Source organism: Amblyomma americanum, chromosome 6 (genome assembly GCF_052857255.1).
Source record: "Amblyomma americanum isolate KBUSLIRL-KWMA chromosome 6, ASM5285725v1, whole genome shotgun sequence".
NCBI classification, from domain to species: Eukaryota; Metazoa; Arthropoda; class Arachnida; order Ixodida; family Ixodidae; genus Amblyomma; species Amblyomma americanum.
The window spans coordinates 1981576-2107115 of NC_135502.1; the positions used below are offsets into that span (position 1 = coordinate 1981576).

Genomic DNA, 125540 nt, shown 5'->3' on the forward strand with positions numbered 1-125540 from the left:
GAGCCGACACAGCAGCGGCCCGTGGGTCCAGGCCCCCCGAAGCAGGCCGGAGGCGGCGAAGGGCAGGTTGAGCGAGCAGAAGCACAGGTCGGCCGCCGACAGGCTCAGTATGAACACGGACGACGCGTTGCCGCTGTGCTCCCGGCGCATGCGCAGCGCCAGCGCGGCGATTGTGAGCGCGTTGCCCGCAGTGCCGGCGACGGCGACGGCGATGACGAAAGCACCGCCCGCGCAGGACGCTTCCATGCCGGGGCCGTGCCGCCTCTACAGAGATGAGAATAGAGAAAATACATGGCGTGAGATAAGCGGACAATTCATGGGGGTTCACAACAAATGCAGTGCTCACTTCGCTGATGTGAATTTTTCATCTTCACCAACAAATTTATTGCGCAGCTTTTAAAGAAGAATTTAAGATTTAAGCTTCCTGAACAAGTCCCTGAGGCTTGACTGAAGGCTGTAGTCGAATCATAACCTAGTGTGATCGGCTCTAAAGATAGATGAAACGAACAAAACCCTTCGTGTAATCAAATGTTAAACAATCCAAACTTCCTTATTTTGTGGCGCATTGCGATCATTTTCTGGTGTCAAAGTTTAAACGCCTTCGTGTGCGACACAACGAAGAACAGAAAAAAAGATAGGAACAGCATTCTTCCACAACGGTAACTGGGAAAGGGTCAAGGATAACGTTTCCTAATCGTTCCTATATTTTGGCAATGTCCGTTTTCATGCTGCAAGCTTTTTTCTTTTAGCCATGAAGGAAATATCTAGCATAAGACCTCTCTTGTTGCAATGATAGCTGAAAATGATTCAAGAATTTTGTGTATACTTGCGCCTCTAAGCAGCGTCTGCACAAGAAACGATGGCGACTGACAGCGTACAAATACGATTAACGCTCAATTAAGAATTTTGTGCTAATTACTTCTAGCCACAGTAGTGCAACTAATCCAAACACGTTAGTTTAAGTGATATTTACTCACTGCTGCCTACAGTTCCGGGTCAAGTCCAAAGCTGCATGGTGCCTCTTGGAGTCCACACAGCCGGCTTGGGGCACGTGTCACAGAGGAACTCTTCCGTCGTCGACTTCACTGCAGGCGATCGTTGTCCGCTTCGTGGCAAGCATCGGCAGATTACAAGAGAAACTGGAGGCCAGACGTTGCCCTTAGTGAAAAGCGTTGGCTTGAGCACAACTCAGCGCAACACCTGCCCGAGGGTGGCTGTCGAAACGGAATGAAGAAAATGCACTCGCTATGAAACACTTTTTTCACACTCACCTTTCTTCGACGACCAATGACGGACCCTTTCAGCGAACTTGACAACATTCGTGCCACCTCTTCATACGCCGTCTGTTCGCATCGTGAAGTCTAGGTTGCTGCGCGGACACAGTGCTGTAGAATGTAGGCCTGTATATCCTGAGCGGTCTCCCGGGTGCGACGAATGTTTCTTGAAAGTTCGCCAGGCTGAACGTGGCAAAACAGACTTGGTCATTTCTTATACAGCCGGAAGCAGCAGCTAGGTCCCGTCCTAATCGCCTCGTTTTCTCGCACGAATGTCATAAAAACCTCGCGGTGGTCGGCAGCGAACGGCTCATGCCCAGCCGAACTTGCCTCTGACTGTTCCGCCCATTGAGCCCACATCCGCCGCCACGATGGAGAGGAGGAGGAGCTGCCTGGGAAAAGTCCACGCAGGAAGTTCGCTCGTTGGTGCCCCGATCGTGGAGCTACGGCGCCCAAGTGGCTGGCGGCCCGCGACGCAAAACTGCCGAAACCTCCAAGTGCACGCCTGTACCCATTTTCTGCACAGAACACATGCCAAGTACGACCGCATTGTTAGCGTCAAAATGTTGCATCAAAGGAATGGCGGATGGGTGCATGTTGGGAAGCCATTTTCGTCTTTGAAACTGAAGGTTCCAACTTGAAGGATGTCGTACAGCCACGATTAGTTTTTACATAGTGCACCTACTTATAGGTCTTTTTCGAAATTCCGTAAATTTGACGAGGCTGTGATATATATCTCAGTATTCCGGGCCGAGAATAACATTTTATTCTCATTGAGCTGCTTGAGTTTACTTTTTCATCCAACTTAATGCACGTGTAGCACTGAAAGCTGCAGACGTAAACAACACGAGCTCAAGCCGGCCCAGAGATTCCATTATGGGCTTCTCCATCTGGTGAGAAAGCAGTCCAACGGGATTCTCTCTGGACTGTAGAAAGCCGGTTCCGCCGCGTCAGCGTGAGGTGCACACAACAACAGTCCAGCGAGGACTTGGTGGAAACCAAGGGGACGAGAAGGGCGTCCTTCGACATGCTCTGGGCGTCTCATAATTACTACGAACCACAGGGACCTCAATGCCCTTTATTATTCTCGTTTAAACCTTCTTAAATATCACAAAAATGTTTTTGTAATCGTACATACTGCCCTGACACGGATCAGTGCTGTTTTTAGCTTTATGGCTCCCTCGCGTGAAACTCGCCGAAACAAATCTGCTGCCCTGCTCAGCATGCGTGAGTAAATTACTCGAGAGGAGGGCATCTTCTAAAGCGTTTGTGTCGCGCACAGAATATCACCAGCGACCAGTTTGCGCGCGCGCGCGTGCGTGTGTGTGTGTGTGTGTGTGTGTGTGTGTGTGTGTGTGTGTGTGTGTGTGTGTGTGTGTGTGTGTGTGTGTGTGTGTGTGTGCGTGTGTGCGTGCGTGCGTGCGTGCGTGCGTGCGTGCGTGCGTGCGTGCGTGCGTGCGTGCGTGCGTGCGTGCGTGCGTGCGTGTGTGTGTGTGTGTGTGTGTGTGTGTGTGTGTGTGTGTGTGTGTGTGTGTGTGTGTGTGTGTGTGTGTGTGTGTGTGTGTGTGTGTGTGTGTGTGTGTGTGTGTGTGTGTGTGTGTGTGTGTGTGTGTGTGTGTGTGTGTGTCCCTTGTCCACTACCGTTAACAAATTAGTAACTATACCGTGGTAATTTTATTTTTCCTGGTCAGTTTCGGCATCTTTCCTTGTCATGACTGTGTTGCATAGTCGATAACTTCCTGAAATATTGCGAAAATCTCTTCTTGTCGTACGTGCAGCTTTCTCTCGGATGAAGAAGGAGACGAAGAAGAACGTGATGCTGGGTCAGCATTCGATGCTACGTCTGCGAATTGCACTTTTCGCATTTTTCTACATTGTGGACAGCATGTGCTCAGGTAAGCGCCTTGCAGCGATGTTTAATTTCTCGACACACTTGTCGGCGGTTTAATGAATCCGATGATGTCAAGAAAATCTGGCACGGCGGTAGGTGCATTAGAGGGAGCCCTCCATGAGCATGCCTACAAGAGCCGGAATTTCATCGTGCTGTGTGTTCCGGGGCAAGGCTCGGTACCGACTGATATTAATCTCTTCTTAGGCCTTCTTTCGATTGTCCTCTGAAGAATTTGTATTTTTTTTTATCTGTCTTTCGTAGATTAGTGGCAAAGTGGGTGCGTCTTTTGCAGTCAACAAGGTCGCTGCTGTCTTCATGAGAAAGGTCCAATTTTTTTCGCTCGCTGAGCCGTTAAGCACAGTGCTCTCTACGATTGTGCTCTAGCGATACATACGCGGTGGTGTAATTCATTGCCTGGTTCCAACTGAAAGGAAACGTCAGGAGTTCAATCTTCTTCGAGAAAACAGTGGCTGGAACATTTGCCGCTACAGTATGTAGGGCGCAATGCACATTATGGCATCGGGTAGAATAGAGCCTTGTCGTAATGGAATGTTTATCTTATGTTTTCGTCCTTTTTTTGCGTTCACCTCACCTCGGCCGTGTTACCCAATCCGATGCAGCACGAGCCCTTAACCGCTACATCCGACACTACGAGCCGCTGTCATACGAGCCTGTAACACTTCATCGCGGTCGATCAGTAGGAGGGCGCTGGAAGCGTTCAGTTGATACTCAAGGGGACATCGTCCAGGTGACCTTCAAGGCGCTGAACAGGTACGTGATGGGAAAAGCATCCGTGTACCAGTGTACCTATGTGTACGTACACTGTGATGTTGTGGCTGATGTGAACCATGCCGTCTTAGCGTGTCCGCGTTTTTGTGCCGAGCGTGAGACACTCTTGGAAAGCGTGAAGGGGGATACTGAACGTTCTCATGGACGACGTCTCACGCATCGTGTGCCCTGAGGGCTCCAGAACGGAGCGACGATTAGTGTCACGATCACTTTTGAATTTTTTAGAGGACGCTTGTCTTATGGGTCAGTGGTAGGGAAGCGAGCTCTCAAATCAGTGACTTAGGCGGAGCAGTGGACGGCAGGCCTCTGTAAGGCTAATCGCGCCTTTATATTCACGCCACCGTACCTGCTAATCCTGTGCAGCTTAACCCTCACTTGCTTTTACCGTTCCGAACAGTCCCGATCAACTGCGTTGGAGCTTGGAGGTGCATGACAGGGCTGCGATTGGACAGTCTAAGCCATGTTAGTAATCACTGTCACAATTGCAATACTAACTCAATATTCAGTTCCGTCACATTTCATTGACCACTTTTGCAGTGACCGACCAAGGAGGGAGTCGAAATAAAATGGTCAAGGTTCCTGTTGCAAATATTAGTTAATGAATGATTTATTCCACGCTGTCTCAACCACCGAGGCAAGAGTGAATAATACACATATATTCGAGAAGCAAATCGTGAGCGCCCCACTATCGCAGTTCACCATCGTGAAGCGAATGTGTCCAACTGCCCGGTGTAGTTACACGAGTTGTTTTGTGTGGCTTGGCATTCATTTTTGTCAGACTGTTCCGCCTGCTCTTGGTGCGCGATCGCTCCTGGTTCTCCGACGACTTTGTTCTGGTGACAAGCCGTGGTGCGGTCAACGCCAGCCTCGACCACGTGTATTCGGGGCATGTCGCAGGTAAGTCCCATGCACGTTACCGAAGCATTTGAACGGTCAAGCGAACGAAAGTCCGTGCGTGTCCAGCAAAGGGTGCAGCAATAAAAATAAGTTACCGTACATATGCCTTCGAACGGGATGCGAACACCCCGCGGCGCGAACAAATATCACCCAGGCCACCGCCGCTGTTGGCGCCATCAACTTCCAGCCTCTCGCGCTGTGGTTTAAAAAATTAATGTGGATTAGCTCAGCTAATCCAGGATATACAAAGCGAAAGATATCGGCGTTTACTGTGTTCATTGGCGTTGACAATGTTCTAGACGGCGATGGCTTTAAGCAAAAAAAAAAGGGCGCATAACTGGCTCCCTGGATATGTGGACGCCTCATTCGTGCTTTGATTCGTCGCGAGGGAGAGATGTGGAATGAATGAATTAGCGCTGACAGCGTTGTGGCTGACACGCGGCACTGCAGCAATACCTAGGCCGCAGCGTTCATTTGGTGATCAATCTCTCGCGATCAACCAGTAACTGCATGCGACTTCCCAGGGTGGCAGGGAGGGCGCACTGCCTATCCAGTGTGCGGGTATATGAAAGCGAGATTGAGGTCTCCACTGACCCACGGAGCGGGTTGTGCGCCTTCCCTTTCGTGAAAATGAACCGCCTTTGGAAAGTTGTCAACGCAAATGAATTCTATGACCGCCGTCAGCTCACTTGTTTTGTTTGGTTTTTGAGGAAAAGAAATGGCACAGTAACCGTCTCACTTATCTCGGTGGACACCTGAACCGTGCCGTAAAGGAAGGGATAAAGGAGGGAGGGAAAGGAGAAAGAGAAAACTGAAAACTGAAAGTTGCATTTTAAGAAAAATCGCGGCGCTGCGCAGTGGCGGAACACCTCTGACTTGGTGTGACTAGGGAGCGAGAGAGAGAGAAAAGGCGACGGAGTCGGCGGCGGCCACCTGCGCCGTGCTTGACGTCACTCGTGCTCCGACATACGCCGGCTCGCGCGAAGCGCGGTGTTGACTAGCGTAGTGAAGCTTTTGTCTTCAAAAGCCTCGTGTTCATAATGCAGGAGCACGCGGGGACTTGCACGTCTCTGGTTTGAAGCCTACGCTTGGTGGCAATTGATCAGATGTTTGATGTTACACTCCATTTCAACAAATTGCACAACACCAAATATGATTTAGAAAAATTGGAAAACGTGACAAACAGCCTTCCTCCCAACGTGTGAAGCTGACAGCCCTTAGCGCTATAGCACCAGCTGAGGCACACTCTATTTTGCGTGCTTGCACAAAGAGGGCGCCACGAGCCATAATGCGCTCATGCAGTCTGAGCCCATTTGCCAGCGCATTCCCCGGCGCATCAATTGCACAGGTCGCCCGAGCCGCCATATAGCCGTTGTCTGTGGATTAGTCCCTCTGCCGACAAGGTTGTCGGCAGCCTGCCCTAGGTGGCCTCTCTAGGTATGCCGTCACATGTTCACGCGACCTAGGTGGTAGATGGGCCACCTAGGACACCTGACCTTGCGACGTCATCGCACCTTCCCCATCGGATTGGGAACAAACTGGCCACAGTGGCGTGTTCTATTAATGATTGGTCGCGAGGAGTTGCTCGGGAAGAGCAACCTTGGCCTCACGGGCCCCACTGATGGGAACTTTTCAGATGTCGCAAATATCTAATATATTTTCTTAAAGCTACACAAATGCTCTCTCAGATCATTGCTAAATCTAAAAATTGATTTTACGTAACAAAAGAAAGGTATAAGAAAAATGCAAATAAAGCCTCTGAAAACTCCCGCCATTGCACTCATCGTCTCCGCCGTGACCGTGAGCGAAAAAACCATGGGCGTGAGCGAGAAATCTCCGAAAAATCCCCAGACAAGCAACCTAGGAGGCAGGTGAACCTGCTAGGTCATGTGACCTTGTACGTCATCACAACCTACCCCCCGGATTGTGAGCAAGCTGCGCACCGTGGCAGGTGCCAGTTAATGATCGGTCGCGCGAGGTTGCTGGGAAGAGCAACCTGGATCGCACAAGTCCCACCTGTGGCAGCACCTGCCATCGAATGGCAGTGGCGCATCGCTTACCCGCTGCAACACCACTGCGCAAGGCATGGTATGAGGACTTCCAGCCATCTAGGAATCCTAAGTCGAGAACTACCAATTCCGCACATATGTGCATTAACCCGTTTAAAGGTGCACTAAAGAGGATTCTGAGCTCGTGTGTTTACCACTGGAACTGGTCTACACGCTCGTATTATTCTTAGAAACTTGGAATTATTGTCCTGTACGGCCGATTCTCCTATTAAATCGGATTAAATGTAGCGGCTCCCGCCTTTATTTTCAGATGACCTCCGAGAGTAGGATGAGTCAACTAACTCGTGAAGTGCTTTTCAGCCACTCGCGTGACGGCTTCGCTTTCGCTTTTATATTGTTTTTTTAAGTTTCTGTGTACAAATAGTTTCTGTCACAGGCAACATAGCCGCAAATTAGGCCCACCGAAAAAAATTAATACGCGTGGACATTTTTCTTTGCGCATCACTCCGCCGATGGCACAGCGGCAAGCCGACCTGCATTGCAAAGCGATTTTCTCGTACGAGATGGTGACGATCCTTCCGCTACGCAAACAGGAACACCCATTACACATACTCGACGTTGACAGCTCTCCCTAACTTCCAAACGTCACATTTGCAGACTTATTAAGTCGCGCGTTATAAGTGGAGAACAGGGACACCCTCATACTGTTGGAGACTTTAATGCCCCCAGCCTCTAAGGAAGGCGGGGGGGGGGGGGGTACATACGTGAAGAGAGACGAGGACGTAAGCTTGCGGAACTTGCGTTAACGTTGGGCCTTACTCTTCACACGGACAATGCGCAACCCACTCGCATTGGGAACTCCGTGGCACGCGACACGTGCCCAGATCTCACCTTTACCAAAAATATTCGATATGCAGATGGGCACAACACCGAGGAAACCCTCTGCAGCGACCACTGCATTCTTGCGACCACAATCCGCGCCAACCCCCTTACAATACCCCACACTAAAGCAACCTTTCTTGACTAGACAATATTCAGGTCTGACTACACTAACCCTACCCCTATAGCAGATCAGGGTTACACTACCTGGTCACAACACCTCATCTCCCAACTCAAAAATACCGAACAGCACGTTCCACACTCAGGGGTGAGCCCGGTGTTTGACAACCACCTCCTTCACCTCTGGGAGGCCTGGCACAGCCTCGTTCGCCAATGGCGCCGGCAGAAGTATGATCGGCAACTCAAAATCCGCATCGCGGAACTCATCCAGCCAGCGGCAAAGTATACGGCTCAACTCGCCGGCTCGAACTGGGTAGACCGATGCAACACCGCTGCTTGACAAATGTTGAACCGGAGCACATGGCGCCTTTTCCGCGCCGTCATTTATCCGACCCAAACCTGCACTGAAACCCGAAAATATATTTAACGAGCAATACACAGCTTCAACGGAGACACAGCCAAACTGGCTGACGTGTTCCGATATGAATATCTGTACACAGACGAGGATTCCCGCGGGCCGGCGTAATCGTATCCAGGTTCTGAGAACGCAGATCTGAATCGAGCGTTCCAGCTTCACGACCTAAAACGGCCCCGGCCAAAATGAAACGGGGGGTGCCTCGGGCAGGGACAAAGGGACGGTGAAACTTCTCGCCAACCTCCCCGAACCGGCCTACGAGCGGCTTCTCGGAGATTTCAACACCATCTGAACGGGAGGTATGCCTCTCCCGGTGGATTGGAAGACGGCCCTCGTCACATTAATACCCAAACCAGGCAAAGCTCTTAACACCGACCACCTCCGGCCACCACTCTCACTTCTTGTGTGTGTATGGGGGAGGGGGGGGGGGGGAGTTGATGGAGACCATGGTCAATGATGGACTGTCCAACTACCTAGAAACGCACAACACCTTTGTAGACACCATGTACGTGTTCAGCCCACACCGGTGCGCACAAGCATAACGAGATACTTGATCCGGTCGGGCACCATTGTGACGCATGAGATCATCCTCTCCCACCTGTCCCAAGTGGACTGTGGGTACAACATATTCCAATGCATTAAGCGATTTCTCACAAATCGGCAGTCATACAACATTTGTCCGCAAAGTTTCGAGACTGATTAATTTTCTTCTCTAGAAATGATTCCCCAAAACAAATGTCTGTGCGTATGTGTAGTGCCATCTTTTCGGGCTAGCCTGAGCTATTTATGTTAATTGCTGTGACAGCTGCTAGATGGCACTGCATGAAGAAAAATATGTTGTCACTAGTCGTCTGCGCATTCTACTGTAAGCGAGCGCCCGTGGTGTCGTCGTCTTTCTTGTTTGTGTTGTTTTGGCGCAAAAATCTTTTTAGCATGTACTGTGAGTGAATGTGGAGAGATGGACGTCCACCTCGAACAGCGTGTAAACATAAAATTCTGTGTGAATCTTGGCAAGAGAGCCAAACAGACGTATGAGCTCATTCGTGACGCTTACGGCGAGACACTATCGCGAGCGCGAGATTTCGAATGGCACGAAAGGTTCGTTTCGGGGAGAAAGTCGGTGGACGACGGCACAAGTGGCACGGGCGCCCTTCAACCTCACGGAATGAAAACAACGTGGCTCGGATCAGGGAAATCGTACAGCAAGACCGCACCATTACAGTCTGCATGCTATCAGATGCTCTCGACATTAGTAAGACAACATGCCAACAAATTTTGCGTGAGAACTTGGGGAAACGAAAGCTGAATGCCAGACTTGTGCCGCGCTCCCTCACACAGGACCAGAAGGACACGCGGGCATCAGTGAGCGCTGATTTGCTCTCCGAGGCAGAGAAGGGTGCTGCATTCGTCGACAGCATCATTGCTAAAGACGAAACTTGGCGTTTTCAATACGATCCTCAAACCAAGGGGCAGAACGCCGAATGGCGGTCCACAAATTCTCCGGCGTCGAGAAAGGTGCGGCGACAGAAGTCCAAAACAAAGACGATGCTGATAGTTTATTTCGATCCCAGAGGTGTAATACGTCACGACTTCGTCCCACAAGGGCAGACGGTGAATCAGTTTTATATCCGCGTGCTCCAACACATGCGTGATGTACTGCGACGGTGTCGCCCTGACTTATGGGCATCTGCATGGACAATGGAGCCTTCTCCACGATAACGCAAGGCCGTACACTGCTCTCGGCATGACAAAATTTCTGGCCAAGCACAGCATTACTGTACTTCCCCATCCGCCATACTCGCCTGACCTCTCTTTATGCGATTTTTTTCCCGTTTCCTCGCGTAAAGAGAGCCCTAAAAGGTCACTGGATGGGGAGCGTGGAGGTCATTCAAGACGCCACGACAAAGGAGCTGACAGCCCTTCCAAAAGAAGAGATTTTCAACAATTTCCAAGACCTCAAGAAGCGTTGGAAGCTGTGTATATACTGCAAGGGAGACTATTTCGAAGGGGTGCTGCACAAATGACTTCAATAATCGCATTTTTTAATGGACTCTGTCTCGGAACTTTACGGACAAAGATTGTATATCTGACTCCAAGTCACTGAACATGGCTGGTACCAACTTGGCACGTGAGAGACTCCACAGGGAGCAGTCGTCCCGCCGTTTCCCTTCAATCTGGCCATGATGAAGCTCCTTACTCTGCTGGGTGAGGTCACCGGTGTGCAGCATGCCCTGTACGAGGACGACGTCACCCTCTGGAGAACACACGGATCGGGCGGAAAAATCGAGGCCACCTGCAGCAAGCGGTGGCTTTGGTGGACGAATACGCACACTGCTGCGTTCTTGAGTGCTGCCCGAGCAAATCGGAATTCGTGCATATATGACTCAATCGGAAGTGCACAACCAAAACTGCCCTTCCCCTGCTTAGTGGCCCTATACCTGAACACGAGGAAATCAGAATATTGGGATTCTGCATACACAGGAACCGCGAGATTGACACCACGCTGAAATAAGCTCCGCAGGGTGGGTGATAAGGTGGGCCGTGCTGTCCGCCAGGCACCAAACAAACGAGAAGGGGAGGGGGGCCAATGAACTCGTAACCAGCCGAATTCTGTATTCGGCCTCGTACCTCCACTGGAGCAAATGCGATGAGAACTCTTTCGAAAAGATTCTCCTCAAAGTCTATAAGAGAGCTCTCGACCTCCCCATTGCTATGCCCAATCAACGTCTCCTCGGTCTGGGAACGACGAACACATTTGAAAAGCTGTGCGAGGCTCATCTCAACAACCATTACTTGCGGTTAAGCAAAACAAATGCGGGTCGCCGCCTTCTGACCCACCTCCACATCACTTGGACAACCCAACAGTAGAAGCGGGTATCCCTGCCCGAGGTCTGGCGCTTCGTCCTGCAGGTTCACCCTCTCCCGAATAACATGACAAAGGATACCCATGATGGCCGCCGCCTCACGCGAGCGGAGGCCTTTAAAACAGTATGGGGCCCGACGAGGGGTATTTTACACGGACGCCGCCGGCCCACACCATGGTGGTTGGTACACGGCGGCCGTCGTCCACCAAAACACCCCAGTTCAGGGCCTCACCTTCCGTGCCCCCGACATTACATTCGAGGAGGAAGTTGTTATTCCACTTGCAGCCGCGGATCCAGCGTCCCGAGCCATTATCACCGACTCAAGGGGAGCTTGCCGCAATTTTTAACAGGGAAAAAATTCCAGATCATGCCTTCCAAATTTTACATATATGCGAGTATCAGGGTTTCCCAACCCGGTGCACCACCATCTGGACCCAGCACATGCGGGGATGAGGGGAACAAGGTAACGGACACTACCGCCCGCGCGCTTAAACACCGGATATCGCCTCTCCCACTGCCTGATCCGGCTCTTGATTTCAATCCGTCTATTACTTTTCGGGAGATCTCTCTCCTGTATCAAAACTGTCATGGCAGATACCCACCCCCCTGTAAAGACATCAAGAAGGCGGAGGAGCGCTGGCTTCTTCGCCTCTGCACCAACACGGTACTGTGCCCGGCAGTGCTTAAACACTTCAATTCGGCCTTTTCGGACGAGTGCCCACACTGTGGGGAAGTGTTTGCGGGCACTTACCACATGGTGTGGGCGCGCCCTGCCAATCCTGCTTTCAAACCGCACCCCACCCGAGAGGACTGGGAGTCTTTCCCGCTCTGCTGCTCAACTCTCCTGGACCAACGAGCCCTGGTGACAAAAGCCCAGGCGGTCCAAGGAATTTCATTTATATAAATAGCGCAAATAAATGTTTTACACCACCACCACGCAACTGGCTGAAAGGCACTCCACGCGTTGGTTGACTCCTCCTACTCTCGGAGGGGAGTTTTTAAAGAAACAAGGCGGTAGCCGGGACATTTCATTCGATTTAATATGAAAATCAGCCACACAGGACCATAATTCCAAGTTTCTAATAATGCTTGGATCGTGTAGATTGTGTTCTCGAAGTAAAAAGACGACCTCGGAATCCTCTTTTGTGCACCTTCAACGCTTTCACGTCGTAACCTTAAGGCGGAGCTTAAGTCCGATTTTTCCAACCTTTGTTTGAAGCCTGCTTGATCTTGAAAACCGAGCCTCGAACCGAAACAGAAGTGTTTTTTCCCCTAACTTGCATTTGGCCCAACCACGGCACATCGTCCGCCATTTTAACCCACGGAGGGGTAGGAGGACTCCTAGGGATCTGTGAATGCAAAGTAGAGAATGACCTTCTGCATATATGGCAATTACCTCACTAACGCTATCGCATTGTACCCCTATGTGGGAAGTTAAGTGTCACCTCCAATATATTTTATTCATGTGTCTATTTACTTATTCACACTTCTTTTTGTTTTTAGCGGCTTGACCAAGGTATTGATTCATCGCGACAATGATGATTTTGTTCCCTTCATGAAAGAAGTTTTTTCAATAGTTTATGCGTGAGTATCCGCGGCATTTCGAGGAAATCGATCAGAAAAGGAGCTTGCAGCAAATTGGATTAGTTAAGCGTTCATTCTATGTTAGGCAGTCCTGCTTAAAGCATTGATTTTATTCGCCTTTACGCAATAATCGAGATCGAAATGTTCAATGAAAGAGTGCCTGATAGTCCAGGAGAGCTCGCCAGCCGATTATTTTATGCGGTTTGGGCTGTGAGGTAGGTCCAGGTAGGTCCAGAAAGCAGAATAGGATGAGAATCTCTTTGCTACAAGTTACCCTTGTGTTCCTCTGAATGCCCTCCATAGCGCTCAGCAACACATCGATGTGGTCCAGCTAGTGCTGGTTCGTCTTTTATGCCTTCAAGCAGCGCCGCTTTTCTCCGCTGCTGCGAGGCTTCTCCAGCAGCCGTGTGATGGGCGCCCTGCTCGACGGCGTATTCGTGGGCCACATTTCGCTCGGCGCCGACAGCGAGGAGTTCCACGTGGAGCGCGCCAGCCGCTACCTGCGGCCTCCGCACCGCGGAGTCCACTCGGTCATCTACTCTGCGAAGGACACCGAGGCAGGCGGCCGCTGCGGCCTTCACGGGGCCGCCCGGCGGTTCTTGGACCGCGTGCGGGGAGAGCACCGCACGCTGGCTCAGGTGCGGCGCTGCCGAGCGAAGAGACACTCCTTGCCGATTAGGCTGCACATCTGCTGCAACTCAGCTGCGCTCGATTTAATGGCGCGCAAGCCAGTTGCCCCTCTTTTTCAGTGAGATTTATTAATAACTTTACTCGCATCACGCATACATGATGCCGTAGGCCTGTAGCCTGTAAAAAAGCTGTCATAATGGCAGCTTGACAAGGCCACAGGCCCCCAGCACTGGCGACATCACGCAGTGTTCAGCAAAATATAAAACTTAAAGAAAACAAATTCGCACCCATTAATTTCAGCACAGAGGAAAAATAACAGGATGACATTCAACGTTTAACAAAGTGCGTTACAGTCCATAAGTACAAATTACATGCATTGAAATTCCGCACTATACAAAAAAAAAGTTTGTTTTCACAATCAACAAACAAAAGTTATTACATTACAGGGATACTGCATTAAATTTTAGGCGGTCTAATTTCCTACTGGTATGAAAGCTGTAGTTCCGAACACGACTTAAACCGCAACGTCTTTTGCACGAAGCAAGCGTAAAGCCATTTTTCCCCTCATTTTCTCCTTGAACTGGTGCACCTGGTGGCGGCGCCCCGAACTACTGCTCCTTGGAAGCTGTGACGTCACACGTCTCTCTGTCTCCGTGCCCGGCCGCTTCGGCGTCACGGCGTGCGCCTGCAGCAGCTGCGTCGACGGACGCTACGCGCCACGTAGGGGACGCGCTGCGAGTGCCGCCGCTTGTGTAGGAGCCCTTTGGCCTCGAATTCAATCCACGCAGCTGCTAGGCGACCAGAGGGTGCCAAAGTATTATTCCGCTAAATGTTGCAACAGTAGTGCGCCGGGAGAAGGGACACGCCATGTTAGGCCTCCCCAAAGGATGCTAAGCTCTGAAGAATGGATCTGTGTGGCGGAACTAGCCTTCGCGACAAACCTTCAGGGCACAAATTTTACTCACGGCAATTTAATCGACAGCAATTAAGATTTAAATCTTTCTCTGTTCCGAATCCGCATTACTGAAACGACAGTGCCTCAAACCTGGCTCACTTCTGTACATAATGCCATGTATATTTGTGAAGGAGATGTTATTGAAGACCTAGAGCCAGGCAGGAGGAAGCAGTCGTTGTCGTTATAGCGGTAATGGCGGTCGATAAGCGATAGCGCAAGCGCTACATCGTTGTCTTCCAGGTCAGCTGTGCGCCACCTCGCAATACAATGTGGCAATATTCCCTAGAAAGCGCAAGACTGAAAGCATGACAGCCGCGCTTTAGCGAAAAGGGAACCTAAACCGCATGAAAATTACACGTCACTTATAGAAAGCGCAAAGATTACTGCAAAAAATGTGCACACTGTAGCACATGCTAGTGCACGTAATTACAGAGGATAACCAAAAACGCAGCAGCATTTGGTAATGTGTGTTTTCCTTGCCAAGAGGCAGTTCGGAAGTATTTTCGCTTGTTTCATGGAAGTATTGTCACTTGTATTTTCACTTGTTCCCAGTTTTTTCGCTGATTCAAACAACCTCCGACGGAAAATCATCTCGGATGCAACGCGCAACAGAAATGCACATTATAAACACACTCGTCTCTTTAATTTCGAATTTGCAGTACATTCACCTTATGGAGGAAAAACGCTAAGGCGCCCGTGTGCTGTGCGATGTCAGTGCACGTTAAAGATCCCCAGGTGGTCGAAATTATTCCGGAGCCCTCCACTACGGCACCTCTTCTTCCTTTCTTCTTTCACTCCCTCCTTTATCCCTTCCCTTACGGCGCGGTTCAGGTGTCCAACGATATATGAGACAGATACTGCGCCATTTCCTTTCCCCCCAAAAACCAATTATTATTATTACATTCACCGAACAAACCGCCCGCAGCTAGGGAATATATGTGTATGCTTGAACAAGTAGTAAATAGATATATCGTGCATGAGTGTTTTCATGCGAGCATTAGCATATATAAGAAAAATTGAGGGAGAACTTCGTCGCTCATGTCCGAGGCCATCTGAAGGTAACAACGTTCATAATCTACTACTACCAGGCCAATGTCTCGAGAATCACGCGCCACATCCCGTTCGTGAGTTAGGCACGCAAGTCTTAGTTTATTAACAGTGCTCCGGTCACAAAAACTGCGTGTTGCACACTTTCAACGCGATAGCGTTAAGGGCGCCGTGTCACAGAAAAGCCGGTGTCGTCGTCGGCGGTGTTGGCCGTGAGCGAAAAGTCCCAGAATCGAACCAGGGCCTTCGGAGCGCGAGACAAGCACGCTAACCACTCCGCCAGGCCAGCTCCTTTTGTCTTTATTGCCTGTTTTGACAGTTTACAAGAGATCACAAACATGTTAAGCGCTGCACTCTCAAACATCAAGAGCGGTCATGCGTTTCACTCACGTGAGAAAATCAAAACTGTTTCAAGGAACACAACTCTCCCGTCAACTCGATAACTTCATCTCCAAAACATAGCCCCCTGTACACTTCACGCAGCTTAAATATGTTTACTTTGAAGTCATCTTGGACAGACCGCGGAAGTTAATTGAGAAGTATTCACTCAGGTCACTTCCGCCACGCCAGTTCGATGGTTTGGAATGAACAAAGGCGCGTCTAGTGAATACGGTTTTCTCTTAGAAGGGTGCTTTAGAAGGGTGCTAGGAGGCAGCATATACAGGAGGCAGCATATACAGGAACACTAGGAGGCGCTAGTGTTCCTGTATATGCTCTCGCAGGGAGCGGAGTTGCGCGAAGGTCCGCCATTTTGTTCCAAGCTCTGCGGCTGCTTCTCGTGTGGCAGGAGCCTCATGAGACGGCCCTTTAGAAGCACCCCTCCTTATCTCTGTGGGGCTTCACAATACCCCCTCAGTCGTATAACAAAGCAGACTTCGCTCAAGATGGGGAACCTCGGACCCCATCCTTCTCCCAGTGGAGGCTTCACAATACCCCCTCAGCTGGATAACAAAGGAGACTGTGCTCAAGATGGGAGCGGCTGTCCCCCTCCCGCTCATGTGTTGGGCATGAGCAGACGCGGTTTGGAACAAAATGCGTCAACGTGAACACGTGATCGCCGCTCCGCGAATAGTGTTACGAGCGGCGCGGGGAAAAACAGTCGCGCAACTCTGCTCCCAGTGGGAGCATATATAGGAACACTAGCGCCTCCCGCTCGTCTTGTTCGGGCGCAGTGGGGCCGTGCGGGGACGCAGGAATCACGCGTTGAGGGGCGAACAATGTAACGCCCATCCAAGGCGCGATTACTACGAAGCTTGCGGCTTGCTGCCCGTTCGTTCGGCGCGGAAGCAGTTTTGGCGTTCGTGGCATCATTTTCGTCGAGAATGATGTGCCGACGAACTAGGACTGCAACTTGGGTCCCGCGCGTTTCGGCAAGGTGTCTGGCAGCGCTTATATGTGGTAAACCCCCCCCCCCCCCCCTCACGAGGCGACACCTCCTCTCCCTCTACCCCAGCGGAGCACATCTGGTGGAGCGAGCGGCGACGGCAGCGGCGTCGACGGCGGCGCCATCTGTTGGAGCGCGGGTGTGGCGTTGCTAGGCAACGGTGGCTCAAGGTCGTTGGTCGGCAAGACTGATTTGAGCAAGTTGGTTGTAGCATGACATGGTTTAAGCAAAAAGCTTGGTCGTTTTGGCACGTGTGTTTTTGTTATGTCACAACTTGTATATATCAACGCTTGTATTTGTGCTGCTTTTATCTTTGCCTGCTCGTGTGGTTATTAAAGGTTTTTTTTTTTTCATGAATAAACTTAGTTGGAAGTTGGCGCCAGTCCTGTCTTGTGTGTGTGCTGTCTCCGTCTTTTAGCGCCTGTACGCTTTTTGCGTGAACCATGTCGTTCGTCGGCCACGGCATACGGCTGAACTGCGCGACGAGCCGAAATGGCTCGCTGGCTGACGTAGTGTTGCTTTCGCAACAAAAGAGTAGCAAGTTGGTCTAGGCAGGGAATAGAATGTAGGGATCTGTGAATGTAGAGAATGACCTTCTGCATATATGGTAATTAACCCATTACGCTATCGCGTCATACCCTCAAGGCAGATCTTGAGTGTCCCCTCCAATTTTATTTCGCTACGCCAATACCATTAAGTTGGCTGCTTTTATATGTCGAGCACTCCGATGTTCGCGCAGCCTACGTGATTTATAAGTCCTATTTCGAATCCCCCCCCCCCCGCCCCCCCGCCTATCAAGGCGCCGCGGCTGTTCTTTTTGTGTGGCTGGAGCAATAAATGATGGCGATGCCTTGATTTGCCTTCGGCAAAGGAAATGGTTTAACGCTTAATTCAGGAAAAGTTATCTGAGTCAGACCAAATCGGATTATAATATGCCCAGCTACAACTACGGGGAGCGCGCCTGTGCAAAGTGTCATCCTCCAGGCTCGTTTTACTCGTCTCTTGATGAGGCTGCGGGGTTGTTGCCGTATCTCTAGTCCATGGTCATTTCTATATCTGAATGATATGGTCGTTACCACCACTGCCACTTTCCAGGCTGTAAATGTCGATCTGTTTCATGTTTCCATGCCGCCAACTCTGAACTTCCAGGCACGACAGCTGAACCAATGTCAGCTCAGGCCGCAGCGAGACGTGTGACGTCACGCACGCCTCCTGCCTGCGCACATACCAGCATGGCGGTCGTTTTCAGACTAGACACTAGAGGGCGCCAGCTTTCTAAGATGGCGGCGCCCATGATAAAACGGTGTATACGAGGTTAACACACAATATTTCAATTTATCCGAGGTTAACACACTAAACTCAATTATGAAATCAAGAGTTGGATGAAAACTCGTCTGGTCAGGTTGAATCATAAAACGTGCCATTGAAGACGCCGACCAGAACAAAGAAACTGAAGTTTCGTCCCTCCGACCCACAAACCACTTTACCTCAAACTTGTGCACCTACGGTTCGGCCCCCACCCTCTATGGCCTTCTTAATGTGCACAAGGCTGGCATGCCGATGCCTCCGATCGTGGACTACAGTTGTTCCCCACTCCACAGCTTCTCTGGTTACCTTCATCGCATCATACCGCCTCTTGTGGGTTGTGGCTCGACACGCGTATGAAATTCGACTCACTTCATCGAGAAGGTAAGCGACATATCACCGGACGACAACGAGCTGCTAGTCTCGTTTGACGTCAAGTCGCTTTTCGCGTGCGTCCCTGTTGACCTTGCCGTACAAGCCTGCTCTTCTGCCCTCGAGTCTGACAGATCCTTTCCTGAAAGGACCCCTATTGACGTTCCTGACCTCTGCAGACTCCTACAGTTCTGCCTCAGCAACACGTATTTTGTATTCCAAGTGCTGTTTTACCGACAACTTCAAGGTACTCCTATGGGTGCCTCTATCTCCGTTACCGTCGCGAACCTCACCATGGAGTCCGTCGAACGCCGTGCCCTTGCAACATTTGCTCACCGGCCAAAAGTTTTCCTCAGATATGTTGACGACTGTTTCTGCATGATTCAAAAAGACGTTTTGCCTGATTTTTCATCACATTTGAACTCCATAGAGGACGCCATTGAGTTCACCACCGAGGCCGAGGCGAACGGTGCATTGCCCTTTCTAGACGTCCTGGTAAAATGCGATAGTGGCAAACTATCATTCAGCGTTTTTAGGAAACCCACCCACACGGGACGTTATCTCATCTTTAGATCCGTCCACCCAGCCTCACATAAGAGATCGGTTGCTGCCACCTTATTAAAAAGGAGCCAACGCATTTGCAGTTCTCCCGAAGACAGGGCAAACGACTTTGATATGGTGCGGAAAGAACTTTCACGCAATGACTACCCAACATCTTTTGTGGCATTGGTCGAAAAACAGGTGTGTCGACCAGAACGTGAAACTGCTGTCTTCCCTGCTGAAACGTGCTGCTGTTCCCTACACCCCTAGAATCAGCGAGGCGTTGGCACGCATTCTGCGCACCTTCAATGTTGACATTGCTGCGACATGCTTTGGCCAACGTTCTTCCAAAAGAAAAATATCCCGGCGTGGTTTACAGCATTCCCTGCTCCGACTGCGACTGCGTTCTATATTGGCGAAACCAGCAAATTCGAAAGGCACCTAAAAGATCGCAAAAACGACGTTAAAAACAAGAAAGTGGATTCCAGTGCGATCGCCGAACACTGCATATTGAAACAGCACATTATCGACTGGGGCAAGGCACAAGTTCTTACGGCAGAAAAGAGGAAATTCTCTCGCCTTCACCTGGAATCTTTGATTATACAAACGACCTGTCACACCTTGAACCGAAACTGCGGAAATCTGACAACTGCTTACGCACGCTCCCTGCGCCCCCTTTTCAAGCATACATAAGCTCGCGCACCCGGTTCTCGTTGTTTACTGTGAACAAGGCTCCCGTAGGGGAGCCGAAACGTCTTTTGTGTGTACTTTGCTGTGGTCGGCGTCTTCAATATCACGTTTTATAAACTCATTTATATATCCGAGGTGGCATAGTAAGGTTCTTTATATCCGGTTTAACACACAGATGTTCCCTATACTCTAGGTTAACACACGGTAGTTCTCTATGTCCGAGGTTAACACGCTAAAGTTCGATATATCAAAGGTGGCATACTAAAGTTCGATATATCCGAGGTAGTCATGCGTCTACTCGTGACGGCGGTCGCCGTTTCCGCTTGCAAAGGCTCTTCTAATGCTCACGCATTAATAAATATCTCGTTCTGTCGGCGGCACAGTGGCTGCCTGTATTCATTTTTTTCTAAAGCCCCTATTTACGTACTCGAAGCAAAAGTGCAAGTCTCGGAGGCAATCGATATGAGGGTTTAGCGAGATTTGCCGTTGAATTGGTTCTCTATGTCAAAAACATTTACAGAAGGAAACACGCTAAACGCCACTGTCTTTCTTGCTCGTCGTCCATGCTAGCATCACTCAGTCACCCTTTGCGCGGAATGTGTTCTAAAAATTTAGTTTTTGTAGCTGATTGATGTAGCCCTTTCTTATCCAGAAACTTAAGAGGCAGCACCGACAGCTCCGGCCGAAGCGCTCTGTTTTGGATTCGGCTGACGGGAACCGGCGTCACTCGCTCACTGAAGCGACCAAGTCGATTTCGACGCCTGGCACAGCAGTTCCCACTGAACCTAGTGCAAGACACCTCACAGTAAGAGCGCGAAGGTTTTCCTTTAAGCTGAAAGTTAATTCTCGCTTCATACTTAAGCAAGACAGTCGGGTTCAGTAAGCCGAGATTTTTTTTTTTTTTCGATAGTGTGTCCTATAAGAGGAGGCCTGAAGACTAACGCGAACAAGACGCTGGGCAATGTCGTACAGGCGACCATATACAGGGTGTTTTATTTTTCTTACCCTTCACGGGTTTATTTTTTTCTTTTTTAAGAAAAGTGGCAGGGATTTAACACAATTTAACCGATGAGATTTGCGAAAGAATGTGTTTAGCCTGCCTAGCTCATGGTTCTGCCTTGCTGGGTCGTCGGCATAACAACGATGTGCAATGCACCGTGCGAAAGTATATTTCAGCTTAACACGAGCCATGATTGGCTGCGGCTATAGCATAGTGCTCTCGTGCAGTGGTCAGCGATGCTGATCAATTCGCGCCGCCGGGGGTCCTAGTTGCGGCAATGTTTATTTAGTTATTATTTATTAATGGTCGAGTCAAGCTTCACACACCCGGTGAACCGGTTAGACCTCGTGATGTTCGCCCTAAACCTTTGAGAGATACATCGGTGCGGTTTGTCGAGCTGGGTTTTGCAGAAAGGTGGACATTATGTACGTCATATGGATAAATAATTAGATGATGCATTCACTTTTTATTTTTGGTGTTTCGAGGCAAGATTGTATTGAGCAACTGATGGCCGTAAACGTCGAAAATGAGCCCTTTTTAGTATTCTTTAAGGACATTGTGGTTCGAAGTATCTAAAGTCAAAAATACACATTTGAAATCTTGTTGAGTTGGCTTCCCCACATTATCTAATTTTGGAATGATGTCGCTGCGCGTGGTATCGTCGCCAATGGAATTAAACTTTTTCTACATCAATACAGAAACTGCGCCTGTGTTTAATGCATAATAAGTGCGAGAGAGGCCACTTTAACAACGGTTTTCATTCGCAATTTGTTAACAGAAAGGGTCCACATAAATGCGCAGAAAGAGGTGGAAACTCTGCCGCAGGAGCGGCGAGTGGGTCTGAAACGCGTCTGCAACCTGGAGGTGTTGGTTGACCACACGCTGTTCGAGGCCGTGCTCACGGACATGAGCGGCGAGCGCGAGAAGGCGCTCGACGCCATCACGGCCATGGTGGCCACGCACACGGCTGCCGCCACGGACGTCTTCAGCAGGACAGACTTCGGCGGCATCACCGGCATCTCCTTCGAAGTGCAGCGTGTGCAGGTGAATGGCCGTGCATGGCACAGTCTGTGTACGTTGGGGCCAGTAGATTGCTTTCATCCAAATCCACGCTATCGACTGAGCCAAAGGCGTTGTGGCCACTTGACGGGGCTGAAGAAACCCGACTCTTGTGGTCCCTTACCAACCGACTTCCTCTATTTTTTTTCTTCTCTTCTTTGTGTGCGGGTCAAGCCCCCGTATTCGACTGGAACGGCGTCACTTGAACCAAAGAAGATAGAAAAAAAAATTGAAAACAAGAGGGGGAAAAATTAGGAGCGATCAGTGGGATTGCTTCGGAGCAAATGCGACGCCGTTTTTGTTTCACTCGCCAATCTGTTCCATTTGTGATTTCATTTCCTTTCGTTAAAAGGACAGTTCCACTAGTTGGGGCATTTTGAAGGCAGAAACAACGCTGCGACAAGCTAGAAGGCAGAACGGGTGCTGACCTGGTCGCAGCGCTCTTTTTTTTCTTTGCCTCCATTGTCTTGTTTCTAAATTTTGCAGCTAGCATTGTAGCAGCCAACTAGCCCAATTAAGAGCCTTGGCAGTCTTTCACTCGCCTTCCAATGAAAGAGGGTCCTCACCCTGCGCGCAGATCAACGACTCGAGCGCGTGCGAGGGCCCCACGCGGCACACGAACCCATTCTGCCGCGAGAACATGGACGCGACGCACGTACTGTTCGAGCTGTCCAAGAGCAACCACGACAACTTCTGCGCCTCGTACGTGTGGACGCACCGCGACTTCCCCGGGGGGACGCTGGGGCTCGCCTACCTCGCCGAGCCACGAGGTGGGTCTCGCACGGCAAGAGCCCTTCGCTTCGCAGCCAGTTAAGCGAAATATATTTCGTACTGAGGCACTGAGAGCCCGACATCGAGGCGGCACTCTGAATGGAGAAGGTGCTTTTCCCAGAGCTCACTGCACGCGACTTTTGAACCAGTCGTCATCATCACTGCACGTGCCGTGACCATATATTTTAGGATGTGCCACGCCCACGGGTACCGCTTGAGCAGGAGCGCATACATTGGCACTAACTCGGAGGTAAAGTCTACACGCAGCGAGAAGCGGACCTAAGATCTTCTCCAGAGCGTGTGTTTGTGGCGAGCACATGGAAAGAAGCCAGCTCTGTTTGACATTGGTCCCGTATAGCAAATGCATCGTGGCGCTACTATATGCATGGTCTCGCGATACTGTAAGAAAAGCGAGCGACCGCTTCTTCTCTCCAACTTCGCTGCTTTATCTGCACTCGTGCAATTCGGTGTGCAGAGAGCCGGCCTATCGACCACATCACTTCAGAAACAGTGCACGCAGGCACAAAACGACTTGTCCTCCTCTGTCCTTGAGAACTGCGCGCGGCAGCCCTCCGAACCATTCAATCTTCCCTTTAAGTTTACCCATATAGTCTTATTGGGGATACAAGGTAGGCCTAAGCCGTGTAATTTTTTGCACTGCAGTAGCCGTGGCCACGATTCACCTTCGTGACCGAGCATCTCACATCCCATTTGGGCTTCTGTTCAGTGCGGGATTAGTTCTCGTGTGAAACCTTCTCGAACGGCGGACACAAGGGATTGATTCCGTCAATGCAGCCGATTCGGGAGGCGTATGCGACAAGTTCCACTTCGGCGCCAACGTGGACATGTCGCTGGCGTACAAGGGCAGCCTCAGCCTCAACACGGGCCTCGTCACTTTCATCAACAACAACGTGCGCCAGTCGCAGCGGGACACCGAGGTCACCTTCGCCCACGAGCTCGGACACAATTTCGGCTCACCGGTACGAGGGCGACTTGAACGCCCAAACCGTTCCATGAGTCCAGCTCCCTGCGGTGTAAATGTCTTTATTAAGTGATGAAACTTGTTTCACCGGCAAAAAAACGTGGGCATAGCCAGTTACGGCACACGACGACGCCGTGTAACCCGGAAAAACATCGCCGTCGCAGGCTTTGTGTGGGCTGGGTGTTGAAGGCGCGCAAAGGCAACCTGAAATTGCCAACAGTATTTGTCATACGCGTACAGCGTAGCGTGTTCCTTTTACGCAGATTCAGGCATGCGAAATAGAATCTGATTCTGTTCACTCAAGGGCGTAGTGCAGCCCATTCGACGCTTTCGTGTTCTGCTGCATTAAATAAGCCGCCGGCGAATGGCGCAGTGTTGAAGCTAAGCACTCAGGAACTGTTGGGAGTCTGTACACGAATAGCTGCACAAAATTGCAAGTCTCATAGTTGCAAGCGAGAAGCATCCGCGCGTACTCTTAAACGAAGCATAATAATGGTATACTGACAAGCATGGTTTCACTGCCTTCGACAAAAATAAGTGCTTCAATGCGGAACTCCACCTCTCGGCCGGCGCACACAGAAAGTTGAATCTGTCAACTTGATCATCGAGCCCTTCTCGGATTTATGGAGGAAACAACGCACGTCTTATTTCCCTCGTCTATTTCCTAGGATACGCTGCAATGTGGAACACAGCTTTGAGGACCTATTCACTATACCCACGACGTTTCGTATGAGTTACTTCCGTCGAGCTTATAGCTATCTCCATGATGTGCATGGCAGGTGAGGCTTCAGTTTAGCTCTAGTTTGCATGTGCTGCCTGAGCTTCCTCGCGCATGCTGTACACCCCCAGCACGACGTCCCAGCAGAGTGCACCCCTGGCGGCACCGAGGGCAACTACCTCATGTACCCGAACGCCCGCCGCGGAGGAGAGCCCAACAGCCGAAAGTTCTCACCGTGTAGCATCCGGAACATCACGCTCGTCTTGCAGGAGCTCGTTGCGGACGAGGCTTTCAATCCCAACTGCTTGCAGGGTGAGCTGTCCACTCGCGGCATTTCCTCTCTGGCCAAATGACGAGCACTTATGAGGTTTGCCCAAAGTGTACGTGACTGCACACCGCCTCTTCGACCCTATTGGCCTGCTTGCTTTTCGTCAGCCACGTGACAGAATTTAGTGGGCTTCTCTGCGAGTTACCACCCTTCGTCATGCCTAAAGGAACACGTGGGGCAAATACAAGTTATCCTGTACCGATAGGGCAACGAGAACGGAGCTTTTTTAAGCTAGCAACAAAAAAATGAAATGACGGCCGATTTCGCAAGTGAAGTGCGTGCATCTACAGCAATTTTTCGACGCTAACCCCGAACGCTGTGCTACAGTGTTATTCACTTCAAAGCGATACCAACCCTCTTTTTTTCTGTCGATAATGACGCCACGACTTCGAAACGACTCGAGGAAAGATTTTTAAATTCAATTTTCCCAGCTATAAATGCGTCGTTTATGCCGGACAAACGCCAGCATAGCCAGAAAGAGCCAAATATTTCTTTTCTGAAAACAATAATTGCATAGAGTTGTGTTGAGTGAGAGAAAGAAAACAACTTTAATGCCAGTATACCACAGGTCTTCCTCATGGAACATGCTTCGACCCGGTACGGTGCCCGAATGAACCGAAGTACTCCAGCAGCAAGGGGGCTTACGGCAAATGTTGGTGGGGATGTAATGCCAGCGTTACGTTTGTATATAATGGGTCCTCTGTCTGTGCTTATCTCCGGACAATTAGGACAGATAATACTGGACAATTACGACAGAGAAAATAATGCGGTATTGTGGATATGAATTCGTCGCAAGAACCACGCGATACATAAGTAGCAGGCAAATTACAATGAGACATGTTCAACAGTAACGCAAATACAAACACGACTATGAATAAGACGCCAACATTTTGTCAATAGAATCAATGGACATAATCACATCAGAAGACAGCTTGTTGCATTCCTAAATAGAACGCGGGTAAATAGAACACTTAAAAACATTAGATTAGAAAGGAGTTAAAGATTGTGCATGATGTCTTCTTGGACGAGTTGTAAGGGGCGCAAGGTTAGATTCGGAACTCATAGCAACATCCCAGCTATAATATCTATTGTTAACTTATTTAAAGGCTTTGAATTATTACTTGTAAACGAGTATCTTTTAAGCCTTGTCAGAGCCGAACGTTTGTTGAGCCCTTTATCAGAAAAAAAATGAAATCAACAAAACTGAGCAAGATTAATGACAAAGTGGTGGGGATTTCAGGGAAGAAAAATAAGGAACTAAAGCCTGTGTGTCTTTCACTGGCAATGAGTTTTATGCAAATTATCCTTTTTTAGAACATTCGCGTTTGGCAGCAGCAAAATTATAAGACAGACGATATTACTATCTTAGATTTTGTCTCTGTATGGGAAAAGTCAATGTCCAGAAATGTAACACGAGAACAATCATGCCTGCACATTGTAATATGGCCGGATTATTTTTTTCTTGGCAGCTGTTTTAGAAAGCATTTGCGAATTGTCAATAAGAAATTTTCGTTTTTGAAAGACTCCTTCATAGAGCGGCGTTTAAAAGGTTAACTTGCACAGCTTCGTTGAGGAGAGGCTTAGTACGAAGCGTGCTTGTTCAGGGAGAGGTGCTGTTAGCTAGGAAAGTGCGAACAACTGATGACTTCGTTAGAGCGGCCTTGCCCTGGTGAGACTATGGCCTGTTCGTCTCCGCATAGCAGCCCCTTGGCGTCAATGCGCAGAGCCCCGCGGTCCCTTCTGCGGCAACAAGGTACGCGAAGAAGGCGAGGAGTGCGACTGCGGTTACGACAGCCGCGATTGCGTCGACCGCTGCTGCTACCCGCGCGACAGCGGGCCCGACAGCGCGTGCAAGTTGCGGCCCGGAGCAAAGTGCAGGTACGCGCGGGATTGATTGATTGATTGATTGATTGATTGATTGATTGATTGATTGATTGATTGATTGATTGATTGATTGATTGATTGATTGATTGATTGATTGATTGATTGATTGATTGATTGATTGATTGACGACGACTTTTTGCATCTCTGATTTGCACCTCACACTAACGAGTTCACGGGCTCTGCAGTAGCTTGCGTAGCGCACTGAGCGCTTGTAAATTGTAGTGCTACAATCCCAAAAGCCCACCTTTGACGGAAAATCTTTCAGTATGTTTATTTCTTAACAAACATACTGAAGGAACATAAGATTTTCCGCAGCAAACTTTTCAATGTGTTTAGATTTTCCGCCAAAGGTGGGCTTTTGGGATCAGTTAGTTTCTTCACTTTGGGCTCTTATCTGTGCGTGCAGTCGCCAGGGGATCTAATATGAGCGCGAAAGATAAGCTTCTAACTGCCTTACGCAGCAGATTGCCAACCTGCCCCCCCAAACTTTAGCAGCATTGGTCCGTGTGTTGGCGCATTTCTTCTCTTGTGTTTGTGCTCCTTTGCTGTTGCTTTGAATCACGCAGCCTTTCTGTTGCAGCGATATGAAACGGCGCGCTTGCATGCTCACGCTAAGAGTGGCTTACTGGCATCAGTGTGAAGGAAACCAGCAAATACACAGGCGACGCTCGGACCGAAAGACGGTGAATTCGGTTCGGCGGCTCCGCTCCTGCCGGACGTGTATTTCTTGTCACCAACACCGTGACGATATGTACTGCATGCTTTCTTCACATGCATGTCATAGCAGGCCCCTCACCTTTGTCTGCTTGCTGGCCTCGGGTGACTGCGCAACAGCATGTGTGATACCGGAGAAGCGTTTTATAAAAAGCGGACCGCAAGTCCCGTCAGCAGTGTATGCGGTACCATCCTTTTGGCAAGATAGCGTTATAGGTGTTATGACATTCCGTGAAGTGAAATCAGGATGGCTGAGAAGTCCTTTAGGCCCGCGCTTTCTTATCTATTCTGGCTGAGCCCACGTTTCGTGCAGCCCCAGCAATTCGCCGTGCTGCACCAAGAACTGCGCCATCAAGGACGAGTCAATGTCATGCCGGCCAGAGGACGACTGCCGATTCGAGGCCTTCTGCGAGTATCCTTTTCCGCCTCATCGCCGCATTGCCAGTTCCTATGCATGTACATGCGTGTCTATTTTCAAGCCAACTCCTGCGAATCAGACTCTTACACTTCAGTTTAATAGGCGGAAATAACCCGTTCAGGCGCAGCGACCTGAATACCTCCACATCCTCGTGCACAAGGGTTTGGTTTGGTTTGGTTTATAGGAGTTTAACGTCCCAAAGCAACTCAGGCTATGAGAGACGCCGTAGTGAAGGGCTCCGGAAATTTCGACCACCTGGGGTTCTTTAACGTGCACTGACATCGCACAGTACACGGGCCTCTAGAATTTCGCCTCCATCGAAATTCGACCGTCGCGGCCGGGATCGAGCCCGCGTCTTTCGGGCCAGCAGCCGAGCGCCGTAACCACTCAGCCACCGCGGCGGCTTTCGTGCACAAGGAGCACAAATGTGTGGCGCAAGGCCTGAATACTGGGAAATCATCCATATAGGACCACATAAAGTCCGGCGTGCGAAATTAACGAAAAATGTCATTTTCAATATGAACGCCTGCGCTTTCTGCGGTAGTGCTGCGGTCAGTAAGCATTTTCTTTCGCTGCTTGTTTAGCCTGGATGAGTGCTTTGAATTTCTTTACATAATGAGTTCTTCTTACATGAATGGCGGAAAAGCAGTGTAACTGAGACCCTGAAACCTGTGCCGAGTCGCTGTGTGGAGACAGAAAGTGCGCAATTAAGCCTTCGGGAGGATGAAAATTTTTGCTGTACAATCATGGCAGGCTGGACCATAGATAGCATCCTTTAAGATGAAAGCTAATGCTTTTTCACATTATTCTCTCTCTGCGTAGCAATTCGCTCCTGAAGGGGGTGACACCAAAAGAGAAAAACGGTCAATCGGGGTGCAACTGCATGCCTCTCTTCATTCTGCCTTTTTCTTTTTCTTTGTCTTGCCTTACTCTATATGCCATTTGCTTTTAGTGCGCTTCCACCAGAGATTCCACTCGGCCGTTGGCTACACGGTCCCTCTGCTACCTTGAAAAGCTGGGTGGCTGGGTGCCACCCACTTGTGTGACAGGTGGGCTGCCTAGGTCACATGACCATGTGAGGTCAACGCATCTTGCCCATGTATTGTGAGCTCACTGTCCGCCGGGGCAGGTGGCAGTTCATGTAATGATTAGTCGTGATAGGGTGCTCGGGAAGAACAACCTGGGTCTCACAAGCCCCGCCGATGGCAGCAGGCGCGTCGCTTAACTGCTGCACCACTGCGCCAGGAGTGGTATGGGGAATCGCCGTGTAAAGAAAAAAATGACCAATTCCGCATATAAAGACATTAACGCATTAAGGTTATCGTGTTTTACTTTTAAGGCGGAGCTTAAGTATCCGCTCCAGTTTTAGTGCGCTAGCACGAAGGCCCTCACTCAAAGATTTCGCCGACCTTTGTCTGGCGCAGCTTCGCCTTGAAAACCGAGCCTCGACTCGAAACCACCGAAGTGTAATGGAGCGCAGCTCATTCGCATTCGGCACAATGCTGGCAAAAGTGTTTACTATTTGCGTCGTTTTAGTTCCTCCAAAACATGTTCAATCTGCTTTCACCGTGGTAGCAACTCCAAGAAAACCTACGCGTGCATTTTTGGTTAAGCTAATAAAAACACTCATATCCGAAACGCACCGAGCCCGTAAGAACTCGGTAACCGTTTGAAGCCGTCTCTTCGGCACTTTTCGTTCTCTTTCTTGAGACAAGCCCCACGCTTGTTTGCTGTTGAAAACGTCCGGACCAAGTTGCTGCCTCCCTGCGCTCGCGAAAGCGCTCTGCTTGTAGCGGCAGCGCGGCTAAGAGCGCTAACGTCAGTCGACGGCACTCCCGCTGAAAGTGAGCGCTGTACACGGACAGAGCATGTGTTGTGCCAGACAGTAAGCGTGGCCGGGCGCAGTAGAAGCCTTGACGCCACCAGCGGTGTGAGCGCCCACTGCCCGGCCTCTCGGCGGCGCGCCAACGGCACGCTGTGCAACCGCGGCACGCAACTGTGCGAGGCCGGCGAGTGCGTGCGCTCCGTGTGCGCCAAGTACGGCCTCGTCCCGTGCTTCCTCAGCGGGCCGGACCTGTCCCCGGGGCAGCGGTGCCTCATCGCCTGCAGAGGACACGGTACGACTTCGTTGCCGCAGTTACTCCTTGGTGGCTACCTGCAGCACAACCGTCCCTTAATTGTGTCGATCTAGTAGCCCCGTCAGATCTGTATTCAAGCGATAGCAGGGTCCCCGGAAAGGCTCTTTGAGGTTGGCTATAAAATGCACGCATTATGTAGAGTACAGGCGGCCGAGCGTTCGTGCCGCGTACAAGACGTCAAAAGCGTGCCAATAATTTACAAGGAATTTTTTAATACTCCCGCTTCCATGCCTCGCAGCGATCAGCGGTGGCCGACGGAGAGGCCGAGAGAGTGGAGCCGGTGCAGGAGCGCCAACTTTTCAGCGCGCAAAAAGTGACGAGAAAAGAGGGAAAGTCGCGGAAATTCAAATTTTGACTGCAGATAACTGAGCTTCCACAAAACGCATTAAAAAAATTCTTGCTGGAGGAGCTTTGTCAAGCGGCGCCCTTAAACATCCTAGGCATTCTTTAATGAGAGCCTCTTTAAGGCCTCCCGTTCAGCGGGAAAAGCGGCGTTAGGTCGCGAAACACTTTATTCGGCGAAAAGGTTAGACGCCACAAGTGCAGCGGCGGAATTGAAAAGTAATCAAAGCATCACATGAATTGTTATTGCAATGTCTTCACAAGAGTAAAACGTCACTATGATACGTCAGCGTATAAATTAAACCAATTGGCCTGAAAACAAAATTTCGGTAATTAGTGGGGAATCGAAACTTAGACTCTACGCTTGCGACTCAGACACTGTACCCCTAGGCCCAGCAGGCACGTTCGTGCGGCTTGGTTAAAGCGCGGTTTGATATGTATGTCGTATAGTCTTCATCGCATAACGTGGTAACACGTCTTTATGCTAATGCCTGTGTGTGTCATTAGAGGGGCCCTAATTAAGGGAGTAGTGATTAAGCGAGTAGCAAGTGGATCGTCGTTCCTCTGTTCATGTGCCGGTATTCTTCGCTGAAGGTACTCAGCAGTACTTCGGCCTGGCCATTGCGGAAATGTGCGATGCTGATTCCTCGGTATAGAAGCAACTGCATGTCCCCTCGATGATGGCTTCTGCGTTAATGGCTTTCGTGGCGCCTACGGTCAAGATAATGCTTGAACGTGGTGGGACGCTGACTTCTTCCTCCAGGACACTCAGGGCAACGTGATTTTCCCGAGTTCCCATCGAAGGGATGGCCTCGTCCATTGAAAGCGTGATCGCCTTGGATCGCAGGTCGATGATCGCCTGATGCTCATAAAGGAAGTCCATGCCCAAGATTACTTCGCGGGAACATTGCCATAACACGAACAAGGTCGCAGGATAGGTATTTCTCTTGACAGTCAGTCGCGCTGTGCGTCGCCCTAATGACGTAATAAGGTGGCCCTCTGCGGTGCGAATTTGTGGGCCATTCCAAGAGGTCGTGACTTTCCTCAGCTGCGCAGCGAATGTTAGATTCATCACCGAGTAATCGGCTCCTGTGTCGTCTAGAGCGGTAATTTTCCGCCCTCGATAACCAGTTCGATGCCCTGGTTCTTGCTTTGCACGTCGTCCTCGGCGTCGCTTCACCGCTTCGTCGGGTATGTGAATAATGAGTAGGGCGTGTCGTCGAAGATTTCCTTGGTGGCGTCGCGTTGAAGGCGGTTCACGTCGTGGTTGAGGTTGTCATTGCATGCGGCGTCGGCGTGTCGGTGTCGGCGTCTTCATGCGGCATGGTCGTTGGAGTATCTTCGGCGTTTCGCTTGTGAGCAACCCCACCTCCAGAGGTTGCTGTCTTTGGTTTCCCCTGCGAGGGCTGGGAGACCTTCCTCGTACCTCGGCTGCGTAGCTGCGGCGTGTCGACGCAAAGCGCGAGGTTGACGGTGATGGTGAGCGCGAAAGGTGGTTCAGCGCGTACTCCTCTCGACGCAGGTACTCGTCGATTTCTTGCGGACGTTGGCCGAGGCGTCGTCGTGGTGCGTCAACGGCAAATCTACGAAGACCGATACGTTCGTGCGGGCAGTGATGAAGAATATGGCTGGCCTCACCGCAATGGAAGCACAACGGCTGGTTGTCGGAAGTCCTCCAGGCGTCGCATTTCCTGGGGCTTGAGCTCGCTGGGCGGGCGGGAGCAGAGAGGCGGCATTCTGGAACAAGTGGTTCATAATGGAAATGTACAGCGCAAATACAGACAAGGACACAAGAAGGAATGACATGGAACACCGAGCACTTCTGGCAACTTTACTTCGGCAGCTTCGGCGAGCCCTCCCTGAGAAGCGCTCAGTGTCACCTGGTACTGTCCATGACCTTGAACAGATCAGCTTGCCTCAGGATGTACAGAAGGAGCTCGCACTGGGACCAAAGTTCGCGGTCCAAGAGAAGAGGTCAGCCCCGGAGCTTGTGTCCTTGGTCAGACGGGTGGCCCGGTGTGCCTCCGCATGGACGCATGGACGCGTTGCACCACTGCAAGCAGCCTGTCCCGAAGGTACCTGTCAAGCGCGTTTTGTCCTTTCTGAAAGAACGCGCCCTTTGTGTTCTACCCGCTGACAAGGAGGGGGGCTTTGCTGAAAACAGCGCTCGTGTGGTCCATGTCATTCTTTCTAGTGTCCTTGTCTGTATTTGCGCTGTACATTTCCATTATGAATCACCAACATGCCCAGTCTGCCACCTTAGTGAAGTGGTTCATGTCGGAGAGGACGTCGGGGTGTCGTTAGGGCTTCTCGTGGACGATTTCACGGATAACTTCCCGCAAGCTGTCGCTGGTGGTGCATGGTCATCGTGTCCAAAGGAATTGCAGAGACATAAGCAGGGCGGTTGTACTGCCGTGTCCAGATGTCGAGGATCTTCTCGATGGTGCAGGCTCCTTGCAGGAATTCCTCGATGGTTGTTGGTGGCTGGCGGACGAGGCTGCCAAAGATTTGTTCTTTGACGTCGCGAAGTAAAAACTGAACTTTCTTTTCCTCAGTCATATCGGGATCAGCGCGGCGAAAGAGGCGCTTCATTTCTTCAACGTAACCGCGTACAGGCTCATTCGGAAGCTGGATCCTGGACTCGGGGAGTCATTCGGCTCTTTCTTTCCCCACAACTTTGGTGAATGTCTTCAAAAGTTCTCTTCTGAATAGCCCCCCTGTAGTTAGGGAAGACTTGTGGTTTTCATATCCCGTGCGTGCTGAGCCCTCTAGTCAGAAAAAGACTTGTCCTATTTTAGTCGCAACATCCCAACTGTTGAACCATGCAACGCGCTCAAATTGGTCCAGCCGTTCTTCGGGGTCTTCGCCTGGGGATCCATTGAATGTTGGCGGCATCCGCGGCTGCTGCAGGACGATCGGGGTCGACGTGTGTGATGAGGGCATGGTTGACGTTGCGGCGTCTTTTCGCTGTCTGATGCGGTCCGGCAGGGTCCCGAACTCAGGCTTCTCTTCCTGCAGACGTCGGCTGGCTCGGTGAACCGCTGGCTCGCCCTCCGATGCGAAGTGCAGAGTGCTGGCGTCTCGACTTGAAGGGGGTTTCCGGTACATGGAAGGCTACCCAGCACCTCCATCAGATGTCACGAAGTCGTGACTGCAGTCCGGAGAGCAGAGACAGAGCGAGAATGGCGTCTAAACAAAACTCTTTATTTGGGCTGACTTGCGCCCACAATGGACTGAATCACTCGGCGGCGGCGTAGCACCAAGCGTTCTCGGCTGTCGTCGAGCAGAATGCCAGCAGCTCTCGGCCGTGCTCAATTTAAAGCTGACAGCGAACTTTCGGGATAAAGCGTGCAAAGTTACTAGAACATTCTGGAACGAGGTAGAATCGGTTCCCCCTGGACGCGATCAATCAAGATAAATCTGGTCACGTCTTGCATCGTAAACAAAGCGATAAAGCGGCATTGGCAGCTTTGAAGAATGAACCAACAAACACCTCAAAGACTCGCGGAAGTATGACTAGCATCCTAAGCCGCACCATACCAATGACATCTCTAGCTGCTGTGCCCGACAATAGGAAAGATTTTACCACCATCTCGGACTTCTTAAAGCATAGCCGGATTTTGTGTCTTTTTTGTAGCGCCTTAAGGCTTTCTTGTCTATAAATAGCTAACCGGGAAGCCCAATTTCTGTGTTTAATTGTTGCTCTTTACGGTCGTCTGATATAATGCCAGCAAGAAATTAACCTCCTAATTCCGAAAATGAAGTCACGCGTATGGTAAGTTAGGCTTTTATTGATGAAACTGTCACCACAGCACAGATAAAACATGTCTTGCTTATTCCCAACGCACAGCTGCTGCAGCTAGCAAAAGCCGTCTTTTTTTACTCTTTAAGGCAAATAAAGAGGTTTAACAACGACGGCATCGACGTAGAGGAAGTAAAGTTAGATTTTGGCATGAAAAAATGTAAAGCACTTTCTTGCCCTGGCTTAGCACTAGTGGACGTCACATTTTTTTGCAGAGTGCAAGGGTCCATGAACGACGTTCCCGAAGTTTGCGCCCTTTTAAGAAAGCAATGAGAGGCCCTTTATCGTTGTTGTTTAGAAAATCAGCAACACAAGTTTATTTTCTAGACTCTGGCAAACGTGCGGACTGGGCTGGAACGCGCAGAGTCTTGTTGTGCGTCCTTTGAAAACAGGGGAGGAGAGCGAGTGCCACGAGGCGTGCCACTTCGAGCGCATGCGCGGCCTGTGCCACAAGAGGCTCGAGCCGGGCGCTGCGTGCGACAACCTGCGCGGCTACTGCGACGTGTTCCAGCAGTGTCGCCACATCGACACCGAGGGCCCGCTCACAAGGTTGCATTGGCTCGTGTTCGGAAACCAGGGCATCACCAACGCGCTCACGGTGAGTACGCCTTCCAGTTCCCAACACACAGCTCTGTCCTTCGCCGAAGCACGTGTCAGAAGGACACTATCCCCCCCCCCTCCCCCAATCCGCTCCGGTCTCATTTTATACAATAATTCCATCTCTTTCTACCTGCACCATGCACGCGTCATCGTCGCTGGCATGTTTCGTAAATTGAGCGCTGTGTTCTTCATTTCCTGCTTGTCTCACCTGTTGCGCACTAGTTGGAAATAATTAGGCCAGTCTGTTGCAGTCCTCTATCACGTGTCCATCTGTGGTGCAGAGGTACTGGTACCTGACAGCGCTGGGTGTCCTGCTGAGTGCCGTGCTGACGCTGCTCTTCATACGAGTCTCCACTGTCTACACGCCCACCAGCAACCCACACCTGACGCCGCACAGGAAGCTCACCATCAGCGTCACCCACCCGCTCGATTTCATCACCGAGCACATACGCCGTCACCGGTGACAGGGGAATACAGCAGCATGGGCGCCTCATCAGCAGCGCTACCAGCCGTCTCCAATTTTTGTGCACGAAATTCGACGCTGAACAACTAGAACGGATACATTAGTGAAAGCGTTTCGCACGATACGGTGACATAATTTTTGCGAGATCTGCAGGCTTAGGCACCCACACAATTAAAGCCATGCAGGAGCAACACTCGTGCACCGCTTTCATAGCGGCCTAATTAACAGACGTACAGTGCGTGACAACAACTGTAGTGCACACATTGAAGCATGAAGCCTCATTACGCCTACCGCGATCAGTACATCCTGCGCTTCAAGCAATTAGTTGTATCACTATCATTTACTTTGCGATGAAGTGCCTTGAAAGTTGGAATAAGAACGTAATAAAAATTCTCCAGACACCTTGGCTTCGCGCATGCGTGCTGCGTGCACTCGACCCTGCTGGCACCAGAGTTCGTTTCCGCTCAACTAAACAGAGGAAACCACCGCACTTCTCAAGTTTTTCGCAAGGCGGAAGAACCACGCTGCTGAACAACCGTCGTCGCATAAGAGCACTTCAACGTTATAGTTGCAACTTTATTACAACGTTATTCAGCTCATTCATTTTTGAGCGCGCTCTCTTGAAATCATCATCATCATCATCAGCCGTACTACGACCACTGCAGGGCAGATGCCTCTCCCGTGTCTCTCTGATTAGCCCTGTCCTTTGCCGGCTGCATCCACCATATCCCCGCAACCATATTTTAATCTCATCCGCCCACCTAACTTCCTGCCGCCCCCTGCTACACTTGCCTTCTCTTGCAATCCACTCCATTACCCTTACGGACCAGCGGTTATCGAGCCTTCGCATTACATGCCCTGCCCAAGCCCATTTCTTCCGTGCAGCTTGGCCAAAGATATCAGAATGTCGTGGTTGTGCGCAACGTCTATTGTAATATTTTACAGTGATACTGAATGCACAGACTATTCAGTGGCATCGCGAGTTAGACATATATGAGTAAATACGACGAGAGAAAGGTATAGTGCCCATTGCTCAGTGGCTATCAGGTTTCATCGGCCCGGCGGCGATCAAACAAACATTCAATTCGGTGGCCTATGTTGGACAAGTGCTTTTATGTGCTATGAAAACCAGTGTGGTCAGAAAAAAAGCACATTTATGAAAGAAGGTGGCGAAGTTCTGTGCTCAACGCGTTTCATTAAGCGAAAACGGGAATGAACGCATAGGGCATCCATAAGTTCCTCTGTGTTTCTCGTGGCCTATGTTTAACAAGTGGTTACATTGGCTATGCAAACCAGTACGTGTGTTCAGAAAAAAAAACATATTTATGAAATAAGTGTGAAGTTCTGGGCTCAAGGCGTTTCATTAAAGAAAAACGGGAAAAAAGCGTATAAGGTATCCATAAGTTCTGTTTTTCTCGCGGCCTGCGTTGAGCAACGGGTTACATGTGCTATACAAACCAATGTGGTCCGAAAAAAAAGCACATTTATGAAAGAAGTGGGAAGCTCTGTGCTCAAGGCGCTTAATTCATTAAAGGAAAACGGGAAAAAAGCGTATAGGGTATCCATAAGTTCCTCTGTTTTTCTCGCGGCCTGTGTTGAACAACGGGTTACATGTGCTATACAAGCCAGTGTGGTCAGAAAAAAGCATATTTATAAAAGACGAAAAAAACGAGAAATAACGTACAGGGTATACACAAGTTCTTCTGGGTTTCTCGTGGCTTGTGTTGAACAAGGGGTTACATGGGCTATGCAAACCGGTGTGTTCAGAAAAAATCATTATTATGAAAAGTGGCAAGTTCTGTGCTCAAGGCGTTTCACTAAAGGAAACCGGGAAAGAGCGTATAGGGTATCTATAAGTTCCTCTATTTTTCTCGCGGCCTGTGTTGAACAACGGGTTACATGGGCTATGCAAATCAGTGTGGCCAGGAAAAAGCGTAATTATGAAAGAAGCTGGCGCAGTTCTGGTCTATGAGGATGAACGTCCCAAAGCGACTAAAGCTATGAAGGAAGCTATGCCGTAGTGAAGGGCTCCGGAAATTTCAACCACCTGGGGTTCTTCAACGTGCACTGACATCGCGCCGTATACGGGCATCTAGAATTTCACCTCCATCGAAATTCGACCGCGGCGGCCGAGATCGAACCCGCGTCTTTCGGGTCAGCAGCCGAGCACCACAACCGCTGAGCTGCCGCAGCGGCTCGCTGGCGAAGTTCTGTGTTCAAAGCATTTCATTAAAGGAAAAGAGGAAATAGCGTATATCAATATGTTCCTCCGGGTTTCTCGCCGGGATTGCGCGTCCCCACGACAGTACGCAACTTACTTCAAAAAGTTCAGTCATCCAGAGGAAATATGCTTATTTGGTATTTTCCTGCCTCTTTTTGAACACAGCAAGTGTTCCAGGTTGAAGCATCACCAAGAATTCCAGCAGAGCACGATTTATAGTGTAGGTGGCAGGACGTGTTAAGTCGCTAGAATCCTCCGAAAACAATATGCTGAGTTTTCTTTTTTTCACACCATCGTGTGGGAAGTAGTACTACATTTTCTCAGCATATTTGAAATGGCAATCGCGGAAGAGTCAGTTAATTCAAGAAATCGAGAGCGAAGAAGTAGTTGGGAAGAGTGATCTTGGTGTTATGTCGTTGGATATAACTGAGGCCAGCCGTGCAATTTAATCACGTCTGGAAGTGCAGGAATCTATGAGAGAAAAGAAAAAGGCGGGAGAACGTAGAAGAAGAAGACGCACGCCATTCCTTCAGAGACGACAACAACGTGCCATTCAGTAAGAGGCCATCATCATTATCATCAGCGACCACTACTCATCGGCCACACGGGGCACCTAAATGTCTTCGCACGGAAGGTAAGCGAGAGCGCTTGCTGACCACGAGACCAGAACATGTGCAGATTTCCGCCGACGTGCAAGCCTTATGGTTGCCGCCCAGTAACACTGCCCCTGCGTGCAAGCATTTGTGCAAGTCTTACTCTGTTGCCATGAAAAGAGTTTAGGCATGTGGGATCGAGCGCCCTGCGCATGTGATGACATGGCATGCCGCGCTCGGGAGATGTCGTGAGAGTATCAGCGGAGGTTTTTGTCAGCCGCTATTGCGCTTCGCTGAATTCACAGAGAAACCGACAACCAGACCCTCGAGACGTTAGCTTACTCGCTAGCGCACTTGATAAGGTGCTCGTTGTTTTTTTCTAGCCCATGCTGCGACTATTGCGGGACGCGAGAAAGCGTGCCAAAACTTAACGGCCGTTCTTTCCCCCTCGCAGGCGTCTCTCTGCCCTCGCTCCGACGTTACGCGCGGAGTGCGTAGATCCGCCAGGTATTATCACTTCGATATCCGGCTAGTGTGGCACAGCCACTGTGATGGGGAAAGAAGATCACGTGTCGCCTTTCGTTGCGTGGCCACTTCTGACACCATGCATCGTCGCTCCGTTGGAGGCGTAATGAGAGGCGAATGCCGTGGCTTTTATTCCGTGCTCGCTTATATAAGCCATGCCAGCCCGAATGGCGAGGGAAAAGATGAGGGGGGCGCGCCTTGCACGTGTGGCATGAGGGACGCAGCTCAGGCCGGCTCAGCCTTATCACAATGCGATACATAGAGGAAAAGGCATGCAGCCATGTAGCTTTCTGTTTTGCTCAGCTATCATGTGTAACCTTGAGGCGAAAAAGCCGCTCTGCTGGCGTGCGTGTCCCATCCACGTAACTCAACCCCAGAGAAAACACGCACCCGGCTCAATCCTCCACATGTCAGCACCCACCAAAAGCACACGCAGCATTGGAACGAAAATGAAAGAAAAACGTAACGGGCGATTTAGCGCGGTTAGGCCAAACGCGACTGAGCTCAGTGCGCTGGCACTTCGGCTCCCGTTTCGGGCCTAGGCTCTCTTTTCAAGGTTAAACTGGCTTCAGACAAACATCGGTGGAAAGCGAATTGCGCAGTAACTCTCACTTCTCGGTAGACACCTCAAATGCACCCTAATGGACGGGGGAAGGTAGGAGTGGAGGAGAGAGAGAGAAAGAGGTGCCGTAGTGAAGGGCTCCGAAATAATTTCGACCATCTGGGTATCTTTAGCGTGCACTGACACCGCTCAGCACGCGGGCGCATTTGCGTTTCGCCCCCATCGAAACGCTGACGCCTCAATAGCTTAGTGCAGGCTTAGGTGCAGTAAAAAGTTGACTGCAAAACTGACGCGGATTTGTAGTATAACATCGTATGACTGCCTATCAATGTTTATTTTACTCGTATCGCCGTAGTAGCGGCGTGGTGTGTGAAACCCCAGCGAGGGGATCCTCCGCCCTGCAGAAGCGTCCCTATACTCCCAGCTTCTTCCACTGCTCCGCACATCCAGAAGCAAAGCCCCATATCCACCAGCCTCTTCCGCCCATCTCATCTGGCCAGAAAAATCCCACTGTGTCATGTGTGGGGCGGTGTGGCGGGTGTAGGTGGGTGGATGGATGGGCTATCTCCTATCTATACACGGCTGCAGTGGGAAGAGGCTGGCGGGTAGTGCTTCTAGATCCTCCGATGGTTTGAGGCCTTGTGGAGGCTAGAGTTGGGCGAGTGGGCGCTGGGGAGCGCTTCTTGAGGGCAAATATCGACAAAGGGTGACAGTGGGTGGATGGCAGCCAGCTATCGGGGAGGTGGCTGCTTTGGGTGCTTCTGAAGGCTGGATACTTCACGCAAACAACGCCGGCATTTTCGCCAGCTGCCACTGTCGCAGTAAATAATATGATTGCGCGCACCCCTCCCCATAAAGAGTCGCGGGGCCACGAAAGGAGGCACGCGATCGGCTTCACCCAATGCAGCGGCTATGGCGCACAGCTGGATATCGAAGCGGCACCGGGTGAAGGTTCCAGTCTACGCACAGTGCGCGCAAGATGGAAATGAAGGTGCAGACATTCCTGTGAGCAATAGAAAAAAAACGGGCGGGCGCCGTTAGGTCGCGCCGAACTTCACGCTCTCCCGCGTGATGCAATATTGTGATCGCGATATGCACGCAGCGTAGTTAGTGGTGCATACCGAAGGCAATTCCACATGAACTGTGTAGTCCATCTAGTGCATCGTTTTCCATCGCATTTCAGACAATGGTCGACAGAGCACATGGAGTCGCAGCTCGAACGCTGGTCTGCGATCAGTTCCGACAAGCCGTGGCAGGACGAAGACAACTACCGCCCGCGTGCGCCTTCGGCGATTGATCCTGGCGCCTGCTGCCTCAGGGCGACGGTGGGCCTCGTCGGCCTGGTCGTGGCGGCCATCTTTATAACGAAAATCGTGGACAGAACGGTGGGCATCACTGCACTGTAGTGCTGAGCCTCTAACTTAATTATTAGAACAACTTCACGAAGCCCATATTTTTATTCAGTGCTGCTCCATTTGAAAAAATTTCGATACGTTGTAGCGCACTCTTATATGTGGAAGTTGGAGGTTTGTTTCCACTGAGATCACATTAGTAACTACATGTCGAAGGTGGTAAATGATGCCGACAGTAGCTATTCTCTTTTCTTTTAAGTATTGAGATTTTATTGCCATTTTTATTGGCCGCATCGGCGGTCAAACATTTCAGAATCAAACAGGCATATTTCGGCACTTGAGTGTTAGTAGACACTCGAAACTGTTTCTTTTGGCGCAGTCACTGTGAGAAATTGCGTCTAAAAAAGATATTTTTTTCTGATAATATTTAGAGAGTCCGTATAAACAATGGAAAATTATTTCGGTGATTTTAGCGCGATAACGTTAAAGACCCCATTCACCAGAAAAACGATGTCGGCTTTGTCGCCGTTGTGAGCAAAAAATCACGAGCATGCCTCTGGCAGGTGGTCCCCAGAGAGCAGCCTATAGGAGGCTGGTGGGCCGCCCAGGTCACGTGACCTTGCGGTGTCATCACAACCTGCCCACCGTGGCAGGTGGCAGTTAAATTAATTATTGGTCGCTCGGGAAGAGCAACGTGTATCGCACACACTAAACAAATTCTCACCCTTAACGGTGCAAATCAGCTGTCCCCAGACGAACACCCTTTTCGGTGTTAAAAAGGTTGCGGAAATCCGAACCCTAAAGAAAGGGTGCACAGCATGAAAGTTTAGAGGGCGCGCATCAGTCGAAGGATTTTGCTTCATGGGTGGATCAATGTGGAGCACCCTTCCAACATGCATTCGTAGAGGTGTTATGGAAAAATAGTACCCTGTCATGAGGGTGCAACCATGACATCCTCTAAAGTATCATGAAGTGCACCCTTCTTTAAGGGTGATCATCTCTGTATCCTTTTTTTAGCACCGGAACAATTGGAAAAAGGTGCTCGTGTGGGGACAGCTGATTTACACCCTTAAGGGTGAGAAATTGTTTAGTGTGCACAGGGCCCACTGCTGGGAGCACCTGCCATCGCAAGGCAGTGGCGCATCGCTTAACTGCAGCACCTCTGCACCAGGAGGGTATGAGGACTCCCAGGGATCTTTGAATGTAAAGTAGACAATGACCTTCTGCGTATATATGAATTAGCCCATTACGCTATCGCGTCATACTGTCAAGGCGGAGCTTAAGTGCCCTTTCAATTTTAGGAGTACTGCACCTCTTAAAAACTGGCAATGCAGCAGTGTCTCAAGAAGTGCAACTGTGCTGATACAGAAATAAATGTTGCCGTGGGCAAGCAAATATGCGCACAGAAAGAGCCACCACTTATTCCCAGGGCTTTTGGATTATGCAGAAGAGGTAACACGCGTCTATCTAGGATCAGTCACATTTCCACTTAGTCAAGCACCCAGGGTCCGTTTTTTATTTTTACACAAAATTCTGCTAATACTTCTACGGGCGCAGTTATAACCGTCTCAGGTCACAGCTTTGCGTCCTGGCGTCTGCTTATGTTATTCAACCTCAAGTGAAGCGAAAGCTTACGATACCACCCGAGTTGAGAGAAACTCAAAATCCAGTTTAGTCCGTTCTTGTTAGTCCGTTCTTGTGACAAGATTGCAACACACCTTACGTATTTCAGGTCGTTTCTAGTGGATCGACAAAAACCTGCTTGGGGATAACCTCTGTTTCTTGTTTCTGGGCGTGCAGTTAGATGCGGGTTTCTCAGAGGGTGCGCCTAACCACAAGGCGGAGAAACATGTCTTGACGACCGAGCGACAGTCCATGCTAGACTCTTCGACGCCGTCCAGCACGATCAGGCATCGCACCCCCCACCGACCGCCGATAGCGCTGACGCCCGAGACGACCCTGAGTGGCGCGCAGCCTCCCACCAACTCATCGCCTACGGTTCTCCGAACGGAAAGCGAAGCGAGAACGGCTACGCAGCATGCGACAAGTACTACTTCGAGCACCATCGAGCCAGCCGCTCATACTAGCCCCGTTCAAGTTGAGACGAGCACGAGCAAACCGAAAGCGTCGACGTCAAGGATAACTACGACGTCGGGGGCAACTGCAACGTCAAGTGCAACTTCCACGACAAGTGCAACTGCGACGTCAAGGGGAACTACAACGACCGCGGAACCATCGCAGACTGCGTGCAAGACGGACGACTGCCTGTCGCTGGCCGACTATCTCCGTCAGCAGATGAACTTCGACAGGGACCCGTGCGTCGACTTCTACGAATACGCCTGTGGTAACTACAAGGGAGGCCATGTCTTGTCCGAGGTATGTGCCATATATATTTGCCTTCTTGCTTCGACGCTCCTAACGGCGTACCACACTGAGCCAAAAATTCCTAGAATCGGTCTAATTACGTCTCTCATGGGCATGTGCATGTCTTCATGTAACCGGAGCTCATGATAACCAGTAGTCTATACAGTAACGGAACGGATTCCAAGAGAAAGCAAGCGTCATAAGGGGCGGCAAAAAATCAGCTGTGGTTTAAGCTTCGGTTAACCCCGGTGAGAAGCGAAAGCTTCCTTTGCATGGCTACGTTCACAAAGGCGTCGATGAAATGCCCGATGCCTGATGGGGAAGTTGGCACCTGCCGCGGTGGGCAGATTGTGATGGAATCAGTAGGTCACATGACTTACCACGTGACACAACGTGACAATTGTCACGTGACCGCACCTACAGTAATGACGCTTTCGCTTCAAACGCCAAGGTGGGCGAATGAGATTAGGAAGTTTTCAGCACAAGGAGGCCGTCGCTGGCACTGGCGAGGGTTAATTTGATGGAAATGGGAGGAGCCACTGTGGCGGCAAAGAAATGTACTTGTATGGTAACCAAATGAAATAATTCGTGCTGCTAATCGCACTTGACAAATGTGAAGCAACGTCACGAAAGCAGCAAGTATTCCTCACCACACTGCAGGAAGATTACACAAAACAGTGAGGTAGAGAAAAAGACGTTAAAACTTTATTTTTGATGTCTTTTCCGCTTGTCTTCGCAATTGTGCGTGCTATTTCTGTACTGCGAACAAGCCCGTATTGCTATCTCAACTTACCACATGCCCCAGCAGTTTACAGTTTTGCAGTCATAAGCAGCAAAAGAACGCAACAAGCATCGCAAGTATTGCTACATTCGCTTCTATCCACTCTGCCGTCTTACCTTTCGCTGATAAGAGCACTATTCGTCTCCTTAAAATAGGGCGAAATACGTCTCAAACTCTTGTCCTGTGGTTGCAACGTTTCTAGCTCAGGCCGGCTATAAAGCATTTCGCACTGTCTCGAACCTTGAAGAGAGACCTAGCTAGCTCCACCAGCTTTTACAATGCGGTAACACGATGATTCTGGAATGGCAATGTCTTTCTTTGACTAGCAGTAGGATGCTACACATAGTAGGGCGATTGCCTATGCGGAAACGTCTGTCACGCAAGACGATTTTAAGCAACAGCTTGAGGTGCTCGTCGGCTCGCCAAGCTGTTGTGCGCCGTGACGCTTGGTCTAGCGACACGTACAACTGCGCCAGAGTTCCACCCCTAAATTGTTGATGATGACGATGTCCACGTTGGGAACCATTTGGAGCGGTTGGTCACGTTGTGGTGTCTAGCCAAAAAAATTAGGGGTGATCAGTTTTATTGATGCGGAGAAGTGCGACAGCATGCTTCCCTCGTGACGAAAATACTCCGTCGGCGCTGAAACTTGCGAACTGAGCATAGTAGAGTGCGATAAACACTCTGAACTAATTTTTTGCGCGTTGACCAAAAGAAAGGATGGGATGACGTTTCGGCTCCCCCACGGGAGCCTTGTTCACAATGAGGCGTAACGTAGCCGCGTCGTTTATTTATACACGGCGCATGAGCGAACCCAGACACCTGACGTCGGTCAGCAATTTCTGTAGTTCTCTCTGCACCTTGGCCGTCGGGTCTCGAGCGAGACGAGCGTCTGGGGCTGTCTGGGCCAATAAAGTAGTTTCTTTCCGCTTTCGGGTGAGTTCCAAAAGGACAAGAAAGTCGCAAAAAATAGTTCAAAGTGTTTATCGCACTCTACTATGCTCAGTTCGCAAGTTTCAGCGCCGACGGAGTTTTTGCAGCACTTGCGAAGTAGCCATTCCAAGCTCATATCGATGAAAATTTATTTCGAGCATGTAATGCAGCCAAACTTAAGCATAGGATATTATCAATAGCCGACAATCATTTGCTGCTGCTTATCTACACTCTAAAAATCACACGAAAGGTGCCACAACGTCAAGAAGCCGCAATGCTTCTATAGAGACGCACGCTATAGAATCGGCGCCATCACCGCCTCGTCCGCCATGTCGTACAGCCGCCGCGCCACCTATAGGAGCTGGAATGACCGAATAGCTGTGATGGATACACAAACGAAAAAGAAAGGCTATGCAGCACGCGGACTTTTTGCAAGTATCACCAATCACGAATGCGTTGTCACGGTGTACGCCCACAAGTCCCCAGAAGTCATGTCATCTGTAGCGCCGGCCGGCTGCACAACCATGCATTGTTTCCCGAGTGTTGAAACGAGATTCGCTTTCTTGATATCCGTTTTAAATTCCTGGACAACCACCTGTGTTGGAGCTATGCACCTCGGGCAAACAAACCTCTACTCCCCTATATATCTGCCCATTCTAAACTCGTTAAAAGGGGCATTATTAATTTATGCTTGAAGAATGCTCTGGAAAAGTCATGCCCCCACCTAATCAGCGAGAGCTTTCACGCTCAACTCGCAAGGTTCCATCAAGCAGGCTACCCAGCTGATATTTGTGTTTCTGTCGCCGAAGGCATACTAAAGAAGAAGCGCCAGGAAGGTCAACTGCCGTCCGTGCCTTCAGAAAGAAAAAAAGACAAAATTGCCGTTATTCCTTACATTCATTGCCTGTCCCACAATCTCAAGAAAATTGGGACAAAAGCTAATGTTCGTGTTGTTTTTTCTGCCCCTGAAAAACTAAGTGCGCTTTCCAAAAAAACTTTGCCCGCTGATAAACGTCCCCAAAAGCTGCAGTGCACCATTAACCACAGAAAGAAATTCGTGAAATGTACTGAAGGCATTGTTTATGACATCCCTCTCTCTTGCGGTAAGCGGTATGTTGGTCAGTCAGGTCGGTGCTTGAATGAGAGACTTCGCGAACACAAAAATAACTTGAGAACTTTTACTGGCAGTAATCTGGCTTTACACTGCAAGGAGTGTGGTTGTGTGCCATTTCTGGACAAGTGCTCGATCGTTGCCAGACACCGGGATCAGTTAACGCGAGAGATTATTGAAGCAGCTCGTATCGCTGCCTTGGACGATAAATGTGTAAGCAAGCCGTCTATCTCCCTGTCCAAAAGAGAGCTGGCCTTCTTAAAGAAACGCTGAATCGTGCACATCCGTAGATCCTCATTCACCTGTTTTTCATTATCTTTCTGGGCGCATGCGCCTGTTTCCCCTCACGGATTACGTTCGTCTTGGCCGCCCTGGTTTCTTTCTTTCAGTCGGAAGTTAGCGCCTGTGTTGTGTCTGTCTTTCTCTGTCCCTTTGTCCCGTTTTGCGCTACTCTCACTTTCCATGGATCACCGTTACCGACTCGCCCAAGTTTCTACCCTTGTTGAAACGAAGCACCAGAGCGGTGACCTCCGTGTAGCAGACATCCAATAAGCCATGTAGCTGTCGTCCGCAAAGGCCAAAGCTGGGAGTCGGCGCTTTTCGTCGAGCCCGCTCGTGGAGTACGTATTTAAAGCCGAAACCAAGGTGTGTCAGTTGCTGTTCTAGGTCTGCCGCGTAAAGGAGGTGCGGAAGTGGTGAGAGAGGGTGGCCCTGTTTAAGGCCGCTGTGCACACGAGTCTGCATCACCGGAATGTGCGATCACCGTGCCTTAGAGTAGAAAGTAAGGTAGGCGACACCCCCATAATGGACAGGCGATAAAACAGGAGAGGCCGTGTGGCACGTTGTCATATGCCCTTTCTTCGTCCAAGAGGCAGCAGAGTAGCTTGCGACCTTCCTTTCGCGCGATTTCAGAGCTCTACGCGAGGAAGAAAAAGTTGCGCTCAATGCGCCGGTCGCGGCAGAACCGATTCTGGATTTCTGACGGGCACTGTTCAGCCTCGGCTTAACTGCTTAGCCAATCCTTAATCACTTGCGTTAATAGGCGGTACGGGACACTAGTGACCGTGAGCGGACGGTAGTGCCGCCACGATTGGGGGTGAGCGTCACCCTATCCCATTGCCAACATTGCCCCAGAGCTGTCAGCTGCTCCACTGAGGATGTTCGTGAATATGCCGGCAAGTTGGACTCGGGGCCGAGGTTCTTCACCAAGGAAGCCGCCGGAATGCCGTCCGGTCTGGTAGCCATGTGCTTGCGGAGGCGACCAGTGGCCCGGTCAAGCGCGACGGGGACCAGCTCCCACTTCGCTTACGCTACCTTCACGGAAGCTGTTGTATCTCGGGGGGGGGGGGGGGCGGGGGGGGATGTGCCAAAGAGGCAACCGTTGCTTGGTAGGCTCATTTCCGTTCCTGATGTCTCGTACGAGTCCTTGACTTGAGCTGTGGCGTAGTCTTCTGGTCTCACGCGGGCAGTCCAGCTGTTCTGTCGGATGTTTGTGTCACAGTCTGGTCCTAGCTGTCTATCGAGGGATCTCATGTAGCGTCAGAACTTCACTGCCGCAGATTCTTCATCTTCCTTTAGGCTGAGCATAAACTGCTTGTCGGCCTCTGCAGTTTTCACCTCTACAATCAGCTGCATTCTCCGCTTAAACAACTGGAAGCATCGTCGGCCTTATTTTCCTGTTCCTCTGCACTTCATGACTGTCCTCATCTGGCGGTTTGCTACTCGACGTGCTCGCCGCGAGTCAGCCACCTACTCGTCCCGCCATATAGCAGGTATCTCGTTGTTCTTTGCCATGTGCTGGCGCATGACAGAGCATAACACTTTCGCATAATCCTCGTAATTGAGCGCTGCTTGCCTCGAACTGTACACTGACGGCCTACGTTGCTTGTTTAGGAAGGTACAGCCCGCTTATCTTCCAGTGTTGCTTCTTCAATTGGCGATGCTTATGACATGAGAAATCTAGTCGAAGAACTGTACATACCCTCTGATATAGAAAGGCGGGTAGTTATCAGCGCATAATCTATACACGTTGCGTTACCCCTGGCACATTTTATGAATTTTGCGTTACAAGTGGGTCTTAGTTTACAATGATTACGTGGAGTAGGTACGTCAGCAATAGGACAATTTCGCTGTCTGTGTCCGTATAGCCGTCAAGCTCCGATAGGTGGCCGTTAAATTCTCTAGCAGCAACCACCTCCTTTTCTCTTGCCAATCGTTGGTCATCTTGACGTACGCAGTCCATCAGACTCCATTTGTCTTCAGACTAGGTGTTTCAGACGGAAAAACATATCACGCATATTGCTGTGCGCACACCACACACGTCCCCGGTAACCGGCAAGTGAGCTCTGCATACTCCATCCGCTTTTCGCCAATGGAGACCTTGGCGCCACAGCAGCCCAACGCCCCCACCTTTGCGGTTTTGTCCTGACCTGTTGTGGCCGGCGCAGCACCACTCAGGGTGGATAGGAGGCTCTTCTGTGTCTATAAAGTGAGCCTCCACCACTGAGTATATGGAGATTCTTTCCGCATTCAGCGTCCGGTATAGTTCCTCCCATTTTAGTGCGCGGCGTGCACCGTTCATATTTAGCAGCTTCATGCTCAAGCTGCAGCGCCGGCCTCTACTCTGACGCGTGGCGGCCATTCGCGTGCGCTCTGCTTTAGGCGCAATTGTCACTTCTTCGTCATCGGCCACTTCTCTGGTATATACGATGTGAAACACAACGGTCGACCAGCTTAAACCCTACTCAAATACCGCATTTACCACTTTCTCTACACACACAACCTCTTCCCCCCGAACCAATACGGCTTCACGCACAATGTCTCCACAACAATGGCACTACATTCATGAGCCCGCACAATGTAGCCAGAACACATCAAAGCAATTAACCATCCTCCTAATCTCCTTAGACATCAAAAACGCCTTCAACCTAAGCTAAGAACGCCGCATCGCCAACTTCCTACATCAGCACAAATGCCCACCCATCCTCATGTCACTGGCCGCCCAGACTCTCCAAAACCGCCCTATCTCGTACAAGACAACACAGGACAAGTAATCCAAGCACTTCCACAGGGCTCACCGCAAGGATCCGCTTTAAGCCTCTTACCCTTGGATATTACAGTCACTGATGCCAACACCACATTACCTGAACACACTACCACCCAAGGTTTTGCGACAATATGACACTAACTGTACACGGCACCAAAATATATCACTCGAACAGCGCGCTACCACCACTTCAAACATCACGCAACAGTGGGCAACAATACAAATCTCATTCAGCACACACAAATGTAAAATACTAACCATACGAAACAAATACGAAGCCAGACTATCACACGTTAAATTCACTCACTAGACACTCAGACCACCTCCATGAAAATCCTTGGTATCACATTCTACTCCAAACTGACATTCATGCCCTATCTCAAACAAGTACAACAGAAGATAGCAACTTTCAACACAAACTTCATCCACTTCACAGGACACACATGGGGAATGACAGCAGAACAACTCAGAGCCACCTACAGTCGCGCCAATGAGCGCATTCTCCTATACGCTTTACCGATATGGTGCAAAACACACCCACATACTCAGGACACTCACAGAAATACAACGCATCCCACTCCTCAAGATAACCAAAGCATTCAGAACCACACCCAGTTCGGCTCTTCCCACCCTAGCCAACATTCCGTCAATACATCTTATCACAGAAAGAGAAAGCTCACTATTTTACATCCTCCCCAACAACAGCACATTCCGATTAGACAACCTCATCATATAATCAAAAAACATCAGCACTGAAACCGAAGTACAACTTCTCCACCCCAGAAAGCCCATCGACCTCAACCACACCACCCGCTTCTCCACGACCTCCAACCTTTACATCCACACAGATGTATCACAGTCAGAAACAGGCACCGGCGCCGCTTTTGCCCATACTTACCCGCAGGCATCAAATAATCGTCACAAAAAAATCAAACTTCCCTTTTACAGCTCCAACTTTGAGGCGAAGGCAATAGCCATATACAAAGCACTTGACTGCACCAAAAATACACCACCGCAAGCCACGGCAACGGTACTCATCGATAGCCTCTCCACACTGAAAGGGCTAAAAAACCCAACCAACTCAAACCCACTCGTCAACAACATTAAATCAATTTGAAACAAGCCTGAGAACACCACACATTGCACTACATTATGTAAAAGCCCACATCGGCATCCAGGGTAACGAGGCGAAGCTGCCAAAGCAGCAACATTCCGGCATCCCAATTGAAATCCCAGCCAATAAAAACTCCAAAAAAAAACGCAGGATGGTTACGACTAAGTAGCGCGAGATTGAGCGACAGCTGTGTAGGCATTTAGTTTTGGCACGCGGCTATTCCAAACACAGCCACCCGTTGGCTTATGCGGCCCAGGTTGGACGAGACATGAGGTGGCATGAGACGACGAGACACAAACAGGCGCACAACCTTATTAAAGCCTTAACACATCCTACGTGGTGTCATGCGGGATGATAACCATACCCGGGTTGCAATGGTAACTATGGATGGTAACCATGGTAGCCCACCCACCGGTTACGCCGACGGCGACAACACCGGCGGCGATGGTGACGCGCAAGCCAGGGACGGGCGCCTGACAGCTATCGCTGTAAAACGCAATTAAGAAAACGAATTTATAAAGTGGGCAAGCCATTGGCACTTAGGAGCATTGGCACCGGCTCCCAAATCATACCCGAGCTACAAGAACTTCAATAACAAGCCACCAGGCCAGAGAACACAGGCACTCTTCCTAATGTAAAAAAACAACAATTTCATCCTTTTAATGACTAAGCACCTACAACAATCTTATCTCCACCCCACTCAGGTTCCTCTGCTCACGCAGCCAGCAACATAACTCTCAAGCAGCCTAAACTATACAACAGACCCGATCCAAACCCTCCCCATTGAACGCTCTCAAATCCCCCCCAGCTTGGCTACCCTGAGGGACAAAAATAACCAGGCACCGAAACCAATAAATTTCAGCCGATTTGGGTAACTTTTTTTAATACCAGATGTTTGCCATTAGGCATAATCAAAAAGATAGAGAGGATATGGAAGAGTTTTAAGGAGGGTAGACAAGCCTCGCTTAAAAAGTGGCAAAAGTTCTCGATAAAGCGGTTATCAACTGTCCCCTTGCGATAGTCGCCTTCAAAGTCCCATCACAGGCCTACCTTCTTTCGGAAGCGTCGTCTCACGGAGGCTGTAGCCGGGCTGTGAGGCTGTGACGCAAGCGTTTTGCGTCACACAGTTCAGGCGCAGCACCACAATGGGGATATGCGGATATGTGCGCTAGTATGACGTCAGTTGTCAGGGGCGGTGGCTTAGAAGCGGTGCCGCCTAATTAGCGCCCCAGGTTCTCGCCTGGTTGCCACCGGCTACACTTTGGCATGTAAGCTACCCGGTGGGCAGGTGAGCATTGCCGCAGCGCCTCCGGTTCTCGCCTGGTTAGCACCGGCTACACCTTGGCAAGTAAGCCACCCGGTGGGCAGGTGAGCAGTGGCACAGTGGCAGGTCTTATGGCAGGTCCTTCTATCAGTGGGACTTCGGTTGCGACCCAGGTTGCCCTTCCCGAGCAGCCTCTCACGATTAAATGCCGCCGGACACGGTGGGCAGCTTGCCGACCACCTGGCGGGCAGGTGAGCAACCTGCTACAAAACCGGCTTCAGACAGACAGACAGACAGACAGACAGACAGACAGACAGACAGACAGACAGACAGACAGACAGACGGACAGACGGACAGACGGACGGACGGACGGACGGACGGACGGACGGACGGACGGACGGACAGACAGACAGACAGACAGACAGACAGACAGACAGACAGACAGACAGACAGACAGACAGACAGACAGACAGACAGACAGACAGACAGACAGACAGACAGACAGACGGACGGACGGACGGACGGACGGACGGACGGACAACGCCCAAATGCGGACAATTACCACTATTAGTTCTAGCGCACTAAAAACAACCATAAGGACCCCGCAAAGAAACATGAACACACATAAAACGACAGCGCAAAAACAAAAGAGGGAGAAAAGCATGAACTGAAGCGGCTGATTTGGGGTTCAGCGAAAAAAAAACGAAAGAAAAGGTGGAGATAACTGAATTCACGCAGACACCGCACAGCTCGGACAGCCAGAACCTCAATTCGGGGTAGGGTGGGCCACTTACCTCCGTAAAATACACGCAGGGTGCAGATTGTACCCCCCCCCCCCGCCTATTCCTGTCACCTCCTCCAAACATCCCCAGGGAGCTAATGGATCATCCAAAAGACTCCTGACCCCCACCGCGTAAAGTAAAAGCAGAACCACTCACTTCCAGAGCTCGGCAAGAACCCCCTCGCAAATCCTCAAGAAATTGTCTATATTGTCTAAATTTCACTGTACCATGCTTCCACGTGTAACCATACTCTACCCAAGTACCCCCGTTATTCCTATGTGGTATCCGCACTGTCATTATCAATTATGTGCTCCTGCTATCTATCTTTGCTATAAAATAAATCCGTTGAGATCGTGCTCCGTACCCGTGACGGTGGCTTGGCTAGATAGTAGATATTTTTTATTTCTTTTCAGTGATTTTTTGTTTAGCTCTGTCTTTCTGCGTTGCAAAATTCTTAATTGGAGCAATCCCTCATCATTTTTATTACATTACATTAGGCCCGTTATACATATCAGCACGGGCAGTGACACTTCATTTTTCAGTAATTTTAAGGTCCCATCATACTTTTTTTTTTTCTCGACCAGCTTGGTGAGGGCTTCGATAGAGTTGTGACTGTCAGACTGCGCACCTCTTTGATTTCATGTGGAGCCTTTGACTTGTCTTGTTCCAATAGATAGCGTCTCCCTTCATGCTGATTTTGGGTGAGCCGCTTCGTTCGACCGCAGCCTTAGGCCGTAGTGCTCTATACAGCCATTGGCATCAGCAGCGTCGGCTCTACCTCTGGCTCCTCGTAGTTGGTCTTCTGATGATGTGTGCGCCGGGGAGCTCTGCAGTGGTGGGCTGGTTCCCTGACATGCACTTTGGTTGGGCTGTGCGAGAGGCTTCGTAAAAAAAGCGCATGCCCTCCTTCCGAACTTTGTGGCTACCTGTGCAGTCAATTTCCATGAATAAAGCATGCCGTCTAAGCTTGTTTGTTGGATCTGGCTTTCTGTTTTCATGAAATCGATCCTGACACCCCATTTCTGATATACCTCCTGGTCAAGAGAGTTCCGGATCATGCACCTCTCGTTAGAGTTTTTTTCTTTTTAGTGCGTATCACTAAAACCCCAAATCTCAGATTTCGCCGATGTTTGCCTGCCCACAACCTCTACCCGTGACCTTAAGGTTGCTCGGGAAGGGCAGTCTTGATCTCACAAGCCGCACCAGCGGCAGCACCTTCCACCACTGCGCCAGGAGTGGTATGAGGACTCCCAGGAATCTAATAGAATGACCAATTCCGCATATATGACACTATTGGTATTAACGCTGTCGCGTAACACATTTCAGGCGGAGCTTAAGTGTCCTTTGCATATTTTTCTGTACCATTTCAAAGGCATCATTTAGTATCGCCCTGGCTATGGTATACATGGTAAGGCGATTGTCTGCGCGGGAAATGGTCGGGGATTCAGCTTGTATTCGTTCCCGTTGCCAGCCAACGGCAGTGAGCGCTGAAAGGTTTTCGGCCTGCAAGATAACTTGCATCTGAACTAGTTGTTTCATATTGCTCTTAAAACAGCAATCGGCTCGCAATGCACTTGTGTTCACCGGTTGGCTTGGTAGGGGGCGTACTATTATATCCTTGGTGTTGTTGCTTCTGTTCCTTTCTTTTTCGGAGTTATCCATTGCTCCCTGTATTGCTCCAGCATTGCTCCCTCCCGAGTGGCTAGCGTGATATTTCTCTGCAGTTGGGGACTGTTGGCCATCCCGTTGAGACTTACACACCTGGCTTGTGCCTATGGTGAGTTTAACAAGCAAGCTTGAGTGCTGTCACCCCCGAGTCAGCAAGCTTTGGTTTACGCCCGGCCTCGGAGGACTCGTGGGCACTCCACGAACTAGCGGCGTGCGCCAAATGCAGAGGACGAAACGTGTAACATCACTACTAATAAATTTCGGCTTGTGTGTGGAGCACGTGTTGTGTGGTCGAGCTGCGGTCGTTTGGCGGCGAGATCTTCGTGCTAACGCTAATTTAGGTTGGGGTGGCGCTCGCTAAGTTTTGTAACCGTGGCTACATCGGCGCCAAAAATAACTGACCCCCCCCCCCCCCCCTCCAAGTTCCGAATCGTGCCACACTGCATGCGGGTGCCGCCTTACAATGCACTCCTGGTGTCGAGACCTGCGCCCTCATGTAGTGTGGCATGGTTCCGAACTTGGAGTGGGGGGGTCAGTTACTTTTGGCGCCGGTAGCACATACCACGTACTGAAAAAGGGAATACCGCCGAGTCGCTAAGCCACTGATGTTGCTAATCCACCACTAGAAGTGTGTGTCCGTTGTTTGAGATTGGGTTTGTGACGATGTCGACACCTACTCCGAGCCATTGACCAAAGGCTTCCCTTCCATAGTTTGTTGCGTTTGCCGCATCTGACGTGTGTCGCTCAACAGCACAACCAGCATAGCGAACGTTCGCGTCTTCTTCGCAGATGTCTAACCAGGTCAAGGATAAGCTTCGCATGCTCTTGCCGACACTGCACGTACCGCAGAGGGGCCAGACAGCAGTGCAGAAAGCAGTCGGCATGCTCGGGGCGTGCTTGGACGCTCCAAAGGACCAACACGGGCTCGAAATAGGCGCCCTGAGGAAGTTCATGGCCACGTTGGACCTCGACCTCATGGAACACGCAAAAACGGACTCCAGCATTACAGTCATCATTCGTAACGTGCTTCGACTATCTCTAGAGTACGGTCTGCCCGCCTTCGTGATGTTCCGCGTCCACATCTTCGACGTCCGCGACAGCAAGCCGCTCCTGCAGGTCGGTGAGCTGAATCAGCCTCCAGCGGCTATGAATTCTGTCTTTTGATGTTGGCACCGTTCTGCTGTCCATGTAAACGTTGGTGTCGAAATGGAATATTTCTGTGGTATCGCTGCGGCTAGTGCGCTTCTATCGCACAATTAAGATGGTTTGTTGGGTTTTATGGCACATAGGCGACTAAGGCCATCATGCGCCAAGCTCGAGGTTATCGCACAAGTAAGATGAAAACAAAAGCTGAATATGGAAAATTCAGTCAAGCCAACATACCAGTGTAGGGATCATCACAAACGGTGCGAGTCTGAATATATTTGGGGAGGCGAGAAAATATTCCAACTTAGATCTAAGTTTCGTAGCGGTATAGTCGTCCTATTTATTCATTAATGCGTTAGCATTAGGAAAATTGTGCCCGCATTAGAAAAAGTTTCAAATAAGGAAGAGTGTCATGCCGGGAGACACGATCACGCCGATGCTATTCACCGCCTGATTACAGGAGGTATTCTGAGGCCTGGACTGGAAGCAGTTGAGGATAAGAGTTAATGGAAAATGCCTAAGTAATCTGTTATTCGCTGATGACATTGCCTTGCTAAGTCACTCAGAAGATGAAGTGCAAAGCATGATCACTGAGTTAGGCGGGCAGAGTGGAACGGAGGCTCTAAGAATCAAATTAATACTCAGGAATCCGAAGTACTGTCCAACAGTCTCGCATGGGAAGAGCGGTTCACAATTGGCAGCGAGGTGCTGGAAGTGGTAAGGGAACACGCCAACTTAGGGTAGGTAGTGAGCGCTGATCCGGATGATGAGCGGGAAATGACTAGAAGAATAAGAATGGGGTAGAGCGCATATTGCAGGTTTTCTCAGATCATGAATCGTACTTTACCAATATCCATTAAGAGAAAAGAATACAACAGCTTGTATCTTGCCGGTACTCATCTATGGACCAGAAATGTGGAGACTAACGGAAAGGGTTCAGCTTAAGTAAAGGGCAACGCAGCGAGCTATGGAAGGAAAACTGATAGGTGTAACGTTTAGAGACCGGAAGCGGACAGAGTGGATGAGGAAACAAACGCGGTTTACTGACACCCTATTCGAAATAACGAGAAATAAATGGACTTGGGCACGACATGTAATGCGAAGGCAGAATAACCGCTGGTCATTAAGGGTAACGGAGTGAATTCCAAGAGAAGGCAAGCGTAGCAGGGGGCGGCAAAAAGTTAGGTGGGCGGATGAGAATAAGAAGTTTTGTGGGAATACAGTGGCTGGCAAAGGGCAGGTTTAATTGGAGAGACATGGGAGAGGCATTTGGCCTGCGCTGGGCTTATTCAGGCTGGTTATGATGATGACAGCTTTAGAAGGGTCTACGGAAGCGGAAATGGCGACCGCCATCATGCGTGTCTCAGTGGGCATTGCAACAGCACAACCGAAAACATTCTAAAAGATCTATTCTGCTTTGTACTACACGTTGCAGCTGCGTTGTTTTGCTGCCAGCTGATGCAATGCGCCGGCTTTCCGGCGGCCGGAGCAGACCGTAGTTACGCGTGATGCTGACCTAGAAACATTGGCACGTGGGATATACCTTGTCTTTGTTCTCCAGTTCATCCGCCTCGTCAGGGCAAAAAGCATCATAATGACACCGACAAAAGAGAGAGAGAGAGAGAGAGAGAGAGTGAACATTTATTTGTGAAAAGGAGACCGGGGTGGCTTGTCGTTGGGTCCTCAGTTCAAGACTCCAGTGGCTTCCGCCGACGCTTTTGCGATGGCGACTAGCGCCTCCTGGTCTTCCAGGGTACCGCTGGCCAGCGTCACCTCCCACTGCTCCAGCACCGCGTTGTGCGTCTTTAAGTGGTTCGGTTTAGCTGAGCATCTCCATGTTATGTGCATGAATGTGGGAATATCGCCACACCAAGGACATACATCTGCGTATAATGTTGAGTGAATGCGGTATAGGTGGTGGAGAATGGGGAAAATGAGTGTTTGTATGCGTCTTAAGTGGTAGGAGCCCACCGGGGAAAGTTTGTTACGTGATGGGGGGTAGAGAAACATATTTAGGTGGAGGGTATCTAGCCGGTTCGAAAAATGGGGTGAGAGGGGGCAGAAAGTAGAATCGGCGTTCCCCGTTCGGTTGGTATAATCTCGAGCTAGGGCATCTGCCCCAATATTGCAATCGGGACCTGCATGTCCTGGAACCCAGGTGATATCATCGTACTGGAGATGGTCGCCCAGAACGCGCAGAGCCGTGCGCGGGACACGTCCACTCGTATAGGCTCTGCGGGCAGCTAGGGAGTCTGTAAAAATGTGGGTGCCATGGGGTTAGGTGTCGCTCATTTTGATCGTGATGGCTATTGCAATGGCTTCTGTGGCCGCCGGATCCGGTGCCGTGAAGGACGCTCCAAGATAAGGGATGTTGCCGTGATTGACAGCCGCGCAAGCATATCTGTGGAGCTGTGCATAGGAAACCACATCCACATTCATAGCTGAGGTTTCTTCGCCGTATTGCCTGCGGAGGCAGCGAAGACGGGCCTGACGGCGCAGGGCCTGTGACTCGTGGTTCATGTGGCGAGGGACAGGGTCCATGTAAAGGCTGGAGCGGACAGCATTGAGAACTCCGGTCAGGGCCGTGGTCCTGGTGGCTTGCGGGTCACCCATCCTTGAAAGGATGGCCATACCCACCGAGGTGGTGAGGAGACTTGTGTGCTGGGAGTTTGGAACGGCCACCTGGATTTCTGCAAACGTGCTGTGAACCACAATTGCAAGCAGTCGAGTGGTGGATGTACACATGGGGAGGCCCAGAGCTGTTTTATAGATGGTACTGATAAGAATATTGATCCTACTCTCGGCGGTGCGATCAATATTGTGGTATGGGAGACCATACTGGATTCGACTCATGGCCAGGGCCGTAACGAGGTGGATACTGTCGTCCTCGTGCGTGCCCTTGCGATTTCCAGCGATACGTCGTACTTTACGTGCGATGTTGAGCATGGACGTGCGTAGAGTGGCAATGGTGTGGGTGGGCATGCCGTCTTGCTGGACTCAGAGATCTCTTCTATAGGGCTGTTGTGAATTTCGAGCATTATGGGGCCGGGGGAACGATAGCGGGAACCATGAATACGGATGATTTCCGATCTGTCCTGTGCACATTGCATACCGCCGGGCTGAACAAAATGCTCGACCACAGTGATGGCCGTTTGTAGGGTTTTCTCTTTGGCGGCGAGAGATCCTCGGGTTGACCAGATGGTGATGTCATCCCCATAGATGGTATATCCAATGTCGGAGTGTGTACAGAGTTTGTGGGCGAGAGGGGCCATAGTTATGTTGAACAGAAGTGGTGATAGGACCGCACCTAGCGCAGTGCCCTTGTCAGGTGTTTGGAAGGGAGAAGATCTAGTAGATCCCATACCTATCGGGGCTGTGCGGGCAGTGAGGAAGCTGGAGATATATTGGTTTTTCAGCAGCGCAGGGGACAAAGGACGTGACTAGTGCACAGACACGGTGCTATTGTAACATGCGAGGTCCACAGCGTATCTGATTTAGACCTTCTAGGATTGCTGAGTTGGAAGTATTCTCAAAGGCGCTTATAATGTCGTGTTAGAAGAAAGTGCTATCTGCCGTGAGGTATCCCCGTGAGGACGAAGTGTTTGAGAAGAAAGGCGTCTTGCGTAGAAATACCTGATCGAAAGCCGAGCATAAAGGGGGGAAAGAGATATCTTCAATATAGTTTTGCACGCGTGTTTGGATGATCGGCTCGTATAGCTTGCCTAAGCAGGAGGTAAGCGATATGGGCCTGAGGCAAGATAGGGAGGGTGGCATGTTGGGTTCAGGGATGAGTACCACTTCTTCATGTTTCCATTTAGGGGGTATTTTGCCTTGTGTCCACAGTTCATTACTGATGTATTGGGTAAGTGCTTGAAGGGAATCAAGGGAGAGGTTGCGTAACATTGGGTTAGTGATTTTGTCGGCACCTGGGGCGTTAGAGCGGCCACAAACGCGGGCAGCTAGGAAGACCGCTTCATAAGTTATTGGCGCGTCGAGTTCCGGGTTGGTGTGGCCGGTGTAAGTGGTAGATGAGGTAAGTGGCTGTCGAGCGCCGAGATATTTGGAGCAGAGGGTGTCTTGAAGTCCATGGTCAGTGCCGGTGAATTGATGGGCTACTGCTTGCAAGGTTTTATTGGCAGACGCCTTTGTTGCTTCATTTTTTGGCGGCAGCAGGGGACGTGGGAACACTGCTTGATCACGTCTACAGTATCGTTACAGCCACGTGTACTATCGAGGGAATCTACTGTCAGCGATAGCCCAGCGTCAAGGGATCACAAGAACGCCTTCACGCCGAGAGGCTGCCGACGCATGCTTCATTTTGGATGCACGTCGCCGATCGCCACCGCAAGAGGACCCAGCGCTGCTTCTGACGACTGCTGTTCTTCCTTCGCTGGATATAACCCTCCGCGCAAGGCCGAAGACGACATTTTGGCGGCAGCAGGGGCCGTGGGAACACTGCTTGATCACGTCTACTGTATCGTCACAGTCACGTGTACTATCGAGGGAATCTACTCTCAGCGATAGCCCAGCGTCAAGGGATAACCAGAACGCCTTCACACCGAGAGGCTGCCGACGCATGCTCCGTTTTGATGCAAGTCGCCGATCGCCACCGCAAGAGGACCCAGCGCTGCTTCTGACGACTGCTGCTCTTCCTTCGCTGGATATAAACCCCCGCGCAAGGCCGAAGACGACATTTTGGCGGCAGCAGGGCGGTGGGCACACTGATTGATCGCGTCTACTGTATCGTTACAGGTTGGTGACACATTTTCTCTCGTTGACCCGCTGTAAATTCCACGCTGCTACTGTTGCCTCTGCTGCTGCCAAGTGCCTTACCATGTCTCCCCATTGATGAGTGTAGCGAATGTGAACAGCTCATAGCCGATCCCAGTGAAAAGTGTCTCTTGTGCCATCTGAGTGCCATAAAGGTAAATGTGCTGGCGTATCCGAATCAACTCTGAAATCGAAAGGCGAATCATATAGAAAAAAATTGGAAGTGTTCAGAATGCAAGCGGGTGAAATCTCATTCCCAAAAACTTGATAAGCCTGAAAATGAGCATATTCTTTAAAGTGTTTAAGCGGTGCTTCTAACAATGAATGAGAAGCTCGATGTTCTGATGACACTCAAAGAAAAAGTTGATGGAATTGAGCTTTCTGTTCAGTACATGTCGGATCAAATGACATAGTTGCTGAACCGAACCGACGAAAATGAACTGGACATTAAGGAAATCAGGGCCAAAGTAGAAAAACTTGAATCCGCTGAGAGCAAAGCTGAGTCAATCGCGCTTGAACTTGACAACCTTCAGTGGCGCAGCCGCCGAACAAATCTGGAGATTCATGGAGTACCACAGGAAGATAACGAAAATCTTTTGAATAAGCTGAACGCTATCGCTGACAAAAGTAGCCTACCACTGCTTACTGATGCTGACGTGACAGCAATCCATCGCTTGGCAGCAAGCCAGGTAGAATTCCTGGCATTATCTGGCGCTTCACGATGCACACCGTCAGAGATCAGTGGTGGTCAAACAGACGGAATATTTCTGATACCAACAGTGAAGTACACGCGCTCGAAAATCTGACTAAGCGTAGCCGCTCGCTACTTGCAGTAGTGAATGAATGGGCAACAAGTATGTCTGGCACTCTAATGGCAAAATCCTTACTCGGAAAATCGATGGCGCGCCGGCGATTATTGTGGTTGAGGTCAGCAAGCTTGACGAGCGGTCTTAGGTTTGCAAACGGTAGCTTTGCTTCTCTTGTTTTTCGTGCTTCCTAATGGCTAACGTTACCAATGCATCGTTCATAAATCCAAGCCAGTTTGTAAGCTATCTAGGTGCAGAGTTCCTAAAAGCGTTTAAGTGTATACATCTTAATGCCCATTCCGTTATAAATAAAGATGCAAATTTAAATGCCTTCTTCGATTACGTTGGTACGTCATTTGACATCATCATGATCACAGAAACATGGTGTACGGGCGAATTTGATGTTTTCCACCTTCCAGAGTATCAGACGTTCTATCTAAACCGTGATCCCGCACGTGGTGGTGGTGTTTGCATGTTGGTCCGGAAAGAATGGCAGCCTGACCTACTACCGCTGTTTATTACAGAGTGTGCTCTTGACCACGATGTGTTGTCCGTGTTATTGGACTCTACTCTTTTCGTGGTCTGCTACTGGCCTCCACAGTCAAAAGTTGAAACGTTTTTTAATTTGTTGGAATCTTGGTTTTCCTTTGCTTATGATGAACGTCTGACACTTGTACTTGGAGGAGATGTAAATATTAATACGTTAGGTATTGACGCGGCTAAGACAAATCTAGAATTGTTAATGATTTCAAATGGTTTTTCTAATGTAATCCAGCTACCAACGCGTATTACGCCTAGATCAACGTCACTGCTTGACCTGTTTGTCACAAACATTGACCGTAATATGGCTAAATACGGTGTCATTGTACATGGCATAAGTGACCACATGCCTGTATTCTTTTGCTTTAGAAAACAATATGTGAAGCGCAATTACCAAACATACCTTTTACAAGCAATAACTGACAATAACTTATCTGTTTAGGCATAAAATTGAAAACACCAGTTTTGAACCCATTTTTTCCCCGAGTGACCCAAAGAAAGCTTATGACGAGTTCCTGCACATTTTAAAGCCATTATACAAAGCAAGTTTCCCTATGAAAACTGCGAAGCGGAATCGGCTCTTTCGCAAGCCGTGGCTAACCCCCAGACTTAATACGAAGATACGCTTCAAAAATAGGTTCTATCATAATTTTATTAAAACGAGAAGCCAGTGACTTCAATGCATTTAAGACATACCGAAACCGCCTTAACAAAGAACTCAAAAAGGCGAAAAATGAATATTATGCTACTGAATTTGGTTCAACTAATGGCCGCTCAAATCTCATGTGGAAAAAATGAATAATTTATTAGCGCGGTACATTAATCAAAATGCCATTTCTTCAATTAAAATAAATTATATTGAAATTTCTGGGCAGGATTTAGCAGAGACATTTAATAAACACTTTGTTAGTGTCTCTAGCGCTGTTGTTGTTGAAAACTACCTAAGGGATGTGAATAGAATTCCAAATTCTATACTTCTTAAACTTGTTAATGAAGCTGAAGTATTTCCTCTTTTTCATGCAATAAACTGCTCTACGGCTGTGACGGAATGCAAATGAAGCCGATCCGGTTCATTTTGGACCTTATTTTGCCTTGAGTTACGCATATTATGAATGTGTGTATTTCAAATGCTGTCTTTCCTAGTGGTATGCAGTGTGCACGTTTTTCTGTCCTCTACAGAGAAGGTGATAGAAACGAAGTGAACTGCTACAGGCCAATATCAATACTTCCTATATTTTCTATGTTACTTTAAAAAATTATCTATCGGCAATTTATTTCTTTCGAGTCTGATAACCATATATATACGAGCTCTCAGTATGGTTTTAGAAAATACTTATCCCCAGAATCTGCTTTACTAGACCAGAAAGAACACATTTTGGAGGACCTTGAACGAAACAGAATAGTAATTGGAATCTTTATTGATTTCACGAAAGCTTTTGACCTTATTAATCACAATTTGCTACTCCGTAAGTTAGAACTATGCGGATTTCGAGGGCACGCAGTCTCACTAATAAAATCATATTTAGAATTTCGCAAACAGGCAGTTACATTACAAGGTTTCACATCTGCAATGCAGCCCGTCTGTTCTGGCGTTCCCCAAGGAAGTAAACTTCGTCCTTTCCCTTTCAATACCTACATCAATGACATTGTTTGTGCTGCACCGCTCGTAAAATTCGTTATTTATGCGGATGACACTAGTGTATTCATATCTGGGGACAACATAGATGAATTGGTAGATAGAGCAAACCGCGTGTTAGAGCAACTAGATCAATGGGCGCTGAGAAATGCGTTAAAATTGATATCACAAAGACAAAAGTTGTAATCTTCCGCTCTAAAAACAAACTAGTCTATTTGAGCACAACTATATCTTTAAGGTCCTGTCCTTAAGAAGTAGTAGCTACGTTCACAACATTAGGTGTTATATTTAATAAAAACATGTCTTTGGACGCCCACATATTACACATAACCATAAAATTATATCAAATTCTTGGTCTTCTCTACCGTAATCGTCACGTACTCCCAAAATCTGCGATGCTCTTAATTTATCAGTCCCTTTTTAATTCTCGCCATAACTATTGTGGCTTGGTCTGCGGTGCTACAACTCAGAAAAACCTGCAAAAGATACACGCACTGGAAAAAAGTTTTCTGCGCCTTCTTGAAAACGTGCCTGGGTCTTATCACACCGCCGAACTTTTCGCGAAGCATAAAATAATTCCTGTACCGAATATGTTTCCTTATCGTCTGTGTCGAGCTTTCAAACAAGAATTATCTAATCACACACGCTTCCTTCAAACGCTAGCAGAATTAGACAATCACACTCCGACGTATGAAACAAGAAGCAGAAACCAATGGAAAATAAAAACGTATCGAACTAGCTACGGTATACATACGCTACGAAATAGGCTGCCACGAATATTGAACTAACTTTAGAACAGAACATTAGTTTGCGGTGTATCTCACACAAACGTTTAGCGGAACTATTCCTCTCACGCATAACTTTTATTACTTTTTTCATGTTTTTTTCTTCTTGAACACATATTTTGTGATAGTGCTATTGGTTTTGCATGTTTACTCACCTCTCTGTAATAAGAAAAAGTGTCCATAGTTGGCCGCGCTCATGTTTTGTTAGTGTTATTTCTTGTGATCGTGTAGTTTTTCACCTTGAAGTGATCTTTCGTGATTGCTTCTGTTGCCCTTTCTTCCGCTGTAATAAGTTTTCATTCCGAAATTCGTTGCTGTTGCCAAAATGTAGAGGGTCCACGGCTCTGTCAAGCTGTTAATGGGCAGCTTTTACTCCGGGCTCCCTGTCATCATGAACCGCATGATGGTCGAATAAAGTATTTATTATTATTATTATTATTATTATTATTATTATTATTATTATTATTATTATTATTATTATTATTATTATTATTATTATTATTATTATTATTATTATTATTATTATTATTATTGACATTTCTAAAGCTTTTGCAACAGTTCATCACGGTACTTTATTAGAAAAACTATACTCTATAGGTTTCAGAGGTCCGTTTTACGATGTACTCAAGAATTATCTTTCCGGTCGATCCCAAGTTGTTGTTTTAGACGGGATGACAAATGCAAGTAATCAACTTTCATTGAAGGCCGGAGTTTCGCAGGGCTCTATATTATCACCTCTTCTGTTCAATTTGTTTGTTAATGACTTATGTCACGTATCCAATAGTCTAATATTTCGATACGCCGACGACACTGTTTTGCTTTCCAAGCACTTTTCGTACAACATGGCCATTACTAATCTCCAGAATAATATACACAAAACAATGACTTGGTTCACTAATAACTGCTTGGAGGTTAACCCGATTAAAACAAAACTCATTTGCTTCAGATCCCCATTAAAATTAACAGCTATATATGCGCTGTTTTTTCTACATGTTCACGACTGTTTTCCCTGTAATCCGCCGCGGTGGCTGAGTGGTTATGGAGCTCGGCTGCTGACCCGAAAGACACGGGTTTGATCCGGGCCGCGGCGGTCGAATTTCGGTGGAGGCGAAATTATAGAGGTCCGTGTACTGTACGATGTCAGTGCACGTTAAAGAACCCCAGGTGGTCGATATTTCCGGAGCCCTTCACTACGGCGTCCCTCATAGCCTGAGTTGCTTTGGGACGTTAAACCCCCATAAGCCAAATGTTTTCCCTGTCGCTGCGTGCCGGTCACCTATGTGAGTTCGGTAAAATACTTGGGGGTCTTCTTCGACAGTGGTATGTCTTCGCACGTCCAGCTATCACACGTCTGTGATAAGCTTCGGAGCGCGGCGTGGTTGTTTTTCCATATAAAATCCATTCTTCCTTTTCTCATAAAAAGAACTATTGCGCATGCTCTGGTGTACAGCATTCTCCGATATGGAGTTACTGTTTTTGCTTTTTGCTCGGCCAGATGGCAAAACAGAGTTGACACTTTATTAAGAAACATACTAAGAAATGTAGCATATGACGCCCCCTTTTCTGTGTCCGATAATATTTTCACAGCCCTTCGTCTTCCATGCTTTCGAACACTCTTTTTACAGACTGTAGTGGTACGACATTTCTGGGACAGCAATTTTAAAATACGTCATACAGCTTCCCGAAGCCTACGTAGTACCATTCGTTTTGAGGTGCCGCGCTCCTCAGCAAGGTATGGGGAAGCCACGCGCTGTGTTTATGTTCTCCAAATTTTTAATGATTTGCCAGAGGAAGTGTTTTCCACAACAACAAAAAAGCGCTAAAAATCATGGCTCAATCTTTGTAACACGGTTCCTATATGTCTGAAAAGTATTCAAGATCAGGCACGAAGTATAAAATTACTGTTGTCTTAACGTAGGTTCCTTGTTGTTATATGTTTATTTCTTGTTTATGCTACTTTTCCTAACCTGTTACGGCTTGGTCACCATTCATTTCGTGTTAGTATTGTGTTGATATGCTGTGTTGATAATATGTTCATATTCTATGCTTGTATTGCACGTCCGTCTGCCGACTTTGCCGGGCCAAGTCCCTCAATCCACTAGAGGATTTGACAGGCCCGTTTCATTGCTCTGTACGATATGTGCAATAAAATATTTATTATTATTTATTATTATTATTATTGGATGTAGAAAGCTGCGCAGTATGCCCCATGTTTTAGTAGTACTCAGGGTGCCACAGAGGGAGCCGCAAAATCAATGCCAGTTTTGGGTGGAGAGCTGCGTTGCGTAGTCCTGAGCTTGTAAGGTAAGCTGCGCTATGCGCTTATTGAGGGTGCGGTTATGTCGTTGTCGGCGCCATCTTTTCAGCAGGCCATGACGGGCCTCCCAGAGGTGGAGGAGGTGGGCGTCGACTGCGCGGTTGTCCGCGGTCTGTTGGAGGGTTTGCGTGTGCGATTGATTGGTGTCACAGAGGGCCTGGGTCCATGCCGTGATATCAGTAATAGAGCCGGACTGTGAAGCCGCGGCTCTGTAGGCTTCCTAATTGGTTATCTTGATGATACCGAGGGACATCCGGTGCTGTGGGGAAAGTGTGCTGATTGAGAGTATGTAATGGTCGCTACCTAGGGTTTCCCTTAGGTTAGTCCAGGTAGGGCGCGGGACATTCTTAGTGAAAGTGAGGTCCGGAGAGGTGTCACGGGAGACAATATTACCTAGTCTTGTGGGGACTGAGAGATCGGTTATTAAGGTAAGGTGTGTGGCGTCCACGGCATTCAGTAGAGCGGTCCCCTTGGCTGTACCGACTCGGTAAGTCCAGGTGGTGTGGGGAGCATTAAAGTCGCCAAGTACAGCGAGACGATTACATTGGGATTTGCAGTGGCATTCCGAGAGCCGGGGCCCAAACGGAGCGTGTTTTTGTTTAGGGGGACTGTAGACATTGAGGATGAATGTACTTTGTTTGCGGGCCTTTCAGGGAATAATTTCGGGGAGTTGATTATCGATGTCGAACGAGTTGAGGGCATAAGCGGTAGCGGCTACGGTTTTCAAGACCAGTACGGCTATCCGGGATGCGAGCTGAGTCTGATGCGTGTAATAGCGTCGTATGCGGATACGGATAGGCCCTTTGCCGATTTCTTAAAGGCAAATGACGTCTGGTGGCACTGGGGCGGAATGTATATATTGGAGAAGACATACTGCTATAGGATGAAAAGAACGGCAGTTCTACTCTCAGATTTCAAAGTTGTGCCGTCGATGCGTTATTGGGCGTCATTATGGTTGTCTAGTGCCGGGAAGCTGTCCCGATTCTCCAAATCACTGACATCCGACGGCAGTCACATGCGGCGTTGGTGGGGCCCACTAGGGGGGTTGGTAGATGGGATTAGTTTACGCGGTAGGCGGTTGGTGCAAGTTGCGGAGGAGGCGTACATCCCCTGCATCTGTTGCTGGAGTTGTTCTTGCATTGCAACCAACTATTTCTGGATCTTTTGCTGGAAGGCGACCATTGGCTGCTGCATCTGTTGTTCCTACTGTGAAAGTTGCTGTGGCATGGTCTGCAAGATATCGTTCTTCATGCGGTCGAATTATTTCAACCGGGCCAGGACTGAAGGGCGCGGATGTATGTGCGGGTGTCGTTGCTGTCGAATTGTCTGGTGAGGGCGTTACTGAAGCAGGCGTAGATGAGTAATGCGACTGGTGTCCCGGAGCTTGTGTTGTGGACTTGGTGGTTTGTTGACTTAGCTGTGTGTTAAAGCGCGATATTTTTGCCTTTAGTTGGGTGATTTGTGTAGAACGAGTTTTTGGTGCAGAGGAAGCAACAACTGACCAGCTCACCTGTGATCTTGAGGCCGGTGCTTCCAACTGTGGACCAAGCCCCTTGGTTGTCCCGGATGTTTTGCTGACTGCCCTTTAAAAAAATCGTCTATAGACAGTCTATAGACTTCTTATAGACTCTATTGCCTCCCTATAGATATTTCTTTTTGTCTATTCAAACTCTATAGACTGTCTATAGACGAAAGTTTATTAGATGTGTATGGCCATAAATCTATAGATTACCTATAGACTGTCTATAGGATTTGTATTGTTTATAGAGTGTTCTCTTGGTTTCGTCTATAGAGAGTCTATAGGCGTTATAGACATAAGTCTATGGACAGTCTATGGACTGTCTAAAGAATCTTTTGAAAGAATGGTGTTTTACTTCTGTTGATAAGCATTGGGTAGGGGGTCCACTTTAGAGGAGGCTGTTCTGAGGAGTCCCTTTCGGAGCTGAACCATCTTGGGCGACCCACTGAGTCTTGGGTGTTGACATTTTAGCTTTCCGGGCCGTCTTTTGAACCAGGCGTTGGCGGCATTACCGTGCGCCAGTGAGGTGAGCGTCCCCGCAAGATGCACACCTCGGGGTACAAGGATGTCCAGATGTTGCGTTGAGACTGCCGCAGACGTCGGAACGGTAACCCACTTGGTGAAAGACTTCTTGGCATACTTGCTTGGTCGGCTTGAATGGGTAACGGGGCAGTTCACCTCCGCAGGAGATGACCGACCGCGGAGCATTACGGGTGTTGAAGGTAAAGATGGCCTTTCTGGTGGCGCCCAGCATGCGAGCCCCGAGGACTTGTACGCCAGCAAAGGGCGTCCTGAGGACATCCATAAGCTCGGTTTCCGAGGTGTTGGGAGTGAGGCCATGAATGACGCCCTTCAAGGCGGTCTCCACGGTTGCCACGTAGGCAGCGATGGCATAGGCCCGGGGGCGAGCGTAAGGCTGTCGATTTGTCGGACTTGATATACCGTATCAAGATCGGAGGTGCTGGTGATGATGATGTTTCAGCCCTGATGAATGCGCACCTTGAGGAAGCTCATATTTTTGGGGGAGCGGCAGACTTGGGCAACTGCAATGGAGATCTCTGGGGCAGTGAAATTCTTCAGCGGAAGACCTTTCTTGGGGCGGTGAATAATTTTGCAGTCCTGCTTGGGTAATGGGGTAAGGCGGTCGTGGCGAGGTGAAGACTTTGAAGGATATAGGTGGCGCATATGAGGGTTGCCTTGTGAATCCTGCCACCGTGACTGGCTTATCTCGAGCCAGGCGTTTCTGTTTGCTGTGCGTCAGATAGAGAGTCCAGTCAGAAGATTCACAGGCGTCCCTCTCGGCGGACCGGTGTGTTCTCCTGTGCAGGCGGAATGTCTGGAGGGGGAGGAGGTCCGTGCCTTCTTCCTCGTCGCTGCGGGAGAGGAGGGAGCGCCGGCGGCAACAAGAGCTCTGCGGAGCTTCGTGGCTCGTGCCTCGCCGCTGTGGGCGCACGAACCTAGGTAGGCTCTGCGCAGGCGGCCTCAATTCTGTGAGTTTCAGAGGGCCGCAAAAATGTGTGATTACCGTTATCCAGACGTAAAAGTTGCCCCAGACGTGCCTGATGATGTTCGGTCGATAGTCCACAATAAAGGGTAAAGAATGTTGGGGTGTTCTGAAAAAAATTGTGGAGCCCATGTGAAGTACGTCCGTACACATCAGCCACCTGGTGGCAGATCCTGGCACCAACGACACCCTTCCACGTGGCGGATACTGCTGCTATAAAAGAGGAGACGAGGCCACTCACTGGCACTGGGCATTGCAGCAGCAAATCAGTTGAGTTGCCCATTTTAGATTACCATGTGGTCATACTGGACCCTTTCACAAAAGCTAACATCGCTAAACTGGAACAGGTATAAAAACAGTCGCGCGTTTTATTTACAACACATTCACAATAACAACAGTTAAAGAACTTTTTAAAGAGGGCTAATCTTTCTGCTCTGGCAGAAATAAATCGTTGCTCGCGATTGAAGTTCTCATACCAACTAATCAAGGGGCATTATACAGCGCTGACTTAACAGAAATCATATCTTTCTCATCCGCACACGCTACTCGACAAAGGCATAATCTCACTATAACTCCTCACTATAACTCATTATAACTATAACTCTCTTTTCCTCGCACGTCAATTCTTTCAAATATTCGTTCCTGTGTACTGGAATATGCTAAAAATAACGTCGTCTCTACGCCAACATTAACTTCATCCTTACATGTTTACAGTGACATCATTTTGTTTGTATCGTATTCGCTGTAACAGTGTTTTAGCTCCTTTGGTGTAACGTCATGAATGATATTTTTTTATAAGGCCAAACCACTATCTTTGTATTTATTGAAATATCAATTTTATTAGCCTGTGCATTTTCTGTACTTGTCACTGTATGCAATACGCCTTTCCCGGCCTGCTAATATCACCGCATTGTGATTGAAATATTTATAAAATCCATTCCATTCCAAAAACCTTTATTTCCACCAGAGAAGAGGCTCCCCTACTCCCCATCTCTGGCACGCAGGCCTAGGGGTGGGGGCCGGGAGCCTCGCATCTAAAGGCAGGCATAGAGTTCTTGGTCTCTTGCGGCCTCCAGTGCCAGGTGAATGACTTTTTTCTGCACGGCGGGGTCTGCGCTTTGCAGAAGGGTTTCCCAGGCTTCCTTGCTATTTATTCCTTCTTTAATCCCTGGGGAGTGTGTACATTCCCAAATGATGTGATCTAGGGTCCCCCTATTCTCACATTTAAACTACCTTGTGACGTCATCCCAATCTCTTCACCATGGCAGGTGGCAACCTACCCACGGGGCAGTAAGCGAACTGCCTACTGTGGCAGGTAGCTGTTAAATTAATGATTGGTTGTGAGAAGTTCCTCAGAAAGAGCAACCTGGGTTTCACAAGCAACACCGATGGCTCTGTTCGAAAAACCGCCTGTCGGGGAACTGGCGCATTGTTTATCCGTTGCACCACTGCGCCAGGAGTGAAGTGAGGACTCACAGCGATCTGTGAATATTGACACGAGGATTGGAAGTAGAAGAAGAAAGAGATCGCAGCCTCTAGAAGTAGACGACGCTGAAGTGTAGGTCCGTTTCTCTGGTGCTCTCGTTCAGCCGCTGCAGTTCCTTTTCAGTGTAACAACTGTTACACATCTGGTGGAGCAGTGCTGGGTACGCTTCCCGACCTGCGTACGCCTACGAGATAAAGACGGCACTCACACCGGTCCATCAGCGCCCAAGCCGCCGCCTCCGCAGTGAGACAACTGAGTTCGGGCCTCTTGACAACCCGACGAGGAAGACGCAGCCTCGACCGACGGTCCCACCGGAAATGGCCACAGACAGTAGGTTCCCGGCGCCCATCCTCTACCACACGCCGCGAACAGCGCCATCTTTTCACGGCGACGTGTACGAAGATGCGGAAGACTGGCTGGACACCTTCGAGCGGGTCGCCCGCTACAACGGTTGGAGCGACGACCGTAAGCTCTATAATGTGTATTTTACGCTCGAGGACTCCGCTAGGACATGGTACGAGAACCACGAGAGCAACCTGTCCACCTGGGAGACATTTCGCCAAAATCTCATAGCTACATTCCCCAACGCAGACCGCCGGGAGAAAGCTGAAGCTGCGCTTCGCTCCCGTAACCAGCGGACTAACGAAAGCGTCCGCATGTATGTAGAGGACATGACGCGCCTCTTCAAGCGTGCTGACCCATCCATGGCGGAGGAGACGAAGCTTCGCCACCTCATGCGCGGGGTCAAGCAGGAACTTTTCGCCGGTCTTGTGCGCAGTCCACCGCGTACTGTTGCCTAATTCCTCACGGAAGCGACTACCATGGAGACGACGCTCCTGCAACGAGCCCGGCAATACAATCGGGATGTAAGCACGCTTGGGCCCGCTGTTTCTTCGATGCCGCTAGGGAGTGATGCGGCCGTTTTACGGGACCTAATCAGGTCGATCGTCAGGGAGGAATTACAAGCCCTCCAGCTGCCTCCCAGCGCGCCGTCTGTTACATCGATGTCTGAAGTCGTCCGGGACGAGGTGCGCCTAGCAGCACAGCAGCAACAACTGCCTGAGATCCCAAGACAGACTGAGGTCAGACCAACCTATGCATCTGTCCTCTGCCGGGCCCCAACGCCAGGCTACGACGTGAATACCGCGACTCACGCAGCGCAGCAGTCTGGTCTTTCCCGAGTGCCTGCTCGACCAGCTTATCAGCGGCCACGGAAGTGTGAAGTGTGGCGTGCACCGGACCGGCGGCCCCTTTGCTACCACTGTGGTGAGGCGGGACATCTTTACAGGGCCTGCCCGTACCGCCGAGTGGGTCTGCGTGGTTTCGCGCCCGACGACCCTTGCCCCCGGAATGGCGAACGACCATTCGAAATTGAAGCTCATCTGTCGGCCCGTCAGAGGCCTGGGACATACGGTCGCTACGATCCTAGGTCGTCATCTCCGCTGCGTTACCGTTCCCCAAGCCCTCGCCGAGACGCCGGCTACCCTGAGCGGCGTTCTTCCAGTCCACGCCGGGAAAACTAATTCCAGCGGTCTCCGGAGGCAAGGCCGCTGCTGTCGGGAAAACTGAAGATCCTCCTCCGCCGATATACCGATACGCTGATTCCTCACCGGGGCAGGGTAGCGACAGCATCCGACGCGCTACTTCTGATTTGCGTGTGACGATTAACGGAACTGACACCATCGCTTTACTTGATACTGGGGCTGACTATTCCGTGATGAGCCACACCCTCGCCCAGGAATTGAGCAAAGTTCTGACACCATGGTTGGGCCCTAGCATTCGCACGGCTGGAGGTCACCTCATTAGCCCGGCCGGAAGGTGCACAGCCCGAGTCGGCATCCGCGGTTTCGTCTACGTGGGTGAATTCGTCGTGTTGAGCGAGTGTTCGAGAGATTTGATCCTGGGCCTCGACTTTCTACAGGCAAACGGTGCTGTGATCGATCTACACGAGGCGCGAGTCACATTTTCGACGAAGCAAGCCGTGGCGCACAGTAACACAGAAGGCCCAGGAGTCAACGCTCTGCGCATAGTCGAAGACGACGTAATGCTGCCACCACGGTCCAGTGTGCTGGTGTTAGTCAGGAACGACTCGTTTCACGACTACGAAGGTATTGCGGACAGTCACCCTTCGCTGTTGCTCGAGAAGGGTGTGGCTATCGCGCGCGGTCTTGTTGAACTGAATGACGGCTGTGCGACAGTTTTTCTGACGAATTTCACGAACGAAATTCAGCACCTCGCCAAGGGAACGGCCGTCGCCTTCCTCTACGACGTGGATAGGTTGCCGAATCTGTGCCCCGTACAGGTGAATCTTCACGACGATGCCGCACGAAGTAACGCCCTTCAGAAGGTTAAAATCAACCCGGAGTTGTCACCTCATCAGAAGAACCTTCTGTCGTCGCTGCTACTTGATTTTAAAGATTGCTTCGCGGCGAGCTCCAAGGTCGGACGTACGCCGGTAGCCAAGCATCGCATTGTCACCGATTCGGCCACGCCACCAGTTTGTCAGCGTCCATACCGTGTTTCGCCTAAAGAGCGCGAAGCTATTAGGACGCAGGTCGATGAAATGCTTGCAGACGGCGTTATACAGCCGTCAACAAGTCCGTGGGCGTCGCCGGTGGTCCTGGTGAAAAAGAAAGACAACACGTTGCGATTCTGTGTTGATTACAGGAAACTGAATAATGTTACCAAAAAGGACGTATACCCACTCCCGAGGATCGATGATGCCCTTGACCGACTCCGGGACGCCAGGTTCTTCTCGTCCTTTGATCTGAAAAGCGGATATTGGCAGATCGAGGTGGACGAGCGAGACCGCGAGAAAACGGCTTTCGTGACACCCGACGGTCTGTACGAATTTAAGGTGCTCCCGTTTGGACTTTGCTCCGCTCCGGCCACATTTCAACGCATGATGGACACTGTTTTAGCTGGTTTGAAGTGGCAGACGTGCCTTGTGTACCTGGACGACGTGGTCATCTTTTCGTCTAGCTTCGAACAACACTTGCGCCGATTGCGCATTGTCCTTCAAGCTCTTCAGTCTGCACAACTAACGATCAAGCCAGAGAAATGCCATTTCGCCTTCGAGGAGCTCCGTTTCTTAGGACATAATGTCAGCGCACAAGGTGTTCTTCCAGACCCCGACAAGACTTCCGCCGTCTCCAGTTTCCCACGCCCAACCGACAAGAAGGCCCTCCGACGTTTTTTGGGCCTCTGCTCGTATTACCGCCGCTTTGTTAAAGATTTTTCTCGCCTAGCTGAGCCATTGACTGCCTTGACTCGAGATGACACACCCTTCGTATGGGGAAGTGCCCAAGACGCAGCCTTCGAGGAACTCCGCTGCCGCCTTCAAAGTCCACCAATACTAGCTCATTTTGACGAGAATGCAGAGACTGATGTCCACACTGACGCCAGCAATGTCGGCCTCAGAGCGATCCTCGTACAGTGGCAGGACGGCGCAGAGCGAGTAATCGCCTACGCGAGCCGCACACTTTCTCGATCGGAACGGAACTATTCGACGACCGAAAAAGAGTGCCTTGCCGTCATCTGGGCTCAGAGTAAGTTTCGACCTTACATCTACGGCCGACCGTTTCGTGTTGTCAGCGATCATCACTCGCTATGCTGGCTGGCCAGCATTCAAGATTCTTCTGGCCGGTTGGCCAGATGGAACCTCCGTTTACAGGAGTACGACGTTACGGTCGTCTATAAATCGGGTCGGCAGCACCAGGACGCGGACTGTTTATCACGAGCGCCGTGGAACCGGCTACGCAAGACATCCCCGAAGATTGCCCTGTTATTTGTGCCATTAGCATCTCCCGTATGGCGCAGCTTCAACGAGCAGATTCTGAGTTGGCGCCACTCATTAAGTATCTGGAGGGTCTGAATTCTCATGTACCTCGTGTGTTTCGCCGTGGACTACAGACCTTCATTCTGCGGCGTGGAGTCCTCTACAAGCGCAACTTTGACAGCAACAAAGAGACGTTTCTGCTTGTTGTGCCATCCCAGTTACGCTCCGAAATCTTAAGCGCTTGTCATGATGAACCATCCGCCGGCCACTTGGGGGTTAGTCGCACACTGCAAAGATTCGGCTTAAGTATCACTGGCCCAATTTACTCCCATCTGTGCGTAGATACGTAACAACATGCCGGGATTGCCAACGGCGCAAATCTCCTCCTCAGAAGCCAGCCGGCTTTCTGCAGCCCATAGCACCACCAAAGACCCCTTTTCAGCAAATTGGCATAGACCTCCTCGGCCCTTTTCCGAAGTCGACCAGAGGAAACCGGTGGATTGCGGTCGCGACAGATTATTTGACCCGATACGCTGAGACCACGTCACTTGCAAACGGTACTGCTGCTGAAGTCGCCGACTTCTTCGTCCACAACATCGTCCTGCGTCATGGCGCTCCTGCAGCTATCATTACTGACCGTGGAGCTGCATTTACGGCCCGCTTCACTCAGGCTGTACTCAAGCTCACGCACACCAGCCATAGACGTACAACAGCCTACCACCCGCAGACAAATGGCTTGGTAGAACGCCTCAACAGGACCTTGACCGACATGCTTTCCATGTATATTGATATCGAGCACAAGACATGGGACGAAATTCTCCCATACGCAACATTCGCGTATAATACCACGCAGCAAGAGACGACGTAGTTCACTCCTTTCGAATTAGTCTTCGGTCGACAGGTTAGCACCCCCCTCGATGCTATGCTACCCGTGGACCCCCCTGACAGTGAGAGTGAACTTGTTGTCGACGTCGCCACCTATGTTCAGCGCGCGGAAGAAGCACGGAAACTGGCCAGACACCGCATTCACCGTCAGCAGCAGATCGATGCTGACCGCTACGACCTTGGACGCCGCTACGGTACCTACCACCCAGGCGACTATGTGTGGGTTTGGACGCCCGTTCGTCGTCGCGGGCTGTCCGAAAAGTTACTGCGCCGCTACTTCGGCCCTTACCTTGTTGTCCGCCGCCTCAGCGACGTAACGTACGAAGTTGCACCAGCCTCGCTAGCTCGTTCATCGCACAACGGCAAGCGCAGCGACGTTGTGCATGTGGTGCGAATGAAGCCGTACAACGAGCGACCCCCCGAGTGACTTTCCGGCTGCATGTAGTCATATTCTGTGATGTCAGACTCGTGGTGTACCTCTTGAACACTTTTTCTCCCCGCTATTCGGTCTGACGGTAACACCTCATCGGGGCGATGCTCCTGAAGAGGGGGCAGTGACACGAGGATTGGAAGTAGAAGAAGAAAGAGATCGCAGCCTCTAGAAGTAGACGACGCTGAAGTGTAGGTCCGTTTCTCTGGTGCCCTCGTTCAGCCGCTGCAGTTCCTTTTCAGTGTAACAACTGTCACAATATTAAGTATAAAATGACCAATTACGCATATATCTGCGTTCAGACGATGCACAGAGGAAAGCCTAAGGGGTTTTATTTATTTATTTATTTATTTTGTGAGAATATGCCAGTACAGTAGCCGCGATTCTGTATACGAAACTGGAATTCCTGGGCATAGCGGACTATGCCCACTGTTGGGCAAAGGCCTCTCTAATGAAGGCCCTAATGAAGCAAACCATTTGTCGCACATTCATCATCAGCAGCAGCAGCAGCCTGACTACGCCCACTGTTGGGCAAAGGCCTCTCTGATTAACAGTTAGGAGGAGAAAGCCAGGCCGCATCCTTTCTCATACATCGCCCCGCTTTTTACTATCACATACTGCTTTATTACACTTCATCGCCCATATGTGGCGCTAATTAGTGACCCTAATTGACTACGCGTTCCTGTAACGTATGTAATTCGCCTACTGTGCTGTGTGAGGTGCTCGTACAATTCCTCCCACTGAGCGAACGTTTCTCAGTGGTGTAGATATAGCGTGCCGGGCTCCAAAGGAGAGCGCTTGGATTCCGCTTGACCAGCATTTTTCTTTTACGCGAAACTGCTTTTCTATACGTCACTATAGCCTTCATTCCGCAGGTCCAACTGGCCGACAACGATGCGGCCTGGTTAGTGGACCGAAATCATTTCTCAGCCGGCAGCAGGAATCGGTACTACTCCACACTTATCACTCGCTACATGGCAAGTGCTCCGAGTGGTGGGACGCTCGTCTCTGAGCTCGTGGCGCTTGAGGACGAAGGTACGTGCACTGAGTGGCACCTTTGCAAACCAGCACGTTCACAAAGCCCTGGGTGCAAGAAACCATGCGAGGCAATTGTAATTCTTGCGAATGCGTCTCCACTCGGTGCCTAGACGTTCTGGGGCACTCACTGAGATAACTTCACAGGGGAGCGTGTACAGGGCGTTCGCACGAGCGCGCTGAACATGTTGTACTCATTTGATGATGACAGGTGGCTTTGTCCCCTGCAGCGAAGGGGAAGCATACGCGAAACCGGCCCTTTTCTCACCTCCGTGCTTGCAGCACGGCGCTGCGAAGACGACACCTCGCAAGAATGACCACGAGTGACGACAAACCAGCGCTCTTTTTTCCTGCGGTGGTCATCGCGAATTTATCCGTTGACAGTCTCTCCTCACTTAAACTCAGGGGGCTCAGATAAACTTGCACAAAGGCAGCAGTAAAATAGGACAGAAGGTCGTTGGCGAAGCACATCACGTGACCAGTGGTGTCACCGGCAGCGGTGGAGTGTCTTCATTTTGCCGAAAGTAACAGCTGCGCTGGTCAACTGCGTCAGTGACGAAGGGCATAACTGTAGCGGCATTACATTTGTTTTCTGTGTGCCCACCACCCTTCTTGAAACCACTCCGTGCATGAAAACAAACATCCTGCTCGTCGTCAGCTTTTGCAGCCACAAGTTTTGTCAAAGCTGGCGATATGCCCATTACAGTATGAAATACACACTAGCGCCGATAATCGTTATTTCTGGACTGAATTCACGTGAACACCGTTAAGGCTGCATTCCATCTTTCTCCGCAGTTGAAACTCACATTAGAGCCGCTGCTCAGCAATCGGCCTCTTCTGGCAAGCACTTACCGATCGAACATATTCCGAACGAAGCCAGAAGAAACGACACGTTTGGTGAGTCCGCGATGTTTTGACCTCCCTCGGCTCGCGCCATCACGTCAAATGACAAACTACGACAGGTGATCCCTCTGGCCCCAGAGCCATTTCCTGGTCACTGCCATCCTAAATTAATGCAACATTCCGTGCCGGCTACGGTGCACAAAGCACAGTGAGCGCTGGTACCTCGGGAGTTCCTTTCTTAGATTGCAGTCAACCGCGTATATACGACGTTGCGCGTACCATCCGTACGCGCTGAAAAAAACCGCAGTTCATCAAATGGGGATCTTCCAAATGACTACAGGTTCTTGTTTTACTGAAATTTATCCAACTACAGGTAAAAATAACCTGAGCGGCAACCAAAGCATAATGCACGCCATGCAACTTAATCCGTGTGCTAAACACTTAATCTAAGCACCAAAAACTTCTACTGGAATAATAATAGCCCCAAGCAATTTAATCTGAGTCCCAACGCAATTAATGCAAGCGTCAGAAGTTTTAACCCGGGTGTCAACCAGTTTAATCCACATGTGGAAAATGAACACGGCAGATGATTAAAATGACAGGACACGAACGCCAGGAGTAAACTGAGACTGAGATTATTTTGAAAATCATGCGCCGCCTGAGCGACACGACTGCAGACAATATTTCGCTTTCGCCACATTTTTAGCTATTTCTTGACGCAAGTGCACGTCGTTTTAAAATGTAAAATGTCAGCATCATAAAACAGAACATGGCCTCAATACTATGCCTTACTGGCTCCAAATTATGCAAGGAGAACTAATGGCGGGTGAGACGTGCGCAGCCATTGCTGGAAAGAACTGGATTAAATTGTCACCTTTAATAAATGCAATTACTTTATCACACACGTAAACAAAACATTGTTAAAAATAGTAAATAGTTAGTCCTACGTAATTTCTTTGCGAAATAAGATGCAGAGCAGACGACAAGGAAGTTTCAAAACGACTGAAAGCGCCTCTGTATAGTCTCTCGTGGATTGTCGTCTGCATCTGCACAACGGAGTAAAGCCGGACGGTGGTTGTGACAGACATCCTGATAAGCACTGTGCGAGCAGCCTTCCCACTGATACGCACTGAGATATGCGCTACGGCTTCCTTTCCCTCACCAGTTCTCACATAAGTCATGTGACCATTCTGGCTGTATATATTGCGCGACGGAACATTAAAAGGGATCATTTCTTGGTCACCATCACGAGCGTCTGTCTGGCATGGTGTCAGAAGTGGAATGGAGGCCGGCTTCGATGAGGCACCGCAACAGCACTATCAACAAGGGGATGACCAGAAGCTGCTGCAACAAGAGCAAGTCGTCCCGGTGGCAGGCGACAGGCAACACTTCGGAATGGTGGGAATCAAGCGTCCGAGGTCCTTCGGCTTACAGAACGTCGCCGACTGGCCCGCCTGGATGAACGAATTTGACGACTACAGATCTGTCTCCGGACTGCACGAGAAGCCAGCCGAAGTTCAAGTAAGAACTCTTCTCTATACAATGGGCAGAAAGTCGCGGTCATTCTTCGGTCACTATATGTCAAAGATGAAGAAATGAAAGATCATGGCTTCGTAAATTCGAAGTTTCAGAGCTACTTTGTCCACACCAAGAATACAGTCTACGAGAGTGCTCGCTTTTATCAACGCCGTCAGCAGCTGGGCGAAACAGTAGACCCTTTCGCAACCGAGCTAAACAGGCTAGCAGACAGATGCGAGTTCAAAGACATGAAGGAGCGCCTAATTAGAGACAGGTTCGCAGTCTGTCTACGGGATGAGGCTCTATCGGAAGAACTACAAATGGATCCGAAGCTCACACTGAACACGGCTCTGGCAAAAGCGCGTACGAGCGAAACGGTGAAGAAACAGCAAGCCGAGCTTAAAGTCAACGACTGTACGGTCCTGGAAGCTTGTGTCGGAGCAGTAAGGTCGAGGAAAGCCGGGGGAAAGAGAGCTTTTTCACGCGGACAGAAGAATGCTTGTCGTCAAAAGAGCTGCAGCTTCTGCGCCGGTCAGTCTCCTCCGAGAAGCAGTTGCCCAGGGCTACGAGAAAGGTGCAGGTTCTGTAGAATGTTGGGCCACTTCGAAAAACCGTGCCGAAAAAAACAGGCAGACGGGAATCTCGACGGCATTGCTGAACCTAATGAGAAATTTCTTGGCATGGTCGAGCAATCACAGAACAGAGCGTCTGCGCACTTCGTCAAAGTACTGATAAACGACCACGATATTGGCATGAAAATAGATGCTGGAGCAGAAGTGACCGCCGTAGGTGAAAAGTTTCCTTTCCTTTCACGTTCTCTACACCAAGCAGGCGGTCTGATCGGGCCGAGCAATGCAAGCATCTGTACAATCGAAAAATTTGATGCCGAAGTAGTTTGCAAAGAAAACCGTTCGTAGCAAACTATTTACGTCGTGTACAACTTGCGCACGCCCTTGTTCATATTTCCAGCTATCAAAGCCCTAGGAATCATACACTTTATAGATGAATTGCTGACGACATAGTAATCAGGTATCCTAAGGTATTCCAAGGAACAGGGTTCATACCTGGGGAACATACGATACGCCTCGGGCCGAATGCAGTCCCGTACGCGGTGTCTACAACCCGGCGGATTTCTATACCCATGAAATAAAGGGTCAAGGAAGGCCTGGACAGGCTAGAACAAGAAGGAATGATAAAAGAAGGTTGAAGAGCCTACAGAATGGTGCGCACCTATTGTCCCCGTAATGAAGCCGTCTGGAGCAGTAAGAATCTGCGTTGACTTAATGCAACTGAACCAGTTTGTAAGACGGGAGCGCCATCAGCTGCCAACGGTGGAGCAAGTCATGGGGAGCTTTCAGGAGGCTAAGGTCTTCTCTAAACTGGACGCGAATTCTGTATTCTACCAAATACGACTTTCCAAAGAGTGTCAAAAGTTAACCACTTTCATTACGCCGTACGGGCGGTACTGTTACTGCATGTTACCGTTCGGGATCACATCCGCACCAGAAATTTTCCAAAGAAAGTTCGCGCAAGTCCTAGCAGGCCTAGACGGTGTGCTGAACTATATGGACGACACTTTGGTGTACGGCAAGAACAAAATGGAACACCACAGCCGCCTTCGTGAAGTGCTCAACCGGCTGCAACAGACGGGCGTGACCCTCAACAATGAAAAATGTTGTTTCTCTGTCAAGCAGGTAACCTTTCTTGGTATGATATTCGACGGCAGCGGTGTGCGCCCAGATCCCGAAAAGGTTAGGGCGAACAAAGAGTTGCCCCGACATGAAAACGTCGTTGAAGTTCGTTCCTTGTTAGGCGTGATGAACTACCTCGCAAGGTTCCTTCTATGTCGGCGCCTCTACGCAGCCTCCTCAGCAAAGACAGCGATTGGTCATGGGAAACCCAACAAGAGGACGCCTTTGAGAAGATCAAGATTACTCTGAGCTCTAACAGGTGTCTTGTAAGGTACAACCCCGGGTACCGACAATCGTGACGGCGGACACGTCTTCGCAAGTACTTGGGGCAGTTCTACTCGAAGATCAGCCCTCAGGCGAGAGACGTCCTGTAGCATATGCCTCTAGATCGCTGACGAAAACTGGGCAGAGGTATTTGCAGATCGAGAAGGAAGCATTGGCTTTGACTTGGGCAGCGGTGCGCTTCGACGAATTCATGAGAGGTCTCACGTTTATGTTTGAGACAGATCACAAGCCCCTCCTTCCGTTGCTAGGTCGTGATCCCCTCGACTCTCTTCCACCTGGAATTCAAAGGTTCAAGATGCGTCTCATGAGATACTCGTTCACGCTTACACACGTCCCGGGCAAAAGCGTCGCTACGGCGGACACTCTTTCTCGGGCTGGAGGGATGAACACGGGACTAGCCATCGGAGAGTCACTGTCTGAAGCTGACGTCTCGGCATACGTGGACGGAGTTGTCCGATATGCGCTCTCAGATAACATACTAGACCACATACGCTCAGAGCAAGCAGAGGATCCAGTGTGCGCCTCTCTGCTCGAAGCGTGCATGCACGGTTGGCCTGTAAAGGGCCGGGTACCACAAGTTTCAAAACAGTTTTGGGCATATCGCGGCAACATACGGTGTACAAGAAGCTACTTCTGAAGGTCTCCAGACTAGTAATTCCACGAGCGCTGCGGAAAGAAACGCTGCAAAGAGTCCACGAGGGACATCAGGGCGTCGTCCGCTGTCGCGCAAATGCTAAAGGATAGGTCTGGTGGCCAGGCATAAGCCAGGAAATCGCAATAACTATAGCCAGCTGCCCAACCTATGCGCAAGAGCGCAACCAGTTTTTTGAACCCATGATCCGCTCTGAAACAACGGAGCTTAAAAAATCGGAGTGGATTTATTCGAGATGAAAGGAGCTGTCTCTCTTGCTGTTGTCTATTATCAATCCAGGTATCCTGAGCTGGCCCTGCTGAATCGAGGAACATCGTCAGAGGTGGTCATCCAGCATATGAAAAGTATCTTCTCCAGGCACGGGATCCCGAAAACGGTGATATCAGACAATGGCCCACAGTTCATCTCATTTGCTTTCATTGAGTTTGCAAGATTCTACGGCTTCAAGCATGTTACGGCGATCCCACGTTACCCGCAGGCTAACGGGGAAGCTGAGCGCATGGTAGGGACTCCCAAAAGGCTGCTGAAGAAAGCGCAAGAACTCTATATTGCCTTTCTGAACTATAGAAATTCTCCGTGGCCAACCGGCTGTAGTCCAGCGCAACTGCTAATGTAGATTGTTTGATTTGATCCCACAAAATGTGGAAGAGCTTAGGGCGGGCCTGGCACCGAGGACATGTGTCGGCGTATAATGTTGGGTGTATGAGATGGTTTCCAAAGGTGCTCGTCTGCATCTGCCGCCAGGATACGGCGTCATGACACGGTCAAAGGAGGGTAGCAGAAAGGAGGTGAAGTGATTGACGCCACGATGAGGGAGATTAGCGTACTAAACGCTAAAGAAGCCTAGCCCACCCAAGTCTTGAAGAAGCGTGACCGAGCCAACGGTCGCCAGAAGCCAACGGCTGAGGACGGGCACTATATGGTGCTGTTCTTTAACGTCGGGTCTCAATCCAGGTAGCAGCGTTGTATGTCGGTGGGGCCGTAGCGGTCATGTCGTCGTGTCTTCTGGTCGCGGCTGGGAGTATAGCAGACTGGGGTATTTCCCGGAGGTACAAACCACGAGCACAATGTATACAGAAGACACTAGGGGACGCCAGACACCGAAGCTGGGATGATGAGGACCGCCAGCGTCTCCACCAGATGCTACGTGAGGACAAGCCGATGAGAACAGAACATAATGGCCGATGATGACTTCATTTAACGGCCGCAGGCCTTGCTCGAGTGCAGCGCCCGCGCATTGCCCGCTTATTCGTCTGCCGAGTCCGTCACAATTTCAAAACAGCCAGATCCATTGCAGCAACCGGTAAAGAGCAGTTAAAAACAGACTGTACTTAGGAGAAATTCGGAAATGAGGTTGTGGCTGCTCTAAATATCATGGCCGATTTGCGTAGTTAGGCCGAATGCAATCATAAGTTCGCTAGTACTATGTAGACATTGTTTTGCATTGTTTATTGTGGTTTCGCACTGTTTATTGCGGTTATGCTTTGTTATCTATGGTATCGCTATATGATCAAAGTGAGACCTAAGCATGGCCTTCTGGTAGAGCATCCGGCTCGCATTCGGAAGCTGCTGGGTTCGATCCCCAGTGCCGCCGGGTACCCACCGGTTTTTTTAATGGGTACAAGATTTCCCCCAGCCTGGTGCTCGGCTCTTCTAGGGCGAGACGCTTGGGGAAAGGGTCTTGTCCACAGTTGCCTTGACGGATCAGACAAGTTCCGCCATCAAGCAATCCTAAATCCGCCTCGTGTGGTAGAAGCCCAACTTGTGACCCTTTTTTGCAGGAGTATTCCGTAAGGCACGACTGACGCACAGTAGAGACGTGACACAGTCGTTCTGTGCATGGATATCTGCGGTCACGGCTCTGCCGTAAGTCCGGCGCCGTCTTCGTCTGCGACGATAGTGCCGATGACGCCGGTCGCGGCGCCGTGGGCGGAAAAGCAGTGGCTCACCTGCCTCGTAGGTCACGTGACCTTGTGAATTATCACAACCTGCCCACCGTGAAAGGTGGCTAACACCTGTTAACCGAAGAATCAGAATGACAAGTGGCTTTTCGGTGAATGTGAGCTTGAGTGGTAACGCATTAAAGACTGGAGGGCAGCTCTGCCATAAGGGTATGACACGGCAGCGTAATGAACTAATTCCCATATACGCAGGAAGCCTTTCTCTACTTTGTACTCATAGATACCTTGAGAGTCCTCTTACCACTCCTGGCGCAGGGGTTAGGTGATTCGCCACTGCACTGCGATGGCAGGTGCTCCCAGCGATGGGCCCTGTGCGGCCCACGTTGCTCTTCTCGAGCGACCAATCATTAACTGCCCCCTGCCACGATGGGCAGGTTGTGATGACGCCCCAAGTTCACGTGACCTGGGTGGTCCACCTGCCTCCTATAGGCTGCTCTCTGTGGACCACCTGTCAGAACCATGCCCGTGATTTTTTGCTCACAACGGCGGCAAAGCCGACGCCGGATTTCCTGCGTAACAGGGCCTTTTACGCCGTCGCGTAACCTGCTTGCCTACTGGCGCAGATAAAGCAGGCAGGCAGGAGAAAAACTTTCCGGAACTGAATTACAACAGGTAGTATTGTTCGCTTCTTGGACGCGAACGGCTACTCCGTGAGGTTAGCGACCCGGCCGACATCCACAGGGATGACGCCAAACGTAGCCTACGCGCAACGGGTGCAATGCGAACGACATGGATACTTGCGCAGGTTGTGCTTCTACGAGACTCGACTTTGATTTAAGTTAGCGCCAGAAAAGACGAACACAAGGCGAGAGAACCACGACTGCACACAGAAGAGCGCTACTAACAATCCGCTCCAGGGTACATATTTAAAGGCTTGTCACTTTACTTGCATACAACCAGGGGTCGTCAACATTGTTTCCAATCAAGTTTTTGATGTATCACTCGCTAATCTTGAGTTTATGCACGGCAAGCAACAAGGCATGAAAAAACACCAGTAATGGAGACGATGAATCAGTGGAAAGGATAAGGAAAACCAAACAGGACGAATAAAAACATGCCCAGTGCTTTCTTAAACGCATCTCTAGAAATGCCCGCTCCACAGAATATAACGTTATTGAAGCATCGCTCACGCACTGTTTTCGTTCTTTATTTATGTGGAAGGCCTCCAGCAAAACTCTGGATTTTCTACTTGCACTTCTGCCTAGAACCTTAGTTTCTTTAAACCAAAACTAAATCCGGAAGTTTGCCTTGCACCCTCAAATTTTAACCAACTAGCCTTGCACAAAGTTTTACTGAGTTTAAGGGGTAGCCTGCGGAGAGAAGTCCCTGACACCAAAGGCGCTGCCCGAAAATTATCGCCTGCGTTGTCGGCAAATCGTGTCATATATTGGACAGATGTCGACAAGGTTTACCGAGTCGTGTTCAGCCCGTGACGAAAGTGGTGCAGAAACTGTTTTTACGAGTCTTCTGCTCACGGCCATGCGGTGCCTGGCCGGTCAGGTGCAATCCATCTAGCGGCTGTTTTTTAACGCCACAAAGGAAGTGCTTTCAAAGGTCAAATTCTTAGCGAGCGGCAGTGACGAAGAGGGAGCGTTACTTGTTACTCGGCGCTGCTTGAAATGCCGAGTGGGGTGCTTTCCACCGCCTTTCTCTGCAGCGACCATGCGATATGTAGAAAGTGTCGCGCTTTGAGTCACGTTGCGTCCTCCAGGTAATAAATTTGCATCTCAAAGACAGGCTCTTCCGTGGGTTTGCATTCTTCGCCACTACGGTAATCGCTCTAGCAAATTAAGCTCTGCTGCTACGCTGATAATACTTCAATATTCTATCCCTAGATTATAAAACATGCAGCTCCGGCGTAGCTTAGCTCAGTCTACTGTACGCATGATGATAAAGTCATAACTCGAAAGAAAATTCCGCTGCTTAGGTTCTGAGTCTTTCGTCAGGCTAAACTTCGCATTACACTGTACTTTCCGGCTCGAATCAGCTTGTCGTGTGCAGTCATGATTAGAACCTTACGAATACATCTTGTACTCGTTACGATTTCGTTAAGACGGCGGGCTGTTGTATGATGGCCGTACTTGGCATCTTCATGCAGATCCGATGAGTCTAAATATCTAGGACCAGCAGTCCTTCACCACGCAGTCATCGCTTCATCTATGCTGCTTTACATTTTCCCCCAACTCTCATCTGCGGCAATAAATAGCTTACAGTGGGACGAAATCAAAATATTGCTAGCAGTCGTGCAGCGTATGGCCTTAAAAATAATCGTAACATCGCTTTATTTCTGGCATCCGTGCTTTGATGTCGTCTGCCATGTTCATTTTCCGCATGACGATAAAATTTGTTCGCGTACAGGTTAAAACCGCTGGCCCGTGTATGATTCCATTGGCACTAGGATTAAACTGATTTGCACTCGTGTCGAATTAAATACGCTGGCGCTTAGATTAAGTATCTTCAACTCGGATTAAATCACATGGCGCGCAGATCATATTGGCACAAAGCTTTTTAATGGTTCTTTGTTGATTCTTCAAAGTTGCCGGCACGCGACTTTATCGCTTTCTTTGTGATGCAAGACGAGACCAGATTTATCTCGATTGATCGCACCCAGGCAGAGCCGATTCTACGTTGTTCGGGGCTGTAGTTACTCGGCACGCCGTATCTCGAAAGTTTGTTGTCAGCTCTAAAAAATTTAGCACGGCCGCTGAGCGCGCTTGTTGCGACGCTGTCGCCGAGTCATTCCGTTCTTTGCGAGCGCGAGTCAGCCCCAATAAATAGCTGCGTTTGGAAGCTTTCTCGCCGTCTTCCTGCTCGCCGGACTGCCGTCACCCCTGCGTGACAATATCGCTATCGCTTGCTGCTGAGATTATTTTTGCGTTTAATTAAGTGGAAAAGCCGTAGTATTTTCAGCGATATCCGTGCTTTCTCGCAATTGCGCTTTATAACAGAAGCTTAACGACTCCTTCATCAGCCAGTAAGTCGCATGAAGCCTCATAAAAAAAGAGGCGTGGCAAAATATGAAATTCCTGCACATTCACGCAGCGCGACAAGTTGCGTGGATGGGTGAAGCACCGGGAAGCGGAGTTGTGTTTTGTGCTGGATGTCACTGCTTTTAGAACAATGTGACACACTAGCTGGATCTCCTCCTGCCGCTTCCGGATGAAAGGGCGCTGGCGTCTCAATTGGCTGGGCAATAGTAAGTTCCTGCCTCTGGCGCAGCTACTTACCAGCAATGCAAGTTTGGTGGCAGGCACACAACACGAACACGCTGTGCGTGCAGAAGCTTTTCTGGGACACCCGGTTTTGAAGATACGAGCCTGGGCCAAACAAACAAGCTCCGCACATCGTCTATGAACCGAACGATAAATGTATCGCCACTTTTCCAAGTTCGCAGTAAACGATATATTCCTAGAGGGCACAGTGAACTGAAATGAAGTACCGCATGTTCTTATGCGTACGTCATCATCTGGAGGTTTTTGCGAAAGTAACTATGTTTGGCCCTCATCTAGGTTTAGAAGCGACCGACAACGGCCGCTCACCATAAGACGCCACAAAGCATACTCTCGAGAGCGCCCACTGCAAAACGTTTTCAGAATTGCCATCATTTTATAATGTGGAAAGTATGTGCCAAGAAAATGACGAATTCAAGACTGTTACGATCTTGCAAAAAAATCCTATACAGACAGCGCTACGTCCGAGCTCTGTGTGTACAGGCGCCCACAGCCTCAACACGAATGACGGAACGCGTGGCATGTACTGCCGTCAGCGCCACGAAGCGAGTCATCGGTGCGAGATAATACTCTCGGTATGTTTACAGTGGCTGGCGATAGCTGGTGCACTGTTTGCTTTGACTGCAATTTCTGATTCCCGCGATCAGAAAAGTGCAAAGAGTGTTGCGCCCCGGTGACGAGCGCACTCTCCACGCGGCGATCAGGCACAAGCGAAAACGCTGTCTTGCTGCGCACGCCAGCCACCGTAAACTTGCCGACAGCAGTATATCGCACTGTCGCTTCGTGGCGCTGACGGAGGTCCAGGCCACGCGCTCCGTCATTCGTGTTAAGTCGGTGGGCGGAAGTGTTGGTTTTTTATCCTGCGTCTCGTTGTTGCGTGCTCTATTTGTCATCTAAAACACGCCCAGTCTAACAGCGTGTCCGCGGCATGACGGCCAGCTCATCCCAAATGGTTAGGCCGGAGGAAGGAGAACGCGCGCACGGCTCTTTGGCGAAACCCTCTTGGTCGCAGACTACTGGATGCACGCGGTCGCCCAGTACTCGCAGAAGCGCTACTCGGGCAGCGACCTGGCCTACGCCCACCACACCGCGCTGTCGCTGCTCAGGCTGCTCATGTGGCCGGGCAGAGAGGCCGCCTTCCACCGACTTCTGGCCTGGAGCGTCGTTCGCCAAGTGACGGGCTTCGGCCGAACCAGGCCGCACCACGTCGAGGTGGACTCGGCCGCTGCTTGGCAGCTCTGCATCGACATGGTGTCGCAGGTCATGGAGGCGCCGCTCCTGGGTGTCCACCTTCTGCAAGGTGCGTCGACAGCGCCACCTGCGAAGTGGCATATTTCAGGCACGGGGGAGCGCGACACGGTACGAGTACGAAGCCGTTTCGCAGTATTATACCGCGTCTCCTTCAGCGGTGCCCTTTTTCAGCTGAAGCATGCCTGTGCATGCATGCGCATGCGTCGATGCCTGCTGACCTGCGTTCGGATTGCGCACCCTCATGAGACTGTACTATCGCCTGCCGAAAGTGGCGTCCATCAAACCGCGGCGCACGTACCGCGTGTCATGCGCATGCGGTACTCCTTGCCATTTCGCGGTGGCGCCTTCTTGGGGCAGCATATGCCTTTTTTTACGTTTTGTAACGTACTGCACATTTTGTAATGCGTCGTGGAGCCAATACCACCAAAATTTGAGTTGGCGCTCTTCTAAGATTGCATCGTCTTTCCACTTGGATACCCACTCATATACATACATGACGCCGCTATCACTTTTCGCGCTTTCTTCAGACATCGCGAGTAGATCCTCCTAGCAGGGCACCTTGCATGCTCCACAGTGCCAGTCATGCCGCCCACGGTAAGTGCGGGCTAGTGGCGCTGAGGTCCTCGTCGGTCACGTGACAATAGCCTGGCGACTGCAAGCAAAGACAGACGCCCTCTTGCTGTGCAGCCGTGCCGAAGGACGCCCTGGCGGCAGTGGACGCCATGTTCTCCAAGCTGAAGGAATCCTTCGAGAACCAGCTGCGGCACCAACGTTCGTGGCTGGACGACCTGTCCCGGCGCTCGGCGCTGGCCAAACTGGCCGCCATGCGGCTGCTCAACGGCTTCCCGCACGGCGTGAGCACCGAGAGAGACATGAACGACCGTTTCGCCGAGTTTCCGGAGATGCCGGATGGGGCGTCCTTCTGGGACGCCTGGCTCACGGCAGCCCGCATAGCACAGCGCCGCTTGCTGACGGGAAACTTGTCCGACGTGGCGTTCGTCTCGGGCCGTGCAATTGCCATCTACGCGACCCGACTCAACTTGGTGGTCCTGCCAGCGGGCATCATTGGCAGACCGGTGTTCTACAAGCTGGGCCCCCCGGCGCACAATTACGGCGCCCTCGGAATGGTAGGTCGCTGCCATGGGGATACCGGGCGCAATTCGGGCTCCTGAGGTGTTTTATTTTCTTTCAACCAAAGATGTGCACCTCCCCGCAGGGGGGCGTCTGCGACTTGCAGACGTTGGTGAGTAGCGACACCACGGGTTCCTGAGCATCCGCAGGGACATCCCCGCAAGGGGATGATGGTGAATAATGCATCACCACGGACCCGAGTACCCGCACTTAGCCGCGCGTGGCATCGCCATGTCCGGGGAAAAGGGGGATCCTGGTGGTTGAGCCAATGTCGAGCGTTTGGACATTTGAGGCCCTTCGGCAGAGGCAACACACCACTTACGCCCCAGCTTCCTCTAGACGGCACCTCCGGCCTGACCCGACCGGGGGAAATCGGCAGTCGCCTTTTCCTGTCCTCCCCTCTATCTTTCACTTTCCTGCCCCTTGCTCAAAACTCTGTCTCCTACTCACTGCCTGGTTCTTCCTTTTTTCCTGGGGGTGGGGGTTAACCTTGTGTGGCTGACAATTTTTTTAAGCCATATTGACTTATAGTGGTGGTGTACAGCTGGCGTGGGCAGGGCTTTTTAAAGACACCTGTCCCGTCCCCATGTTGGGCTCCTGGTGGGCGGCTAGCACCATCGCCAAACAACGAACACATACTCTGGCTTCTCTTTTTTTCAAACTGATTTCCCTCGAAAAAGAGGGCGCACCGAGACATGTAAATTTTTCCAAAAAACTGCAACAAGCTTCCCACGATTCCACTTTGTTCACAGCGAACATGAGGAACAGGCCAGGACTTTAACCAGTGCCATAGGAGAAGATCAAAAAGCTTGCAAACGGAGACCTTGTTTTAGAACTTTTATATAACCCCCAACAAGAGAAATTGTCAGAAGTGAAATCATTTGGAAATATACCAGTCATAATCAGCCCACACCGGTCTTTGAATACTGTTTGGGGAGTTATTTCAGACGAATATCTCAAATATGTAACTGATGAAGAACTTCTGGAAGGCTTGAAGGAAAAACGTGACCAATATATACAGAATAAAAATGAGACGGGATAATAAAGAATTCCCCACAAAACACATTTTCCTGATATTTGCATCAAGTATCCTCCCTGACTCTGTTGAAATAGGCTACATAAGGCTCCAACTTCGGCAATATATACCAAATCCACGACGCTTCTTCAAATGCCAACGTTACGGCCACAGCTCATATGAGTTGCCGGGGCCAACTCACATGTGCTAAATGCTCTTCTCACGAACACGACTCTCAAAACTTTGCAGTTGAACCACACCTATGCGTAAATTGTGAGGGCAGCCATCCTGCATACTCACGTGCTTGTCCAGTCTAGAAACAAGAAAAGGAGATCGTTACTATCAAAGTCAAAGAAAATATAGCATTCAGAGAAGCGCGGAAGAGAGTATCTTTGATACACAAACCTACCTTCTCTAATGTGGTGCAGCAGGGCACGGCACCACAGCAGCTTTCGGCTCCCGCTCAGGCCACACGCAGTGAGCCTGCATCAGGGCCACCCGTGCCCCAGGTGGCAGCAGCTAGCGCTGCGCCACCACCCACAAAACATGCCGCGCGGACCTCCAGGTAAGCAGGCCCCAAGGCCTTTCCCCACACGGAGAGGCCGAACACGAAAACAACCGTGCGTCTCGCACGTTCGTCCAGCGTATCCGAGGATGCGATGGACACAAGTCAAGGCAATTCTGTGCTGTCGACGTCGGAAGGACGGTGGGGCTCCGTAAACCGACAAAAAAAAAAAGAGAAGCCCCGAATCAGGGCGCCCGAAAACCCAACCTAGTTCTCTCACTAGCTACATAACACAATATGGCATTCATACACTGGAACTATAGGGGACTCTTACAGAATCTAAACGACATAAAAGACATATTAGCCACACACTCGCCTGTCGCCTTGTGTTTACACGAGACAAATTTAGACTCTAAACACGAAAACATTCTGAAACACTAAGTTCTTCCGCCGCGACCGAGAGCAGGTGAGCCGGCTTTCGGGTGTCGTAGCCATCAAAGTTAAAAGCGGAATCGCATCTCGAGAACACAAGCTTAAAACCAGATTAGAAGCTGTGGTGGCCATCCTGCACTCATTTAAAAGAATCGCAGTGTGCTGCGTTTATATAGACCCACATCTTAAAATAACAATCCAAGACTTACAAGATCTTTTACAGCTACTACCAGAACTGTTTTTGATAGTCGGAGATTTTAACGCCCACTGAACACGCCTCCTGAACACTGGAAAACAAACCTATTGTTCTCCTAGCTCAGGAAAATAGAGTTGCCTAGATTTGTCTTTTAGTTCGTCCTCAGTTTTTATATATTTTAATTGGGATGTCTTAGATAACCGATATGAAAGTGATCACCTACACATACTAATTAGCTTAGCACGTTCATCCGAAGTAATCCCAACTAAACCACAACGGTGGAAACTGCACTTAGCCGACTGGGCACTGTTCCGTGAAAAAGCCAGCCTAGATAAAATAGTTTCTGACGACCTGAGAGTAGACCTTGCCGAGCTTGGCATCCGCGGCAGGATGCTAAGTTGTGTGAAAGACTTCTTGTCTGACCGCTCGTTTCATGTACGCCTAGGGTCAACCATTTCAAAAAATTTTATTCAGGAGAATGGGGCACCTCAAGGATGTATTTTAAGTACAACACCCTTTGTTGTAAAAATTAATTCTATTATGAAAATAATCCCAATGTCCATTATGTATTCTGTCTATGTTGAGGATCTTCAGATAGCAAGCACATCCTCCAGCAAATCCGCATGCGAAAGACAAATACAGCTAACAATAAATAAACTGGCAACATGGGCAGACAGGAATAGTTTCCAGTTCTCTCCACAGAAAAGAGCGGCCTTACTTTTTTTCACTCAAACGAGGCCTACAGACAGATCCCGCACTACACCTAAACGAAACTGAGTTACCTTTAAGAACTGAACACAAATTATTAGGCATAACATTTGACCGAAAACTAACTTTCCTGCCTCACATAAATGCGTTGAAAAAGAAAGCTTCTAGATCACTGAATATACTCAAAGTCCTTTCACACGAACACTGGGGTTCTGACAGGGCAAGCCTTCTACAAATTTATCGCTCTGTGGTACGATCCTCCTTAGACTATGGTTCCATAGTGTATGGTTCAGCAAGGCCGTCCTACTTGACTAGATCCAGTGCATAATTTGGGTCTGCGTCTTTCCACTGGGGCATACAGGACATCGCCCATAAACAGTCTTTATGTTGTAACTAACGAACCATCACAAGATCCGTTCCCTACGAAAACATATCTGTTACGAAATAATTACAAAGTGCCCATCTAGAACACTCTTATAAAACAAACCGCAGACTACTAGGCCATTGCTCTTGCGTTTTGAAGAAATTTGCCAGAATCTCGGGCTAATATGGACACATTACCTGACATCGCTCGAAGACAAGATCGAATGCCTCCGCGGTATGATCTTCCTACAATCTGCTATTTTACTCTTACGCAGTTTCTTAAAAAACAATCTCCACAGCAACATATTATGCAAGAATTTCGTGCATTCGAGGAAAATACAGTACACTCAGAGTTTTTATACATATGGCTCAAAAACAGATTTTTACGTTGGAAGCGCACTAGTACGAGGGAGTTGCAATGAAATAGTAAGACTCCCACAGTGCTCATCACTCTTCACTGCCGAATGTTACGCCGTCGCCGTAGGCATTGAACAAATATGAAACGAGAACCTCGGAAGCAGTATTATTTACACAGACTCCTTAAGTTTACTTGCCGCTCTCCACCCTAGAAATGCTATCAATCCTATACTTCGTGACGTCATACTGTGATGACCCCATAATGCGCAGGTCCACACGGGACGGAGAGGCAAAGAGACACCGTATGGCTCAGTTTAAACAAACAGGTATATTCAATAATTACACATGATTAAGGTTATACATCAGAGGCTGGGGCGTCCGAGCTTACGTGCCGACGACTTCATGGGGGCGATGGAGTGGCTCCGGAGTTGGGCTCGAGCGGTTGCTGGCAGAAGCTGCACGCCGTCGGGCTTCGGCACTGAAGGCCCTCTTGGCGAACGATGTCGTCCTGAGCGTCTATGCAGTAGAATTTCAATAGTCGTCCGTTTCTTCGAGGATGGTTCACAAACCCTTCCTCTAGTGTCGTTCGGCTTGGAAGATGAACAGGAGGCGAGCTTGTAGATGATGACAGCAGAGCATATTTTACAACACACATATGCAGAGAGTTAAACTGGAAAAAGCAGAACTGAATTTACAAAAGAACAAACTTTGCACTACTTTACTCATCGACCGGGCAGGTTAGTGCCTAAGTAGCATCACATTACATGCTAAGCATGGAGCCCCAGCTCAGACTGGACTGCATCCGTTTACATGCGCTTTTAAGCACTTGATTAACAAAGGACTAAGGGCGGTCATTTTCAGTGGCCCGCCCAAAGCATCAATTCTCCAATGAAAAATAACATGCGAGATGGGGACCACCCCTTGGGTTGGGCTTAGCCTCGAACCCAGAGTCTGTTAACAATACAAACTAAATAAACAACAAAAACGCCACCACTCTCTCTCAAGTGAGAGTATACACAGGCTCTCTCTTCGGAGCTAATTCACTAGCGCCTGTCTTTCCACATTCTTGGCGAGTACTGCCTGTCCGCCATGACAGGTGTCCGTCACGGCCCTTCTGGGAATGCACTTTTGTTCACGAGGCACGGCGGGAAGCTGTGGGTGCCTTCCCGGCGATAGCCCACGTCGAAAGGGGAAGGAGGGAAAGAATGTTGTCTTCGCGGTAGCGCATAGCGTCGGCTGTGGTACGGCGCGCTCTGGCCCGCTGACAGCTCCCTTGTCCTGGAATGTGCCCGGAAATTGGGGAGGATAAAGCCTGTTTCCCCGGGGCGGCGGCGGGTCCGGTTGTTCTGGTCGTCACTCAAAGAGCATGGCTGGGTAATTGATGATGAAAGCATAGCTCAGCTGTCGGCGTGAGATGACTTACTGCAGTAACGCGTACTGATATCTGATCAACTCAATAACACTGTGGCTTGTCCCCTTCCGGCCGATCATTTTGCATTGGCTGCAGACATCGCAGGCGACGTCGGTCGACGCCATAGCTGGAGGGCCTCCTTTTAGAGGAATTTGCCTCTGCGCCGCTGTGTTGTATCCGACTCCTTCGCACCCTGGCCCTGAAACACTTTTGACATTCATTCAGTGTAACTGCTCTACTTCACCTCTGAGCTCGTATGACGTCATTTTCTGGGATTTGACGTCAGAGAAGTGGCAACAGCGTCGCCAACTGCAAGAGAAGAGCCGCGGCTTTCGTCGTGAGTCGGTGGGCCCAAGTTATAACATCACGCGCGTCGTAAGGGAAAGAGCAGGTCAGCGAGAGCGTCACCGTTCTCGCTGCTCGCAATCCATCCCCGCCACGCTGTAGCGCCGCCGCCAACTAGTGTCGGCAGCGCCCGAAAGCACTTGTTTGCCCCCGTCATTGGTTTGCTATTGAAATAATGGCGCTTTTCGCGACATAGACGTCATACGGTGAACTCACCCGACAGATTGGTACTGAGCAGCAAGCACTTTCGGGTATCGTCCCCGGGACAAAAAGAAAGCTCGGCAGCACTGCTGCAGTGCGATAGCGTCAGGGCGCTCGTGTCGCAGAAAATCTGGCTTCGTTGATTGTGAGCGAGACATTTTCACACAACCAACATAGGTGGGTCATCTTGGTCACGTGACCTGTGGCGTCATCACAACCTGCCCACCAGATTGTGAGCAAACTGCCCACCGTGGCAGGTTTCAGTTAAATTAATGGCGCATCACTCAACCCAGGCACCACTGCGCCAGGAGTGGTATGAGGACTTCCAGGGATCTACGGATGAACAGTATAAAATGACCAATTGCACATGTATGGGCATTAGCCCATTCAAGCTTTCGCGTCATGTCCTTAAGGCGAGATGGAGAATCCGAGAGCATTGCCTAACCACTATTAGCAGCGCGAAAAAAGAAGGCAGCCTTTGGTGCACGAAATTGTGGTCAGAGGTAGTGTGCGCGCGGCATTTTTATGGGGGCGACATCTCTCTACCAGGAAAGTACTCTCTGTGGTTCTAATTGAACTACTAAGGCGATAATCGTGGCTGGTCGTTGTAATTGCTGCCGAGGTGCAACCGTAATACTCGCTAAGTTGTACCTCGTCGTAACTCAAGCTGCTATTAAAGCGTTTGCATGTTATTTTTTTCCTCTCTGCGTTTCGTGTCGGTGTCTGTTCAGTCTCCGCAAAATAAAATCTCAAAGCGATGAGGCCCGGCTGAATGGCATCGAGTTCATGCCAGACGTGAGCAGGCTTGCACCCGAGCAGAGCAAACGAGGCGAAATTTTACAGCTGGCACTGCGTTTTATGGCCAAGTCAGGAACGAGCTCATTGCCCTGAACGCAGAACTTGCGCGTTATGATTTTCTCCGGAGCACACTACTGCAGCGCTCTAAACAAGTCTCCTGACGAATGTACGTACTACGCGGGCATTGCTTGCTCGGCTGAAGCGATGGCCACACGGAAATGTTCACGTTGCTGAATTGAAACCGAAGCAGCACGACGGTCGAAAACGAAACAATCGCGAACCATTTTAGGTTTGAGCAAAGTGGAGTTTTGAGCCAGTTGTTAATTCATGATTTGCAGGACAAGTGGCAAGGGAGCTTCTTAAGGGGTCATTTATTCATAGGTTAGGAAGCGAAGGTGGAAGAGGTGCTTCCGGTTTCTTTGCGTGCCGATTTTGTCATCGTTTTGCCCCCGATTGTCTTAGTTCAGTTTGCCTTTATCCTCATCTTAATCAGTGGATGGCTGCATGCCCATTCAGTTCGTAATTTTGCCTCCGCTTCTTTCAGTCAGCGTCCGTCCTGTGTCCCTCTCTTGTCCTCGTTTGTCTCGCGCTAAGCCCACCTGCAAATCATTTTAGCGTTATGCTCTGCTTAGCCATGCGTGTATTTTTCCAACTTTTCCTCCGGAAGACAGCGCTGGCGATGGCGACATCGCTAAAAGGGCGGCGATCGTGCGCGGCGGAAATTGGTCGACACAGGTCGACGGACGCCAGTTTGTCATTGGCTCTATGCTTTACGCCGTCTAATATAAAATGTTTAGCTGAAACTAGGCGCTTACCTTCAGTGAAAAAACGTGAATTAATCATGCAATCAAGCAGTCTTGTTAGCTTGCCCAGGCTGACCACAAGCGGAGTCCTTCCTCTCCTCACAGTTGCCATCTTGGTCCTACTTCAGCGCCACCTATAGTTGCCGCACAACGGTTTCGCATGACGGGTTTCGCCAACCCGCGCAGATCTACACAGACCGGCTTGACACCCACGCTCTTCGGCGCCACTCCTCTCCTCGGGAAGGGTGTAATGTCCCCGGATGATCCGTCCCCGGAAAAAAAGTTTCCGCACTCGCCGTTAGATGACGTTCTACGTCACACTAGCGGTATTACAGGACGTGCTACGTCCACCGCTGTGGGCGAGGGTGGCGCTGGTGAACACTCTCATGGTTCGCTTACACCCAATAAACATAAATACCCACGAGAGCAGCAGATTGGACAGCCGTCGCCGTAGCTCAGTTGGTAAGAGCACCGGACGCGATATTCGGAGGTCGTGGGTTCGGATCCCACCGGCGGCATGGTTGTTTTTTATTCTGCTTTGTAAGTAATTTTCTTTAAGCGATTTATTAATTTAGGTAATATTATCCCACTGATAAGCACAACACATTAAAAAATAATAATAACATTCCCCTATGCACCTTGGTTTCGGTGACTGTTAGCACCCTTCATATATATATATATATATATATATATATATATATATATATATATATATATATATATATATATATATATATATATATATATATATATATATATATATATATACATACAGTATTGTGCGTTTTTATCGCTGACACTTTCAAAAATTTCCCCGCCTCAACCGCTGGCTCGTTTGCGGTGAAACTGCACACAGAGCTTGCGTATTATGGTAACTTTTGTATCGTAGCAAGTTTGACAATGGTACTTACTTAGTTCAGGCGCACATGATGCGAAAACGTAAGCGTCTACGAGAGATCGGCGAGCCAAAACCCGCAGACGACGCTTTTTCGCTGAGAACCGGCAGTGGCGCCATCTGTTTTCAGCAGCGGAAAGCGTCACGACTAGGCCGCCGAGGCGAGCGTTGCAAGGAGCGCGGGCCCTTTGAATATGCCGTTCGGCATTTGCTTCATCTCAAGTGTTTTCAAATTATAGCACTGAAAAACAAACCAATTCCAGGCGTATCTCATCACTTGCCCTATTAAAACGATATACACACATTAGGCCGGAAGAACGGCTCTTTTTCTCGCAGGACGCTCCGTCGTCGGAAGGGAATGGTGTGAGCTGTTGAAACAAACAATACTAATTTATTGGCAGTACACGCCGTACGCTCGTGTGTATGTTCCGTCCATGTGTCCGTATCTTTCTGAACTGTTTTAAGAATGATCTGCCACCGACTCACCCTTGCAGCTGCATTGGTTGGAAAGCTGGCAAGTAAAAGACGTTCAGGCTGCAAAGCAATCAATCCTCAAAGTGGCCTCCTGCAGCGTCTATGCATCGCTGCAACCTGTGAGCGTATTCGCTGAACACTGCAGCTCTCATGTCGTCGCTTATCGTGTCGAATTCTTTTTTTATATGCTCCTGAAGACGCTCAACGCTGCGAAGGCTTCCAGCCCTGTAGACGCGCGATTTTATGTATCCCCACACGAAAAAATCGCACGGCGTCAAGTCTGGCGATCGCGGTGGCCAAGATATATTGGGCGACCCACGCCCCATCCACCGGCCCGGAAATTCTTCATTGAGCCATTGTCTAACTTTGCTTGCGTAGTGAGCAGGGGCGCCATCTTGCGGGAAGATGCATAGCTGCTGCTGCATGTGGTACTCCACCAACTCCGGCAGAAATCGTTCCTTCAACAGGCGCAGATAAGAGTCTGCAGTCACAGTGTCCTCAAAGAAGAACGGGCCGACCACTCCCTCTCGCCAAATTGCGCACCAGACAACAGTCCGTGGCGAGTTCCCGGCCCTGGTGTGAGTGAAATGCGGGTTGTTTTTCGACCAGAAACGTGTGCACTGCCGGTTTACTTGGCCGTCCAGGTGAAACACAGCCTCGTCGCTGAACATCAAAAAATCGAGGCGTCCAGGATCTGCTGCCAGTCTCTGCTGCTCTGAGCGACAGAATGAGATCCGCTGGGCTTTGTCTGCTGGGCTTAAGTGCTGGTGTACACGCACCCTGTACGGACGCCATCCTTTAATCTGAAGTGCTCGGCTCACCGTCGATGGGGCTACGCCGAAAAGAAGCCCAGCACGGGTGCATGTCATACGAGGGTCGGTTTCAAAGACCCCCTCAACCGCATCACCGATTCCACGGTGTCCCTTTCCTTTATCTTTTCGTGCTTGCCTATTCACGGATCCAGTGTCAAACGTATGGCGCCATTCCGAAACGGCTGTGTGAGACGGTGGCCGCCGACGAAACCGCACCATAAATTGTTTGCGGACGTAGTGCATTGGGTTTCTCTCAATTAGTCACACCACTGCCGCAGCTTTCTCTTTCGCACTGTAAGTTGGCATACCGCCGCTCAACACACAACACAGTGCAACGAAGACGTCTGAACAGCAGGGAAGAATAAAACGTTCGCACCACACAACGAAATTAAACGAGAACAGCAGCTCAGGACTTCGTGGTGTCACCCTCCGATGCTTTCAGAGAGTCCCGAAAGCAGACGAAATGAGCTGAATTGGATAAGCCACTCGGCAGAAGAAGAGATCAAACAATATTCTTATTAAGGTAAAGCCTCTTTAAATCAGTTGTTTTGATATTTTTCCGCTCAATTAGCCGAAAATGTTGTAAGCGCTTCAGTTGAAGCAGACGCAAATGCCGAACGGCATATTCAAAGGGCCCGCGCTCCTTGCAACGCTCGGCTCGGCGGCCTAGTCGTGACGCTTTCCGCTGCCGAAAACAGAAGCGCCACTGCCGGTTCTCAGCGAAAAAGCGTCGTCTGCGGGTTTTGGCTCACCGATCTCTCGTAGACGCTTACGTTTTCGCATCATGTGTGCCTGAACTAAGTAAGTACCGTTGTCAAACTTGCTACGATACAAAAGTTACCATAATACGCAAGCTCTGTGTGCAGTTTCACCGCAAACGAGCCAGCGGTTGAGGCGGGGAAATTTTTGAAAGTGTCAGCGATAAAAACGCACTATACTGTACATAAAACGGAAAACCACAGAGCCACAGCCACACAGCTGAGAGGAATTATTCAGCATCACTGATTAAGAAATGCACATTCTTGTGGGATAAGAGCTATCCACGGGCTTCTGGTATTTGTTGTGTGTATATTGTAGACCTCGGAAATGAGCTTCGAAGTCTTGCGTTCATACCTGGCGATGATGGATTCAAAGCCGCTTCACAATTTCCGTACTCAGCACAGTCTACGGCTGGATGCTTCCTGCGTGACTGTTTATATCTCTGGCGTTAACGCAGCGTCCCATCTCAGCGAGGTAAAAATTGCCGCATGACGTCGGAATCCGTACCAACGCTACAGTCAATAAACTTCTCCGGACAGTAATTTTTTCTTCCTTTCTCGTTCACTAGTTCGCAGAGTCCACCTAGTTTATTCCGGGTGGGAAACAGCAACCTCAAGCCCGCTTTGCTCATCGTCTTTTTCAGGGGATGCAGGCTGTTTTCTTCTCGACTAGCATTGGTCCTTATGAGTCTGCGTGCAAGGACTGCACAGGGTGTCGTGCAGCCTTTTCACATGTGCGACTGCTTTTCGATGCGAACGTGACTTCTTTGCGTACTGTTGCGATCCCGCGCTTAACAACCTTCGAGCCGGCCGACGCTAAGGGTTCTTCCGGGACCGCGGTAAGTACGTACAGCCGGCCAAATCTTTAGCTGGCGTTTTCTGCGCTCCTGCAGTCTATGACGGAGCAAACCCGCGAAAAAAACAAAACACAGCGCAGGCTCACGGAGACGGTGCTTGATATTAAGGTTTCCGCTAGTTTGCTTCATCGCAAAGCACCGAAGAAGCGGCGAAAAAGTGCAGAAAACACTCGTGATTGTTAGAAATTACAAGTTCTAGGTTGAGAAACTCGAGTCTATTGTTAGAAGGAAGCTCCCTTGTCAATTTTAAATCATTTTCTAGTACACAACACGCCAAAAATCGGGGCAGCATATTGCGCTGACACCGTACAGCACAATGGCGCCTTTTTCGTCTCGCCTCTATCGAAACGCAGCCGCCGCGGTCGGGTTCCAACCCGACCGCGGCGGCAGCTTTTCGATGGCGGCGAAACGCAAAGGCGACCGTGTGGCGTGCAATGTCAGTGCGCGTTAAAGATCCTAACCTGGTCGAAATTATTCTGTAGCCTTCCACTACTACAGCTTTTAAAGCGAAAGCTTTACTGGCCGCAGGTTGAGCAGTTCCGCGTTATTCCTGGAGAGCCGAGCTGCACATGCGCGTTGAGCAGTGACGACACACGGCGCATTCTCTCTCTCTCGCTCTTTAGTCACAACTGCGCATGCGCCACTAGTAGCACCGAGCCACAGGTGTTCCGCCGCTGCGCAGCGCCCACGGCAGCGCCGCGCCTTTCCTCAAAATCCAACTTTAAATTTTCAGTTTTCTCTTTCTTCTTTCCCTCCCTCCATGGTCGGTTTCATAAACGTAGATAGCGAACGCTAGGCGAGCCGCACCGCCACAGCAGGCAGCGACCGCTGCAAAGGTGTGGCACGAAATTTTCTTTTATCGCAGTCATGGAGCAAGTGAGAAGGAACTCAGTCTGCCTACTATGTTCTATCAACGGCAGCACGTCCTGCGCAAGGGCCGAGCTTTCGGCAACGACGCCACCCGCGGGAGACGAACTTGTCTCTGCCATGGTCGTCGCTAAGATTAGCCAGTTTCTCATCGATGCCGCAGCTGAGGGCGTTTCGGAAATGGCCAGCGCTGTATTTTAAAGGTACTACTCTCGTCATCGCTTTATTGTGGACCCCGTCTCATAATAAAACAAATATATGCTCGGTTTCCGCGCCGTCTTCACCAGAGGAGCTAGCAGACGCCAGGAGAGCAGCAACAGCAAAACGGCATACGGGCGCCTTACCCTTTTTCCTCCATAAAAAAGGACCTCGGCGGCTGCGTTTTTATGGAGGAAAAACGGTAAGGCACCCGTGTGCTGTGCGATGTCAGTGCACGTTAAATATCCCCAGGTGGTCGAAATTATTCCGGAGCCCTCCACTACGGCACCTCCTTCTCTCTTTCTTCTTTCACTCCCTCCTTTATCCCTTCCCTTACGGCGCGGTTCAGGTGTCTAACGATATATGAGACGGATACTGCGCCATTTCCTTCCCCCCAAAACCAATTATTATTATTATTAAAACTGCTACAGGAATAAATCTGCTTGTATCGTATTTTTATCACTTCCAGCAGCCTCGGTATCAACCAAAGATTGTAAAAAAATGACTTATTCTTGACATTCCTCTATCCCTGGGCGTGTTAAGAACGTGAGCAAACAATACTAGCGCATTTTTTCAGGCGCTGGCGGCCGGCATCCCAGCTGGCAGGCCCTGAGAGGAGCCCCCCTACGTCATCATGACGTTGGCGCTCTCCGCGCTCGCATTAGCTGCCGCTGCCCCGCGGAGCGGCACGCCGGACCTTTGCCGGACGCGGTGCGCCGGACGTATCTACACGGTTTGATGCATCCGGCGCTCGCCGGCTGGCCGGAGCGGCGGCGCCGGACGCGGCGAGCCGCACCGGATTCGGAGCGCTGGCTGGACATGTGTCCCCGCCTGCGTCGCATGCCTGATAACATGTCGGAGGATTGAAAAGGAGAGCTCGCGTTCGCCGCAACCACAGCTGTCGTTTTTAATGCGACAACATAGCTAGACAACCAGACTAACCCGGACTTGCAATCAAGATTAACCAAGGCTAACCATGCTGTGCCTTAGCTTTCGCTACTATATCCTGGCATAACCGAGCTAAGCCACTAAGCCGGAGCGTTCATTGAGGGGCCAATTTCTCGCGATCAACCATTAATTTAACCGCCACCTGCAAGGGTAGGCGCGTTGCCTATCCAGTGTGCGGAACGCACTCAGCGTTAGAGGCCAAGCCGCGTCTACTTACCCGATACACTGCAGCTTTCTCTCTAACTAGGTTCAGCAGTAGCTGAACCGCAGCTATTTTTTCTCTTTTTCTCTTCTTTTATTCCCACATTCTTCCCTTCCCTAACGGCGCGGTTCGGGTGTCCACAGAGATGTGAGAATTGCTGCGCCATTTCCTTGCCTCAAAATCCAACCAATTTTTTTTCACTTAATACATGATAGAGGCTAGACCCAATGGAGGCTCCTTGTTTTTGATATGACATTTGTTGCCCAGCTTGACAAGGGTTGACTGCAAATAAAAATTCAGCATTTCTATAAATATACTAACGTTCATTCCAAATGCGTTCTAGAGCATGGTTACACCGAAACGATCAATGCGAAGGCTTATTTCTGCGGTTACGGAACACTGTGGCAAGGAATAATATCTTCACAATAACTGAAAAGACTTGCATGGAGTGGGCATTCATTCTGAATAAGGACCAATACAGCCTTGAGCCTCCTGATGAGGAATGGGCCATCCGTTGATCCGTTCCGCTGTGTGGTAGGCGCTTCCGCAAGAACGCAGCATTTTTTCACACTACCAGGGGCTGGACATGATTCTAGGAAAGGGCTCTGTTCTTTGTTTATCTTGACAATAAAGTAGGAGGTCCCCTTGGATGCCTTGATGGTCAATAGACCGGCTTGCTCGTGAAGCTAGCCATAAATTGTGCTGGGTACGAAAATTGCGAAGTGGTTCTGAATCCATGGCATCGTCAGGTGTGAAGACGACACCTCGAGGCTCATTTCTGAGGCCTACAATATGCACAAAACAAATGACACTTGCATTAGCAGCCCGTCGATAGCTCTCTTCCCACCAGAATTTCTGAATAATTCTTCCCGGGTGCGTGGTTTTTCTCAGTTTTATTGCGAAAGCAATACTACGCCAGGTCTAACCGCCCGTCGCGTATGCCGTACGCCAGAGCCGGCGCTTGGCTTGGCAGGTGGTGTGACGTCAGCTCTCCGTTGCAATGACGACGCATGACGTCGGCTTGCTCCCCGCCGCAGCTACAAGGGAGCCGCTCGTCGCGTGTGCCGTCCCCCGAGCCGGCGCCGCGCCTATGACGACCTCCTCGCCTTGCGCTCGCTCCGTGGCGGCTTCACTGGGACATATAGCGGTGCGCTACGCGTTGTTGATCAGCCTCGCCATTGAAGTTACCGGCGAAGAGTCTGTATCTGAATCTAGTTGCTCTACTGCTTCGGAACAGGTAAATTCTAAGGCGAAAGCTAAGCAAGCTTTCGCAATTCAACCAGGTTTAACCAGAGCTAAACCAGAGCCAATTTCTTTACTTTAACACGTCATGCTTCCTACATGTAATGTCCCACATGTCGCAATAAATGCTGAGCGCAAGTGTGCGAGTCGCTCTCTGTCTTAGCGCCGTTACACCCTCCGTTCAAGGTCATTCCTAGCCATCTGCAACTCCAGCTCTGCCTCTAGGCCCTCTTCAGCAGCGGGCTACGCTCCTGAGGCCAATAGCACTGCCAGTCTCTTCGCGTATCTCGATGTAAAGCTTTCCAGCTCTTGCTGTTAAAGAAATACCTACAAGTCGCAGTCAGTGGGCGCAGCCTCGCAATACATTGCATTGCCGCCGCCGACGCTTAAGTCTAGGGCAGTAAGAGCAGCTAGAGAAGACCGGAAGCGCTTTCGGAAAACGCTCGGAGGCGTTTTTTTTATCGCTAGCAACGTTTGGACGGCTGTTGTTTACCAGCCATATACGAATCGCCTTCGCAAATTTGTTGCAGTATATGTTTTCAAAAGGAGTACGTCTTCATACTCTGTGCAACCTGTGAAATGCGTTTCAAGACGCCGTCAATTGAGCAAGAAACGGTGCAAGAAGCAAGGCTGTTTCACCAGCTTTCCGCATCGCATGCATAGAAGCGAGGCTATCGCCGTGCGTGTATCTGCAGAGGGAGTGCGCTAGACTAGGACACCCCTTTCACTCCCATTTTTGAAGCACTCGTGTACGGGAGGAGTTGTTCGCCCGGCGACATGGATGACCCATCCATAATAATTAATAATAATTGGTTTTTGGGGAAAGGAAATGGCGCAGTATCTGTCTCATAATTGTTGGACACCTGAACCGCGCCGTAAGGGAAGGGATAAGGGAGGGAGTGAAAGAAGAAAGGAAGAAAGAGGTGCCGTAGTGGAGTGCTTCGGAATTATTTCGACCACCTGGGGATCTTTAACGTGCACTGACATCGCGCAGCACACGGGCGCCTTAGCGTTTTACCTCCATAAAAACGCAGCCGCCGCGGTCGGGTTCGAACCCGGGATCTCCGGATCAGTAGTCGAGCGCCCTAACCACTGAGCCACCGCGGCGGGTCATGACCCATCCATGAATCTCTTATTCGGGAGGAAGGACTAGCTCTGATCCAGCGAGACCATTCTCGAATGTCGCAAGCAAAAGCATAGGGAACAGGCTGCTGCTATACAGCTCCCGCTGAATATCGCGATTTACGTAGCATAGCGTAAACATTGCGTAATTTGTTTCTCCCTCTACTTGATCATACTGTGCCCTCCGGGATAACATTACTCTGTGCAGGCTACAACGGACATGAGGCTGCACCCTGTAAATGCATAGTCTCTAAAATAATTAATGTAAAAAAGCAAAGGGATAAACCCACAATATATTTTAGGGTGTATAGAGAAAAGTTCCCGGCAAAGTTTCCTATGAGCCAAGGATAACGATTGTTCAAAATGCGATTCCCCGCCGGGACACTGCGCTTCATTCCCTGTTTGGCGAAGTTTTTTCTCTCCGCGCATGCGTGGCTGGTTTCTGCCCCCAGCATTTTCAAGTGGAGTTCATCTACGACTGCGCAGATAATCGCGCATGAAATGACTCACGGCTACGACCCGGGCAACGTCATACTGGACGAGAGTGGGCGCCGGCGGGACTGGATGACGACGTGGTCCCGCCACGAATACGCTGAACGCCTCAGCTGTCTCCAGCGCCACCACGCCGAGGTGAGGGGGTCCTTGCCGGCCGGCCAAATCGAGAAAGTTTGAACGCGTCCGCAGCATCACTGCGCAAAAAGGCTAACGGCCACAGGCGACCACAGCGATCGCGTCATTCAGATCTTTTTCGCATTCTGATGAGCCCTCTCACGTTCTGTTGTCGCCAAATCTCTGCGCAGTTCCAGAAGCACGACCTCGTATACAGTTACTGGAAATGAGTGACGCCACTCGCAGGCTGAACGTGGGCGAGTTGTTCAAATTTCGCACTTTCTTCCAACGTCCGGCGAATCACTGCCTCTTAACACTTGGCTTTATTTGATCTTCCGACAAGAGCAGACCACCTGGCTGCTCTGTCTCAGATATGCAGGCCACCTTCTGAGGTGTGTGGCGAGATTCCTCTGGTGTTTCAATAACTATAGCAAGGCAGTAACTGCTTGGAGACTAGTTGGCACATATTTGACCGAATTCCTAGCTGAGAACAAAGAAACGACAGGACACAGCGCTGTCCACGTCTTTATTCTCGTCGTTGTGCGCTAGGAATTTGGCCGACTCAGTAGTATGTCCGCCTTAGCATAGTCATACGGCGACAGAGGAACAGCCTCCACAGAAAATTCATAATTGAACAAAAATTCGTCCTGGTCTAGGGATCGGAACCACCTCCCATCTGGGGCTCTACCAACTAAGCTAGGGCGACACCCAATCGATCACCACCTCCACATGGGAATGGTGCCCAATGTTAGGGGCTAGAGCACATTTGTAATCTGGGTTTTTTGCGCAAAAGACACGACGCAAAAGAAACGAGGTGGACAGGACAAGCGCAGAATGCTTAGGCACCAACTAGCCTGCAAAAACATACTCACATTTGTAATAACTTCGGGGTCAAAATGGTGTACGCCACCTGAACTTGGACTAAACTATACTGTACCGCCACTTCACAGCCGCACCTGTTTGCGGCTCAGCCGAAAAGAACCTTACTATTATCTGCAGTCATATGTTAGTTTCTCGTTTGAGTCCTGCTTGTCCGAAAAGCCGGAAACTTGGCACTGCTGCTAGCTGGTCATTTTATTCCTTGCTGAAAGCCTCCGTGATTAGCGGCAGCAACTCCCAGCTGTCCCACAGTGTTGTTCATGGTCTCCGTTTTTGTTCTTGCACTAAAGAATATCGCTCGCCACCTTTATTACCCGATGAGGGTTAAATAAGCTATCTAGTTTAAAACGCCAATTTTCTCAGAAAATCGAGCCCAGTACTTGTTACTATAATCGCCATTGACATCAAAGCACTTCGCCTTCAGCGATCGGATCCCCTCAGAAGTGAAGATCTCTCGCTCCTGCAGGAACTTAGCACTTCTTTGACGTGGACATTTCATCAGATTACAAAATAAAAAGTAGTCACTGGAAGATCTGGAGTGTAGGGTACACAGCTGCAAGCTCGACGATGGTGCTTTCCCTGACAACAACTTGTGATCTGCGATACTTGTGAGCCGGCGTGAAGCAGCGGCACGCTTGGCTACAACTTCCCATGCGATTCCGCTTTGATTGTGTCAATTAGCAATTGCTCCGTTATTAAAGCGTGTAGTCGTCTCCAGTAATTGGTGCCTTTCGCGGCTTGATTTCTGATAACAAAGCCCCTAGATCTGTACGCCAATAAGCTGTTGTCCTGATCTTGTGTTGCCACTGCGTGCACTCTTGTTTCCTTTTCCAATCACAGTGGTGTTTCTTCACCCGTAACAATTGTAGGTTTCTGCATTTTCTCTAAGCCTGATAAACTTTCTTGGCTGAATTTCTGGCGACAAGCTCTTTGTTTTCTCAGGCGTCAGCGTTCGTGGCACGTACAAGGAACTTACATCATCAAAGCATCATGAATGATGGTAAAAATCGTGCCAACCGAAATGCCTCATTCATGAGCTATAATACCTTGGCCTGACGATCTTTTAAAATCATGGCACATCTCTTCTGGAGATTCTTCGACATGTCGCACTAAATTGGGCTCATCATTCAAACTGATCCCTTGCGTACCTCATTTAATAGATTACTAACTACCTTAGCTCTAAACTTTCTCTGTCGACCTACACTATACTCCAGTTGCTATGCGGCCGCTTCCGGTGTTTGCATCGTGCGGATCTGCTGTTGTTGCCTGTGTTGTGCATGTCCAGCACAGATCAGCTCAGCTCTTTAACTGGGGATGACCCCTTGGACTTTATGCTGCGTGAGTACTCAAATATGTTATAGGTGCTTCAATTATCGGGTGCCTTGAAACTGAGCCCCGTGGGGTATAATGCACGTAGCAGCATATATACGCCTCACAGTCTGCACTTGCCTGGGAAGAGGCCGAGAAAAGCGACGGCGAGTCCTTCTCGACCCAGATGAGCGGCACAAGCGCGCTGGAGCAACAGGCCTCGGAGAACCTGGCCGATTTCGTGGCGTCGCTGGTGTCGCACGCGGCGTTCAGCGCCCTGCCTGCTCGCCAGCGTCGACCGATGGTGGCCAACTTGACCGGCGAGCAGCTCTTCTTTGTGGCGCGCTGCGTCATCTGGTGCACGGCCCCTGGCGGCTATTCCCGGGAGCAAGGCTTCGGGAACCACGCGGGCAAGCGCGCACGCTGCAACGTGCCCGCGATGAACACGCCCGCCTTTGGCAGCGCTTTTGGCTGCCCGTCCGGATCCAGAATGAACCCAGCGGACAAGTGTATCTTCTAGAGGCACGTCCGTGTGACTGCGCTCAAGCTGGTCACCCCCGTGCACGCATGATAATTTTTACACAGCGTTTCTCTCCTGTAAACTCCTTTTTTTCCCCATTCCAGGCGTGGAGGCGAATGCTCCCGTCTTGCTACTCAGCCGACAGATTTTCACTTCAGCCCTCCCTTTCCTTTCTCGTGCGTTTTAGGTGGCCACTTTTATTCCCTCAATAAAGTTGCTTTTGCCGGCTGTTCAAATTCCAGCTTCGTAGTAGAAGCGGCTGCGTTTTTGTGGAGGCAAAACGCTAAGGCGTCCGTGGGCTGTGCGATGTCAGTGCACGTTAAATATCTCCAGGTGGTCGAAATTATCCCGGAGCCCTCCACTACAGCCCCTTTCTTCCATTCTTCTTTCACTCCCTCATTTATTCCTTCCCTTACGGCGCGGTTCAGGTGTCCGCCGATATATGAGACAGATACTGCGCCATTTCCTTTCCCTAAAAACCAATTATTAATATTATTATTATTATTATTATTATTATTATTATTATTATTATTATTATTATTATTATTATTATTATTATTATTATTATTATTATTATTATTATTATTAGAAGCGCCTTCATTGTCGCGCTTACTTGGGTGAGAGTGGTATTCGCAGCAGTGTTTCCTTTTGCTTGACGGGTTAAAGGAAGCATTCATTAGTGGTCAATGGACGTCTTTGAGTCTGACTGCGCTTCACTGTAGACCACTGACTTCAATCGCGCTAAAGCTAGTGCTGCAACTTAATGTCGATAATAGGCGCATGTGATTTGATCATTATGGACTAGCCTTGAGAAACTAGCATTTCTGCAAAGCTTTCACGCTGCCTATCGGCTCCCGAATTTAGATATGCCTGCCGGGCTGTGAAACAAGTGGAGGTGAGCGTTAACATTATCAAGATAAACGTGATCTATTAACAGCTGCCTTATTTCTTTGTCCTTTGCTCGTGGGTGTCACGTGATTCGAGGGACAGCCTGACACATGGTCTTGTTTGGATCCCGCTATTAAAGTGAATTTTCAAAGTGGCTTAGCGGCGTATACTGTTCGGCCCAAGTCATCCACTGGGATCCGAAGAATCGAACGGTGGGCGCTCATTGCAAAGCGAGGCGGACGAAGAAGGGAGGAATTAACGCCGTCCTTGCTTCTTACGGGATCAGACGGCGACACGCAATGTATATAACGCATTAGTAACGGAAATCTTGTCCACTTCTACGGGGCTACACTCTGTTGTGATCACGCTTCCTTCCTGCTGTGGAATTCGGCGAAGAGACGTGACTGCAGGACTGCCAGAGGGAACGACAATAGCGTCCTCACGTGTTCGAACAGGAATGCCGGAAGCAGCGACGATAGCGTCCCCATAGAAACCATAGTGTTTAACAGGAATGCCAGCGACGACCATAAGCGTATTCGTTCCGGTCACCAGTGCAGGATCTTTCGACACCTGCGGGGAGACAGCCAGCATTCCTGTGTCATGCAGCTGCCCTCCGGACGCTCGTGCGCGGTCACCTGGAAGCCGCGGGGACGACAACGTGACCGGGTGCTGTTCCCTTTCCCTCGACCGAGCTGCAAAGAAGCATCAGGACCGCCCTGCCGTGGGTGGTACCATCAGTGCCATCGTGTGATTGGACATCATTCTTCGAACTGTATTCCCCAGCTAGGGATCTGGGGAATACGAAGAGTACTTAAGGAGCTGCTGGTTTGATGCCAGAAGAGAGCCCCCTTCTTGAGAGGTATCAGAGACTCCCGACTCCTAAGAAGCTCTCTTTACTGAGAAGCCCTCTCAGTTGCCCGTACTTGTACATAATGTAAATAGTCCTTGTATAAAGTTTTCCAAGTTTTCTTCCTCCGATCGTCCTCATCTCTTCTCCGGCCCAGTCACGCTACCTGAATCCCAACAACTGGTGGCAGCGGTGGGATGTCCACGTAAAGTTACCGGCTCCAACGGACCTCGGCAGCTACGGGACTGACAGGCGTTAGCTATACCTTGGCAGGGTGGGTGCCCAATGTTTTCCGTTCATTTCGCCAGACCGTACTAGCACAGGCAGATGCTAGGTGCGGATTCCTGTTGTCTGGGAAATTGATTTAAGGAAACTGCTTTGTCCACTTCAAGCTAGGGCTTTTGTTTTAGTGGCCTTGCTAACGCATGGCGGAACTCCCGATGTAGAAGTTAAAAGTGCAGGAGCTGCTCGAAATTTGCCAGGAGCTGGGGATTTCGCTACGTTTTGCGAAAAGAAAAAAAGAAATTCTCGAGGTTATGCGGCAGGAGGAGGTGACTACTGAGAAGGTCGACGAGGCTTGGGAAACGATTGTTGGACGCAAAGAAGATCAGAAAAGACGGGAGTTGTGCGAGCAGAAAGAAAAAGAAGAGCTTCGGTTGGCTCAAGAGAGACGGGAGGTCCGTGAGGCAGAGGAAAAAGCGAGAGAACATGCTCGAAAAATGAAGGAGCTCGAAATCGCGTCGAACGGAGGGAATATGGCGCGTCTTAGCCCTGTAGCTTCGGTAGAGGAGCAAGGGAGGCAGAGATTGCAGGATCTCGTCTCACCATACCGCGTGAGAGGCGATATTGCACTCTTTTTGGTAAATTTCGAACGTGCATGCGGGAAGGTGCACATCTACAAGAGCGCTTGGTCGGTGAAGTTACTTCCTCTCCTTCCGTGGGAGGCGGCCGAAGTGGTGGCTCGCCTCTCACGGGAAGAGTGTGATGACTACGAGAAGGTAAAGAGCGCACTGCTTAGAAAGTACCGGCTTTCTTCTGAAGCCTTTAGGCAGCGATTCAGGCAGGCAAATAAAGGCGGAGAGTCGCATACGGACTTCGCGTACCGGCTTAAAGTCAACTTAAACGAGTGGCTCAAGACCTCTGAGGTGCACGGAAGTCATGACAAGGTACTAAAGTGCATCGCACTAGAGCAGTACTATAGCGCGATTCCAGAAGATCTGAGGTTATGGCTGCAAGATAGGCTAACAGATATAGACCTAGACAAAGCAGCACAGCTCGCAGACGAGTATTACGTTCGCTGAAACCTCCAAAGCAAGGCAGGGTACGATAACAGGTTAGGAAAGGGAGAAACCTATTTAAAGAGAATCCCTGACCGAAGGGTGCCACCAGCACGCCGATATCACCGAACAGAGGAAGCGGGATCAAAAGGAGGAGGTAGCGAAAACAAGATGGAGTCACCCAAATCTGCCGATTCGCCGAAACAGCAGGCACCAGGAGCTCGCGCGTTTGAAGCGCGAAAGCCCATTGTCTGCTATAATTGCAACAAGGAGGGTCACATCTCAGTGAACTGCAAACAGCAAAAGATTGCGTTCGCGTGCATGCGAGAGTCGGAGGAAAACCTTAAATTGCTGGAGCCATACATGCGGGACGTGGTTATAAATGGCAAGAAATTCAGGCCACTACGGGATTCAGCGGCTACCACGGATGTTGCTCACCCGTCCTGTGTTTCCTCCACGGACTACACCGGCGAATGCGCCTGGATTAAGCAGGTCGCCGAAGAACAGAGTGCATGCTTGCCTATAGCGAAGGTAACCCTAGAGGGGACTTTTGGCAGGCTAGACACAGAAGCGGCAGTTAGCGCAAACTTGCCGACACACTTGCCCTACCTGTTTTCGAACAAATCCGAGCAGCTGCTGAAAGAGAAAAATCTCTCCTTCACCTCGGGCTTGGCTTGCGTGGCGCTAACACGTTCTCGAGCGCGAAAGCTCGCAAAGAAACTCGACTGCGCTCCGCGCTCCGATAAATGAGCAGGCACCGAACCACTCTCCCGACCAGCCGGGGGATCCTTGCAAAAAAATCTGATCCGTCTAAACCGCATGAGCATGACCATGAAGGTGTTCCCGAACAAGCGGTAGCTCATGAAATCCAAGGAACTGCCGATGCCGTAGAGAATGGGGCAACACGAACCAACGCGAAGGGTTCGACATTAACACCTGCTTCGACTTGTTGGGAGGAGTTTACTAAGGTTGATAGGAAATCACTTATTGCAGAGCAGAAAAACGACCCATCGTTAAGAGCTCTAAGCAATAAGGTGAGCGAGGGAGTCGCCAGAAAGAACATCAGCTTTCATGAGAAATCACGCCTTCAGTACCGGAAATACTGCGACTCAAAGGGACGCTTCATATGAGCAACTCCTAGTGCCTGAGAAGTACCGGCGGCAGCTTCTAGAGCTCGCACACGGAAATGCATGGGCGGGCCACCTGGGCATAAAGAAAACAAAAGCTAGATTAGCCCTCGAATATTACTGGCCTCGCCGCTGGCAAGATGTGGAACAGCTTGTTAGATCTTGCGACACCTGCCAGCGGGTCGGCAAGTCGACGGATAGATGGAAAGCATCCATGACACTAGTTCCCATAATTACAGAGCCCTTTCGGCGTATTTTAATAGATAGTGTCGGCCCACTGCCAGCGTCCAACTCTGGCTGTCGCTACATTCTGACCTCACTGTGCGTGGCAACCAAATTTCCCGGGGACATTCTCTTGAAGGAGCTAAGTTCCGCATGTGTTGTAGACGCCATTTTGTCAATTTTCTCTCGCGTGGGGTTCCCTGCAGAGATACAAAGCGATAACGGGAGAGTGTTAACAAGCTGCTTGACAACAACGTTCTTTGAACGGTATGGGATTAAAATAATCCGCAGTTCCATTCACCACCCTCAGTCAAATCCAGTCGAGCGTATGCACTCAGTGCTAAAGCGGATACTTAGGTCTCTGTGTTTTCAGCATAAAGGAGATTGGGAAGGCTCCATTCCAGTAGCACTCTTTGCAATGAGATCCGTCCCCCACGAAAGCACAGGATTTAGCCCCGCTGAACTAGTCTACGGGCGTGACTTGAGGACCCCATTGCGCATGCTAAGGGAGTCATGGGAGGGTTACGGAGAGGATCCCTGTGTAATGGAATACGTCCTGAAACTACTGGAAAGACTTGCGAAAACCAGAGACCTCGTGGAAGAAAATGTCAGAGCAGCGCATTCACTGTCTAAAGTGTACTACGACAAATCGGCACGCAAGCGCACCTTTCAACCTGGTGACCAGGTGATGTTGCTGCGTCCGTCAAAAAGGAACAAGCTTGAGGTGGAATGGGAAGGGCCAGCTAAGGTGGTGTCCAAGCTTTCGGACACCAACTATGAGGTCAAATTTAAGAACAAACGCAATAGGATAATCCACAGTAATTTGATGAAGCCTTATGTGCAGCGTCAGGCCATGGTTAACATGGCGCTGAACATGCCAGAGGAAGAGATCTCAGACATACCTTATGTCATACATGAGGACGAGCAGGCAGCGAATGAGCTGCTAAATTCAATCGACAGAGAGCCACGTTTGATGGAAAGTCAACGAGGAGACATGAAAAACGTCGTCCGCGACTTTGAGGCGGGGTTTTCAAACAAGCAAAAAGAAACAACCCTCATCGAACACGACATTCAGCTGTCCAGCGAACAGCCGATCACGTAACATACCTAGGAGTACGTTTTCCTATTTCGTCCAAGGATAAGTAAGAGCGAGTGGTGTAACGTACCTTGACTCTAGGTATTGGGGCGGGCAAAATTGAACGCCACGTCGGCCAAATCAAGTCACCTATTCCCGTACCGTGTGCCCTCTAAGCACCAACCTGATTTCATTTAGCGAATTTTTTTTTTCCTATCCAAGTGCGCCTCGAGCGGGAGCACACGCCTTGGACAGGCGCCCTGTCAATACTACTCGTCAGGAGACATCATGTGTTCATTCAGGCAAAACATTTGATCTCTTAAAGTTTTAGTTGAAGTTTTTTTGCTAAGTGCAGTTTTGGCCCTGAGTTTTGGTCTGGCGGTATGAGTGGGTTCTGAGGGCACGTGCTTTTGTCAGGTGTGGTTTGGCGTCTGTGATCCCTTTTGGCTAGCATTGCAGAGAATTTCCCAAAACGGCCATCTGACGAGGGGAAGCGATGCCGAGCTTCGGCACTGAAGGTCATTAGAAGACTCCCAAAGAGCATCTGGTTCCTGCCACGCCCAGTCAGCCGAGCTACGTGCGAGCAGTTCATCTTCCGGGCGCAATATCTGGCGGCGGGGGTGCTGTTGTGATAGCGCTTCCTTCCTGCTGTGGAATTCGGCGAAGTGGACGTGACTGCAGGACTGCCAGAGGGAACGACAACAATAGCGTCCTCACGTGTTCGAACAGGAATGCCGGATGCAGCGACGATGGCGTCCCCATAGCAACCATAGTGTTCAACAGGAATGCCAGCGACGACCATAAGCGTATTCGTTCCGGTCACCAGTGCAGGATCTTTCGACACCTGCGGGGAGACAGCCAGCATTCCTGTGTCATGCAGCTGCACTCTCGATGCACGTGCGCGGCCACCTGGAAGCCGCGGGGACGACAACGTGACCGGGTCCTGTTCCCTTTCCCTCGACCTAGCTGCGAAGAAACATCAGGACCGCCCTGCCGTGGGTGGTACCATCAGTGCCATCGTGTGATTGGACATCATTCTTCGGACTGTATTCCCCAGCTAGGGATCTCGGGAATACGAAGAATATTTAAGGAGCTGCTGGTTTGATGCCTAAAAAGAACCCCCTTCTTGAGAGGTATCAGAGACTCCCCACTCCTAAGAAGCTCTCTTTACTGAGAAGCCCTCTCAGTTGCCCGTACTTGTACATAATGTAAATAGTCCTCGTATAAAGTTTTCCAAGTTCTCTTCCTCCGATCATCCTCGTCTCTTCTCCGGCCCAGTCACGCTACCTGAATCCCAACAACTGGTGGCAGCGGTGGGATGCTGCTACATGAATTCCAACAACTCCTAGCGTATATCCAAATTGCACTCGTGCGGACGGTTTCTTGTTTTTCACGATTGTATCTAGTGTTTAATTTTTATTTATTAATTTTACAATTATATTAGCCCTTTTTCGGGCTTTTACAGGGTGGGAATGAACAGAACAAGAAAAAGTTCAGAGGAAGGGTTTAAAAAAAATACATGTCATGCAAGGCCGAAATGACAATAATACTTCGACAACCATTGAGTTGACAGGTACGCAACGAAGCATAATTCCTATTTAACACGCATTTCCGATTTATGCAAAAAATTCTATTTTGATGCAGTATCAGCAAATTATTGCCGGTGAAGGTTACTCCAATCTCTTATTTTTGGGGGGAGAAAAGAATGCTTAAAAGCATCAACTCTCGGTGTTTAGGTCATAACTGCATATGGGTGATTAATACGAGGCGACCGTCTTCCAGGAGGTCGCAGGTACAAGCCAGGATCAAGGTTTACTTTGCTGTTATACAGTTGATACAGGAACTGTAGGCGGGCTATTTTTCTTATAGTGCTGAGTTCTGAGAGCTGCGCTAAAGCGAGCAGCTCTGTTACCGATTGATGTCGTCGTTAGGCGGAAAAAAGAAATCTGACTGCAAGTCTGTGTGTTCTGGTTTTTTAAAGAGGTATTGTTGATAGGTGTCCCAGATTATGGCTGCATACTCCAAAGATGGACGGATGATAGTTTTCTATGCTTTAAGTTTAACATCAGGGTTAGCATTCTTAACTTTTCGCTTTGTATCTAATTAATCAAAATTATCCGAGGTCAGTAGGATTTTCTCCTGGTCGCCCGACGCATTTATTTTGTTGTTGAGGTCCTGTATAGTTGTGAAAATATTGTAATTTGAATACAATTATAAAACCTATCCTCTGCGTCGTTATTTGTGGCTTCGTGAATGTTCTCATGCGAGGTTCACAAGGTGCATGTGCAGCTACTTTTCGTGCGTCGTCGAAAATGTTCGTATGAAAATTCGAACCCTGACATACTTTTGTCATGCTTTTCAAGTCAAGTTTGCCCTTCTCTAAGTTCTTGGATAACGTATTATATCTTGAGGTTTCCAGGGTGCCTGCAAGGTGTCATGTATTCAAATATTGAAAACATTACAAATGAAGTACGCAACAGTTCTAGACGAACTACAAGTCAGCGCTTTTTCGGCTACGTCTCAACTCAAGACAATTTTCCGCAAAACGTCGACCATAATTAGTGTTCCTTTACAGAAATTCAATCACAAGTTTGAGTAAAGCAGTTAAATAGAAATAAAACCCGATTTGCACGCAATACAAAGGTAAAAAATTATCTCCAACACATTGGAATCAATCAGTGAAATTCGCATGTCTCACAGTACTTGGACCCCCCCCCCCCCCAGGTAATGCCGAAATTTTCAAACCACTCAGTTAAAAAGCTCTGCGTGCTATTCAAAATAGCATTAAAAACAGGGCACCACGAATTACATACGTATGGGACGTCAATGAGCACCACAACATTTTCCGGCTCGGCGCCATTTGCGCAAGGTCAATGGCAAAGTGTACACCCGTCTTCTTTTTCGCTCTCACCGCTTCTTGGATTTCTTTGTTCTTTTATTCTATTTCTATTTGTTCGTTTTCGAAAGGAAGGTGGCCACCAGAAAAAACAAGCTGACCGTTGCAGTTACCCAGACTTGGAAGTTGTCGGAAGGGCGTTGGAAATAAGGGCGCTGCACTCATTTTGGCAGTTCCGTAAACTGCCGCTTATATGATGGGAAGCACCAACGCACAACGACAAAAGAGGACAAGGGCAGGATGGGCACTTTTCGTCGTTTAATTTTTAGCAATCTCTAAATTGTATTGCTTTCAATTATTATTTATTGTTATTTTCTTTCAAGAATAGATTATGTTTGTTCCTTTTCTATTACATCCACTTTGTTGATATGTTTTATAGTTACGATGTCATCCCAACCCACACCTTATCCATTAACTGGCGATCGAACCACCCCAAACTAAATCCCTTCACCCATCAATCAGTTATTGTGCCTATGGAAAAACTCCAGCTAAAAAAATCATTTAGAGTAGATGGCCCAGAAGTGCGTTAAGTTTGTGCACGAATCAGCCGCAGCTCAGGCAACCGACGTTATTTGCATCTGAGCCGATACTAGGCAAGTGTGTTCGCTGTCAGTAGGAACAAAGGAACGTTCATGCCCTGATTCTTGATCTTTGTTCCGCCCAATCGATCGCTCTGGCGGTGGCCGCGGTTGAATTTCTAGCAACGATACTTCCCGAGTTCGAAAAGCCACGCCGGCCACCCTGCCCTCTTTTGGGCGAGAAAGGGGCCGCGGTCTCGCCCGCGTGCCTTCCCTTTCGAGGACTGCGTGTCTCCCCGGTGTGCCGATCAGAGTAAGTGCAAGCCGACATTTGCACCTCTGCTGCGTTTGCTGGTGAGCGAAAGGAATTAAACTTTGTTTCAGTTTTCTTAGTAGTTGTATGCACTGCTGCCGAGCTGAGAAAATGCCAGTGTGGCGTTTGTATTTTCTCTGTGTGTGGGTAGTGTCATGGCTGGTAAAGGTACAGCAAGCGATGCAGAAGATGCGATGGATGTAAAACACATCAGAGAGCTTGCTAAGCTCCGGAATAAGTTTAAGCACGATATGAGAGCAGAACTGGCGGATATCAAAGACAGTGTTAACTTCTGCTCTGACGCCTGTGATGGCGTAAACGTGATGTGTAAATACATGTGTGACGGCACTGCGGTAAGAAATAAGGAAGTCGTCAAAACAGGACAGCGCCTTGAAAGCAAAAAGCATCTTCATTTCGCAGAGACTGGAACAACTTGAACAGTACCAGCGAATAAGCAATCAAGAAATAAAAGGCTTTCCTGAAGGCAATGACCCCGCAAACGTTGTTGTGAAAATAGGTGGGAAACTATTCAGGAATATGAAACAACTCATGCCACTCGTTCCCCAACTTGAAATTGGAAGGGCGTTATGTCCGTTTTGTGCGAATAAACAAGCGGAATGATCTGCGTGCCAACACAAGGAAACAAACTGTTTCAGCTATACCAGCGAGCACACCCCGGCCGTTGGATCTAGCAGAAGGCGCTGCGCATGTGCTTAATTGGTTGTGTGTTACCGCTAGACATTAGAAATCTCATAAGAACCACTAGAGGATGACCTTCATTCCAGTGCTATTTGATTGTCTGTCTTTCCCTCCCAGAAACACATCTCCACGCAACGCCTTTGGTGGAGAACATATTGGGTCTTGAAACACAACCTACGCAATAAACATGAGCGTTTGCTGTCTGTCTCAAAGCCATATCTTTCCCTTGCAATCAAGGCTTTATGCATTACATTTATAGGAACTGCGGCCGTGAATTAAAACCTACAAAATCATGCTCATTAAAAAAAATGTAACCAGTATTCCTTCGGAACTTTTTTTTATATATTTAGACATCGCGAGCAGTAAAAATAAAAATTAATGCAGCGTTTATTGTGCATGTATGCAACCCTTTAAATTGGCTCTCAGAAATTCGGGGCTATTCACACACAAGATCACTTTTCGGAAAGTCCAGCGCGCGATCCGCTTTATCTTGCCTTCTTTTTGCGCTTGCCAGACAAATTTCTTAAAATGTTATCGCGATATCGGCATCTTTGGTGGCCACTTCTTATGTAACAGGAAATTGCGTGCACAGCAGTTTACCTCTTGAGCTACTGCGGGCTCGGGCTCCGTATAATGATAATGTAATGGGCCCACGCCTAATAATGCGGCCCGTGCAGTGCTCTAATGCAGCTCTAGTGCAATGCTCAAAATAGAGAATGACCATTTCCGCACATATGGGTATTACCTACAGCAGAACCAACAGCAAAAGAAAATGCGAACGCGTTCATACGATCTACCGACGATCGCCTGAAAGGGTTATGTAAATTTTAGGATTATAACAACATTTCAACACAGCATTAACACAATATTGACTTTCATATCAATATATATTGTTTATGACACAAAATATATATCGTTATTTGTTAGCTTCTAACACCATAATAACGTTCCAGTGTACATGGAACGCTATTGCAGCTACATAATTTTATAACATCATCACTTTCTTCGTTCCTTCTCATTGCTTTTCCTCGAATGTACAGAGTGGCCCAGATTTCACTGCGTTGCCTTGTTTTAACGCGAGCGCGTTAAGGGGCGCTCACATTAGCGGGAAAACGCGCAACGCCGGGCGTTTCCCGCGTGCCGCTTCCTGCCCAAGCCGGTTTTTCTCCCGCGGACAGCCTGCTCTCCCGTCCCGCGGAGCGATGGGTTCGGTACCTATTTTTCCCGTGCCGGTGACCAGAACAGCCAATGGGCGCCGACCGTGAACCGTGACGTCGGTCCCAGTTCAGTGACCCCGTCGGCGGAGGCGGAGGCTGCGCGCGTCCGGCCGGCCGGCCGGCCGGGCACTCGGCGGCTGCTTTGCCAGGGCGACGGGAGGGGAGCTAGCAGGGTGCGCTTTCCAGTCTTCTCTAGTGTCACGTGACTATCCCCTTCTCTTTCTGCTCGTTCGGGTCCTCCCTCAGCGCCTCCTCTCTCCACATTCCAAGACAACCGCAGCGTGAAAACGCGCGCAGTGTGAGCGTCATTCTGAGGAGCTGCGAGGCAGCGTCGACGTTGACGCTGTGCCGGCGCGGGAAGCTTCCCGCTAGTGTGAGCGCGCCTTTATGGCTCGCGTTCTGCGGAAAATCCGGAGTCGTCGTCGGCGGCGTGAGCGGAAAAGCGGGCGCACACCAAGGTCACGTGACGTCTTCCCACCAGACTGTGAACTAACTGCTCACCGTGGCCGTCAAATTAACGATGAGTCGCACGAAGTTGCTCGGGACTCAAAGTTCCCCCCTCTGAGGGCTGCATGCGCTTGAAGCAGCCGCCTGCCGATCACTGGCCCACCGCTGCCCCGTGGAGTAACGGTACACGAGGGCTCCCAGCTGTGATTGTAAAGTGGAGCATGACCAATTGCGCATATATGGGCGTTACAGCTCTCGCGTCATACCCTAAAGCCCAGGCGGTCTGGACATTTTAAGCGAACAAGCCCAATGCATAGATGAGGTATCGAAGACGACCTCTGCAAAACTAGAGCCCCGATAAGCGTCAAAGTTCAAATCAAAGCCAGTTCGCTCTTCCTTTCGAGAAACCAACCTCCTCGTCCGCTACGCTGGCGCCCGAGCCTCGCTGATGACGTCATGCGCCAAACCTTGCCGAAAGACACTCCACTGGATCTTTAACTTGCACTGACATCGCACAGCGCACGGGCGCCGTTTCGCCTCCATCGAAAAGCGACCCGGTTCGAACACGGGAACTCCGGCTCAGTAGCCGAGCGCCCTGAACGCTGTGGCACCGAATTCTTCCGAAGCCCTCTACTGCGACACCTACTGCAGCCTTCAGCGTGGTTGGTCACGTGGCGTGGAGCAGCTGCCAGCGGCGCGGCGCAGTGGCGCCGTAGCTGATCATACGCGTGGCTCTTCACGTGACTGGTCACGTGACCAGCCACGTGCTGCGGAGCAGCTGCTGCTGCCGGCGGCGCGGCGCGAGCTGCCACAGCTGTGCGCATGCGCCGTGTCAAATGGGACAAAGATGAAGGAAGGCCCAGCGAAACGGAGCGACGGAAGACTGACCTTGCAATTCAACTGAGCAAGTTCCACTCGGCCAGCTGTAGCTACCTCGTCACTCCAGGTTTAACGAGAGCTAAAAAACCACTGCCAATTTTTCTTTCTTCTCTCACTCCCTCCTTTATCCCTTCCCTTAAAGGTGCTCTGAAAGGGGCTGTAATAAAGTTGCAGTACGCCTGGGATATTAAAACACGCCACTTCGCGAATATTGTCCAGCAAGAATTTTTTTATGCGCTTTGCAGAAGTTGAGTTATCTGCAGTCAAAATTTGAATTTCAGCCTCTCCGCTCCTTTCCCTCTCCTCTCGACACTTCTTGCACGCCGGAAGCTCGGCGCTCCTCCGCCGGCCCCCTATGGCTAGCATTTCTTGATATTAGGGGAGCCTATGACAATGTTATTCAGGAATATTTGTGGGACATACTGGGCACATTGGATGTGGAAGATGGAATTATATAATATTTTAAAAGATATATATAAGGGTAACAGAGTGCTCATAAAATGGGGAAAAAATGTATCAGGGCCTGTAGAGATACAGCGGGGGCTTAGGCAAGGATCTCCTCTGTCCCCTTTGTTGTTCATGTTGTACCTGCAAGGGTTTGAGACCAAGATAGAGGGCAGCGGACTAGGCTTAAACCTATCTTTTTTCAAGCAAGGAGAATGGATTAAACAGTCATTACCGGGACTAATATACGCGGACGATATAGTGCTAATGGCTGACGACAAGGAAGACTTGCAGAAGTTGATAGACATATGCGGCACAGAGGGAGATAGATTAGGTATCAAGTATAGTAAGGAAAAATCTGCAGTCATGATATTTAATGATGAGGTCGGCGAGCATAGAATACAGGAGTTCACGCTAGAGGTAGTGGATGATTACAAGTATCTTAGGGTGTGGATAAATAACAGTGCTAGGTATCTGACAGAGCATGAAAAATATGTTATGAACAAAGCTAGTAGGAATGCAACTGTCATGAAAAATAGGGCACTGTGGAATTACAATAGGTATGAAGCGGTAAGAGGGATCAGGGAAGGGGTGATGGTCCCTAGCCTGACTTTCGGTAATGCGGTCCTGTGCATGAGACCAGATGTTCAAGCAAGGTTAGAAATTAAACAACGGGGAGTGGGGAGGTTAGCTTTGGGAGCACATGGCAATGCACCAAATCAGGGGGTACAGGGTGATATGCGATGGGCGTCTTTCGAGAGCGGAGAGGCTAGCAGTAAGATACCATTTGAGGAACGATTGAGAAAAATGGGGGAAAACCAGTGGGCTAGGAAAGTTTTCAGATACCTGTATATAAAGAATGTTGACACGAAATGGCGAAAGCGAACTAGAAAATTGACAAGCAAATATCTGGACAGCAGTAAGGGGGCAAATCAGCAATTATCGGTTAAGAAAAAGGTTAAAGAAACAGAGAGAGCTCTGTGGAAAACAGGGATGCTGACGAAATCGGCACTGGGAACATACCGGACCTTTAAACAGGAAATTTCTAAAGAAAATATCTAGGATAATTGTAGGGGAAGTTCTTTGTTGTTTGAGGCCAGGACTGGAGTTTTGCGGACTAAGACATATAGAGTCAGGTACCGCGAGATAGACAAGTTGTGCATTGCGTGCGGAGAGGAGGAGGAAACGGCTGAACACTTGATACTTTGCTGTAAAGGGCTTCACCCTACAGTGGAAGGCAGCGGGGCTGACTTACCCAAGGCATTGGGGTTTAAGGACAGCGAAGGGAAAGTAGATTTTAAGCGGGTAGAAGTAACCAAGCGAAGTTTATCTGATTGGTGGCTAAAATCAAGAGAAGAGCAAAATTTCATAAGTCATGGCTAGGGGGCTTGAGCCACCGCCCGATTTAAAGGGTTCAGCCGTATTCATCCATCCATCCATCCACCCTCGGGAGTGGGGCTTCCTGACCCGCCGGAGCTACGCGGCTTACTGGCCGCGGCCACGGTAGCTGCCTGACGTCTCAACATGTATACGCAGGCGCGAGTGACGGAGGAGGGTACGAGCATGGAAAAGTCGCCGGGGAGGGCTCGCCAACTTTCGTGCGTGATCGTGGGTCCTCTGCTGCGTGTAGAAGTGTATTATTTGGCTCAGGTTTCTGTGACAACAAAATGCAGCGATTGAGCGAGTTGATGTGTTGTCCTTGGAGGGTGTTATCAAAGCCTGTTTAATCGACCCCTGTAGTTTTTATTGCGGGAGGGGACATGTCGCGGAGAGAGTGACGGATGAGTTAACAGAAGCCTTAGGTGAAGCTCTAGGAGTGAAGCATGCCTACCAGATTGTGAGCAAACTGCCCACCGCTGCAGGTGGCAGTTAAATTAATGACTGGTCGCAAGGAGTTTCTCGGCAAGAGCAACCCGGGTCGCACAAGCTCGGTCCACCGATGGCAGCACCTGCCATCGCAGAGCAGTGGCGCATCGATGCACAACTGCGCCAGGAGTGGTATGAGGACTCCCGGGGATCTGCGAATCACTTAGGTCGCGACGTTAAAATATGATGAGAAGAAAAAAATAAAAGATAAAAAGGGATCGGTGTGTGGTCATTGAGCGTGATGGCGACTGCTCACGCATTTCCGTCGTGTCGCCATGGGTTTTTTTTTTTTAATGTTCGATGCTACCTGGGTAGACATGAATAGGACAAGCTGTCGGGCTAGATAGTGGTGATCCATTCTTTTGTTGACAGCGATCAAAAAACGCTTAAAAAGCGCCCGTGACGCCGTCTTCTATGTCTTCTGTCAAGCGCTGTCAACGAAAGAAAAGACTGGGCAGACAGCATGACGAATATCGCTGTCTGCACCCGTCGTCTGTCAATGCAGCAGAGCAACGCCAAGGGTCCATTGTCTCACCGCGCTCCAGGCTTGCACAATTTGCTATTCTCTCTTTTATAACCCAATGTACTCATATTCAACAGCTAGTCCGCGACACCCTTGCGTAGAGCCCTCGGCCGGCGCACTTTCTGGCATAAAAACCGTCACCTTGTCGCAGCTCATATGATTTAGAGGCAACGCTTGTTCGCAAGTAGAGCCCGATAGACTTGCAAGCAAAGTGACCACGAGCACTTTGCTTGGAAAGCATGGGCTGCTTTCTAAGATTAATTCTTACTGCGCGCAGCACACTGCTCCAGCGCTCTACACAAGGGTGACGCAGACTGTACATATCAGATGCTGACCTTTATTTAAGCGAAATACGTGTTTCGGTTTTGATAGGCTTAGAGCCCTTCGTTTCCTTGCACACCGAACAGATTAAAAATCGGGTTAAACCGGACTTCTTCCTGAAAACGCGCCTCTTAGAGGGCACACAAGCGCAAGGGAACGAGTGGTTCGTTATGATATATGCATATACGAAACGGCATAAAGAACCAACGTTTTCTGGGAACAAAGCTGAAGGCTCCGCACAAAAATTAGGGATATCATGTGCTTGTTCTAGAGGAGTGTTCGTTCAAATGGCGACGCTTGTTATTTATGACTTAATTTGAGGATGAGATTTGAAAGCAGAGTTTAGAAGCGAGAGGCCAAAACACAGGTACTGGCCAAGAATTTATATGGGATCATTGTGTCAAGCGATATCCACGCTAACGGCATCCTGCTCCAGGGCTTTTGTCCGTTTAAAGTGGCCTCTCTGATGTTTAATGACCGTTTCGCTTTGCACGCGAAGTGCTGCGCGAAGTAATTGTAATAGACGAAGAAATAAAAAAAAATAAGTTGTTTTCGTTCGCTACCTGTCAGTTCCACGTTGTTTGTGAAATATTGAGCAAAAGATGGGGCATTCTGTGTTCCGCACAAAAACGAGTGTTATAGTAAATTACCTTTGGGTGCAATAAAAACGACCCGAAAAAAAAAACCCGAATTAATGACATTTCTGAATAGCCCTATTTGTACCCAAATAGGAACTGTAAAAAATATCGCCCATTTTTGCCTCCCGAATTCCGGGAAAAAAATTAAACCTGAAAACGACGGACCGAAAACTCCAACCCTGTTGACCACAAGGGCGAAGGCAGAGGGTCGATGGCACAGCGCCCCCTCGAAGAACGCTGCATCCCCTCTTCTTTCGGCTTTTTTTTTTTCGCCCATGCTATTGACACATCGCAATGATATATTAGAATCTAGAAATGACAAATACAAAAATGAGGCGAGCTCAACGGAAACATCGAGGAGCACTGTCGAATCCTCTGCAAACAGCAGTACGTGTGATGAGCCCTGCAGCTCGGTCGACGGACAGTTGCACAACTGACAAGCATGGAAATTACTTAAGTACATACTAGGTAACTCAAACACAAGGTCGCACCAAAGGGACTGCCTCCTTGCCAGACTGCTATACACAGAAATCAGGAAACTGGGCGAAGGAAGGGTGGCGTAAATACTGCGTCAGAGGTATCTTCCGCCGGAGCCCCCATCACACAAGGTTCGTGCGGAGGGAGGCCGGCCCAGCGCTTCGCTAGATGAAGATTTCAGCAGCGAGGAGATTGGTGTGGCCCTGCACGACCTTAACGGTCGATCGGCCCCCGGACTGGACGGGGTCACCAACAAGACGCTACGAAATTTGGACGACGACGGGCTCGTGCCGAAGCAGTGGAAGGCGGTACTCACCTGGAAACCCGGCATGGAGAATCTGAGGCCAATCTTGCTCTTCTCGTGCGTGGGAAAAGTAATGGAGCATGCGTTTTTCAATAGAGTAAACACCCACCTCGAACTGACGGGTGCCTACCCACACACCGTCATCGGGTTTCGACCTCGCCCCTCGCCGCAGGACGCTATGCTCCAGCTGAAACATCAGATCCTGGACGACAAGACCCGCTCCACAAAGCCATCCTGACACTCGACCTCAAGAGTGCATTCGACAGGGTCGCCCATTCGGCCATCCTAGCCCAAATTTCGCAGATGAACCTCGGCGAAAGAGCCTATAACTACGGCAAAGATTTTCCCTCCGACAGATCCTCGTAGCGGGAGACATCAGGCTCGAGGAACAAACGCTGGGAAGCACCCCGCAGGGATTGGTCACTTCGCCAATGCTCTTCAACCTGGTAATGACCGGCCTGGCGCGCAAACTCCAAAAAGTCGAAAATGTCTGACACATGATCTACGCCGACGACATTACGATCTGGGTCAACCGCGGCAGCGACGGCCAGATCGAATCGTCGCTACAGGAAGCGATAGATCTCGTGGAAGAACACCTGACATATGCGGGGCTCCGATGCTCGCCCAAGAAGTCGCAGCTCCTGCTGTACCGCCCCACACCGAAGGGACGACCACCCAGCGGACCCAAGCAGAAGACAGAATATGAAGAAATCATGCTACACACGGGTGACAGCGCGGAACCACCCCCATCTTGATTCAAACTCCTAGGCGTGATAATCTAATCCAACGACGTAAACGGGGAGATGGTCAACAAGCTCGTACACAAGACTGCCACTGCAACGAGGTTACTAAGGAGAGTCACCGACAGGAGAAGTGGCATGAGGGAGGAGAGCATGATACGACTCGTGCACTCGTTCGTCGTATGTCACATAGCCTGCGTGGCCGCCTTTCACAATATATGGGTGCAAGGCGAAGAGGAGCAAAATAAACGTGATTATGCGCAGGGCATACAAGACGACGCTCGGGTTGCCAGACTCGACCAGCACAGAGCTGAATCCATAACACGCTGGACGAACTTGCAGAGGCGCAGCGCGTATCGCAACTAGAAGGACCGACGACCGCCGAAGCTCGACGACAGATACTCGATCGGGCGGTTTGGCATCGGCTACCACCGCCAACACGGCGACAAGGAAATAATCCCGCGAAACGTCAGGACGGCATCCAATTAAGTCGCTCCAGTCCGGCGAAACGTGCACCCGACGTATCATCAAGGCAGAAGACAGGCCCTGCTGCGAGTCTACGGAAAAGCGAGGGAAGTACGCTTCGTGGACGCTGCCGAAAGAATTGCTGGTGGTTTA

General features: G+C 49.8%; 3 protein-coding genes and 1 pseudogene across 3 annotated transcripts in view; 3 read left to right on the forward strand and 1 right to left on the reverse strand.

Annotated features, from left to right (window-relative positions):
* Positions 1-1608, reverse strand: part of LOC144094515 (G-protein coupled receptor moody-like) — a 5528-nt gene extending 3920 nt beyond the window's left edge. The window contains exons 1-3 of the mRNA XM_077628434.1: positions 1272-1608; positions 978-1214; positions 1-264 (exon numbers count right to left, since the gene is read on the reverse strand). The exon at positions 1-264 is cut by the window's left edge and continues 68 nt beyond it. Coding sequence (XP_077484560.1) covers positions 1-246 — 246 coding nt within the window. The 5' untranslated portion in view covers positions 247-264; positions 978-1214; positions 1272-1608. The remainder of the gene's footprint in view (positions 265-977; positions 1215-1271) is intronic.
* Positions 1609-20314: 18706 nt separating this feature from the next.
* LOC144094443 (disintegrin and metalloproteinase domain-containing protein 10-like) lies at positions 20315-35057 on the forward strand. The gene is made up of 10 exons (XM_077628379.1): positions 20315-20450; positions 21471-21689; positions 22282-22483; positions 23271-23455; positions 24307-24487; positions 26228-26381; positions 27415-27513; positions 29446-29636; positions 34194-34399; positions 34683-35057. The coding sequence occupies exons 2-10, from the start codon at positions 21552-21554 to the stop codon at positions 34863-34865; spliced, it is 1539 nt and encodes a 512-aa protein (XP_077484505.1). The 5' UTR covers positions 20315-20450; positions 21471-21551; the 3' UTR covers positions 34866-35057.
* Positions 35058-37654: 2597 nt separating this feature from the next.
* Positions 37655-107379, forward strand: LOC144094444 (membrane metallo-endopeptidase-like 1). The gene is made up of 10 exons (XM_077628380.1): positions 37655-37719; positions 39949-40150; positions 41918-42493; positions 53970-54296; positions 75658-75817; positions 76613-76714; positions 87010-87297; positions 87936-88375; positions 104375-104518; positions 106872-107379. The coding sequence occupies exons 1-10, from the start codon at positions 37703-37705 to the stop codon at positions 107202-107204; spliced, it is 2589 nt and encodes an 862-aa protein (XP_077484506.1). The 5' UTR covers positions 37655-37702; the 3' UTR covers positions 107205-107379.
* Positions 77942-82611, forward strand: LOC144094358 (uncharacterized; annotated as a pseudogene).
* Positions 107380-125540: the final 18161 nt, after the last annotated feature.

Excerpts from the sequence above, each read along its gene's own strand:
- LOC144094444 (XM_077628380.1), top strand. Across the intron at positions 42,494-53,969 it reads GAGGCCATGTCTTGTCCGAG|ATGTCTAACCAGGTCAAGGA; the intron begins GTATGTGCCATA and ends TCTTCTTCGCAG. Across the intron at positions 88,376-104,374 it reads ATTACGGCGCCCTCGGAATG|ATAATCGCGCATGAAATGAC; the intron begins GTAGGTCGCTGC and ends ACGACTGCGCAG.
- LOC144094443 (XM_077628379.1), top strand. The coding sequence starts at position 21,552 with ATGAGCGGCGAGCGCGAGAAGGCGCTCGACGCCATCACGGCCATGGTG. Across the intron at positions 23,456-24,306 it reads GACACAATTTCGGCTCACCG|CACGACGTCCCAGCAGAGTG; the intron begins GTACGAGGGCGA and ends GTACACCCCCAG. Across the intron at positions 24,488-26,227 it reads CAATCCCAACTGCTTGCAGG|AGCCCCGCGGTCCCTTCTGC; the intron begins GTGAGCTGTCCA and ends GTCAATGCGCAG.